At 42.2% G+C, this 144179-nt stretch overlaps 2 protein-coding genes and 1 non-coding gene across 6 annotated transcripts; all 3 read right to left on the reverse strand.

The window, feature by feature from the left end:
- Positions 1-1941: 1941 nt before the first annotated feature.
- Positions 1942-72778, reverse strand: kansl1b (KAT8 regulatory NSL complex subunit 1b). Of its 3 annotated transcripts, none has more exons than XM_076265895.1 (15): positions 71508-72778; positions 43173-44757; positions 16527-16668; positions 15469-15564; positions 14148-14239; positions 13699-13891; positions 10807-10972; positions 9071-9268; positions 8619-8804; positions 7444-7598; positions 7025-7146; positions 6844-6901; positions 6260-6372; positions 5691-5931; positions 1942-4376 (listed from the first exon to the last, which is right to left on the reverse strand). In XM_076265895.1, exons 2-15 carry the CDS (start codon positions 44645-44647, stop codon positions 4125-4127), a joined length of 3489 nt encoding a protein of 1162 aa, XP_076122010.1. In that variant the 5' UTR covers positions 44648-44757; positions 71508-72778; the 3' UTR covers positions 1942-4124. The 3 variants fall into 3 exon arrangements, with proteins under 3 accessions (XP_076122010.1, XP_076122009.1, XP_076122011.1); XM_076265894.1 differs by lacking the exon at positions 71508-72778 and adding an exon at positions 70264-70709; XM_076265896.1 differs by lacking the exon at positions 71508-72778 and adding an exon at positions 63353-63798.
- A 1164-nt stretch (positions 72779-73942) lies between these two features.
- On the reverse strand, positions 73943-96098 carry cdc27 (cell division cycle 27). Of its 2 annotated transcripts, none has more exons than XM_076265898.1 (19): positions 95962-96098; positions 94407-94482; positions 93147-93294; positions 92369-92494; positions 88842-88939; positions 88357-88529; positions 87026-87240; positions 84602-84713; positions 84155-84270; positions 83703-83802; positions 81118-81322; positions 80850-81022; positions 78774-78926; positions 78414-78622; positions 78019-78136; positions 77340-77468; positions 77136-77210; positions 76629-76794; positions 73943-75379 (listed from the first exon to the last, which is right to left on the reverse strand). In XM_076265898.1, exons 1-19 carry the CDS (start codon positions 95986-95988, stop codon positions 75300-75302), a joined length of 2499 nt encoding a protein of 832 aa, XP_076122013.1. In that variant the 5' UTR covers positions 95989-96098; the 3' UTR covers positions 73943-75299. The 2 variants fall into 2 exon arrangements, with proteins under 2 accessions (XP_076122013.1, XP_076122012.1); XM_076265897.1 differs by having other exon boundaries at positions 73943-75382.
- Positions 77550-77684, reverse strand: LOC143103390 (small nucleolar RNA SNORA76). Its single transcript, XR_012982807.1, has one exon. It is a non-coding gene; the product is annotated as a small nucleolar RNA SNORA76 (small nucleolar RNA).
- Positions 96099-144179: the final 48081 nt, after the last annotated feature.

Below are 144179 nucleotides of genomic sequence, written 5' to 3' on the forward strand. Positions count from 1 at the left end.
TAGCTGGCTCTCAAAACTAAAACATATTTGCAATCAGCATATACATTGCTTTACAGCGTATTTCAGAAAATACTTTAGGTCTGAAAGAGCACAGCTACAATATGGCTGTTTTAACGTAAGTAAAAGTGGATGCCAGTTTAATTTTGGAGTGAGGTAGGCCTAACTGGTGTTTCACGGTCAGTGAATTCACATGAATTATGAAGTTAATCGATGCTTTGACTATCCTGCAGAATATTCAGAGAGAACCCGAGTTGGACTTGTTTGGGTTGGTCCCTGTGCTTCGCAAAATTAACGAATTTAGAATGATTAACGCCATTAAATACCCCCCGCATTTTACGCTTTACCAAAAAGACATTAGCAGAAATTTGGGCACCCTAAGTGTTGGCACCTGTATGCGAGGCGTTTGTCTCAAAAGCAATGTATGGTATAAAAGTGCCTGCCCACCGTTGTTATGCCATCGACATTACTCCGCCGTGGATACACTTATGCATAAAATAACTTGAATGAAACAGTTGTTCCAAAACGGGATGACCGAGAGAGCGTTTTAGTAATAAGGTGAAAGTGATCTTTTTGCATTGAAAGTCATTTACGTCACATCAACTCTGTCGATATTCATACAGCTTCTCCCAGCATGGCGTAAATTAAATTTTAGAAAAATGGCCAACATCAGGTTGCGACCGCTTTAAACCCCTGTACACACCTGTCTAGACACATTTCTGAGCTTCATATCAAAAACTAAATACACATTTTAAGTTAAAAAAAAGAAAGAAACATTAAGCGAATCTAAGCTTGTTTTGCGCACTTTTCCTCCCTTACTAGTAGTCCGTGAATGTGAGATGTAACCGCTATTCAAGAAAAGAATGCATCAGTTGTTGGCAAATCTTCCTATTATTTATTTTGTAGTTAGGCTACTTCTTTTCCTTAAAAATTCCTTAACGCACCTAGTCTTTACACTGTTTTCTCATACACTGTTACACGTCTGAGATGGGTTATAATAACGTTCTAACCAGAAAAAAAGCGTCTGAAGTGGAATGTGAAATAACGCAAACACGCGAGGCTTCATGGAGCGCAACTTTATGTTGCCCGTCACTGTGTAAAGGCCTTTTGAAGAATTGCCATATATCCATACCATGTCAAGAGTGAGTGTTTAGTTGTGCTAACCTGGACCCAATTCAGTCACCCTTGCGTGCTGATCTGTGCGCAACGAAGCGCTTCAGCATTCCTTTCAGTATATGGCGAGCTCTCCATTACCCGCATGGACTTGGGGGGTGGGACTGGACCTAAACAATCTAAATAAGGGTTGATAATCTATATGATTGAGAATACAGTGGTGGAAGTATATTGTAGCCTAAGTGCAAGGCGTGGCATGCACCAAACGGTCGAGTTCTAGAGAACGGGAAAACTGGAGAAAGAAATCGCGTTTTACACACTAAAATAGTCGGAGCCCGCCAGATGTTTTAATACAATAAGTTATAAGTTGCTGTCCAGAGCCTTGTGATCGTGCTGATTGATGCGGTATGGAAAGCTGGTTCCTTAAGTCGCCGAGTGACTACTCCTGACGGTACATGTGCGAACTCCTACTGTGTGTAGAAGTGTTGTCATTTTTCCTTGCGGTCCTTATTTCTGCCTTTCCATTCATTGCAGTTATAGCCTACCTTCTAGCTTGACAGTCGTGATTGTCTATGTAATGTGAGTTTTATTATTATGAATTGGTTTACACTGATACTTGTTGCTGTAAACGTGAATTTGAAAATAAAAGTCGGTATTCAACAGCCAGTTTTTTTTGTCTTCATTTGTTAAACAAACGTGAACCAACTCCAGATGACATCTTCATAGTTAGCCTACTCTGAAGGCAGTTGGGGTAAGCTTGTAGTTTCACTATCGGCCACTATTTAGACCAGACCATGGTTTGTTAATGGAAGAGACACACCACACTGTTAATACAATATAATTCACTTTAATTTTGAGATACACAAATGTTGCCATCCCGTCTTTGCCAATTATTCATAAACATGTTTTAGCCTCTGCATAAAGAAAAAGTTAAATATTTGTGTCTTCTCCCTATACAATCAGGACAGCTACAGCCTGAACATCAAACACAGTAAAGAATCAAACGAGGTATTTACAAAATATACTCTTTTTTTGTACAAACTATTACATGCTAAAGGATATACCAGACGCACCCATCCCCATTCACCACGTTGGATATTCAAAGTATGAAAATAACCCACACAATACAATATTGGCTTTTCAACGCTAAGTCAAACCCTATTGTACATCAAACCTGCCAAGTGGGATTTAAGATTCCCAGCCAGCAGGGACAGAAAAGCGTAATTGATTATAATGACAAACTTGGGATAGGGGCACATAAACGGCATGGTAGTCGGAGGCTTTTACAAACACCATCCGGACTGACAATCAGACGTCCTTCAGGATTTTTGCTGTCTGCTGTTCCAGACAATCCACCGGGCTAAGGATCCACGAGCATCACCCGGATTCTCTCAATCCAGAGACAGATAAATGGGCATAACGGGACTGATCGGTGCAGATATGAGCGTTCTGCAAGAGGGGGGGGGGGGGGGAGAACTTAACAGGAAGTAACGGTCCACTATTGAATATGATACATTCGTTTGTATTAACGTGAACGAGCCACAGATAACTATCCAATGATATGAAACTAAAACTAAGGAGTTGAGCACGACGCTTTGGGGGAGTGATTGCAAGCGTTACATACGAACTTGGCACATACAATCAGGCGCGCTACAGCCCGTCATATTCGGCCAGAGGGACAGGCCGAGAGCAGGATTAGACAACGGCGAGGGGAAGGGTTTTGTCTCACCTGGGGCCAACAGAAGACTACAGACAATCCATTCAATGTCTTTCTAAACGTCTAAAGGGAATAGTGGGCATCTACATCAATGGTGACAAACACACACTTTATGTCACCAAGAGACATTCTATACCCAAAAGTGATTCCTTGAGACATGTTTTAATTGTCTAAGGTGGGGATTTTTAGATAGTGAGCAATGCAGAGTCATAAGACATACCAATAGAAGGGCTTGGTGTTTACTTGTACACATTTCAGCAGAGGAAATCTGCCCAATGCTGAATATTCTGTGTGTAATAACCGATCTAAGTACATTTTCTATGATTACTTTGTTTTGGACAACTAGCGTCTACTAGATGCCAAAAATCTAAACGTCATGGAACCAGTAATGTATGTTTGCAAGGACTTTTGGGTTCCTGGAAATAATTATCAATTGAGAGTGAGGGGAGGTGAGGTGAGAGGCCTGAATTAAGAGTTCCAAAGCGCAAAAGAGATGAGATCCATCATGAAGAGTTACAAGAAAATGGAAAAGAACCTTCATATACTGACACCGGACTGGCTTTGAAGATAAACTCAGTGGCATATCCTGTCACATACCGGTAACCGGTAGAGTGGGCAATATGAAAAAAAAGAGCTTCATGAAATTGAGTGAAAAGATGCGCAACACCAAGTGTTCTCTGAAAACACAAGTGCTTCTGGTGCCTTAATTTATTCATCATTTATTTATTCATTCATTTGTTTTCCCTTTAGCATACGTCCTGTCTACAGCCTAGAGTCAGGATGAGCAGAATGGAGTTAAATGACAGAGGGGAATGTGAGAGAGGGTCTAGACCCAAAGTGCTCTAGCGATAAGTGTGAGCAGGGGTTGGGTAAGGAGGGGTGGGAAGAGTGGGAGACGGGATGTTGCGCTTCATAAGTGTCTTCTTGTGTCACTTCACTTTACACTGGTTGAGGAAGGAACAGAAGACAAGAGCCATTCTCAGCCACAAAGAGTGCTTCAGCCAATCAGGACACATTCTGCAAGATCCGCCCCATCCGCCATGGTTAAAGCCATCTATCTAATCTGTCTTTTTTGTACTTTTTTTTTGTCTAAACATACTTCCAGTGACCACAAAAGGAAAAGTAAAAAGCAAAACAAAATATTTTTTAACAGATCTCTAACATTTTCGCATATAATCATTCACTAAAAACTGTGAATTTTTTTTGGACTGATGTTTGAATATCAAACAACAGGACTTTTCATTCGTCGTTGTGGTTGCTGAGCGTGAGCGTCTCTGGTAAGGGGGGTGAGGGTGGTTCAGCGATGGCTGGTTTTGGGTGTGCAGGTGGGGGTTCTGTGTCTGCTGCTGCTGCTCCCGCCACTCTCGTCGGGGAGTGGGGAGGGCGGTCCGGTGTCCGATTCCGAGCGGGTCTTGCTGCCCGAGATGCGTCGTATGGTGCGGTACTGCCGCTCCTCGGCAGGGCCCTCCTGAGACTCGTCGGTCTCTCGCGGCAGGTCCAACTGCAGCGGAAAGTTCCGGCGCTCCCATGGCTGCACGGGTGGCAAGATCTGCAGGGGGCAAAGATAGGGGGCACAGATGGCAGAAGTGTATGGAGTAAATCAGGGCAATGGGTAGTTGAAATAAAGCAAACCTTTCAAGAGTCCAAGAGTGTGTTTGTGAGAAAGTGAACCGTCTTGGATGTTGAGCGGTGTGTGCCAGAGTCCTGCACTGGTCCAATTTTTTAAATCCGCACCCACCCGTACCCGTCATGTTTAAAACCGCATCCGACCCGTTTTCCGACACCAGAGCTAGTTAAAATCCGTACCCGACCCGACCCGCATTAAATAAAACTGACACCCGACCCGTACCCGAGTTAAACAGACACGTTTAAGGAACTAATTACACAACCATTAACATTGCAGATCCAACTTCAGCTGAAGTTGACAGGCATATCCTACATGATGTATTGTGGTAGCCTGGCTACTTTTCAACACCCGAGTGATAACATTTTACCACTTTTCAAGCAGATGCGTCTACAAGGCTATCGCCACGCAAATGCCTAATTTAGAATTCAAACACGGCCTTGCACACACAACTTATTAACAGCAGTAGTAGGCTAGCCTACATTAAATGAAGGAATGATTCAGTCATAACCTACACCGGATTATGCATTAGCCTGTGAAACTTTATGGAAATAGGCATAAGACGTGTGACACTATCCCGTTTATTTGAGTGCAAGATTGAATGGGGAAAATGTGCCTATACCTTTTCCCACGCATAGGAGAAATCTCGCTCGCTTGCAGGGATGTCAATAGATCTCACAATCTAGGCAATATTGGGAATTAAACGAGCATGCTTTCTCCACCATGACAACATGTCAAAAGAGTCATCTTTAGGCGTTTTTTTATCAATGTGCAGCCACTTTTGTTCTGAAAGACTGCAGGCAGATCCCGCGCATGTGATTTTTAAAAGTGAAATAGCCTATAGGCGCCTGTTTTGGGAAGGCACGTACGAAACGTGCATTTCAAATGCTTTTATCAACTTGAATTGCAGGCATATTATTTAGGATGTGTTACTGTAGAAAATATTGTTACATATGCACGTGATGTTTATGAAAGGCCAATTCCGACCCGTGTCACCCCCGTGTCCGACCCGACCCGCACCCGCATCCGACACAGTAGAATATTTTTCACCCGTTTCATCAAAATGTGCGGGTCACCCGTCGGGTACCCGAACCCGTGCAGGACTCTGGTGTGTGCCTGTGTGTGTGTATGTATGTGGACATGTGGAAGTGAGTATATGCACATTTGTGTACGTGCATGTTAATCAGAGTGTGTTTGCTTGCATACATGACTATGTATCTTGAGTGTGTGTGTGCCTACCATCTCTTCGTCGGGCGTGGAACAGCGCGTGTCATCGCTGGAGAGCAGGCGGTGTGAGTGCGCGTGCAGGTGTGTGTGCGGCAGCAGCATGTCGGGGCTGGGCGGGCTGCTGGGGGAGGGGGCGCCGCTCGAGTCCTGCAGCAGATGGAAGTGCGCCGTGTCGGGGGACGAGGGCTGCGGGGTGGAAGGGTGGGTTCCCCCCAGCAGGGGAGTGGTGCGCCCGTCTGATGACCTGTACGAGCTGATAGACAAATGGACAGACAGAAAGGGAGGAAGGAAATGTTCAGAGTGTTTTCACCAAACCTGAAAACTTCACAACTGAGGTCTATAATGTGAAGTTGGAGCACCCCTGTCTGGGCTATGTTTTAATAAAGTGCCAATACGTGCAGGGCTGTACAGTGCGAAATCTATGTTACAATGTGCTAATCTTAGTTTCAGGGTTAAGACCATTAAAAGTGCACTATAATATGTGTACGAGGCAATATTGTCAAGGTGCCTATTTGTGTTGTTGTAGGTTAGGTTGCCCTCATTATAAGTGTGTATGTGTGACCGAGGTTGTGTTTACCCACCGGCTTCCCCTGCGCATGGCGATGGCGGTGGCAGTCCAACTCCAGCGGGAGCGCTCCTGGTCTTCACATGGCTGGTGCAGCTGACCGAACGCCGTGTCAGTGAGATCCTCCACCTGAGAGGAAACAGAGGATTGAGACAAACAGAGGGTTAGGACAACGACACAACGGGGCGAGGGCAGAGGATGGTAGAGAGTGTGACCAAAAGCAATAAAAAAATAAAAATAATAATTATAAAAGAAAGACACAAAACAAATCAGAGAAGGTGGAGGGTAGAAACTGGTGTGTGAAGGTAGGCCTGGGTCACCCTAAAGCATCACATGACCAATGAGTGGAACAGCAGAAGAGGGTTCAGCTCAGCCGTGACATTTTGTGTCATGTATGATACACGAGGAGTCACAGATGGCATGCACACGGACACTGCTGAGTGGAACACGAGTCCGGACTTGACTGATAATGACCCAGTACTGATCTGCCTGGGTGTTCATGGGCCTGTAGCAATGATCATGCTAATGACCCATTGAGTGACCGTTTTCTGAGTGCCACAGTATTCTGCTTGTCTTACGAGACACATGTTTTAGGCCTACCTCCACAGTGTCATCCTCAGCTGATATGGGCTTGGCACAGACATCCACCTCCCTCCAGCTGGAAACACACAAGAGTGTTAGAAAAATAAAATAATAAAAAGTGTTCGTGCCTGTTGGCGTGTTCAGCACTCATATCTATATGTGCCTCTGTTAAGTTCATGATTGTGTCTGCAGTGCTGACCTGGGTGTGAGGATTTCTTTGTACTGCAGCTTCTCCACTCTGGTGGTGGCCGCTACAGACATGGGAATGACGATGTTGTTGATGTCAAAGGAGCTCTCTCCTCTCCTCCTGCGAATGGGGGTCTAAACAAAGCAGACATTGGTTACCCTCACATACACACACACACACCTACAGCACACAGGCACTCTTGACATATTCTCTGTTGCACACAATGGCCTTTCCCCTACTCATTAGAACACACGTCAGAAACTCCAATCATACACATGCATAGAGACCACATTCCTGTACTTGAAGAACACAAAGGTACACTCACATATTTCAGCATAGTCACATACATTTATGCTTACACACACACACGCGCACGCACACGCACGCACGCACGCACGCGCGCACACACACGCGCGGACATAGGGTCATACCGGGGTGCTGGTGGCGCTCTGTCCAGTGAGAGAGAGGGGTGTGGAGGTCTCGGAGGAGGTGGAGATCTGCCTCAGGAGGGGGCTGTGGGTGGGGGTCTGCAACCCCGACAGAGATGGACACGGGCTCCCCACATCCGTATATAGCTTTGGGGTGTCTGGGGAAACAGATTGGTGATTACTGTACTGAATGGCTGAAAAACCTGTCAGAGACAAAGGCAGAGAAAAATGTATAAAAACACAGATGAGAACCAGAAAGAGAAAAGCAATGCAGAGGGAAAGAGAGAAACAGACTAGTAGAGGAGAAGCTAAAGCGTACTACATACTCGCCGCACCCGACCGGTAACGCGACAATGTGATGTCAAAGTTGCGTCATTTTCTCTGTCGCACGAGAAATTTCAGCCTCCCACAGGCAGGTTGTGCACAGGAGATTCTTTTTCAGATGTGCGCGACAAGCAGGATGAGCTTGAAGCAAAGATCAGGGAGCATGCGTGCCTCTATACAGACATCAACCACATTCAGGCATTTTATATAGCCTAGCCCACATCTTAAATAAACATGTTTGAATAGTCAGTTTGAGAATAGAGGGGAATTAACCTGGCTAGGTTACCAGCGAGAGTTCGTGATTTTTAAATAGTCTGCTGGATAAGTTAATGAAGCTACCAGAGAGAGGGAATTAAGATGAAAGACCTAGGACCCAGGGACATGCGAATAATACAGCAAAAGGTAACAAAGATATTTATTTTCAACCAAAGGATATCTAAGACCTGAAAAAAATCTCTTTCCACCTCAGGAAATTACACAAACTCATTTCTCAGCACCAGCCAGCTAGCTTACTTGCTAAAATTTCCCTCGGGATGAATAAAGTATCTATCTATCCATCTATCTATCTAGCTGCACACACCTTGGAAACTAGATGGTAATGATGGTAGTTGTGAATAGCAGCAACCGAAGTCTGAAGTATCATCACAGAGGGTAGTTTTTACTGCCATTGAGGCCAATAGAATTCAGGAGAATATTGCAACTAGTGTCGCGACCACCACCCGCGAGTATAAATGGTTACGGCGCTCCCGTGACGTCACATTGTCGCGCTTCCGGTCGGGAGTGGCGAGTATGTAGGACGCTTAAGGAGAGTGGGGAGAGGGGAGAAGCAAGGAGAGCAGAGGTGGTGTACTCACTCTCCATCCTGTCCAGAGAGTGCTCGCGGGGCCTCTTGCGACTGTACGTCTTGTCATAGGCACCGTGGGACACTGTGGGTCCCCTGTCTCCGCGGTGATGGCGTCCCTCAAGCTTGGAGGCACTCAGGAGGCTGTTGAACTGCTGGCGATGGAGCTTCTCACTGCGCATCTTATGATGGGACAGGCCTGAGGAATGGGGGCAGGTGGGCAGAGGAGACCAAACTGAGCTCAGCATGAAACACAAAGGCTGAGAGAAAAAGCTCTCTACTTAGTTCATGTGACTAAGAACCCGTGTGTTCTCATGTCAGTTCCTAATTGTGAAGGTGCACTGTTGGCTCATGGGACTTCAACCACTTATAGTATGTGAGCGTGCTCAACTTTAATAACAGGTGAGCCACTACTGCAGTGCTGGCTTGAGCCTTAATAAGGGGTGAGAGGGAGGCTGTACTTACGGACAGTGGATGAGAGCGAGTTGGACAGCTTGTGTTTGTCTTTGGAGCAGGATGACGAGGAGGCGGGATCAGAGGGCCGGGAGCCGAGGGAGAGCTTGTGTTTGAGTGACAGCTTCTTGATGGGCTTGATCTTCTCCAGCGGTCGGCTCTGCCAATGAGATTTCAGCAGACGCTGCATGTGCAGACTCATCATGACATCTGATGGGAGGAAGGGAGAGAGAGAGAGAAAGAGAGGATGTGTGTGGGGGTGTAAGGGAGGGAGGAGAGAAAGAAAGAGGGAGGAGAAAAAAGGAAAGAAGAGAGGGATAGAGAGTAAGGAGAAATGAGGGATAAAGTTTTATTAAGAGGTGAATGGCCAATTATTACTGTTTTCTAAACTAGTGACAGATTTTTGTTTAAAAAAAAAAAAAGGATTTTTACAATGGCACCTGGTTCACTAGCTCTTTTCCATTTACAGACACTGATAACCTTATACAACACCTCCGAGGCATCAGTTAACATGTACCAGCCATCAATAACCAGCACCATCTGTCTCTCCTCACTGCTGCTCTCTCATGTCACCAAAGAGCCCTCTCTGCCTTCATACTGGATTGGTTTACATGGCGCTGGGGTTGCGCTGCAGTTCCCTCTCACCGCCACCAGGTGGCACAAATACTGCTCAACAGACCCCCTGTGGTGTTCAGCTCTCTCTTCCTCCCTCCCTCCCTCCCTCCCTGCTTTCATTCTGGTGCTCTATGCTTCCTGCCATCCTGATGGTGAGCGTCTCTGTGGCCCATTGTTGAGTCCCGGCACTGACAGACCCACTGTGGGGTGTGGTGAGGAGGAAAACAGAACAGTCAGTGGGACTGTGGGAGGTTTTCTTTGTGCGTGTTTGAGAGAGAGAGAGAGAGAGAGAGAGAGAGAGAGAGAGAGAGAGAGAGAGGGCAACAAAACAGAGGGGGCAAATAAAAGAACATATAAAGACCACAGACAGTGTGTCATGTGTTGGTCTTCGAACGGCGTCCTTACAGAACAGGACACCGCCACCTTGGTAATTATATATCCGACTATATGTCTGAGTGTTGTGTCCGACAAACAACTGCACGTGGCTGATTGCAGACATCCAAGTGCGTGCTAATTACAATGTGAGGGTGTGGGCATCAGCAGGGGCGGCCAACAGGGGCCGCGTGTGTTCCTGTAAACACTGACCCTCCTGACCCCACGTCACATGATCCTGCTCTTGTTCTCCCATCCAAACAGGAACATCACAACTCCTGTGACTCATTAGGTTGTGCTGTGACATACATACACACTGAAGGGTGGGATGTTGCACTAAGAGCTCTCTGTATGAATCAGAATCTCATGGTTTTCACTTGTACGGGCCACAGAAGGCCCATCTGAGGGCCAGTGCCTGCTCACGCCATCTACACTAGTTAGGACTTGGATTGCTCATTCAGAGGGTCCATTCTTACATAACAGTCACACACTATAAAGGGCACATTCCTCTGAGGCACCACTGTGTGTTTGCAGCCTGCTAAGTGCCTACTATGAAGTGCACATGAAAAAGGTGATGTGCCTGATAGGTGCGTGGGTGATTTGGGCTTCAGAAGATTCATGTTTGGGCTTTAACAGGTGTCTATAAATGTCTCTTGGAGATGTGAAGTTTTCCACATACATGTGGGTCTATCCGATCAAAAAGGGTGAGTGAGAGACAGGGTGTCTGTCTGTGTGTGTGTGTGTGTGTGTGTGTGTCTCACCGTCTGTGAAGGACAGGATGGGGTGGACGCTGGGGTCGTACTGAGACAGACGCTCCAGTAAGGGCCGATCATAGTGTGGCTCGAGTGGCGGGGTGGAGCGGCCGACACACGTCATACACTGAGGGTTCGCCTCACAGCTGCAGCGACACACACTCACACGCTGGACCTGCACAGGACACGGACACGGACACACACACAGTTAAGACACATCAACACACACACACAGCTAAGGATATCATATGCACAGTTAAAGATATTACACACACACCGCTAAAGAGATCATTTACACACACACACACACAGTTAGACGCATCAACACACACGCACACACACACAGGACTGCAGAGAAAACCATGATGCACACCATCTAAACAAATGTCATATCACTTTTTTACATATCTTTTCACCAATGTGGCTTGCTCTAATGACCCCAATTACAAAAATACTCATGGGAAAAAAATCATAGGTGGGGACCACATATACAGATACAGACACACACACTGACACACAACCCTGTGGTAAAGTGACCCTACACAAAATCATGAGCAGAGACACACTCAAACACTCACACCCAGACTGAAGGAGGAAGAGACAAGACAATACAATCAGAACTCTTTCTAAACTCTTTCACCACATAACAAAGAGCACTGATGAGGAAGAGTGCAGCCGTCGTTAACGAACACAGCCTCAGAAGGAGAGAGGACACGTTCAAACACCACATCCCTTTAAAGCCTCATCAGATAAGGACCCTCATAGCCACTCTATTTGAATCTACAAAACCACAAAATAAAAATAATACATGGCCATGTTCATGTTAGATGCTCCTCAGTTGATTACATCTGGCACACATTACCACACATTAAAATTCCTGCATTGATTCTACGGTAGCACCCCACCCCCGCCTCTCTCTCTTTCTAGTCCTCATACAGACACCAAATTCTCTCCACCGCTATAGGGAGCAAACTCTCATCTTCACACATTAATTAACACACATTGTGTTCTTCCACACAACACCAAAACACTGTTCATTAACACACTAAAAACACACTCTTCCGGATGTGCACTTCTTGCTCACTCACAAATCACGGACATGCAAATCCACACACACAGAGACGCCCCTCCCCCCGACAGTGCCACAGACCAGTGACCTACATTCACTGACCCCCCCCCCCCCCCCCCCCCATCACTCTTCGTCTGCTCTCATGGCAGACACGCTCATTTCCCATGATGCTCTCTTCTCCCACTCAAAAAAAAACCGAAACGAAATCCTGACCAGACACCGAGCGCAGAGCGAGCCCATCAAAAACAAGAGGCTCAAAGAGGAGGGTTGGGGCGTACGCCGCCTCCAGACTTCTCTCTGTTGCCTCATTTATGAGCCCCAGATCTGGGGCTGCACGTGCTGGCAGCTCCGAGCGAGCGCTGGCAGGCCTACACGCGACCGACTGCTCCAAACGCTCGCCAGTGATGAGAGAGGCTGACGTGGATGAAGCTCCAAGCACGGAGCCAAATGGCCTTTGTGTGATCGTGTCCTTTTCTCTTAAAAGGACCATTTTTTCCCAACGTGTCGAGTCTGCTGCTGCTGTACGAAATTCCATTCAGCTTTGTTCTACACTGAGTATTATCTCCATGCACCTGTCAGGAATCAAGGCTGTAGGAGTGGGAGGTCAACGAGCGAATCAATGAATGAATAACACATTCGCCAAATGCCCACACTCATGATGGCCCTCTTCCTGTGTTCGTAAGTTGCCCATTTCATGATAGAATGGGCCTGTGAGAAGCTGGTCATGGCAAAAGTCCCAGTTCCCTCTGCTCTGCAAGATGCAGTCTGTAGGCTGTCCAACAAAGAACCCAAACAGTTCACTGCCTGAGGTGGAGGAGCAGAATATTTGCTATTTTACATCGTGGGAGTCAGAAAGACGGCCACACAGCATGGAATCCTGGGAAGTGTAGTATTTATTTGGTCATTCACCAAGAAGGTGGAGTGGTGATCATTTAGCAGTGTTCATCTTCCTCATGACATCAGATATGTATCACTAAAGAACTACAAGTCACTCACTTCATCTCAGCTCGCAGATTTAATGAATTCACTGCTAACTATGGATGAGCAGACTGCTTTTACCTGCTTAAGACCGCTTTACCCCGAGACAGAGGGGTATTTGGAAACACTGTTCACAGTGTGAGCTGGAAGAGCAGGCTTGCTGTAATAGGTCCCAGGGCTGTGAAAAGAGCTAAGGCCCAGCAGGACCGTGACACAGAGCCGCTTCAGGTTACTGCAGCTGATCCCAGAACAGCTGGGAGTGGACGTCAGGCACAGCGGGAGCGGAGTGAGAAGACACTTGAGCTGAGCTCCGATCAGCGGGCTGGGCACTTGGCCCAGTACTGGTCCCGCTCCGATCCACTCATGTTTGTTAATGAGCGCGCAGGGTGACTCAGTGATGAAACATGCACAATATTATGAGCCCTGAACCGAAGCCCAGAAACCCTCCTGGAGCCAAACCCAAAACCAGAGAGGCTGGGAGGACAACTATCCACGCAGGATGTACATTATCAGCTCATCTGAATTCAAATGCTTTTCAGGTTTGAATATGGTAATGAAATATTTTGGGTTTGCATTTTTGCAATGTCTGGTCTGACAAAACGAGCACGCGCACACACACACACACACACACTAGCTGTTATCTGCCACCACTAAACTTTCCTGTAAATATTTTTATATGTCCACACAACATACATTACCAATATCCATGCTGCCAGCTCAGCCCTCATTGTACCTCCACAAAAGTCTGTGGGTACACATACAAAGCAGCACAAACATAAAACCCACCTACCTACACACAGACACACACAGACACACACAGACACACACAGACACACACAGACACACACACACACCTTGCGGTTGAGGTTGGTGAGTGTGCTTGGTCTGACAAGTCGTCGTCTCTTGCAGCTGATGAGGGGTCGTGTGCGAGCAGCCACACATGTGTGGTCAGGGGGGGAGGGGGCCGCACACGACACGCTCCCCCACTGCGGCTGCTGCTGATATTGCTCCTCTGAGTCGCCCGTCTCTGAAGAAGCAGGCCTCAAACTAGAGAGAGAGAGAGAAACAGAGAGAATACTGAAATAGTTAGTAATAGTAATAAGAGAGAGAATACACTGACGGTCACTGGAAATGGGATCTGCCATTTCTCAAAATTATTGTTTCAAAAAGTATTGTTTCAAAATCACTGTTCTGATCAATATAAAGTCTGAACAATTCAAAGCTATGGGGTATAAACACAGAGAGCCAAGTGAGAAAGAATTAGTGAGAATAAGTGTCTGTGTGTGTGTAGACGAGTTCTTACTTGTTGATGACCCCATTGACCTGCTTCCCTGAAGGATACGCCTTCCTCAAGCCTGGGTCTGTGGAACTCTCCGGGACGTCAGAGCCAAAGTCCTGCGGGGAGAGCAAACGAGCCAATCACATGGGGGTTGTCGTGGAAACCCCTGATGGGCTTGCTGCACTGGGTGACACCACTGCATGGAGGGGGGGAATGGGCAGTCTGTTGCATTCCTCTGAAGTTGGGCCTGGCAGAGGATGTTCAACTGCACTTGGCACGACAGAACAAAGACCACCAGTGTTTTTGGAACTCCCCCTCCACACACACACACACACTCTCACCCTGCACCCCACCCTTTCTATGAACCAGTCGCCGAAACTCCAGGCAAAAACTCCCAGCAACACTCTCCACAACCCAGAGGGCAGTGGGGCGCTGGAGGAGCCAACATTTTTTTAAAATAGGCAAGTTGCCACGGTACAATCTTCGAGTTCTGGGTGAGGGTTAAGGGAGGAACTACTGGGAAAACTACCTTTGTGGACGCATCTATGTGACTGGACTAAGTTCTCCCACATACAAACTCAGTCCCCTTACTCACTCATATACATGTTAACTCCTTAACTCCTTTCACCCTCTTTCATCCATTAGACTCCCAGCCTGTGGTTCTCACTCTTTCACACACTGTTTTCACTTTAGCCCAGCTTTACATGGTTTAATACTCTCCCTTTCCCTCACACACATCTACACAGAAAATACTCAGCCTCTCTCTCTCTCACACACACACACACACACAACACCAGTGGTCCTTGTTGAAGGAAACATTACTTGTATTCCAATGAGAACAAAAGCGTCACCATGAAAACAGCTAATGGTGAGAAACAACAATCTCAGTCACTCAGCGGTATCTTTTCAAACTCGCACTGGAGAAAGTAATCGGGGCCAACAGTGACGTACAGGACCAATCAATTCAAATTCTGGCCATTCTAATTCTAGATGGTTCTTCTTGAACATGGTGGTGATAAGCAGGCTGATGTCACACAGAGGGCTAATAGCCTTCAGGAAACCAGTTAAAAGCTTCACCACCACCTTGACCATCACCATCATTATCACGGTAAAGTACCTCACAACTTGTAAAGCTACCTCACAACTTAGTGGATGAGGTGTTACCCTCTCACAACACAGTTGATTAGCCGGTGCATTTGGCCATACACATACCTGATGTGTTAATGTACATAATGTACATATATAACTACATAAGTCATTTGTAGCTAATGGGTTCATGTAAAATACCTCTTGTAATAATCAATAATGGAATGTTTTAGCAGTGCTTTTATAAAGTATACAATACCTGAGACACTTGGCAAGAGACTGGCTCCTCCTTCACCTCACACACTTCCTCCAATGAGGGCTCTCCAGGGGCGGTATCTCCCAACACAACAGGGCCCTGCGGGAGGAACAGGGAGAGGACTCGCTGTCAGTGAGGCAGAGAGAGAGGAGGAGCTGTGAGGACGCGCAGGAGGAAGGTGAGAAGAAGGAGAGGGGCAAGAGAGGGAGGCGAGAAGGAACAGATAGAGAGGAGGAAGAGAAGATAAAGAAGAGAGAACAGGAGGCAGAGAGGAGAGCAAAAAGGAGAGAGGAAAAATGGGGAGGAAAGGAGAAGAGGGCAAGAAGACTAAGGAGTGGGCAAGAAAGGTGTCGGAGGAAAACAACCAGGGGATATGACTGACAAGTAGTGGGAGGGAGGAGGGACAAGAGAGTTAAAAAATGAGGGAGTGCAGAGAGAATGTGTGAGAGAGATAATGAACATACAGCTGTGTGTGTGTGTGTGTGAGTGACCGTTGGAGGATGTCAGCTGACACTGAAGTCATGTGATGGCGTGTTGTATTTCACAGGCTTAAATTAAGAGCTGCACAGGGGACTGGCACAATCATATTCCCACTCCCATTTGCAGTGAAGGTGAGACATCTCACTTCCAAACGTGTGCACATGAATGTGTGCATGAGAGCGCAGATATAAAAGCGTGAACATTGTTGCCTGCTGGAGCTATGGCTTGCATGCATGTGTGTGTGAGGGGGATGTTGTTACCATGACAACGCTGCAGATGGGTCTGACCTTGCCGAAGTACATCTGACTGAATGTCACCAAGCTAGATGGGATCTGTCTGTAGATTTCTGTCTGGTGGATGTTGTTTGCGTGTGTGTGTGTGCAAAGAATAAGCCTGAAGATGTGCTCTGTGTTGTGATGTGCATTGGAAGTCTGTCTGCTGGCAGATCAGTGTGTGTATTTGTGTGTGTGTGTGTGTGTGTGTGTGTGTGTGTGTGTGTGTGTGTGTGTGTGTGTGTGTGTACTTTACTGGAGCGGATCTGTCTGTAGATGACTGTTGGTGGATGCTGTGTATGTGTGTACCTTGCTGGAGCGGATCTGTCTGTAGATGTCTGTCTGCTGGCGGATGCGGTACTCCAGGTCTGACACATGAGCCTGAAGCCAGTTCCAGTGGCTGATAATGGAGGCCCGGTCCACAGCATAACGCCCCTCTGCACGTCGCCATCTACCAGGAAACACAGACACACAACGCAGACATTAATAACAACACTCAGCATTCAGATCACACAACACTTTCAAACACCACACACACATTACAAAACTCCATGAACATAATAAATCAAGACCCACATAGTGCTCCAACACAACACAATCACACTGCAAATGCATACATACAAATAACATCTGCACACACCAGCATCACTGCCATAAAACGCACACTCAAAAACTATCATAGTCATATCCGATTAAGCGCTCCTGCACCTACACACAATCATTAGATTATCAAAAGACTTCTCACATCATATGAGAGGGTCTGAAGTTGTCATTTACAAGTGAGAGAAAGCACAAGCTAAGTGTACGAATACATTGACGTGCACAGCTCCGGTGCACAAAATTCATAGACTGTATGCCAGATGGCAGGTTGGCTTTCTCAATGGTTATTGCTTTATTAGATTTGGCAGGGTCAGGGCAAAACTCATTTGTGTGTGTGTTTTGAGGGTGTGTGAGCGTGAGAGAAAGAGAGCGAGAGTGGAAGAAGTATGTTTGAGAGAGCAAATTGTACATCGGACACACACACACACGCAGAAGTGCTCTAACGGACCAGCTACCAGGGGCAACAGAACACCAAAACCCCTGGACATGGGGGGTGGGGGGTGGGGTTGGGGTCAGTGACCGGGAGATGGAGAGGGGAGTGAATGTGAATGACGGTCTAAGAGTAGGGTGGGAGGAAGACAACAACTGGACCGCATGGACCGTGAACTCGGCTGAACCAAGCTGCAGCAGCATGACTCAAGATTTCCCTGCATTAGCAGGCAGAGGGGAGAGGAGGGCAGAGAAAGAAGGCAGAAAGGGGGACGACAGTAAAAAAGAAGAGAGAAACAGATTGAGCAAACAAGTGTGAGTGAGAGAGTGTGTGTGAAAGAGAGAGAGAGAGAGAGTGTGTGTGTGTCAGTGAGTAAGTTAGAGCGAGTGCTGTTACATAACCCACTCTCCATTATCCCTGCCCACAGAGATCACTACAGCTTCTCTACTTTACATTCCACACACACACACACACACACACACACAACGCAGTACCACAGCGGATTTCCACAGATTTCACTTACTCACACACACAGCTCAGAATGTCCAACACCCCAAAACCCACTATTCTAATACCCGGCAATGACAAAATTCAACAACTCAACATCTGCAGTACTAATATGCTTCAATACAGGACCCTTCCATAGATTAGAATCAACAAGAGACAAGGCATTACTACTATGCTGTGGCAGAACACTGAAAATCTTCAGATCTATTCCCCAAAACTGTTTGATTTACATTTCCTGAATCAAACTGTATTGGCAACTCTGACAAATGAATGCAACTCCACAAAGGACCCTACATTGATGGGGCAAGAGAGAGAGTGCACAAGATCCCCTGATTGAATACTGGAGGTGGAGGGAGAGAGAGAGAGACAGAGAGAGAGACCCTATTGATACACTACTCTTTTCTCACTTCTCAGTCTCAGAGGTCTATTATCATTTCCTACAATTCTCATGAATTCTCAAACACAGAGCCATCACCAGAACAGTATGGACTGTGTGCAACAGGGAGAAAATCATAATGAATCAGAAAGCCCTCAACTGTAACCCAAAAGAACAGAGAGTGTCAAGTGTGAGGATCTACTAATGCGTTGAGTGAGACTGAGACAAAGCATCCCAGAAGAAGATAATCCTTCAAACCCACAGACTGTTTGTGTGTGTGTGTGTGTGTGTGTGTGTGTTTCTTTGCAGCACATGTCTCATGCCAATTCCCATCTCCGTCCTTACATCTCCCATCCTCACCTCACACACACAGGAACCCACCAAACCCTAAGCCTCTCGTCTTGTACGTCAGCACTTCGGTCTTTCCCTACTGCCTAATCGCACGTGCGTACGCGAACACACACATATATGCATATAGTGTGGCAACCATTGTTACACTGACATACGATTTGTGCATAATAAGCCAACAGTAACAACAGCAAAGTGTGAACTATGTAGGTCTACTAGTTCCTGCTTCACTCAAACACAGAGCAATATCTCCCCACCATTCCTCTTTTCCAATTAAAATGTTTCCACAGGAGTCTGGTGTGGGGGAGGGGCTCAGGCAGAAACAGCTGCACTTCCACAGGAGACCAGTGGAGGCAGAGATGAAAAGCAAGAGAGAAAGATGTGAATGTGAATACAGATGTTAAGTGTGGTTAAGAGGGTGAACGTACGTCTTTCAGTATGCAAAAAATGTGTCGCAGATGTCGGAAATCTTGTTTGTATGTGGGAGTCAGAGGATGAGCGAGACAAAGTGTTTGTGTGTGCGAGTGAGTGAGTCTGTGAGTTTGACTGCAGCACTGGTGTGTGGGAAGTGACTACAGCAGTGCCAAAGAGAACAGCTCCATAAAGAAACAAGCAAGGGAGAGAGAGCGAGAGAGAGAGAGAGAGACAGAGAGTTGAGGAGGGCTGGTGAGGGTTAATGCCCACTGAACGGTATCAGGAATGAGACACATCATCCTTTCAGGAAGAACAAATGGGCTTTCTCTCACTGCTTATTTTGTCTCATGTAACCTGGCAGATGTATTCCCTCTCTCCATCAAGGAGAACATTTAAACCAGTCTCACACATTTTCCAATGTCCATGCATGTTATCTAAGTAGGATGGCTAACACTGTGGTTAGTGCTCAAGCAACACAGAGAAAATGTTTGAACATTTCCTCAAATATTTATTTCCTTGCAACTATAGGCAGAGAAGGGACCAACCAGAAAGTCTGACCCAGTGAGTCCATCACCACTTGTTCCTCTTCATGACCTTACAGCAAAATAGCATTGCAGTTTTAAAGGACCAACATCCATAAGCTGTTAGGCTTTATGGTCCTCCTCATTAGGAACAATTAAAGAAAAGTATCATAGGTGATAAAACACACACAGTGATAGCTGCCTCTTGGTGTGTCCATTCTGCTCTCCAGTCCTACACAACCATTTATGTATAATATAAGAACAAGGAAACATACAAACATCCGGGTGAAGAACATTTAGCAGCAGAGTTTATGGGGAGATGGCAGGAAATGGTCTGGCTCCTATGTCTGCCTCCCTCAGAGGATTACATGAATATTATCTTAACATTGGAGCCATCTCTGATCTATTTTAAAGAGACAGAGCATACTAGTAGACAAATACAAATGCACACAAATACAGAGAAACAGAGACAGACAGAGACACACACACACCACCACGCAAAAAGAGGAATATAAATAGACAGGAAATTAGTCTGTTGCAATTCATAACATGGGTGGAGAAGAGACATGTAATGAAAGATGTGTGGGCAGATGCTACGTAACAGTGCAAAAATGGAAGCCCATAAGAGGCCCCCAGACTGCAAACATCCACACTAGAGCACATTAGCACAGAACTAAGCCCTCCTCCAGTAGCTGTCAAACGGACACATAACGGCCCGGGAAGAGGAGCTAGGTGACATGGGGGGGGGGGGGCAGAGAAAGGGAGGAGAGGAAGGGAGACATGGAGAAAGAAAGAGGGAGGCATGAGAGTGAAGAGAAGGGAAAAAAAGAGATAGGCCTGGTGTGTGTGTGTGAGGGCGGGAGATAGAGCAATGAGTGTGCTCTCTGAATGGGCGGAGTCTGGAGAACAAAGGGGCTGATGTGCAGCCCTCGCCCTCTGCTGTACAACCACCCACCCCCCCCCCCCCCCCCCATCAGTCACATGACCAGATTCTCTGAACCAGCGAGCAAGAGAGAAGCCAAGCACTGGGGAAAAATGGAGGGAAGGGAGGATCTGAGTGAGTGGTTTTAAGAGAGGTGCCTTTGCATCAGGACACACACACACACACACACACACACACAGCCCAGAAGGGGCCTATGTTTTACTGTAAATGTATTCTCTTTCTGCACTACTAATGTGAGTCATGAATAAAGCAATAAAAATGCTGCCTGGCGTTTTTTCTTTCTTTTCTGTTGCCGCTTATGGAGTTCTGAGCTTCTGAGGGCCAACTACAAAATCACTTCATTCTAATGGAAATCACAGAGCGACCATATCGACAACACGCTGACTAATGCTCCCTTCTTTGCATACACAAACACATAGCGAATGTACAAGTATTCTTGCTAATCCCAAGGGTGAAAACAGAGGTAAAGACACATAAAATCAGTTTTAGATGGCCACCTAAAGCAGGGTCTTCACTTTAAGTTTAATGCAAAGTTGTCCTCCCTACTCATTGATGCAAGACACACACCACAGTTTTTTTTTTTTTTTTAATCCAATAGGCAAGAATTTGAACTTCAACTTGTTTCACATTACAAGTACTATCCGATCAAATGGCCAAGGTCAGACCTTTCTGCCCAGATGTGAACAGGGTCATTCATTCTCACATGAAACAGCACGTTTCGGTATACCTATAAAGCTTTGTGAGAAGTAGGCTAAGGAAGTCACAGCACTCAGTGAAGATTTCCAGCATTATGACTAAAATAGATCAGGTAGGCATAGTTTAAGGTAGCTCACCCCTCTCTTCACTATTTCCACAGAAACTCCATACAAAGTTTTTTTGTTTGGGGGACAGGCTGCCCCCACTTTGTTTGTTTCCAGTTTTTGGAGCCTGGGCTGCCTACAGAGACCGTTTTTTTTACAGTGTACTCACAGAATGGACAACTAGCAGATCATGAGGAGATGATTGCTAAATATGTGACAAAAAATGTATGGGCTTCAAATCACGTACGATCACTGACTGTACCTTTAAGTCTCATACCAGTTAACCTAGCTATGCTTGCTACCTTCAAGAGTTATGTAAAAGTTGGCTGTTGCTAGGGTGTGTTAATAGGCCTATAACTAATTAGCTGCTGAGTGACAATATCAGCTTACCAATAAAAGATGGCTTTGGGTTTAAAGTGATCAGAACCACCTGAAGATGATGTAACAGTCATTAAAGGGAAACTGCATTTTTAAACCTGGGCCCAATTTCCACAGCTTTTTTGTCCCAATTTTTACTCTTACGTAAACCTATGTGATCAAGCATCTGTGTTAAAACAAACCAATTGTTTTCACCACTGAGATGCTTATAATGTTACTGTAAGTGTCTGACAACATATAAACAATCCCTGCAGAGATACAGCTGTGTCTGATTTCCTCATTAATTGTAAATAAACTGCAGAAAGGGGCTTTTTCTAAAGCTAATTTCCGACGCCAAAACAGCATATTGACATCAAAACAACGGCTTTCATTAACAAGTGGAAAGGACTTAACACACACATACAGTGTGACATAGAAGCATGGCACGCCCCATTCCCCCTCACCTCCTGTCATATCTGTACTTGAGAGCACAGCCAGTTGTGCTTTAACTGAAAGTTTCTATTCACCAGACAAAAAAAACAAAAACAAAACAAAACAAAAAAAAAACACCCTCCAACCTCCTATACCACCGTATAGCCACACACACACAGTATGACATTCAAGTGGCCCCTGTTCTCCTCCCCCATGCAAGCAATGAGCTGTAATGGTGCAGGGAACGATAAGGAGAAGGGGTAAATAACTGCCACTATTGTGTGTGTGTGTGTGTGTGTGTGTGTGTGTGTGTGAGTGTGTGTGTGTGTGTGTGTGTGTGTGTGTGTTCTGGAAAAGTTATAGCCCTCGTACCTGTTTGAAGACACACAAACATGTGCACACACACACACAAACACACACGGATATCACAAGCATGCACAAAACCAGAGGAGGATAACATAAAACTCAGTGACAAAATAAGTACATTGTATGCAATACAACCACATGATAAACACACATCAGTAAAAAACAACTCATGATAAAAAGAATTATGTTTACCATCAAGCTTTTCACAAGATGACTGCTAGGCAAACACATCACTATTCAAACCCATACCTCAAGTAGACAAACACAGAGAGTCAAAAACAAAAGCATCACACAACCACTCTCAGGGAAGTTCAAATCAAACACACTGAGGTTAAAAGGTCAAACACCCATTGTTCATTGGCCCATAGCTGTTCCCAATATCTGACACCACTAACTATCATACAACGCACAAGATGAGTAACCATTTTGAATAATAACCACTTCCCTTACATCGACATACTAACAATGGAGATTTCCATGTAATGCCTCACTGTTGTCAGGAGACGTTGGAGATACAGTGTCTTAGTATTGAACGGTAACTGGATAAACACGAGGAGGAGGCAGAATTAACAGGGACTGTGAGGCCAAGTGATGAGTACTCCATTTTAATTTCTGCTCTGTTGCGTAATATAAAAGCATGTTTTATACATAAGATAGGCCCTTAGTGTGTAAACACCCAATAACACTCACGGTTTCCAATTTGAAACCTTGGACATGCAGAAAGGAGTCAAGCAGCCATCGTTCTGAATTCCGGAATTCTGAGGCAGTGAGGAATGCTCCGAGAGAACATCTAATCCTCAGGATTCTGGAATCTCACCCGTGAAACTTCCAGGAAAAAAAAAAAGTTGACCACAGGCTTTTTATCCCACGGAATCGGTCATTGCCGCTGTTGCTTGTATTTCAGGAGAAAATATGGGCCTTGGAAAGAACAGGTAGCATGGACTGACCTGCCCCAGACATAACATGCTACACGCACACCACACCTTTACTTTTCTCAGCTTTGTGTGTGTGTGTGTGTGTGCGCGCCTTTCCCTCTGTGGCCTCTTCAGCTGGAAAGAATCTTCTGTTTTCTTTTTTCCCCCACACCCTTTCTTTATTTAAAGAGAAAATGTTGTTAGCTACAATTAAACATGTGGGTGCCTCCTCCTCACCACACCAGGAGAGCCAGAACTTCATTAAAGCTTCACAAACACTGAATGAGACAAACACACAGTGACCAATGCTCTGCCGTCACAATGCCTCTCCAACACACATTCTTATGAAGAGTGGTTTAAAACCAACACAGGAAAATTCCCAGTAGCCTAACAAAGTAGCCCCACACTTGAATGTTGTGGCTTGGAAAAACTGAATGCCTTCTGGTTGGTATGTATGCACATAGTATGTATGTATGTATGTATGATTCCTAGTATGAATGTAGACCTATGCTGCATGACCTCTCATGCTGCTTTTTTACATGAATGGAATCACTGAATGCAACTAAGAAGAGGAGGGGCTTAGGCCTTGGTGCTTCAGTGAGGGAAACAGATGGAATTTCATTGCATAGAGATAAAGTGTGTGTGTGTGTGTGTGTGTGTGTGTGTGTGTGTGTGTGTGTGTGTGTGTGTGTGTGTGTGTGTGTAAATAAAAAAGCAACGCTTTGGAAATGCCAATGTAACAACTCATAACCAATGTCACAACCTACATCAAAACTGAAATGGAGAAAATTAGGAAAAGACAGGGAGTGAAAGAGCATGTGAGGTTATGCAATGAGTGTGTGTGTGTGTGTGTGTTGCAGAGTAAACCAGCTCCAGATGTGAGTAAGCGAGTGAGCGAAAACGGAGGACGAACGAGAGGACATGGAGAGCAGTGGAGGCTGGAGTAAACATTGTGTGTCCGATTGCAGACAGGCTGGGAATACAACGAGTGGCCGTGGCAGCAGAACCACATACCTCACCCCCTACAGCCAGCTGTGGATCAGCAGAGAGGGAAAGAGAATGGAGGGGGGGCACTTGAATTACTGAAGCCATCTCAACAACACAAAAAAAAACACACACACACACACAAAAGCGATGGGGGAAAAAAAAAAAAACAGTCTAGAACCAACAGTCAACAGGCTAACCGTCTCAGCCTTATTACACCTGTCGATCAAATGCATTCAGGACACGTCATTTCTCCCGTCCCCTTCAGTCCGGAGGTACTAGATATGAATCCCTTTGCCTCCTCTGCTGAAAATTAATCCACACTGTACATCTGATGGCTCAGATTCAAGAGATCAGTGCCAGATCAGCTCCACTGTCACCTAACTGGGTAGCTGAACTGAACATTTCATTGGAAACAGCATGGGCTATCAATCATGATTAAGGTACCCAAAGGAGAGGCAGCCTTGAATGGACAGTGACCCACACACATATCACATACAGTTGAAACCAGAAGTGTACATAGCCTGTACATACAAATGCTAAAGTTGACTAAAAAGAGGACTAAAAAAAAATCATCTTTTGGAAATTGATCTTAATGCCTTGATTAAACAAAGGAGAAAAATCAAACATTTAAGCACACCAATTTTCTTTGTAAAAGAATAATGTATCGTAAATAAATAAATGTTCTTCCTTAAAATACAGGGGCTCATAAGCATGCATGCATACATGCATGCATACATGCATACATACATACATACATACATACATACATCTCACGATTGGCATGTGGTACTTTACATAAGATCATCTCTCAATGCAAATCAAACCAGCTATTAGGCTAACTGAAATAAAACCATGCCAATCTCTAGGTATGGTGAAGGGAATGTGATGTGGGGCTATTTTAATTCCAAAGGCCAAGGGAACGTTATCAGGATGCATAGTATCCTGGATCCATAAAATCACAGACAGCTGTGACTTCAGTGTTGATGGAAGGCTGACATATGATAGGGTCATTAAGCATAAACTGTGAATACCACGAAAGTAGGTACACAAAAAACTCACATTAATCATTACATAATAAATATTTCGTAATGTATTGTATAAGAGCCTTTCATTAGGCAACTAGATAGTTAGGCCTATCCATTTTGTCCCACCTTGATCAGAACTTTTCAATATGCTAAATGATGAAAATGTTAACATGATGTAAATGTTCAAATTGAGCATCAGTCAATGTATACGTTATTCGTTTTTGAAATCCTCATATATCGAAATCGGAATCAAAATTCCATATCGGTACGGCTCTACTCTATGGTAACATAAGTTATGTCTCATCCAATTCAGGCCAAGAGGCAAGCTAAACGACTTGCTTAGATGATGGCGCAATGCTGTTTTTGGTCAAATGTTTTGTTCCCAGCTGCCTGGTCCATGGCCAAAATGAAGAGGCTTGACTCGGGGCAATGCACCGAGGAAGCAGTTAATGGAGTGAGTTATGAGAAGGAAGAGCATCGTCCTTCAGCAGTATTTCAAAGGGTGGCGATGATGCCGTGTGACCTTGACTGGTGTTCATGTGTGCATATGCCAGCACAGCAGGTGTGAGACAAGGCAAGGAGAAGTATCCATCTGATTATTATTAAAAAAAAGAAAAGAAAGAAAAAAGAATAGAAAATTCATTCAAAGCCTTTACAGAAACACCATCTCAAGACTCTTGTGGGCGCCGTTACTTAGCAACCCCAGTCAGATAGCACTTTATTAGAAAGGACATTTGCATAGGAGAGAGTACTTCCCTCTATGGTATTTTCAGAGTAGGAATCAATGAGGCAAATCTATGCCTGTTCAAAATCAATTGGAGGCCACAAGGCTACCTGAACGTTTCAGAGTATGCCACAATCACATCAGACGCTTGAGTGTCTCTAGCTAGCAGATTCAGGCTTGTGAAAGCAAAGGATCCATTTTCTAATGGCCATGCATTCACTCTTTTGCTCTCTCTCTCTCTCACACACACACACACACACACACACACAGAGCACTGCAGAGAACTGCTAATCTCCAGCCTCATTCAGAAAGCACTCTCTGCCATAAACACACTGCAGCCATCAGAGAGAGAGAGCGACAGAGAGGGGTGGGGGAGTCCGTGAGAAAAAGAGGAAGAGAGAGGGCACGAGGGAGAGAGAAAATTAGAGACAGAAATAGAGACGAGGGAGGGAGATGGAGGCACTAAGACATGAGAGCTGATTTGATGGGTAGATGGCCAGCTCTCGTGAGTGATCCAGAGATAGACTGCAACAGACTTGACTAGAGGAGGCACTGCTGTGAACATAGGAGGTCATGGGACGAGCACAGAGGTGTGGAGAAAGCAGGAGATATGGAAAAGAAAAGAGAGATATGACTCACAACTTGACTATAGAGGGAGAGAGAGAATGTGTGTATGTATGTATATCCTCAAACATGGGGATAGTCATCCTGCAGATGGGAGTGCTGATCAAAGGTGTGACATCGAAGTTCACCCTGTGTCTGCTCTCTCTCTCCCACTCTCTCGCTCTCACACAGACACATACCTTATAAACCACAAACACGCAGGTCTAAAATGAAAAGATACACCACACTACCACACATATTTAGATTCTTTCATCTTCAAACAGCCATATCTATGAATTCAAATGGATCATCTTTGTAGAGCCAAGCCAAATAGATGGAATTAAGAATTATCTTGTCACACACTATATGGACACATGCACACACATAGAGAGGGCCTGGAGAGACCATTTGGTTGAGAGGGACAGAGGTGCTGGAGGAGAAAGGCGTTTAAGTAATTTGACCAACTCTCAGCTTTTGACCTTTACCCCAGAGGAAAGGTCGCCTGGAAGAATCATTAACCAGCTACTCACCAGGAGCAATCAGTGAGCATACAAGACAATACAGACCCAGTCTACACACACACATACACCTGGGATAAATGTTGATTGCACTTGTGCCTCTATTAATTGTGTTCCTAGAGGCAGAAGTAGTATTTTCCACTGATAAAAAGCCAGGGCTGGTCATCAAAGGCGGCTAAAATCATTCTCACAGTGCAGGAGTGATACAGACAGCACCACAGTTGAGGTTTATGAGAAGAACCACCCCAGGCCCTACCCACCTCTCTCTTGCTCTCCCTCCCTCTTGCTCTCTCTCTTTTCACAGACCCACAGCTCTGACTGAGCCTCTGACTGAGTAACAGCACCAGGCTCCTAAAATCACAGATGGCAGAGGAGGGAGCCATTTTGTGTGCTCCCTCTCCCTTTATCTCTCCTCTCCCTCTCTCTGAAGCTGGGTATGAGGAGAGCAGCATGTAGCCAGCTGCTAGTCACACTGCTGTCTACTGTGGCGAGCTAGCCAGGAGAGAGTGAGTGCATGTGTGTGTTTACAATCCACGATCGGTGGTCTGGAGCGGCTTTTGGATAATACAGTGTAGCATGCGTGCGTGTGTCATCTTGGTCACGGAGTGGTCCATCACTCACACACCAAGTGACCAGTGCAGATTTCGCAGGCCTCATTCCATCCATCTCATGCCAGTACCAGACATTTACTTTCCACATTCTGTGTTCATCTTTCTCTTACCCTTTCTCTTGGTCCCCCCCTTTCCCATCTTTTCTCATGACTCTTCTGCTGAATCCCCTCCGATCACAGGCCAGATGTGCTCACTTTAGTGAAGGATATTACAGGAATATCCATGACCAGTAGAAGATCTTACTATTCATGTATTGTGCGCAAAGGGAAAAAAACTATTTATTTCAAGGGGAGAAAAATGACAGAGAAACACCATCAGTTTCCATTCCCTTGAGACAAGATTGGGAGAAAAGGAATTTCCCTTTAGTTTTGGCTTTTCCCACTGGATTGTTTTCCTCTATGTGTGTGTACGTACAGTTGTCCGTACGTGCACTTGTGTGTCGCCAGGAATTTCCCCCTTGGCTGCCCTTGTGTTTACTTGAGAGCATAGCCACCTCCATGCTTTAGCAAGGTTAAGTGTGTGTGTGTGTGTGTGTGTGTGTGTGTGTGTGTGTGTGTGTGTGTGTGTGTGTGTGTGTGTGTGTGTGTGTGTGTGTGTGTGTGTATCCCAATGCTAGCTAGCTACACGTCATTAGCACTGCTGTGCCTCATGTGCATCCCACCCATCTCAACCACTGACCAGCATCCACAACGAGAAAGTCACAGAAAACGGCATCAGTGGTAATGTGGCAAGATGAGCGGGCTACTCTTCCTATTCCAAACTATTTCCACTGGATCTACATGTAGGATGCCATTCAGAGCTCAAACGCAGACAGATGACAATTCTGAGATAGAGGGAGATAGTATGAACAGGGAGCAAAAGGGAGGCACTTTGTTCAGGTCATATTCAGAGAGCCTGTGGACACATAGGCATGCACGCATAAGATAAACTGTTCACTTTTAAGTCAGATGGGCAAAGCGGAGGAAAGAGCAGCACACACACACACACACACACACACACACACACATACATACACACACACACACACACACACACACACACACACACACACATAAGAGAATCACAGACCTTCACAAGGTGGACATCCATAACTCGTCAAGAACACCACATATTCTCGTTCTCGCTCACACATGCACACACGCACACACACACACACACACACACACACAGGCCATTGTGCCCTACTCGATCTTCTCAGAGGCACACAGTTCAGTGGCTCAGGAATCTGTTCTGTTGTGAGCAGACAATGTCAGAAAACAACAAGATTATCTCCCCTGAATTAGTGCTGCCTCCCTTACACACACACACACGGAAACTACAGATACTTACACACACTGACAGAGACAGACAGACAGACACACACACGAAGATGGCACATGGACAAAGCTGGTCAGGGGGTTCTCAGACATAAAGCTCTTTCAACAGGTTTAGGATTAAAATGGGTACACACACACACACACACCCATGTTGGTTAACTGTGGTATTTCCATGAACATGTGACAACTAAAACCCATTTGAATGAGTTGCAAAATATCTTAACAATACAACACCATCTCAGAAACACACACTCACACACACACACAGCAGATGTTCAACATAATCCAGTAAGAGGCGCATGGGTTAGATTCAGCCATGACTTCATGAAACGTGTACCACACTGCATCTTGCTTAGTCATTAACTGCTGAGTGCCGAGTATTTAGGACTGAGAATGAGACCCACAAGTCTGGAAATGCCTACCTTTCTTCCAGCCAGTGAAACACACACAGAGACAGACACACAAAACCTTATTTAAAGAAATAACATTTGCATCAATTCCTGTTTGAATCTATTCCCAGCTCACAGTTCTAGCTGTGATACCAGACAGACAGAGCTGCAAGGGGAAATTAACTACAGAGTAGATGAGGAACACGCCCCAAACCCAGAACCCACTGGATCTCCGAGGAGGGCTAGAGGGAGCAGCTCAACCTGGCCTTCATCTGTAGCAGCTACGCCAGAAATCTAACAAATGTGATCACCACCACACTGCTTCTCCTTGAGTTTCTCTGTGTGTGTCTGGCTCCCCCTCTCTCCCCTTCTGTCCTCTCTTGGTAATCTTCCCCTTTTGTCTGATATGGGGCCAACAGCCCTGAAATACCAGTCTACAGATAAAGCTAGAGTTCAGATTCACATTCGGAGAATGGGGAGGACTTTGGCCAAACAAAGAAAGCACAATGAGAAACGCTGCTCCACAAAGTAAGATGAACAAATTGCAGTACTAATGTATGGAGAAAGATAAAAACACAAGCACGTTCTCCTTCATATCATTTGAATTATCCTAAACTTGAAGTTCAGTACAAACCCAGCACACCCCTACATACACACACACAGGACTTGTACAGTAGTCACACAGACTCACACCAACATGATGTCTTGCACTCTCTTCCTCTTCCACACACACACACACACACACACACACACACAGACAGAGGAATCCTTTCATTGGGGTCCAAACACTGCAGGCGCTGCCAGGTACAGATGATGGGGTGGAGGGAGAGCGGGGAAGAGAGAAAGAAAGAGAGAGAGGAAGAGAGGGGGGAAAAGAAGGGAAAGTGAAAAGTGTAGTGTAATGCATTAGGGAGAGTTTAGGTTGCACTGAGGGTGGTCCTTTCTTATGGTAATGGGGGTGTTTATTTGGCACAGTTATTTCAAAAGCAGCAGTTGCTTCAACCTCATTTCCCCTAAAGGACAGAATGGTTCTGAGGACAACACCATCCCTCAAGGTCCCCATGGTAAAATCAGGCAACTCCTCCTAGTTTAATTTTCCCCCAATTTCTTTCTGAATCGGTTGACAGTTCGGATTTGCACAGATTTAGCAGTGAAAAAACATGGGTAAAGGGAAACCATAACAGAGCTTCTGGTAGAGAATGGCAGAAAGCTGGAAATATGGCCTTTGGGACGGTGCAGGAAAACTACTTCCTCCCTCGTCATAAACAGAGAGCTGCAGTTGTTTACGGCCGGCTGTGATGGGAGCTGCTGCCAGAACAACCTACGCTTCCTTGATGCCCCGAGTAAAGTTGATGTTAACTGTGCTACCACAATTCTTAATATAACCATTAACTAAATATACTAGGCTTCCTGTTAGCTTCAACTCAACCTCATGTTTTCAACACTACAAGCTGTGTTACGTTATGGTTACCAACACCCCCATCACCAGTTTAAATCAATGCCATATCAGAACCTCGTACAGCCACGTCCACTACTGACAACATAGCCAAAGATGGGCATTCAATTTTATCAGTCAAGAAAACATGACTTGGCTGCTTTACAACCCTGGGTAAGGCAGAAAAAGGAAAGGCACAGACTTCTTGGGAATCCCTTTGTTCTTTCGGTATGAGCTGTGGGGTGAAAGAAGTGTTCAACTGGGGCGCAACGCAACCATGTCAGCATGCCACAGTTGTTGTTTCCGTTGACAAGAAATTGTGAACAACCAGGAAAGCAGGAAACAGAGTTGGGGAGGCGAAGAGGAAGGAATGACATGGGTGAAGGGGAGGGGATTTAATCTGGCACATCTAAAAAAAATAAACACATAAATATCCATGCAACCTTGCATCCAAAGACACAGTGAAGGAAAGTACCAGTGTGGACACACAAATTCAGACACCTCTTGTCCACCCCACTCTTGGGATGACTGAAGGAAAAGGTACGGGACACACATAGACCCAGAAATCTAACAGAAATTCATTCTTCAAGCATCTACTTTCACTCAATTATAGGTTCCAAAATCGATATGAATCAAACGAGACAGAATCCAGCATTGTCTTAGACCTCTTGATAAAGATAGATATTTTTGTTCAACTGTTTTCATTCTCCACAACACATGAACAGAAAGATATTAAGAATCTAACAAGGTGTGATTACATTTTTGGGTAATTTTCATGGGGTTGCTAGGAACAGGATGTGGGAACAGCTCAATGTCATTGAATGTGCCAATGTTGTGCAATCGTGGATAAATACAAATAGTTAATTACACTGTTATAACCATGAATAATATCTATGTATGGTACAACATTGCCACTTTGTAAATGAAATGTCCATACAATGAGTTACTAACAGATTGAGTTTCATGCTTCTACTACCCCACATGTAATTTGTCCTGAGAATGTTTAGTACTGAAAAACCTCCCCTTAGTATGAAAAAACTGGTAGGGTGTCACTCCCGGCATGTTTTTTAATTCTAGTTACTAATCACACCATTTAGCCTAACGTGACTTGAGAGGGACAGGATTCAGGAACTAAAACAGGCCCATCTTCTGTCTGACTCACGTCACGTTAACCCATGCATTAAACCACATCGTCACTTGAACGCTTGAACATAACGGTAGTTCACGTTGACAATGTCTTAGCTTACTTCGTTTATGACAGAAATTAAGTTTTGTGCCAACACGTTGTAAAAACACAACCAACAACACTGCCTTTATTTGGTGCAAATCTCCTTTACTTTATAGTTCGCGATTCACATTAGGCCTACTAGGCCACCACCGCGAGTGCATACAAAATGTTTTGCAATTTACCTTCGTTACTACCAGCAGTCGTTGCTTTTTTTACTGTGTCGATTCGCGATTGAGTGCGCATCTAATGTAACAGCGGTGTCTTCGCGGAGACATCCTCTCCAGTTTAATTTTTGCTGTTGTTGCGAGCGAGCTTAGGCCTACAGACTACGATATGGGAAATACTTTATACGATCAGCTTCAGAAATGAATGGGGTTTCCTTGGCCTGTGCTACACCTTTCCACCAAGTTTGCGAAAATTGTAGTTTTTGCGATGTTGACAAACATGCGTAGCACATGGAAGCTCATGATAGCGCATGCCACTAACGTCTATAAAAACAATATATTTATGGAATAAAACTAGACAGGTAGGCCTACCTCGGATTAGCATTGCTGTTTATTCTTAAACTGCAATTTTCAGCCGCCAGTGGAGGGCATTTAGCCTACTATGCTCCCAGACAATATTTTGCGTCTCCCCTAATTCTGAAGCAGTGGCACCGCTAAATGAAGAGGAAACACTGAGAAGAAAGTTTATGCTTTAAATAGGCTACATCAATACAATATATAATATGTGAACTGAAACTGGACGGGCCATAATAACCTCTGACTAGTTTAGGCTGTTAAATTGCAATGTGAGCGGCAGCCAGCAGGGGAGGATACGTCGCATGATTATTTAAAAAGCAAATGTGTGTCTGCCCTGATTCTGATAGGCTACCGTGGCGGTATTAATTAAACCGAGGGGGGCCGCCATGCTGAAATAAACGTAGAGGAAACACTGCAATGAGTATGCTGTACAAGCTTTTTGAGAGCCAGTCCTACTGAAAACATGTTTGTCTTTCAACTTAAAAAAGTGTGGGCTGGCTATGAATAATACTAATGATAATAATCATACAAAAATAATACTTTTCAATAGCCTAGAAATCTAGACGCACCCTAGCGGCGGCAAATTAATTTGCTCAGCTTGTACGTCTAGTATCGAACCATAGGAATTTCTATTGGCTTAACACCGTGGATGACGGCCAATCACAGCGCTCTATTTCGTTAGAGAGTCTTAAGGCGGGCTTAACAGGATAACGACATCCTGCGACGGTGAACAACAAGGAAGGTGGCTATGGCAAACGAAGAGCGGTTGTTTAAATCGGCGTTAGCGTCAACTTTGGAGGAGTTGGACTTGTGCTTTTCTTTGAAAGTAGATCAACACAATGCACTTAAGTCATTCCTTTCGAAGAAGGATGTATTTGCCGTTTTGCCGACCGGATACGGATATGGTCGTAGCGCTGGCCTATTGCATGCCTAGGCAGTTTGAAAGACAATTCTCTGCCCGCCCCTTGGATTAAGCGAGGTGAATGATTCGATGCCAGACTATACATGTCAATGATATAGGATGGCCCGCCAGGCTAACTTTTCAAAATATTAATGCCTAAACATGGCTTCCCAGATAATGAGTTTTTCCCGCCTGAAACGGAAACAATTTTAATGGCTAAAAAAAGGAATATAAAATATGACCGGATTTAAAACAGAAATATTTCACAGGGCTTGGTTTTGGGACTTCACGATTCTAACATCTGAGATAGCGCAGCAACACCCTTATCTGATTCAACACAGAGTGAGCCAGGCATATTTCATCAATAGGTGTGTTCCCTAACTTCATCCCAACACTTGCTTCAATTACAAACCACTGGTCATTTTCTCTCATGACCTCCATCCAGTCAGTCTACATCCCTTTCTGCCATGTCCACCGTCAGAAGTAATTCTGTAAACAAAATTTAAAATCACTTCCCATTTGTCCAGTCTTCTGTCCAATCATAACCTACACACAGATAGCATCACTTCCCATGAGGTCAAAGAAGTGAAGCATAGATATTTTCTACAGCTGCACAGAACCTTCCATCCCCCTCTCCTTGACACAGCAGCAGATCATGTGAGTTTCTGTCACGGCTCATGGCTGACAAGCCTGCAAGGGGCGCTTACGTGTGGCTGCAGTTTCTCCATCTTTCATCTGCGCAAAACCGCAACAACAGGCTCCCTACTCTAACGTTGTCTTCGTACAGCCTTCTCATGCACAGTACGGTGCAAAATAAATAGACCATGCTCAGCAACACCTGCACACACACACACACTGTAGTTTAGAAGACAGATGCAGACTGCACAACATTTGGCAGTGTTAACCTCTAAGCCAACATGCCTGTCAATCATCTGAAACTTCAGTCTGGAACTAAGCTAAGCAAAGATACACATCACCCACACGGCCTCATAAAACGCAGCCTCATCTGCTTCTGACGAAGAGCAGTCAATAGCCCTCTATATCATCTAGGGAAGTTAAAGATTCTTCATGAAAAATATTTTTCTTCTGGCCAAGAGCCAGCTCAGTCCAATAACTCCAAGGGGCATCTCTCTCTCTCACACACCTGCTGATGTATTCCTTTTCAACAACTCCAGCTTAGCAACAACTAGCTTCAAGTCTGAGGGGGCCGTTTAGGCATGTGGTGTTGTATTTCGATAAGAAGAAAGGCAAACCTAGATACAGCTGGAGTCTTAACTGTGCGTGTAGATAAAAGCACACAGTCCAGGTGTTCAGCAGGAGGGTGAAAAGCTCCACTCCCCTACTCCCAGAGAGAGAGAGAGAAAAGAAGAATCAGAGTATGACAATCAGACGGGGAGAGGGAAAAAAACCCACATCCAGGTCAGCAGCCTCACTTCCAGTCAAGCCGTCAGGTTAAGATGACCCACTTGGGGTACATGCATGAACAATTGGATTAATGCGCAGGTATAACTACGACCACAACCAATGTGGTCTAGTTAAGGTCTTCTGTTTGGGTGTCTTTCTAATTTTGCACTCGTGTGAGAGATGCACTATAACCATTACAGAGTACCTGAAGGCAATATCTTGCCTATTGCTTGCTTCTGACCAGTCCTATGTGCTTTGAATCCACAATTAAGTCATGGTTATTGGTAAGTACAAGGAGAATAGCAAGTAAAATTAAAACTACACATCCAAAGTGTCCACAGCTGCCCATGTGCACTTCCACTAGCAGGTATAATCAAAGCCTTCCCTCTCACCCCTCTCTGCAGTCTGACGAAGCCCATTTTCATCAACACAGATCACACTGTATTGTGACAGCCACTTTAACAAGCGTGTTATACTGCATTACATGTACTCTGAATAATAGAGGACATCGACCCCCACAGAGACCTGTAGAACAAAGACAATGGCTGTACACATTTCCACATCATAACACTAAAAAAAGCATCTCAAACATCATAAAACAGCAGTAAAACAAAGAAACTAAAAGGAGATCCCCCTGCAGAGGGGAATTTTCCAAATGGGCCTCGTCTTTAATACCTTGAAGATATGCACTGCACAGCCATCCCTCATGTGCACGCGCATACACACGCGCACGCACACGCACACGCACACCATGCAGTGATGAGATTCAGAGGTGAGCCACTTCAAAAGCTCCTGCCATGAGCCCAGAACAAAGCCAGCCATGCAAACACCCAATACCATTGTTATTATCCATCAAACCAGGAAAGGGGAGGAGGTGGAACGGCTGGAGATGGAAGGAGTGAGACAAAGAAAAAAAAATAGTAGAGTGAGAGCAAAAGAAGTGATAAAAGAACAGGTAAAAGAGGGGTGAAGAGCAGCTTGACAGCTACCGGATCTAAGGCCTCAACTACAGGCTCTTGATGTTTCTACTAGCTGATGCTCCCATCACGCAGAGCCTTAGTTAAAGATACCGGAATACTGAAATCAGCTTTGGGGAGAAGGCCAGTGCTGGTTTCCCACTACTAACAAAAGCAGCTCTCCTTCCCTGCATGACTGCCTCATCAACACACCAGTAACCTTCAATCTTATCTTGGCCTCCCTCAGAAAAAAGCTTGTGTGTGTGTGTGAATGTCTATCTGAGACAGTTGGGTTTACATACTTTTGACCGTTTGTGTGGAAAGATGGAAGGTTACATGCGTGTTTGCGCAAACACACTACATGCCTTTAACGTTGGTTAAGAGAAGGCGGGGGCATGGTTTTTGGTATATGTTCATCTGGTTTTACACACCTTTGAGTGTTTCCCCGAGTGTATGGTTCCGTGTGTGTGTTTGTGTGCGGGTTTATCCGAAGGGCAAAAAAAACCCCTGAGCCCTAAAGGTTGCAGGAGCAAGCACCCATCCACGCCCGTCATAAAAGCTCATTCAAATGTGTGCCAATGGTGCCAAAAAAAGGCATTCCACTCCACTTCATTCCATTCCTCCCTAGCTTGGGGCTCGGGCCTGGAACCTAATCCCGAGTAATCGTAATCCTCAGGCTGATTAAAAAGACGAATGTAATTCCCCGGCTCGGCTACACTGATGTAGACTCATCTTTATTGAGGAGGGGGAGGAGGAGAAACTAATGAAGGAAGCAGGAAAGATGGACAGAAGGGGAAAAAAAGAAGTGAAAGAAGTTAAATGAGAAACATGCTGAAATCCGGATGAGCAACAGGAGCACAGGTATCATCCATTTAAATCCTGGGCACAAAATGACCTGTCAAAGGTGGATGGCCGCAGACACAAAGGTGACTGTGATAAGGGGGTGCAAATAGAACATGTATGGAGGAATACAATGACAGCCTGAGCAGAAATAATAACCCAGCCTAACTGGCTGGATGAGCTGGCAGGGAAAACAGGCTGAACTTGAACACAAGGAGGTCACCAAGACCCACAGAAGCAATTATCCAGACACACACGCACACACAAAGCATTACCCAAGCGGCATTGCACATTGTTCTTTTATTCCTTTCTATACCCCATAAACCACCAGGGTAATTACATAAAACACAAACTCAACAGGTGAGAAAGTAAGAGATAGGGTACATTACGAAACATAGACCCAAAGAGATAAACAGAAGGACAAGGAGCAAAAGACAATCAAGCAGGCATGACAAAGCAGGGAGATGAATCCAAGTCTACTTCCTCCACCACTAACTCAACAGGAAATGGGACAGAGAGAACTGGGACAGAAATTCAACATGGCTGCTGGGAAGGCAAGCAAATGGATGCTGGGGCTGCTAGTGGGTTTTGGGTTTCACTCTCAAATTGCTCATCTATTCATAAGAGGAGACTTTATTAGCAATGGCTAGGCTAATAATTGATCTGGATTTTATCCAGGGTTAGAGAGAGAGTCCAAAGAGAGGAAGAATACAGGGGTGGAAAAGGGAGGGAGTCAGAGCAAAAAACAGAAAGGAGGGAGAGAGAGCGGGAGAGAGAGAGCACCCTCACGCACACATTCAGATCCCTGGCAGCTTAGGCTAATTTAACATGCCCCCTTTTGTGGCTGCTTTCAGGAGCCGTCTGTGCTCTGGATCAGATGAGCATGAATGAGGCTTTACACGAGCTGACACTGTTGCCGGGAAACCGAATCTTTCAGGCTGAAAGGGTGCCTGTAACCACACACAGGAGCCATACGTACACACACACACACACACACACACACACACACACACTAATTAATGAATGCATGCTTCTCTGACACAGGCGCACACACATATGGCTGCCCCTGAGGCTCTTGCGGGTTCAGGTATCAAATGGTTAAATGGGTCACGGGACAGGAGGGCCAGAGACAGGTCATACGCTGAACCCAGGTTATCATGTTTACCCAGGGCCTGCCAAAACACCACTAATATATCTCAGCTTTTACAGTGCGAGTTAAGAGAGGGGACTGATCCCACATCAGCACAATTACAGCCAAGCTGACACCAGATATAGAAAACTAGCAACTGAGGGATGCTTCAGACAAGGTAGAGGCATGTTCTGTTCACAGTGACCTATGATCGATTAACGTGAATTTATACTTTTATGCTTGGGGTACCAATACAACAGAAACAAAAAAATATAACCCACCTTTGATGGTGCTGTTCATCCAACCCTATCCGGTGTGTGTGTGTGTGTGTGTGTGTGTGTCTGGCAACTACTTATTTTAGCCAACCCATGTCTATTTGAGATATCAAATACATTCAACAGCATATCAGCCCAGAAGTATTAAGGAACCACATGGCCTCGGCACTAAGCTAAGGATTCCTAGGTTATGGTCAAAAAGTTCAAGGCAGCAGAATCATGTTTACACTGTGGATTTTTCCAGGTCATTTCACATACACAAGAAATTAGGTGGTGTGCATTCACTGCCACGCTAGCCAGGGGTGATGAGTATTCATGGACACACACACACACAGCAGCAGGATTCAAGTCTAGTGCCTTAGCCTCCTGTATCAAGGGCTGGTGTCTATGGAAACTTGAGGATTTGGGTACAGACAAGCCACGATGAGGGGTAACATTAGGACTCTTAAGCGAGCAGCGTTAATGATTCCTAACATCACTATTCAATAACCTGCTCTACAGGTCCTCACAGAACTGCTTCCCAAAGCATAGCTATATAGGATAGACCAGAGCCGAATGTTCTGAGCTATCCCGTTATGTGATTGGTCCAGAGGTGGTCATATATATACGGATAGACCATTAACACCTGCTCAGCATCCATACTCTTCAGACTAAACCAAAACAATAATTTCCCCAGTTCCAAAACAACTTCAGGCACACTGGAGCAAATGACCGTAAACAACGTCAATGTTGGCCTGTGAAATACAATGTTAACAAAGTCACAAGGCTGGCTGGAATCAGTCAAAGCACCCGACCTATCAAAACTGGTCAAGCCAATCTGATGCAAGCACAATGTAACCTTAAATGGAAAATATGCTGAACACATAATGACAATGTTAAAAATGTGAAAATAATATAACATAGTCCTGTTTAAATAAATCCTGTTTTCTGTGATATTCTCAATCTTAGCATTGGTATGTTATAAGTCCTTAAGCTATGTACAAGTCATTGAAGACCAAACTAACTGTGTGGCCAAACTTTTGTCTGTGCTCTTAACTTTTTTAACCCTGGAACACAAGTACTCCTTGAAAATAAGAGACCATAGTCCTAGGTGTCTTCACCTTCAAGGGCACAGGGAATGACTTTGGGAATGCAAACATGGCCAGGTGTAGCATTACATCACAGTATCACGCGAGGCCACGACTGCTGGCAAAACCATGCCACACCCACCCACCCACCACACCAGACTCTGATCGCTCCTCACTCCAGCATCTGTGTGGGACAGTTTCTCTGGATCACAGTAGGGCTGGGCGATATGGCTAAAAAATAATATCGCAATATTTTCAGTCTATTTCAAGATATACAATATATATCTCGATATTTTGAAATTTTCTCAAAAGGACTTAATGAATTCTCACTTTCACCCTATGATGTTTTAAATCATGCCAGTATGATGCAGTAGGCTAGGATAAATCATACCAGTCCAATCCCTGCAAATTATATCCGCATTAACACATTGTTGGTTATTCACAGGTTTCTATTTTACATTTGCATGTAAAAGCAGGAGTGAAAGTAGTTTTGAATTCTTGCCAGTAGCCAACTAAGTTTCACATAGGGAAAAGTGTGCATACAAACATTTCAACACACCTAAATAGGGTATATCAATTGATTTATTTTAGCCTAGAATGCAGAGCATTCATCATGGCCTGTTATTTGGCTTTGTCATTCTCTCTTCTTCTTTCCCGGTCTTCTTTAAAAGGCTCCTCATCTTATCCAATCTTCAGGATAAACTGTAAACTCATTTCTCTTTTTGCATGGCTTCATGGCTTTAGCTAACTTTCCAAATAGTTCCAAATAGTCCAATTTAGCTGGTTTTAATCTGCCACTGATATGTCTCCATATGAATGATGATGGCTTACATCAGATAGAAGGTAAGGTCCGTGCTTCCTTAATTAGTCGTTCGGTTGTTGGTTGATAAATAAGACACGGTTGCGTTTTTGTTTTGAAACAGTCAGATGCACTCATAGACAGTAGTCTAATCTGCCTCAATGCGCAGATCTCATGAATTTAATTAAAAAAATCAATCTGTAGGGAAGCATGGGCGAACATTTAGCATGAGAAAAGCATGTGTGGAGAGTGAGATGTGAGCATTTGCGCTGTCGTTTCGAAACAGTCGGACATGCACAGACATAGACAGTAGGATAGTCCTTCAGCCTAATGCAGGGATATTTGAAAATCTCTTGTATTTCGTTTCGTGTAACCAAATCAGAACTGCCTCCATCTATTAACCTAGCTCATTGTTGAACAACGGTTGCCTATGGTAGGCCTACCCATAGATAGAAATGCTACCGCCGCTTTTGAACTGAAAGTTCACTTCTTCTCGTCTACACTAAGACGTTACCCCCTCATCTCAATAGATTGTTCAGGATTGGTGGGTGAGTGTGTAATGTGCGTTGTTCACGTTGTTACTGAGAGGGAGAGGGAGAGGTTAAGAGAGATAGGGACACGAAACGGCAAAGTAAGTGTTGGCGCTTAAAAAAATGATGACTGTGAAATACTCGATATTTGCGATATGACACTTTAATGTATCTTACGTACAGCAAACTGCGATATATCGAATATATTCGGTATATCGCCCAGCCCTAGATCACAGCCTAGTACAGCTGAGTGGCTCACATTGGAAAAAGGTGACATGAATTTCCCTTCAGCCTATCACTTGCTTTAGGAGCTTTCTTTAGAATGAGGAGAACTATCCTGCTCTCCCGTCTCCCTTATTCTCATTCTTTACCTCACACACACACACACACACTTACTTGTGTGTCATAATCTGCAAGTAAGCCTATTTGGTCTTACACAATGGTCATGTGACTTGACTTCTCACTGAAATGTAGGTTAGCCTGCCTGCATCTGTCTATGCTGGCTGCACTGCAAATAAACACTGCTGCTGTCAGGAACGCTGCCTCAACATTCCAGAAACCTTTCCACCATGTGGCACGCCACGAGGGTAAAAAAAAAAAAAAACACAGACACTACGATCATGAACATGATCTAGACAATCAAGGCATCTTAAGAACACAAGCAGAAGTCATCCTTGACTCACTTTGTAACCATTAGTGCAGATTATAAAATGAGCCTAAATACCCGTGACCACCACACCTCCACTTTCATATTCTGACCAGAGGGGTGACATAATTGACTGGCCACCATGTGGCCTTATAAATACCACTGCAAGCCACCTGTCACAAGCTCAAACACTCCCAGAGCAGGCTAAAGCTGAATCAGCAGGCTGATTGGTTCAGCACGCTAGTGCTGAATGCCTAATGGCTTTCTGGGTAAAAATTAGATCCTCTAGCTAGCCTAGCCCATGTCCAAAAACTCCCAACAGCAGCTCCCAATAAAGTCAAGGGGAGAGAGCAGAGTAAGACCAGCTTTGGCTTTAAGTAGTTAAATTTAAGCCTGGTTCTGTCCATTTAGTCCGTTTTTAACCACACCTTTACCACTCTCTTTGAAGCATGTCCTTTTTGTGTGAAACTACGCGTGCGTTGACATTTCTGGTAACTGTTTTCACTCTCAGAGTAGGTCCCGGGTGTCGGTGTAGTTTCGGCAAGATAAGGGACCCAAACCCTGAACTTTGTGAAAGAAAACCAGCCAAGAGCCAGCCACAGCCAGTCTCTCCGCTTTCAAGTACAAATATTATTTGACACAACCAGCAACTCCCGTCTACACTGAAACACATACAGAGCTCAGTCTTGCACAGTCTCAAACAGAAGCACACGCACAGCCACACACAGACACTTATGAAGGGGATTTCAGGGGTATATTTTGAGTAGAGCTCTCAGCTGTCTGCTACACTCAACTCGAACTTGAAAGTGAAAGTTGCTTAATATCAGACATGAAATCTAGTTTTCTTTCCGCTTTAGTGCAACAGATGACCTCTCTCTCTCTGAAATCAAATCTCCATCGGTGTTCTCTGGTCATCCCTTCATCTCAGGATGTTCTTCAGTTTCCTACAGGGACTTTCGGCTGCCAACACACAACTTTATCACCTTTTAGTCCTATCTTTCAGTTTCCCTAACAAACACCTGCAAAAGTCATAAACTTTTGTATGGTCATAATCTCAGTTTAGGAGGCTTATAACCACATAGGAATGCACAATATGCAAAATGTTGGATTTCTGCAAATATTTGATACATCAATATTTTAAAACTCATTTAATCTATATACAAATCTTTTTAAATTACCTTTAAGGGTTCATCCTGTACTTGAATTAAAGTATTACTCTTAGGGCGCATTCACACTAGACCCTTTGGTCCGGACCCGAGTTTGTTTGGACCGAGGCTTTTGCTAATGTGAACGCACTCTACTGAACCTGGGTGCGGACCCGGGATAGAAAACAGAGGTCTGAGGTACGGTTCGCTAGAACTCTGGAGCGGTTTGAATGCTATCTGTTCCAAATCCAGGAAATAAACTGCCATTTTTGCGACATCGCCAAGCGATATTGGTAAATAGAAGCTAGTGTTTATGACCTAAACGGACCCAGGTGCACAAATAATAATGTAATGTGAACAGTGACCAGCTGGGTCAGGGTTAGGGCGGAGTACTCACACTCGGGTTCGGTCCAGTTAAACGGACCAAGTGTAAAGGTAACCTTATCGTGATACCTTAGTTTTATAGTTAAATATTCACTCTCATTCATTCTACCCTAAATGTAAAAATGGACATTCACTCACGTTCATATGAAAAATAAAGAAATCATGGTGTAGAAGTAAAATACACATTTTGATATATGACATTCAAATAAAAACCTACATTCTATTTGCAGATAATCCAATTCTCAAGCAATTATCTGCTGATGCCGATATTGTACCAATGATATAGCATATCCCTTATTACACCACTATTAGCATGATGATTTTTCCAGACAAACCACCAATTAGAAAACTACAGCTTGCTTGCACTGACCATTAAAACAAAAAAACACAGACCTATCCTCTAACAGGGGACTCAAGAACCCTGTTGAAAGAGGCTTGCATCTTGTAACATTCCACTGTGGCAAACCTTTCATTCTTCGCACACACACACAGACACTTCTGCAAGTGTACTCACAGTGGCACGTGTCTCTGCTCCACGTCGACGCGTCCAAGCTCCTCTTCCTCCACGTCCGTCTCACCGCCACTGCTGCTCTCTGTGGCGTCCGAGTCGAAAGCCCCTTCAGCCGCGTGCAGGTTGGTGGCACCGCTCAGGGACAGCCTCTCCAGTTCCGCTGGCACCGAGCCACCCTTAAGGAAGCGGCCCAGGCCCTCTCGCTCCTGGGGGGTGAGTGCGGCGGCAGCTGCGGAGGATGTGGAGGCAGAGGTGGAGGCGATGGGAGTCTCCCTCTTGCGCAAGGCCTCCAGAGGCCCCAGCGTGCTCTGCAGGAGTCCTCCCAGCTGTTGCTGGATGTGCCGCTCCACCTGCTTGGCCTGCACCACCTGCAGACGCTTGCGCAGGCGCCGTAGACGGCCTTCGATCTGGCCTTGCCGGCTCTGGCTCTGCTGCGTCCGCTCGCGCAGCTCTGCTCCGAGGCTGCCCGGTGCTGGTGTGAGGTGATGTGGAGAGCTGCTGATGGGGGGTGGCGGTGAGCAGGATGGTGGGATGGAAGAGTCTGTTAACGCCAGCGATGGGGGGCGGTCCGTACTACTCCTGCTGCTGTTGTTGTTGCTGCTGTCTGTGGGGTCCTGCGACGGGGGAGAGACGCTAGGTGGAGGCGGTTGCTCAGGGTTACTGTTGTCCTGGGAGACGTCGCCTGGGTGCTGGGGGTCCACGGCGCCTCCTTCACCACTCCTGAAGGGGCCATTGCCATGGAGACCCCCTCGCGAGGCGCATTCCAGAGGTGGAGGGGGAGAGTCCGACCCTGACCCCGATCCTGCGGGCGTCCTGATGCCGTTGGACCCTCCATTAAGTGCAGCAGGGTTGTTGTTAATGTTGGTGGCCAGCAGTCCATCCCGCTCTGCATTGCCTGGGGCGGGCTTGGCCACCTTCTTGGCCATGCCGTTGACAGGGGGCGTGGGGGTGCCCACGCCACCAGTGCCACTCATGAGGCTGCGCAGGCGCTCCTCGGAGAGCTCCAGCTCCAGTGACTGCCGCTGGCGAGGCAGCAGGGCGGGCAGCAGGCCGTGCGTCTGCAGCAGTGCGACGCCCTGCAGCTTCAGGGACTCTTTGCTGGACGGCACCGGCGTCACATCCGAGCACAGGTACGAGGCCACCAACGGCTGCAGCCGGCCCAGCGCGTGCGGCGCCGAGGCTTCGGTCTGCACTGACGGCTCCTCGAGCTTGCAGGACGGGACCGCTATGCTGCTGCCGCCTCCGCTGCTGCTGTTGTTGTTGCCGTTACCAACGGGTGTGGTGGTATGGGGGTGGTGGTGGTCTGGGGAGGGGGGCTGGGAAGCGGCCGCTCGGCTGCGCTTGACAACGGCGCCGTTGCTGGGTGCGACACCGGACTGCACGGGATTGGGCGAGAGCGTGGAGGGAGGGGCCAGCTTGAAGCGGATGCGGTGGGCTTCGGGCGGAGCGTCAGTCAGAGCGGGCGCCATCGCAGCCATGCAGCGAAAGGAGGAGGGGGGGAAGGGGGGCGGCCGGGACGGGGCGTCTGGCACCGCTCAGGCCAGATCCACTGCACCCAGCTACCACTACCCACTCTCCACGGCACAGCCTGAGAGAGAGAGATGAAGAAAGACAAGAAAAAGATGGATCATCATTAGATCTATCATTCATCATTAGGCTATTTCTTCACATTCTGTTACAATTTTTAAATAATTTCTGAATGCTTCAAAAAATCCTATGTCCTTACTGTGGGCTAGCATAACACCATCATGTGGGTTAGCATAATGGCTAATTGTTTCTTATGATACCAGTTTTAACAATCATACATTCTGACTTGTTGTTGATTAAACATCATGTACATAATCTTCATTATACAAACGTTTAGTCCAGGCTACTTAGTAACAAATTTTTGCCTAGTCATCAACGTCTCCAGGAACACCAGACACATAATAATTTATTTAACAGTCTTAAGCAAACACCAGACATATAAGCAGTATGGTTGCTCCCCCTGAGATATAAAGCAATTAGTGAGGCCTTACCAGCACCTAGGCTCACTTGCCTGCTCTAACTCAAACAGCCTAAGAAACCCCCTAAATCTCCATGCCCAAGTCATGTCCAAGCCAGCTCAACTCCCATAAGCAGCAAGTGTGTGATGAAACTGTAGCCGTCTTAAAGAGCAACTTGCATCTTGTTTGAAAATGTATTTTTAAAAATGTATAAAACCTATAGATAGTAATTCAGAAGAAAGTGTACCCATTTTAAGTAGGCTCCTAAATATGCCTCTCCTGCCCACAGACGCGTCATATTACATAGAAGATAAATGTCTTCAATTGGCGATTGAGCTCTGTCATTGTGTGTGTAGATACTAGTCTGAGCAGAGAGTTGGAGTTCTGGTGAGAGTTGGAGTTTGTTGATTTTTTGGAAAGTCATAATGGTTAATCATTGTGTTTAGGGTTGCACCAATTCCAGGACATCATGTCCACCATTTTCAAGAAAAGCAAGCGTTTTTGTTGCTGGTCCGTTTTGTGCAGGTAGCCTAAATTGAAGGGACTTCACCGCCTCATCAGTCACAAAACGTTTACACGGACATTACTCCGCTAATTAAACTTTTCCGCCAGAAGGTTACAACAGAAGAAATATGGGCCAATTGCTGCGAAATATTGTGAATATCCCAATAGGACTTTAAATGAAGGAAACCTACATGGATGTTTGATCAACAGCAACGTCAAAAGTATGATTGCAGATTTATTAAACGACATCAAGATAATGTCAATAGACGCAGACACAGCATTAGCCACCGTTATCACCGAGTCACTCAGCAAAAATCTCATTCCTTCGCCTGTTCTCTCCCTGGCCCCTATCTCGCCTAGGTGGCTCATAAAGCGCTGTGGCCCGTCACATGCGTTTCTATTGTTTATAACAAGTCGGTGTGAGGATCCATTACACCATTCATTGAACTTGACCTGTTACCCTCTGTTACCTCACTTCCGGTTAGTGGTTTATAGATGCAGAAGTATTTTTATTTAATATGTTGTTTCTGGGGTAGTTCTCGTTTTTTTTTCCCTTTCTGAGAATCTAGTTCCTTCATCATTTATCTACACTATGCTTTATATGGGTTTCCAACCGGCAAGTTGCTCCTTAAAGTCAGGGTGGAATAGGGGTGCTATGTACTGTGCTGTACGTGCGTGTGTGTGTGTGTGTGTGGGCATGAGTTTGAGAGAAAGAGAGAGAGTGTCTGTGTGTGGCATGAGGAGCCAACAGCTGACTGCGCCACAGATATAGGTCAGAGCACCAACCATAGCCAAGGCCTATAGATGCCTAGACATGGCAGGTTGGGGCGGGGGGATGGGAGACTGGGGAATTTTCACAGATCTGGCACCCAAACAAAGGGGGGGTGAAGCACAAAGGGGGGGAGAGGGGGTGGTGGTTCAGTGGGGATTCTACGCACAAGGGGAAATTCCATCATTTAACCAACACTCCGTTAGGGGCCCAACACGGGGCTATGATCCAAAAAACAACACTAGGTCTCTTTCTCGCCGCTCTTCAGCATTTGTTTTGTGTCCAGTCAAGAAAAGGAAAAAAAGTGTCCTTATTATCCTGAACGCATCTGACCCCCCCAGGACCACAGTCCCACTGTCTGTCATTTCACTAAAGCAGGGCTATACGAGTCCTGTGGCCCCTCAGGAAGCCATGAGGCACCAGTGACTTTCACACAGGACTCTTGATGAGGTGGTACCGGCAGTGTTATATAACTACCCAACTGTTTCAACCCATAGGGCAGATGATCCACGAAATGCACGGCCAGGAATGCTCACCGTGACATGCTGACAGCCAGACCGCTATGCTACCAAGCGATTGGCAGAGAGCGAGAGAAAGGGAGAGAGTGACAGAGAGAGAAAGAGAGACAGAGAGAGAAAGAAAGAGAGACAGAGAGAAAGAGAAAGAGAGAAAGAGAGAAAGAGAGAAAGAAAGAGAGAAAGAGAGACAGAGAGAGAGAAAGAAAGAGAGACAGAGAAAGAGAAAGAGAGAGAGAGAGAGAAAGAGAGAGAGAGAGAGGAAGGAAGACGGGAGGGAGGAAAGGAGCAAGATAAGAGGTTAAAACAATCATTTTGTGTGAGGGAACCGAGATGAGAAATAAATCAGCATCCTATGCTCCTATGAATCTGTAATTCGAGTAGGGATCGACCGATATAGATTTTTTAGTGCCGATACCGATACCGATTTTTTTCCATCAGCCTAAGCCGATGACCGATACAGGCTGACGATTTTCTTGAGCCGATATTTGGAGACGATACTGCTTTTATTTTGCTCCCTCAATTTACATCATACAAATGACACATAATTACACAAATGATGATAACAAATGTTCTCAAAAGTCTAACTAAATGTTCTAACAAAAGTCTCAATTTAAAAAAGGAACATTAAACTTATGGATGGGTGCACTGAATATGGTTAACTGTGCAAAATGCTTTCATCAACATCTTACAACACAGCCTTGATGATGCATTGCTTGCTGACATATTATAAGCCATAATTCAGGTCATCACAAAATGTCCTTTGTCAACACATTTAAATAATTTAAGAAAACAATAAGCCTGAAAATTAGCTATTGAAATAAAGTGCTTGATTTGTAATTTAAGACTGCATGGTTTCAATTTTTCTATGTCTATATTTTTCTTAAAAAAGCTGCCAGATTTGTCAACCACAGAACATAAAATCAGCAGACGAAAATAACGTGGTGTAAAATGTTTCTGTTATAAACGGCATCAACGTCAAAAGGTATAAATACATCTCTCTCAGTTTTAAAATCTCTCCTTCAGGTAGCGCAGCACTCTCATATCGCTGTGATGCGTGTGTCCCACTGAGTGAGACAGACCAGACGCACACACAAACTTCTGTTTGGTAGCTGACGAACCACCATTGAACTGGATTGATAATGATAACGTTAGCAAACGGCTCTAAACAAGTAAGGCATACACTAGGGTGGTCCCCACCAATATGTTTGAATAAATAAAAAAAATAATTGGGCAAAGTTTTATCAATATTAATCAATATTTAGAGGTTGCTCAAGACCTTTGAAGTTTAACACATACTGTGCAGTGTGCATATTCAGGATTTTTTCACGCATTATGTGATACATTGTGCTAGCATGTATAATTGTTTAATAATATATGCTTATGGCAGCAATGGACTTATTTGACCATGCAGTCAATGATAATGTGTATTGATTATTGGTGACCACATTGAAATGGATATTCCATATTGTCTATTCAAATTTGCAATGCTGATTTGCTAATCTCATCTGCTGATTCCGGTATTTCCCAATAATATGCTGTTGTAAGCAATTCATAGCAACTCCTGTTTTAGTTTTGATATGTCTTTCAAAGCATCAATGTTAATGAAGCACAATAGACAATATACACTTGAGACAATGGCTGAAGCAACATGAAGCAAATTCGCTATATGGTTACTTGGATCAGAAGAGACTGAAATAACTGGAAAAAAGTTACCCTCCAAGAAGCAGGTTTTATGTTTGTTGTAATATTACCATAAAACATTGAAAAAAAACTGCATGAAAGTGCAACAGCGGTGATCAAAGAAGTCTTGGTATTCTAGGACAAGGCTAGGATTCCCGTTCGTCCCCAACATCACACAAATGTCCCCAACATCACACAAAACACTTCACGACAAATGGCAGAAGCTGAAGAAAAATGCCAAGAGAACTACGAGGCCTTGTAGAGGCCTTCGTAGACCAGTTGGGAGACCTGTTTGATATCGCACCTCAAGATGCACTCATTCATCTCAAGAATCCAGAAGATAGAGACTTTCTTCTGGCCCAAAGAGAAAAAGGACGTCCTGGGTGTACAACTGTACAATATGATGATACAATTTAAATCTCTCACTTTCGCCTTTGGCCCTGGACACTGACTGGATCTGCTCCTTTCAGATTCAATGATCAAGATACATCCTCAACCGCCCACTGCGGTCTTCTGATGAGTGTCTGTTGTGTCGACCAGTCATAAATGCTAGGTCAAATTTAAGACTATTTTCCTCAGTGGTTCCATGTTGGTGGAATGAGTTGCCCATTGCTCTCCGTTCCTGTGATTTTTTTGGCCATTTAAGAAGGTCTAAAGGCATATCTGTTCAACATGCACTTAGTTCTTTAAGCGCTTCTTATGCGTTATGGTTTGTAAAATATTGTTTTATTTCCATTAGGCTGTTGATTAATGACATTGTTGTTTACTATTGATATTCTCTTTAATGTAGTCTTACCATGTTATAGTTTTTATATTATTGATTGAATGGACATTATTGTTTATTATTGCTTTCCCCCCCTCATTTTCATTGTTTATTTCATTAGGCTATTGATTTAATTGACATTGTTTATTATTGCTATTCTCCTTATTATATAGTCTGACCAACAAATAATATTGCATTGTCTTAAATGGTACAATTTCTGGTAGCAATTCTGGAAATATTCAAAGGCCTTGAGCTACCTCTAGATATTGTAGGAACAATTCAAAACATTTCAGTGTTTTTATTGATATCCTAACACATTTAGGGGGTGAGAGTTGAACATTTCCCAAAAATTATTTTTTACCCCATATAAGGACCACCCTAGCATACACGTTATGTCTGGTACATGATAAACGTTAACACGAATTAATATTCAACTACACACGTCTCTCATTATTAAAGCTCTGATATCACTGCGATGGAAACTCCGCCCGCTCGAAGGGAGAGGGGGAGGGAGACGCACACACCACACGCGTCCAAAACTCAGCCAGGTGGTCGCTGAATAAAACTCCCACAAATATCTCGGAACGTCGGCATTACTTAATCATATGATTGACCAGTGTTCGTAACAGCTACCGCTACCCCATGCATACGGATAGCCTACAACTTAGCTATATGCAGCTCCCTAAATATAAGCAGTTTTATAGAAGAGGGGCATTCATATCAGGGAGGGAGACACGGAGACACACACACACACACACACACACACACACACACACACACACCACACGCGTCCAACACTCAGCCAGGTGGTCGCTGAATAAAACTCCCACAAATACCACGGAACAACGTTGGCATTACTTAGTCATATGATCAGTGTTTGTAACAGCTAGCTACCGCATGCATATGGATAGTCTAGCCTACAACTTAGCTATTTGCAGCTACCTAAATACAATGGCAAGCAATTTTATAAACGAGGCATTAAGCATTAAATAAAGTAGGCTACCTATATCAGTCGCATTTTCCATTTGGACCCACAAACTTGCTTTCACCTTCAAAGTGTATGGCAATATTTCAGCTAAGTCAAACAGTCAAAAGATGCTTTGAAAGTTTAAAGTTTACTGTTGTCTTGAAGAGCAGGCTTTCAGCTCTCTGCTCGTGGGGGAGGGGCAGTCTGCACATGAATTGCAGCGTCTCCAGCAACACAGAGCTGTCTGTGGACGCCTGTATGTAAATAATGCGGGGGGAAAAACTATCGGCGAACGCAGCTGCTTATCGGCCGATGCCGATACATGTAAAAAACGCAAATATCGGCCCGATATATCGGCCGGCCGATATATCGGTTGATCCCTAAATTCGAGATTTCTCAACACCTCTTATGACCTGACATTTTGACACAACAAAAATCAACAGTAAAAAACTGATAGGAGTTCAATGACTCCAGGGGATTCTCAAGATTTTTTTATGCAATAACTTTTGGCAAAGTCACTGTCTACATACAAGCATGAGGGAGTTCCTGGGAGAGAGCTCTCACACACACAGAAACACACACGCTCACACACACACACGCTCTGGAATACTTCAGGGGAAACATGACAACAACAAAAAATGCAACAGAGCGCCACTTACTCACAGCTATGAATGACAGTTGAAAGGCTTGTGCGTTCCTCCCAGGATCTGCTGCTAACAGGTAGCTTTTGGGGGATGAAACACCTTGCAAACTTCACTTACTTGTTCTGGCATCTCTGCTAACTCACAGGGAGATTATGCTTTTGTTCTCAAGATGATGCTACAGTTGAGGCTTCAGCAAAGGGAAAGGGGTAGGGGTGTGAGTGTGCACGTGTATGTGTGTGTGAACAGCGCTGCCTATCCCTGCAAGAAGAGATTTTATTGATGAAGTTGCAGAAGGGGAAGGGGGGATGGGTGATCGTGTGCTCTTCAGCAGTCAAAAAAAAAACTGGTTGTGCTTCAGAGAATGTGCAAACTGTCACTTTCTTTAAGGTTCTTACACATCACCTCATCTCTGAGTCACTTCCTCTTTCTTTCTCCCTCTCTCGCCTTCACTCAAAACATGACTCGTCATGAATTGCACTTGAAAAGAGTGTGAGTGTGGGGGGGGGGTGATTACGAAAACACCTTCCTGTTGCCTGAATGCCTGAGTTCTGAGTTGGAGACCACAATAGCATCAGCGAATCAGAGAATCAGAAATGGGGTGGTGCGGCAGCTTACCCAGGAAGATCAGGAATTTAAAATAGCTATGCAGTTCATGTACATTTCAAGGAGCTCAACAGTTCAAGAGAGTCACCATTCAAATTCACCCTCCTTAATCTTCAAAGCAAAACTAGGTTCACCAGAACGTTCTACCTCGCACACACACAAATGGGACAATTCCATCTCAGTCCTTATGGAACATTCAAATCACCCCCAATCACACTTGCTTTTGGAAATCCAATCACTTGAGAAAGGTCACACACACCGAGACCCTCATCTGTCTCAGAACAGAAGTCCATGTCTGAGTATGTGTGATAGGACCGAGAGACAGCAACAGTGTTTCGTGACTCGTGTGCGAGTTAATGGAAATTAGTGAGGAAAGGAGTGTATGAGGAGTAGAAGAGTGTTCAGTGTACTTAGATAAGAGAAGCAGTGGGTGAGAGAGGGAGGAGTCACCAGTAGCCATGTGGTGCCTCTGCACTGCAATTTGCTGACTGGGTCAGTGACAACATCTTGCCCCTCCCATCAATGACTATAGGTCCACACATATGAAACAGAGTGGCCTTGCTCCGAGAATAGATTTTTACCTACATTCTAACAAGTCTCGAGATTGACACAGTCCTAATCTTGAGGGTCACACAGAAAGAAAGAAAAAACAAGAGGGTGTGAAACAAGAGTATCTGCACATTTTCCAAGTGCACATTTAAAGACTTTTAAGACCTTTTCAAGACATCTAAATGAAAAAATTAAAACTATCCCACGGCAAAAAGATATATACGACTTTTTATGCAATAATTTTTTTTCTACTTATTTTAACCCGCACCCCATTTTGGATGTCTACAGAAGTTACCAAATATATTTTGGCGAAAGAAAAATAATTGTGTGTGAATTATCTTCACAGTTATAAATTTTGCCCAATTTTAGGGTCTGGGCTGCTTGCTTTTGAAGCTGGCTGTACATATTTGGTTGTGCTTACTGGCTGAGGCTGACTGTTCTTCACCTGTGTCTGTAGTATCCTAGGCTACTTGCCAAAGACATGTGTACTGGACTGGATTCCCTTCAATATTTTTTTCAAAGTTAGACTAAGCTATTTAAATATTTTAATAGGCCTACTTTATATAATTTACTATGTGCATCTATTGTCCTATATGCAGCACAGCGAATTAAATCGATTGTCAATCGATTAAAAAAATTAATCTAATTAATTACATACTCTGTGATTAATTAATCTAAATTAATCGCATATATAATTTTTGCTGCGAAAGTATTTTAAATATTTAAATTCAAATGAATCATTGAATAATCAGCATTAGTGACATTAAAGTTCAAAAACTCTTTTATTATTATTTTCACTGTTCAAATAATGGCCATAATAATCTATGATATGACCTAATATGCTGAGGAAATAAATTCAACAGTGCTTCGGGAAGAAGTTTTTTTTTTCACATACAAAGCATTTCAGGCCACAGATATAACCTAGGGGACACAATGAAAATAATTTAACACTCCCCTCAATGTCATAACTTATTTCTTTGCATTGATGTGTGACTATAGAGTTGATGAACTCCGGTGATATGCAAATTCCTTGCTGCAGACATTGCAGAGAACTTTACTTTCAACACTTTATTTTTATCAACACCATCAGGCCATTTTTTAAAAGTAAATGTTCCAATCAATGATCCAGGCAGCACGTTTTCTTCTCTCTCCTTCATTTTACAGTCTAATTTTTACTGACTAGAACGGCTCGGGGTCAAAGGTCATACGGAATCGATTAATCTGCACAAATTTGTTTTAATCAGTTATTTATTCTCAAATTAATTAATCTAAATCAATCAGTTATTTTGACAGCCCTAATCTAAACCAACCAAAGCTTGACTAAAACATTGTAAAACCATTGACTTGTTTTAGATTAATTAAGAGACAGGTCCTTCTCGCATGATCCTGCTGAAAACTGCTGGTTTCATCTCAAACATGCACGTATTATGAACGCACGTTTTTTTATGTAGCCAGTCGCCGACATTCAAAAAATATGCGGTTATATTTCACAACTTTTGCGAAGTAGGGCTACTGGGAAACACTGGGAAGCAAGCTGCTGGCAGATGTTATAGGTATTATAAAGCAAACAGATGAACTTAACATGTACAGTATTTCCTCCTGATAGTGAAAACGTTTGTTTTCTTTTTCTGTCAGTCCGTGGTTCCTTCATAAATTGCGCAGCAAATTATCAGACGAGTGACAGAAGCACTGCGCATAATTTGACTAGCAGTCTTCGCGTCCACAGTTTGAGAAACGATGCTGCGTCCAAGCAAAGATTCTAGTTGCCAAGCGCAACTCCAAAAAGGAGGACAAATGAGCGTCCGGCTTGAGGCTGTGCCGTACGCCGGACAGGGCTAAATTCGAACGTATGGCCAACCTATCGCTAACTGGCATCGGCTATACCACGAAAACGTCAGGCATATTTGTACATACTGTATTATTACCGTTTTCACACCTTTAACCACACCCGTGAAAACAATCTTCACTCTGCAACCACTAGCCTTATAGTCACTTATACAATTGCGTTTTAAATACACTAAACCGGATGGAGACATCACTCACTCTCTTGCACTTGCTGGCTTCCCATACGCAAATTTAATACCTCCCATTCGAAAATTCAAGACATCCCAGACAATTTAAGACTTTTTTAGGCCTTAAAAACCGAAAGTTGTATTTAAGACTTTTTAAGGATCCGCGGGAACCCTGGTAACAGAGTGAAGGGAAAAAGTATGAATTAAACCAAACAGACAGGTTAAACGGAATTCTCTGGGGAGACCTCTCTGATATGAGCGAGCATTTGTGAAGGCATGTGCTGTTTATCATTAACAGAGGGGGTAAGTAGAAGAAAATGCCGTGGCCCCCGCCCCCCCCAAATGTTTTCTCTGAGGCTGAACTGGGATATGGATGCAAGGAAGAAAGAAAAAAAAGGCAGAAATGTGAGAAAAATAAATAAAAATAATCCCACTTATTCTGACTGGCACTGGAGGAACTCGCCAAGAACAAGTGGTCCAGTGGGACAGGGGATTATGTAATGAGCAAGGAAAAAGCTACAGACGTTTACAGAAATGGGCTAAACATTTCAGCAACGCCCACAACTCTCTGCTCCAGTTGGGCCCATCTCTAACAGAACACTAGATTCTTCCACTCTCTTGTGATCTAAACCCAGAACCACTCAGAGCTGCCAAACAACGGCATCAGTCAAGCTGAAGAGAGGTGCAAGGAGACACCCGACTCAAACCAGTGCTCAGATAATTGCTCCCCAAGCATGTGTAAGCACGAGTTAACACGGTCATCCCCATTACCCATCATAGAAAGATCAACAGAGACCAAAAACTATATACTTATATATAAATATGTGTGTTAGGCCTAACACAAGAGAACACACACCTTTTCATACACACTGACCGACATGGCGCAACAGAAAAACAGGAAATGGGAATATGTGATAGTTTGGTTCAAGGTAAAGGAAACAATGTCCTCAGTATCTAACTGGTGGTCTAGGCTGGTCGGTGTGACCTACAATTTATATCACAAATTCTCCAACTTGATTGGTTATAGTCCAGGCAAAAAGCGTCGCTTGGCAAAAAACATAAATAAAATAAAATAAAATAAGGCACTGAATAGATCATAAATAGATCTAGTTTCAAGGAAAACTTGTATAACAACATATTTAATGTGTTTTAGGACTGTCACTTTAACTCGAGATGCATCGATATGGAATTTTAAGGCCGATAACGATAACTGATATTTAACAGTTTGTTGAGACGGATACAATAACATTAACCGATATTATTATTATTACTCTTGAAAAAATGGTGAAAAGTGAAGGGGACAGCATTTAATAATGAATCACTTAATTTGCAGTCATTTTACCTACCACAGAACTCAGAGTAGTCCTCAATGGTATGGCAGTCAACAAAATAGCAGCATGTGTGGCTCCTTTAAAGTGAACTTCACGTCAGTGAGTTGCGAGTGAGTGGCCAGCGAGGGTGTGCAGTGTTTCCCATACGTTGACTAATCTGTGGCGGGGCGCCACAAAATTAAAACCAGCCTCACACATTAATGTTCTATGTTGTACTATTTCAATGAAAGATAAGATAAAAATCCTTTCATTGAGCTGCGCTTTTTGCACGCATCCTTTTCTTTGCCCCGCCCTGCTCTCTCCTACAAGCCCGCTGCCCCTCCTCTGCATTTAACAAAACATACACGATTGTTGAAGGATTGTTGTTGCCACATAGGAGCATTGCATAGAAGACAGCGGGGTTAATTGCTATTAAATCCGCTTAGCATCGTGACAATGCTGCACAAATTTGTTCAAAACTGCTGCATTAAAGTTAACTCTGCTAAGGTCTTATCACAACATAGTAGGCTACATTGAGGAGACTAAACTAAGTTAAGTTATGCAATCAAGCAGTGTCTCAAAGCTACCGTTAGAATACTGTTTGGATGTCGAGTTTAGCTTGCTTACTTAAAGCTGCTTTGTCAATTTCGTTACTCATGCAGGGCTCATTTTATTGCTACCGCCACAAATTCAATCAAATTCTGTGGGAAACACTGGTGTGTGAACCGTTTTCATATCTATGGAGTAACCGCTCAATGCAGATAAATGGCTAGAAGCGGGGAAAAACCTAGCCACCAGATCAGAGTTTGTGATGGAAACTTATACATAGTTTCAACTGCTGTTTATTGAATAAAGCTGCAACTCCTCGGACTGTATCTTGTGTCTGTCTACTCTGTTGCCCACAAGCTGCTGCAACAGAAGTGAAGGGGGTTAGCCCGAAGGTCTTGATAACTTATAATGACCAAACTTATAATGACCAGTCTGGAACTGTCATTGGTTAACAGGAATGGTTAACATATTTCTCGGTAATATTACAAAACCCAAGCGAACAATGGCACATATAATACTAACATACAACTTTGAACTACTCATTTGAGTCGTCCCATCAAAGGGTTTGTTTATTTGTTTTCCCAACTAGCACGGTAAAGTGCAGACACACCAGCACAAAATGGTGAAATAACTTACATCAACATAGATAGGTGACATTATTTTGAAGAAAGCTCAAGTCCAAGTACCTCAGTGTACCCAGGTGGGCCTTACATAGTTGGGAAATTAGGGCTTTAAAAAAAAATATCGGGCCAAATTAGTGACCGAAATTCTGTTATCGGAACAATAATAATAATATGTTCATTTATCGGCCAAAAATATATCGTGCATCCCTAACTTTAACAAAAACTTATGTTCCATGTTCGAAGAAATGTACACAAGTTCAAATTTATATTCAAATATGTAGGTAAAATGTCTTAGATTTCATGGCTAAATAAAAAGCTCGAAACTGACCAAGCTGATCAACTCGTATTCCTGGCAACATTCAGTGGTCATGAAGATGTGCTTCTTCCATATTGATGTTGCAGGAACACTATTTCCTTGATTACACTATTACCTGATGCAGTATGTTGCAACAGATAGCCTGCTGAAAATATAGTTTACGCCAACCTCATACTGTTACGAGTACACTTCACCTAGACCCCAATAAACCTTGACCAATCCCCCCGCTGGCAAATGCAGGCAAGGCCTGACCTCTGCTATTGATCCACACTAGTGCAGTGCCCGTTCAAACATATTCCTGTAGAAAACCCGTAGCCCAATTACATGCCCGCAGGTATGCCTGCTTTAAAGGCACACTATGCAGGTTTTTCGCTTAATTTACCTTCATTAAACAGTTTCAGAGTCATTGGAATGGTTATATGACTTTTTTTCGGGTTGAATGGTGGCCGTCTCGCTTCCCCCTAGCGCCTGTGAGCGGGAAAAACACCCTTGCAACTGTGAGCCGGCGGGCCGACGGCCTCAGTGTCAGGAAGTATAACGAGTTTAACAATTTGCTTTACTGCATTCAAATACACACACGCCAGGCACCGGCTAGAAAAAGGTAGCAATGGAGTTTCTGAGACATTAGTCATGACAAAGCCAGCGAAAAAGAAGCAAAAACCTAGGAAACAGTAAGGAAATTGCCAATACTGCATAGTTTACTTTTAAAAATAGGATGATGGGGGGAAAAACATAATTCCAGCTAAGCATTCAGTAATGAATACTGAATATTATATTACAATATATTAGCCTATAATTAATGTGCAGTAAGCTGAATTTAGGCATGGCTGCATGTGACATTTTTACAGATCAAAATGACATTTATTGTTAAGCTTATTGAATAACTTCCTGACAGAGAAGACAAACCATTTTGTAGAAAGATGCATCACCATATGATATTTGCAACGATGTGACTCAAAAACAGTAATTTAACAATATGTAGCCTAAATTGCAATTAACAATAAGTAGCCTAAAACTAGTCAGAGGTTATTATGGCCCGTCCAGTTTTACTTCACATATTAAGCTATATATTGTATTGATGTAGCCTATTTAAAACATTAACTTTCTTCTCAGTGTTTCCTCTTCATTTAGCGGTGCCACTGCTTCAGAATTAGGGGAGACGCAAAATATTGTCCGGAAGCATAGTAGGCTAAATGCCTGGCTGCTGAAAATTGCAGTTTAACAATAAACAGCAATTCTAATCTGAGGTACCTGTCTAGTTTTATTCCATAAATATATTGTTTTTTATAGACGTTAGTGGCATGCGCTATCAAGAGCTTCGATGTGCTACGCATGTTTGTCAACATCGCAAAAACTACAATTTTCACACAACTTGGTGGAAAGGTGTAAGTAGCAGTAGCAGTAAAAATGCAACGACTGGTAGTAACGAAGGTAAATGCCAAAACTTAGTCAAAAACATTTTGTATGCACTCGCGGTGATGGCCTAATGTGAATTGCGGACTATAAAGTAAAGGAGATTTGCACCAAATAAAGGCAGTGTTGTGGCACAACTTAATTTCGGTCATAAACGAAGTAAGCTAAGCGTTTCTTTATTGTCAACGTGAACTACCGGTATGCGTTCAAGGGGCATGTGGTTTAATGCATGGGTTAACGTCACATGAAGATGGGCTTGTCTTTAGTTCCTGAATCCTGTCCCTCTCAAGTCACGTTAGGCTAAATGGTGTGATTAGCTAGAACTAATAAAAAAAAACATATCGGGAGTGACACCCGACCCCCAGTTTTTTCATACTAGCCTTGTAACAGCCGCCACTGTTAAAAAAAAAATCTAGCGGAAACACTGTGGGACCTTCTTGCACCTTGACCCGTGCTGTGTCCTGATTCAGTATATTTAACGATATCTTTTGCATTACTTATCCAAACAACGTCAAACTTGGCACTGCACTTACTCGTGCCCATAGCAAGACACCTGTCAAGTCTGAAATCAATCAAACTAATGGTTCGACAGATATGCGAGCCTACAGTGCTGTGTGAGAGGGGGAGTGGATACAGTAGAGCAGAGAAAGCCAATGTGTGCTTCTTTTACCGATATATTTAACGATATCTTTTACATTTCTTATCCAAACAAGACAAACTTGGCACTTGGTGTACCCGCCAGGTTTGAAATCAATCGGACCATGGGTTCAAGAGATATGTGAATACCAGACACACACACAGGCAAACAGAGAGACAGATGTTTCTGTCATTTATAGATAGAAGCCATGTATATCATAGTTAAAAGTTCACGTTATTAAAATTTCAGTTTCAGTGCTTTTACGCATATAGAGTAGGGATGTTGCGAGAACCGATACTTCGGTACTCTAAGTTGTTTGCCATTTTGTTTATCGTGACTTTGTAAAAGTTACACCTAGAAACAGACACTGTATTACCTTACCTGATAACTAAACCCCTTTATTGTGTTTGGAAGTCCCATCCAGCCAACTAGTTTCAGGTTGGCATATTACCATATCACCATAATTTTACCTATTTGGACCAAGTCTTTCCTCACAACTGAAGATCGAGAGTGGGAGAGTTTGCTTTTATCCTGAAAGCTTAGGACCTGTTACCAAAATGTCAAAGCAAAGCTATCGTACAATATGCCAGTGTTTGTAAAGAAAAAGGCGCACAAACCAGGCGCTCTGAACAGGGCTACAGACAAAGTTGAACACAGTGTTGTGGTGCTTTGACTAAAGTATGACATGTTTTATTAAGACCTCAAGACACCTCATATGCACAAGACATATGCGCTCTCTCTCACAAACACACACTCACACTTTGTTTACATTCTAATTATTTTCAGCCAAAATAATAATAGATCAGTGGTCTCCAACACGGTGCCCGCGGGCACCAGGTAGCCCGCGGGACGGCTATGAGGCGCCCCCAGCGCACTTTCTAAAAAATAGCCAACAGGTCACCTGCAGATCACGCTCTAAAAACACGCTCCATTGTGAAGTTTTCAATAGATATTTAAGTCTAGACCAGAACCATTTTAAGAATGTATGTAGCCATACATCTGTAACAATAAATTGATATTGGTGATACCTTATAAATTGTAGCTGCGTTAAAATTTAGCCTTTGGCTTCAAATCCGTTTCCCATTCAATCTTTAAACAACAACGGAAGCGGAGCGCACACGCTGCTCGCACGCATAGACAGTAAAGGGGGAAAAAACTTGCTTGTCTGGTGTAGCCAATGAAAGCATATCTTTGCAAAAGTTCTGTGGCCATTCCATGTTCGTCAAATACGGTTCTTGCATGATTGTTCAAGGACTGAAAAACAATTGCTTTAGCTCACAGGCCTTTTCTCCTCCGTAGGCAACTGCCGTATAATAGCGCTAAAAATGTTATAGCATGCATGACTGAGCAGGACTGTGCATTACCCTTTTTTGTCAGATCATGGATCATTTCAGGTGTGCAATAACTTTAAAAGGAGTTTTCATATGTTAGGGTGGTGTGGGCGATTACTATTGAAATGTTAAAACCGAATTGTCCACTGAAATCAGAACTTAAACATCCCCTGAATTCATAATGGTGGGTTGGTATAAATTGGGTACAAATTGTAACCCAAATTATTAATTGCACAAAAAGAAAGTTTTTTTGTAAAAAAAAAAAAAAAAAAATAGATTAGATTCCCCATGCAAACTTTGAAATGAACAAACTGAACAAAAATGTTGGTAGTGTTGCATAGGTTATTGATATTAAATTTGAAAATACAGTTGCTTAATATATAAAGACGTATAGGCCTGCACAAATAATGATCATTTAAAAGTAAAAATCACATAGGCCTATTATTTAGGAGGACTACCCTCGCAAAAAAGGGGTGAGGGTATGTTTGTTTTAAATGAGTAGCCCTCCATATGATTTCGGGTCTTCAGGTAGCCCTCATTCCCAAAAAGGTTGGAGACCCCTGTAATAGATGTTTATCTTTTAAAGACAGCTGTGCTCACGGAAGCAGAACAGACATAACGACTCCAACACACCAGCTTTAAACTTTAGTGATCAATATTCATCCAATTTCTGTACCATGTAGCCAACATAATACTGCCCAAGTCGCAACATGAATTTTCCCAAATAAAGGGCAAATCATTTGATGAAACTGGATTTTTACCAGGTACAGACCAGAAGGACAGGTGCAGCACCGTTCATAGATCAGACTGACTTTAAAAGTCTATGCCTACTTGTCAGACAAGTTTTTTTGCCATTTTATAATAATCGGCATCTGTCAATGACTGTGCATATTAAGCAGCCTAACAGGCAGGCACACCTGCGGGCAGCCCAGTGTTGTTGCCATGGAACATAAGTTACACTGCTCCTTGTCAATCAAACGGCCATTCACTTTGATTATGGCCATTTGGCTTGTAACAGTGTGTCAACAAACAAACAAACAAACAAAAACAAATCATGCTTCAGGACAATTTTGGGAAGGTGCTTAAAAATTGTTACTACCATCAAGCACCCGACTATAAACATTTGCCCAAATACCCTTAATTATTAAATGCTTATTCAAAATATATTTGATTGTAAAGTGCATGGAATAATGGAATTAAACATGAATAATGGAATAAAACAAAAAACAAAACAAAACAGTATCAAATATCTGTCATCGGCTGCCCTTATTTCTACAGATCGCCATCAGCATCAGCCATAGAAAAACCCATATCAGTCGACCTCAGGCAGAATGCCGTCCGTCATTGCACAACCAGAACGCCATGTGACTGTATTCAATGTCACTATTTAACACACTGTTTTAGTGTTGCATGATGCACCGATACTAGAAAGGTATCGTGATACCTTGATACTGAATATGTTATATCAGGCTACCCCATTCTATTAGCAACAATACTGATGTTCATGGTTTTTGCTGTGGTATGGTTTCAGTATTGGGACTGAGATACTTTGGCATGGTACCAGATTTTAGTTAATTTTGGCATCATGACAACACTAAATGAGTTTTGGTCTTAACCTTGCCAGCTAACTGGCATGCAAAAACATAGAAACAGCCTAGGCACTGATAAAGACTGCTGCTAATATGCAAGTTATTGTATTTTGTTATATAGTTTCCAATGTCACGCTGTGAAAACATTTTGACAAGGTATTCTAACCCAGAAAACAAAACCAGATAGACCATATCCTTGATGGCTAGCGGAAAATGACACCTTTTTATTTGTTCTTAAAATCCTGCCAAAACAAACAGGCAAATTGTTGCTTTAACCAAACTGTCCCATGACCAAGTCCAAATTTGCATTGCTAGCAGGTATACCTTCTCCTGGGCATGGACACCATGCTTATTGGTCCCATACATAGACCAAACACCTACATAGCAACACCCTCTCCTGCTCAAGCCTCTATTTATATATTTAGGGATGGAAGACCGGTTTAATTTCAAGTTGAAATTAGTGCCTTCCATGATGTTCATTGGTTTAAAAATGAGTCAAAATTATTTATTTGGTAGAAGATGATTTCCCCTAAAATATGTTCAGTGATCAAGAAAAACATGTGGCCATTCTGTATACAAGATGTAACAATGATTACCACCATAATGGAACTTGTGTGCAAGACAGAAACAAAACCTAGCAAATCGGGAGTGGCTGATGGCAGTTGGGGCCAATGTCCACTGACAGAAAAATAGCACACATTTTCCTTCAATATATGGGTTTGAGATGCAGATAAACCTGCAATGCCCTTCATAAGCCATAAAGTGTTAATAGTCAACATTTAAGCTTGTAGATTACTAAGAGAGAGAGAGAGAGAGAGAGAGAGAGAGAGAGAAAAAGAGAGAGAGAGAGAGAACTTTAACACAAGAAGGCTTGTTAAGAGCCAAGGGTTTGACCAGGGCACTGGCTCTTGTACAGGAAAAATCAATTAATGTTTCTTTCTTCCTCCTACTCCCTCTGTCTGTGTGTGTCAGAGAGAGAGAGAGAAAGTGAAAGAGAGAGAGAGAGAGAGAGAGAGAGAGAGAGAGAGAGAGAGAGAGAGAGAGAGAGAGAGAGAGAGAGGGGAAAAGGCTTAAATCAAAATTCTCAGCCTCTAAGCTTCAGCTCTTTATTAGCACAGATAGCCTAATAATGAACGGGGGGGAGAGAGAGAGAGAGAGAGAGAGAGACAGAGAGAGAAATCCTCTCTCTCTCTCTTCTGAGAGTTTCTGAGAAACTCAGAAATCCTCAGAGACAAGCAAAGGTCACACAGCAGTGCTCACGCCATCCACAGGAGCAACAATGAGACAGCATGTTTCAGAGGTAAGTCAAGCCAAGTCCAGTGTGACATCACATCCAAGTCCCACAAAAAAAAACATTAGCATAGAGAACTAGTGAGAAAAGGAAAAATTCCCAAGAGAAGACAAGGAAATAAGATTTTCACCTCGTCATGTGACCTTCCCAGCTAGCACAACCTTGAGTTTTTGAGGTCATTCAGTTAAATGAGCTGCTTAGCATCTTCCACAGACATCTCAGGCCAAATAATCATCATCCATGCATAATATACAGTCCTCCATGTTTACAGCGCAAAAGAACACACGGAAAGCAACAATTCCACTTCAAGGCAGCCAGCATCCACTAATAGTCCTGCTTGCTAGAGAAAAGGAGGTTTGCTCAAAACACTCCTGAAATGTGACTGTCTCTGCACAGGTGGGAGGATCCAGGGGAGACTTGTGTGTTGCTGTTATGCAAAAATGGATGGATGGGGCTTCCTCACACACACACACACAAAAACAAAGCCCACTAGGCTTCATGTAGGTGGGTAGGTAAGAGGAGATTTTGTTTCAGCCTATCAAAAACAAGGACAGAGAAAGACCCTCCCATTTGCGTTGACATCGCCTTATTTTGAGCACAATGCCAATCTGCAATTAGACTCGTTTTTCCACTCTGAGAAAAGGCTTTTCTGTGCATGGGTGTTGGAGTGTGTTCCTGACTGTTTGTACTGTAAACATTCAAAGTATAATACTACCGGAGGGGCTCTTTCAGTTGGCAGGGAAAAAAACATAATGGAATGATCACAGAATCTCACTACATCCACTTTGAGCTAGGAACGCCGTTCCCAAATATGAAACCTGGTACTAGAGCAGCTGAGAGTGAGTACTAGCCTACAGTACACACAATGGCATTTCCCTTCCGTGTGTGTTATTTGTACATATATTGTGTTTAAATGAATGCAAGTGCTTATGTATAGTCCAACATGTATGTGCAGTCACAATGCTAATGGGAGCATGCTCCATAGTGTAAGGAGGCTAGTTTTGTTGTGTCAGCCCCCAAGCTCAATCACAGTGTCTGAAATAATTACCAATCTATGTTGTGTCAATCTACAACAAAGTCTTATTTTATAGGTCTATAGTTTTCTCAGCTTCGCCTTTTTAACTAGTAATAGATACCTACCTTCTAATACAGTTTCTGGTAATCTAATCAGTCATTTGGCTGAAGCACATAATATATAAACAGTAATTTTCTAAATGATTATTTGATCATATATTTTGTTTTGTCTTGGCACTTGCATGCACATGCACAGTTAAAGCGATGGTTCGGAGTAATTTCACCCTAGGGTCCTTTGCACCATGACCCCGAGCCAAACACCCTCCCAGAACCTGTTTTCCCTTGGTCGAACACTGGTCGAGTAGCACTGTCAGGAACTAATGAGTTTCTGCAGTCATAATGGTACCAACTTTTATCTCGTAAATATCCCCACTAATAATGCCCTGAACGGTACGAAACTTCTACAGTAGTACAATGTTCTTGTTCTTTTACTCATAAAACGAGGCATTGAAAAGTTTGTAAATACACCAGGAGTTTATTTAAACAACACTTGCCTGATGGATGCTACTATACCGCTGCGTCGACGGTACTTCCGTGATTTGGGAAAAGCCCGTAAAAGTCCTGGCAGGAAGTGATTACATCAACGTTTTTTGGTATATCCAGTTTTTAATATTTTTTTTTTCCAAAGTGTTTACAACTTAGTGTTAACTAATAATTGTTGCAAACTGGTACTACGAACAAAATATTAGTGCATTCCTGGATCTACATCCTTATGCATGCTTCCTGCCAGGACTTTTACGGTTCTGAGAGGGTGTTTGGCTCGGGGTCATGGTGCAAAGGACCCTAGGGTGAAATTACTCCAAACCATCGTGTCCACAAGCATGTCCACACCCACACACAACATTTCCTTGCTGCACAGGCCATTCAAGTGACAAAAACGGTGTCATGCACACGGTACCTGGACATAAACATAGCCATGCCCTCTGAAGTATACTTCTCTCAGAGTTTAGATCAAAGTTCCCGCAAGAAGCGGATAAAACCATGTCTGATTTCATTTAGGCCATTGGGCCATGAGCTACGGTGAGCTTTGGACTAAAGGTTAGGCACAGTCTGTGAGTTGATCCCACAAACTAGCACTGTTTCACACCTGCCTCTGCACACTTTTTCAGTTCAGCCAGCCACCTCCCTGCCCAAGTAGTCTCATTCTTTTAAACAAGACCAAAATTAGAAAATTACGGCATTCTGCGGTCTGAACAAACACAAAGCAAAAGAAGAAAAAACTAATTCCTTCAAAATCACAAAGGGAATGATCTCTTCCAGCTGTGGGAGGCACTGCTAGCAGAGGCCATTTGTTTGCAGTAGTTCATCAGATGAATCAAACATAATCTGTTTCATTACAAAGGACTTGAGAGCTTCAGATAGGTCTGTCACAATAAGTATTTTTGCTGAATGATACATTGCCCCAAAAAATATCGCGATATTTGATATTAATGTCATTTAAGACCATTTCATACTAACCAAACAATAATGTAATCCACCTGCAACTGCTGGAAGGATGTGATGGTGATGTTTCAGATCATTTAAGAGAGTCATATTGCAATGCTTGGTTGCTCGAGTCTGATAATGCAGTCAACATGTAAACTAAATGTAACGTTTTATTGTTGATCAAATGAAATTGTTCTCCTATTTACAAACATAGGCCTACGTGTCTTCATAAAGATTAAGTAATCTTGTAAAGATAGGCCTAGGCCTACTGCATCAATCTGTAGTGTATTTTATTAGGCTACTACTAGGCTATTTGCTTTATTAATTTAGGCTATTTATTCATCATCTTCCATCGCTTGCAGTACTTGTGTAGCGTACGCAGCAAAGACCTGTCACCCATCGTCGTAGGGAAGGTGTTTGGTATCACTCCCGAGCTGTAATCATCAGCCAATAAAGGTGGTCACTTCAATCAAGCTTGTGCACGAGTAATGACGTCAACCATAGCAACAAAAACTCTTTCTTACTAAGACTTTTTCTTACTAAGAGTAGATCTGAAAGGCTTTGTGAATAACTTTTAAGAGAAAACTCCTAGCTAAAATCTTTTAGGGCGATTTAGGAGTACTCCTAGTGGTAAGATAAAATGCTTTGTGAATACAGGCCCAGTTTTTCACCACTGGCTCTAGTGCAAAGAGACACCTTTTAGTTAGTTGTTGCTATATTTTAACCTTTGTCTGTGTTAAGCCCCCAACGTCATCTTCCAGGCAGCGCTGCATGGAAGGCACTAGGGTTAGGCAAAGGGTTAGGGTTAAGGTTAGGGGCCAACCTTAGGAGTTAAGGTCGTAGCGCTGCCTTGAAGTCGATGGTGAAACACCATCGAACTATTTTAACACTTTAAACTCAAATCCTGCAACATATGTAGAATTGGGGGGTAAAAATACAAGGAGGGTGCGGTCTGTTGTCCCACCCTGGTCCACATCCTACGCTCGGTGTGTTGACTGGCTGAATGACAAAGAGTCTGCCAGAGTGTCCCCAGCACTCAGACTCACGCAGGTGACTCAGCCTGTTTCTCCTCAGGCTAATGTCACCACCAGTGGCCACAGGAAAAAAGGACACACTCCAACTTCATGGCCAAATGTGAACTTGACTGAGAACAGCCCCTACAGGTCCACCTGTTATTTTTGAGGTTGTCTGACACATTCACCACATTGTCTGCTCCACCCAGTTTCTCGATCACTCACCCTAGGGCTTGTCTAAAGGCAACACTATTGTGTCTGCTACTACACACAAAGGGAAGGCCAAGGACAAGACATCCAAAATGAGCAATAGTTGAGGGAAATCTCATGCGCTGCCACATAGGTATTGTGCATTGCTTTGGGAATTTTAACTACAATGAAGGGTAGGTTGGTAGGAATGGTAGGAAATTCCATGAAAACAGAGCAGGTGATGCAAGGGCTGAACTCAAATTGTGCATCTGTTGAGGCATTGATTTTGTTTAAGCCCAGCCGACTTTGTGTTACAGTCAAGACAAAAGAGGCGAGACCTTTCAACAGTTATATTTGCTGTTTTAGCCCCATGCCACAGTTCAGTGTGTTCTCATCTGTTCTTGGGGGAAATGCCTGAGAACAGAGACTAAGCAGCAGGATAAAACAAGAGCAACTGACCCTCACTGCTCCTCTCCTTCCCCACCTGATACTCAGCAGGCCTTTGATAGAGAACTACAGCAGTTAAACTACTGACTGTGCTCACAGATGAGATCTAGTTTGGCACCAAAGCAGCATAGAGGATTTCACAACAGGGATACATTCTGTATTTTCTATGTAAAAACAAACATATACAAACTGATTACACTATGATCACCTGAATTCGATCCATTAAAGGAGAGGTAAACTTCAAATAATATATGGACCATCACATATTACATCCACAAAAAGAGAGAGAAGGCATATGAAAACAGCTAAATCTAAGATTGAGAGAGGGAAAGGGGACAAAGACAATCAAAGAAGACAGAATTTCACGCCAACCCCCTCATCTTCACTAAGTTTCTTTTCCACGGGAACTGATCTTCATCTTCATGCTCAGACAAAGGGTGGGGTAAGCAACAGAAGCAGGGAAAGGGAGGAAATAAATGTACATAGGAAGCGATGTGATCTCCCTTACAAGACTGAGAACTGACAAGAGCCAACACAAATCTCGGTATGAGTGCAGCTCCTAGAAATTATAACAGTTGCATTCTGTTGTTACATAATGCAGCTTCCTGCGATGATCCAGAGCACCTCACCAGGCCATATGTTAGCATGGTAGCTAAGCCCCTCCACTAGCGCCTGCCTAGCTTGTATGACATTTGCAACATAAGCAAATGTTTGTCCTATGGTGCAACAGACTTTGCTTTAGAATGGCAGTTTTAAGGCACACACACATACACACACCAGTGCATTTTTGAACGCTACTTTGAACAAAAGAGATTCTAATTTTCCCCAGCTGTGGATGGTTACAAGAAGTGATCTGATAAAGGCTGACAAACATGCCTTCCTACTATATCAAGCTGCTTCAAAAATAAATAAATAAATAACTGATAACAAATAGCACCTGATTGAAATATGCAAAGGGTTAAACTTACTGAGCAATAACAGGAGTACCAATATATTGAATCATAACATACAGCCTAGCATACAAGTAACATTCTGCTGTGAGGATGTATGTACACCCCTTCTCCCCAAGACGGTAAAAGCTTGCCTTCTCCCCAAGACGGTAAAAGCTTGACACATGTCATGCTTGGGTACTGATCCCTTTGGAAATTCAGTCAAAGGATTTGTAACTGCATAGGCCACACCACCAAAGTAGCCTAGCCAGACCTCTCTTATGCCAGGCACTATCACTTTACTCTCCACTACCAACACATTATCTAGAGAGCTTAAAATGACCGTTTTAATGAAACGCTGAATTAATAAGACCGTGAATATTTTACACTGAGTTCCCAGGCCGTGTAACCAATGCCACTGGCTAAACTTTGGCGATAAAGTATCTGATGCAAGTACAGGCAACGTAACACGTTATATAATGGAAAAGTACCGGTACTGTAACACTAACCGCAGCTTGTGCAGGTTACTGTGCTAGCGAGTGGATTTATATACAACCATGGACCGGGTGTTGGAGAACGATAACATACAATTTGAAGTTCAACTCCCTAGTATTACTTCCTGTACATAACCTATTATAACGAACGTGCAAGGCGAATGAGTCGAGTAAAATAGAAATAAGCTTGGTGTTTAACACATCCATGACCAGTCTACAATGGTCAAACATGCTCTAGAGAAAACTAAGCTTGGATGGCATTACCGAAATCAAGATTATGCAATTCGACGAGTAATGCAAAACTGCCCTTCAACACACATCCCAAACGACCCAGCTTCCAATAATTTGCAACCAGAACACGTAAAGCCAGAAGACGGTCAGCACAACTGTTAAATAAATTAACAATGTCGATACAACAGAAACGTTATCGGGCGTCGTTTGAGAGCACAAGATCAGAAATATTAGTGAGCTCTGAGAAATAGGAGCAATAGACTATAATGCGGAAACCTTGGCGCTAGATCTGGGTGGTTAAGTTTTGCTGCTGATAAGGTCCTAAGAACATTACTACTTAAGAGGAAACGGGCATTTAGGAAAGCGTGAAACATTTCACGTGTCTTACCCATTTCGATATTAACAAATTTACTCGTAGAACAACTTAAATATATTACATAAACACGCACAGTCAGAGGGCTTTAGCCAGGCAGCGTTTTTACAACCAAAGCTCACAGGCGGAAAAACACACGCTACCGTCAATGAAAAAAAGAAAAATGTACCCTACAAAACGCCGCCCAAGTTTACACTGCGGCGCCTAGCACATACTAACCTAATATATCACAAGTTGATATTTCCCATGCTTAAAAGGATTTGCACAATGACTTCTGAAGAGGCAATGTCGGGTAAACTGTGTGTAATGGAGACGACGCTATTTATTAGATATCTAAGCCCTGTACCAGCCATTAGAGAATAGCGCTGTACAGTAGACTCTGCTTAAAAAAAGCCCAGACACATGTAATTTAACGTTACCATTTGTACTTAGAGCAGGAAACATTAATCATAGAACAGAACAGAAGATAATCGAAATAACTAACGTTCGCTATCGGTCCTATGCACCCCCTGTTTGGTTACAATAATAACCTAAATCGGATAAGTAGGGTGCCTTGCATGTAAAAAGGATCGTTGGATGAATTTGCTGTCTGGATGGTCTGACTGTGCACAGCACATATTTCATGTTTCAGCCTGCTTCAAATGATAGGAAATAACCAGCAAGCATGTTAACGATACAGAAAACTACAGGACACTGACCAAATGTTACTGAACAACAGATGACGCAAACAGCATAGAATATGTCACCAAATTGTAACTTGTTTTGAAGAGGGTTTGAATTGTGTCAGGGGCAGGGGATTTGGCTTACATTTTAAAGTTAATTTGTACTGCTGAGTTTTAAGCAACAAAGAAAAAGGAGGAACCTACCACGTGATGAGGAGCCGAATCCGGGGGAATTCAGTCTCAAATCCCCAATGTTAAGAAAAAAAAATAAACCAGTACACCAAAATGGGATAAATAGCTTGCAATTGGACAAATACTCCTGTAGATTAAATCCGTTTCTCGTGTGCTCCAGTTTCGGTAAACCCGTGTTGTTCTCGAAATCACGAAATGGGCGAAAGAACGGGTAGTTAGCGAAGGAGCCGACTCTGCTTGCCTGCTGAAAAAAATACACGTATAGAATATTGATCTTCCATCAACCGCAAATGCTTGAAAGTGCGTTGGATTTATCTTCTTTAGTTACAAAATGCATTTCACCCATAAATCTGACGATATTTCCCTAGCATATCCGTATTTTATTGTTGTTGTTTCAGGGAGAGCGACACTCTGAAAATGGCGGCGCGCTCGTCTCCCTCGGATTTCAAGTCTGTCTGACAAACAGAGGCCGTGAGCACAGCAGCGGCGGGAGACATTCCTCACAGCCGCCGCTAGAGCGAAACCTTTTACACAGAGCACATTTGCACACTAGAGGGAGCCACCAGTGCAAACGCCATTCAAGCCCCAAAAACTGCTTTGTAGCGTCGGCCATCACGGCTCTACACCCTCACTCTACACACAATCGAAAATTAACATCGAAAACTGCAGTGGCAAGTTCAGTAAATCAATACAGCGCGGGACCAAAATGAAGCCAGTCAGTGCCAACAGTACGTCCACATCCCATGGAATCAAGTCAGTAAAAGATCAACAGTAAGAGATCTACAATTTAGATAATATAGCCTACTTCAACTTGAACTAAAATTTTGATTAGAGCAAAAACAAGGTTTTTTGTTAATGTCGAAAAAATATGGCATATCTACATTAAGTTGAAAAACGCCTACCATTAACAGTTTCAATATGAGTTTAGTCCCACTAGGGGGTGATTATGCTTCTGTGACATGTCCTGTTTGCAAAGGTGGGTATGATGCATAATAATGGGACACGTGTGATCCCCACAAGTGATCCCGGCGGTCATTCTTTATCACCTTACTGAAACTTGATGAACAAGATGTACACTACACCTACAGACGAATGCAGTGGCCAATGCGCAGCGCCAGGGACACTATTTTTCTACCATTTGTTGAATCATCTGCGCCACCTGCTGCCTAAAAGTTAAACTATCCAAAAAGAGGACTTCAACTCATATTTCAAAAGGTCTTGCCAAAACATAATTTCTGGGTTTAAACATCTCGTACCTTATACAGTTTGGATTGTTGTCCACGGGTGGATCTGGCAAAATCCATAATTCCACAATTTCTTGAGCTGACAGCGGCTCCAAACAATTGTGTCCTAGATATGTATAAAACCTGGGAAGGGGGTAAGCAAACATTTCAAACGTCCTGGTCGTACTAGTCTTGCTGCATAACAGTTTGATGTCTGCAAGGTGTAAATGCACGAACTTTGTTTTCATGTAAACTAAATGTAGGATAAACTGTAATGTCTGGAGCATGCATGCTGTTCGTTTTTAATGTAATTAGGGAACTGTTCTAGCTACTCCACTTGATCTTATTTTACATGAATGAATCAATGGTCGGGAGCTCCAAGTAGGGCTACTAAATTCGATTCAATGTAGCTGCTAACAGGTTTTTATTAAGTTAAATGGTCTGATACTTGATTTTCATTGCTTGGATATTGCCATTCACGAGAGGTGACACAAGCTAGCTTAACGTTACTTCTATGATAATGCTTACTGTAGTAACCTTGGGGTTTTCGGAGCTATGACATGTAAAACATTCAAGACCGTGCATTAATTGACTCGGTCTGACCTATTTATAATATATTACATATCATTGTTTACTTGAAACTAAGTGTTACTTTTCACCCTGATGCACTGGCTCGTTGAACAGTTTCGGAAATAACTGTTAACGTTAGCTGGCTAACTCGCTAGCCCCCAAATAACTTCATAATGTAACGTTGCCTAACAGTAGTAAGCAGTTAACTGAAGACCAAATTAATTACTAAAGGATAACTGCTAAAACAGTAACAGCCATGTTTACACGTTCAGTTAAAAAAACAACACAGATATAATTTGTCTCCAACTAACTAACGTTAGTCTTAAACAAGTAGAAATCCTCCATCATTTCAAGACTGCTATGCCATATAGACGGTCGCTAGCTTCCCAAACGGCCTATTCCATTGGCTGACAATCTAGTCCTAGCTAACGTTATAAACTAGCTGGCTAACAGCAGCTCTCTGTACCTTTCTTAGCTGCCAAGCGAGCTAGTTAGCTACTACAACTTTTTAATAAACAAATGTTTTGACATGCATATTGCACCGCTGAATGAAATAAAATTGATTTACACTAGAATACATAGTTTACGTGATACTCTCATTGTTACAGTGTAATTTAGGAGACTGCCTTAATTTATTTGTTAATATTGGATAGCTAACGTTAGCGTTGACTGCTGTACGATTACACCGAACGAACAATTCTGGCCTGTTGACTGCAAACACTGTAAATATTTACTTTATCCTTACACACAGGCTTACCTAATGCAAGTTACATGAACATGACGTGTTCATTCTGTGATGAACGCACACACAGTCCATCGTAAAACCTGGTAAATTGGTAATTATTCTTAAAATAAACTATCTTTAACATGACTGTCTAGAATACATGTTCACTTACCTGCACGGATCAACCAGCCTTGAACCGGAATCGCCCGCCTGTCTGAAACTGCGATTTGACAGTCAAGCAAAAGGAGGATTTTGATTGGGTTATTTCTCTGCCCATCTTTTCAAAATGGGCGTTCGAATTTAAGTTTGCAGGAGTTGTTTTCAAATATTACAGACACTATTTGAAATGTATATGAATTACTCTTTTTGTGCTGACGAGTTTGATGTTTAGTGTACTTGGCAGAGATTATAGCCTATTTACTTTTCTTTTGCGGTCAATATCAATGGCAATTTATGAGGTTACATTATTACAATATCCCTTGCTTGGTATAAGAAAATAATTGTGCTATTTGCAGACAGTCTGTTAATAAACAAAGGTTCGGACGCTGCATCTTATCTGTTTGCTGCAAAGCAAGCTCACTGCTAAGCAGCTAATTTCAATACAGCCGTTGTGTCAATATCGACCAATGTATATTAGGCTACAAAAAACGTCTTCCTGGCCGCCATAGGACTTTAACAGCCAGAGGTTGTGCCCAAAGCCAAAATACAATTGCTCTCCTGGATCTTCATTTGTAGGCTCTCACAGTGCATGTTGCAAATAGGCATGTCAAGTGTGGCAACCGTTTGCTACATAGCCCTCTCTCTGAAATAGCCTGTTCCAACAGTCCCTTTGAGATTCATGTCATTATCTCACTGAGAAGTAAGGTTGAATAATGTCCATCGGTCGATTTCAGCCCATCGACTAAAATGATCCATGCATGTCGATGATAGACTAGTAATGACCAAGTTTTAAAACTAACGTCCTATTCTACATTTTTAGTACTGTTTACACTCATGTTTAAAGTCTCCTTCAGCGAGTCTGTTATTGTCCTTTATATACGAATCTATTTGCGTAACATTCTGTTAATAGGGTCAGCTATAGCCTATCATCCTAACCTAAAGGTGATCAAACTCTTACATTTCTATCTATCAAGTTTTGCTTGAAATGATAGACTTTAAATGCAAACCAGTTCAATAACTTTGATCAAAGTAATTTATTCTATATATATTTTTTTAAATCCGTAAAATATACAATAACAGGCATATCCCCTAAGACAGTACAATTTCAAAGTAAGACATCAATGCACTTGCAAAATAAAACATTGGGCGGGGGAAAAAAAAAAACTTGGTGTGCACAAGTCAGAAGCTTTCTCACATTGTGCTTTACAGCACCACATGGTTCAGTAAAAATGGACATTTCTGCTTTTCTCAGATCACTGGTTGCTTATGCCATGTACCAGGGTTTGTTTACAGAAATATTTGTTACTTTCTGCCACCTTGTTGAAGGAAAAATGAGTGTTCATGAGGAGTAAGGTGGGCGTGGGTTTCACTTTCAGTTAGTTGGTCAGGAACACAAAGGCCTGAAATGAGTTACAAACAATAACACAGTTGAACACAAATACTGTACTGCCTTTTTCTTTGACAGATTATCAAATATTCAAAAATATACAGATGACTGGATCATCCCCTATATGTTCAGGTATTTGTCAATCTGGAGAAATAATATTTAGAAACATGCTAGAAGTTTTTAGGAGTACTAATTAAAATGGACTTATCTGACAATTGTGGTGGGAAGTCTAGGTTTAAAATTCTCAATTTGAATGAGAGAACAGGTCAATAACAGGGTAGACAACATAAATCAAATTGAGCAAGATAGATGAATGGTTCCTCAATTAAAAAAAAAAAAATCTCATTTGATACACAACATGGTTAAATACTTCACTTTATTGTACTTCTTTTAGGTAACCAAGACTACTTGTTTGAACATTTGTGAATTCACAACCAGGTACAGTGAATCCTTGCCCTGACCTCTCAGTCTGCGTATGGCCCTGAGATGAAGCGGAACACATGTCCCAGCATCTCTCAGGAAGAGTTTAACGACCATGTGCTTGTTTATCCTCTCCCACCTACACACACACACATACACACACACACCCACACACATATTCAGCACAGTAGAGTAGGGAGAGGACTCAGGACTAAAGACTCTTACAGAGACCTTTATTCAGGGTTAACGTGAGTAAAACAATGTAAAAATTGAACGTTCAGACTTGGAGCTGGATTTTCTTTGACTGCTAAGGCATGATGGAGGGAGAGGAGACAACAGGGTGAAGAACGCAAACATAAAAAAACAAAGATGTGATTTTGTTTTTTTTTGTTTTTCTTAAAAAAAAAAGAGAGAAACGAGGAGGTACTGTATTAGCAGCAGTTTGTATTCCTTTTTTCATCATCATCATAATCATCCTCTTTTTTTCATCTTGTAATAGAGGAGCCTTTTTGGTGGGGGGCTCCAGATTGGCATGGGTACGAGTGAGTCCAGAGGTGTGCGAGGGTTACAGAACCTCATCGCTCTCGGCCGTGTGCAGCTGCGTATCGTCTGCGTCAGTCATGCTGCTCTCTTGCGACTCCTCAGCTGCTGGGGAAAAAAGGACACGGTAAACCCCACGGTGGTGGTCTCAGTGCATTAGCTCATCTCAACCTACAGACATACTAACAGTCCAATCTTACATCCCCACATCAGGGTCACTGGCTGTGAAGAGAGGAAAAACTTCAACTTGGATTTACTGAAAACAATTATATACAAGTATATAGGATAAGCCCAGATAGGCATCCTTTTCCAAACTAGTGTACAGTGATCTTTAAAAAGCTGACTTTAAATAGTAATATGATCATAATAATCTGGGCTTGTTAAAGCGTCCTACATACTCGCCACTCCCGACCGGTAGTGCGACAATGTGACGTCACGGGAGCACCGTAACCATTTATACTCGCGCGTGGTGGTCGCGACACTAGTTGCAATATTCTCCTGAATTGGCATTGGCCTCAATGGCAGTAAAAACTACCGTCTGTGATGATACTTCAGACTTCGGTTGCTGCTATACACAACTACCATCATTACCATCTAGTTTCCAAGGTGTGTGCAGATAGCTAGATAGATAGATAGATAGATAGATAGATAGATACTTTATTCATCCCGAGGGAAATTTTAGCAAGTAAGCTAGCTGGCTGGTGCTGAGAAATGAGTTTGTGTAATTTCCTGAGGTGGAAAGAGATTTTTTTCAGGTCTTAGATATCCTTTGGTTGAAAATAAATATCTTTGTTACCTTTTGCTGGATTATTGGCATGTCCCTGGGTCCTAGGTCTTTCATCTTAATTCCCTCTCTCTGGTAGCTTCATTAACTTATCCAGCAGACTATTTAAAAATCACGAACTCTCGCTGGTAACCTAGCCAGGTTAATTTCCCTCTCTTCTCTACTGACTATTCAAACATGTTTATTTAAGATGTGGGCTAGGCTATATGAAATCCTGAATGTGGTTGACGTCTGTATAGAGTCACGCATGCTCCCTGATCTTGGCTTCAAGCTCATCCTGCTTGTCGCGCGCATCTGAAAAAAAAAAATCTCCTGTGCAGGACCTGCCTGCGCGAGGCTGAAATTTCTCGTGCAACAGAGGAAATGACGCAATTTTGACGTCACATTGTCGTGCTACCGGTCGGGTGCGGCGAGTATGTAGTACGCTTAACTGATAGAGGGACCATAATTTATCAAAGTCTGCAAGGAGTTTGGAAATATCAAGAGAAGTTGATTCAGCAATGGTCTGATTTTAATATAACAGTTCAATGCTTGAACCTGTTTCCTAGGCATGGAAATGGCAGGTCTCACTTGAATAGTAGGGGTAGTCCTCAGGGATGACTGGCTCCTCGTCATCTGGGAGGTATCTTTTGTCTATGGCCTCTTTGATCTGGTTGTTGGCCCCTTTGGGGTCCAGGTCCATGGCCCAGGAGAAGTTCATGAGTGCCAGATGAGTCTGACCGAGCTTCTTATAGACCTGAGGAGGAGACAGACTCAGCATCAGTACTGAGTTTGCAAAACACCCCATACCAAAAGGTTTTTGGTAGATTTCTCCATGAAGGTGTAATGGCAAACAGTTAAAGGAGAACTCTGGCGATTTTTCATATAGACCTCCATTTCGCGAGGTCACCGAGTACTGTCGGTATGGGACAACGCTGAAAACAATTGGTTTTACCTAGCTCGAGTTGCTGCAGCCAGCAGCTAAGGCAGCCAGGCAGCTACAGCACTACACTCTTGGGGCATGAACATGGGGGCTCACCATGTTAAGCCATGGGAAACACAAACACACACATGCTTAAATAGGAAAGTCCAGCTTACCTTTCCTATTAAAAAGTAAACAAGAGACTCTTTGGGCACAATCTGTTTCAGCTCCTCCAGTTCCTGTAGGGCAGCCTGAAGACACATCATAGAAGACTCATTATTTCCGTGGTTTGTAAAAGCAGCTTGACCCATGCCCAACACATCTGCATTCATGTTGATCAACAGAAATTTAAGAGTGTTAAGAGCAGGACTGGTACAGACCTTGTACTTCTCATTCGCGAAGAGAATGGATGCCCTGTGAAATTTGCATAGTGGGTTTTTGGGGTCGATGCTGATTGCTCTGTTCAGGGTCTCCAAGGCATGATCAGATTTCTTAAGTGCGTGCTGAACCTGCAGTTAAGACAAAGGGCAGCTCAGAGGGTGGCATTCAGACTTCACTGGGAACGCACCACAGTCTTATGATGACAAGCAGAAAGTAGATTGTGTTTAAAAGAGCCACTTGGAGGAGATGTCATGAAGCCCCAGTTATAACAAGCTTCACTTGTTCTGACACTGTTGCTTCGCCCAAGGAGCCATGGCAACGCTACACAGGTTCAAAGACAGTGCCGGTTAGTACTGTGTATCTTCATTATAGAACATATCATATCAAGTTCTCAATTGACTGTTGCTGAAGTAGCTTCATGTTATATTCCTGTGTACTGAGGTTAATTATTATAGTCCATCTTGACTTTGCAAAAAATCTTGTTTTAGGGGTGGGTGACATCATGTGTGTATGCCATACAGCCATTGGAGAGAGTGAGGAAGAGAAAGTGAACGTCATGGAAGTGGCTTAAAAAAATTACGACAATTTGTTTTCGATATTAACAATGTACTACATCCCAAGTAGAACAAACGTCACCAAGGCCTATACAGGATATAGTGGAAGCAGAGAGAGACTCACCACTCCAATATGGCACAACAGCACTGAACTCTGAGGGTTGATGCTTAGGGCCTTCTTAAAGTGGATCTCTGCCAGGTTGAACTTCTCCTGCTTGTAGTAGATCATACCTAAGCCATACCTGTGGCAAGGAAAGATGGCAGAGGAGAGGGAGTTAAGAGGCACAGGAACAACTTATAACACAAATAAACACATATATTAACATCACTATTGAGACTACAGGTGCCCCAAATACAACAGAATACTGATGATCTGGCCCTTTAAAAACCCTGTAAAACACTTTTTTGAAAAGTGAATGCATTAAAGAAAAACTAAAACAAAACCAAAGGTACACAAAACACAGACATAGCTACATCTAGTCCATGTAGTTATAGGGTGCTGTGACACTGTGGTCCTACCAGGCATTGTAGTGGCGTGTGTTGAGGCGGATGGCGTTACGGAAGCACCCCAGGGCTTTCTCCAGCTCTTCCGTGAGCACGAGCTCGTGGCCCAGGAGTGTGTAAGCATATGCAAAGCTGGGGTCCACCTGGATCGCACGCGTGAAGAACTTAATGGCGATGTCATGTTCCCGCTGAAGACTGAAACAGTTACCCGCTACACACCAAGGCTGGAGATAGGGGTGGAGTGGGGCGTAAAATCAGATAAAAAGAGAAACGAGAAAAAGAGAGAGAAACACACAAAAGTGAGTACATCACAAGTCTTTTTAGACAAAAATAACCACATTTCATATTTCTATCAATAGCATAGGCTGGCCATACCTCAGGTGAGTTCTTGTCCATGTCAGTGAGGTCTTTGGACAGGGCAGAGAGTGCCACATCCTTCTGTAAGTGCCACAAAGTGGTGGAGTAGATCTCCATGCCCTCCACGCGGTAGCTCTCAATCCGCCGCACCTCTGAGAAAATCCGCTCCGCCTGGGTCAGTGACATGGAGATACAAATTTTAAAGTCTTCATAATTATCCAACCAATTACGGGTTGTCATGATAATAAATAAAACATTTCCTTGCCAGTGCAATTGTTTATTTATGACACCAAGACAACATCACTTTCTGCATATACACAACTGATTTCATAATCATGATATCCATTATACCATTACAAAGATCAAATGTTTCAGGACAACCACTCAATCATAACTAGTCTCAAATTAAATAATGACACCACTTCTCTCTATCACCCATTTTGTCTGTGCCTCTACGTGGCTGCATGCATTTGGCCAGTCTGAAGTGTGCAGATTAGGGGTGGAACGGTACATGCATCCGTACTGAACCATAACGGTACGGGTGTCACGGTTCGGTGCATGAATTTACACGGAGAATACACGGTATAAAAATAAATAAAACTTGTGCACGAATTAGTTAATGCAATGCAGAACTACTGTTAGATACGCAAGTTCTTTAGGGACACCTAATCTGTAGTCCCGCCGTAGCTCTGTGAAGCGCCTAGGTAGCCAAGGTCTGCCTATGTAGGTTACAGTTTTTTGTCAGGTCGACAGTCGAGTGAGTCAGTCAGAGATAACAGCATTAAGAATGGGTATGGCGAGTGGTGGCGACCCACAAGAGAGGTCTCTAACATTGCAAGTTTGGGAACAGTAGTAGAGTAGAGTAGAGTTACAGTAGTACAGACGAGAAAGTGGTGGATAAGACTGTGTCAGCGTTGTTTCATCAGTTGTTGGGTATGTGAGTGGAATTACATTGAACATGCTAACGCATATACGACGGCATCACCCAGATGTAGGTCTACCAATCACTGAAACGAAACAAAAAAAGTCTCCCTACAGTGCTTCACCAGCCTTTAGACATACAAATAGGGCCAAAAGGTATGGCTTAAAATTATTTTGTAATGACGGAAAGAGGTGTAAACCGTGTGGTGATTACCTTTACGTTAGGGTAACTTGTGTTGTGCTCTCACATGAAGAGCTGGCATTAAGTGTTAAGTGTCAACGCTAACCAGGCTAATAAACAAACCATGCGAAGGGTGAAGTCATGTGACTTCTAGTTGTAGGCTAGTCCGTTTATGAAATGAAAGGAGCAATTTTGTTTGTTTATTTAAAGAAAGCAAAATAGTGTGAAATGTTTACAGTTAGTAGAATATTACTGTATGTACACTGAAAAATATTGAGGCAAACTTTAGACCCTTTTATATACAACCAAACTCGGATGTTGGTCTCGCCTCGATTTTTAAAAATCATTATTCTATGTAATTTGCAATTGTCTTATTTTGTTTACAAGTTACAGATGGAGTCTGTAGATGATGTTGGCACGGGCGCCTTAATGCACAGGCTTACTTGGGCTTCAGCCCAGGGGCCTCGACCAATGGGGGCCTCTTAATAATAATAATAATAATAATAATAATAATAATAATAATAAGCAATAATGAAAATAAACGGCCGTGTCCGTATTTGCGGCGTCATTACTCTGGTGCTCTAGGTGCAGGTGGAGCGAGCCCCCCCTCTGTCTTCTCTCTCTTAAAGTGTAACAAAATGTAACAATATCCTAATAAATCCCAACTGGTGTAGAGGAGCTAGAGGAGAGGCTCAGAAACCTCCATAGCCCAGGGGCCTAGGGTTGTATTAAGACACCCCTGGATGTGGGGTACTTGTTTACTGTTTACATCTTACTTTGCACACTTCAGGCTGTTGCAGCTAGGTCAGGGGAGAGATTGTATCACTAGGTATTAGGCCCTACAGCCTGAGACATTCACAATAGTGCAGATGACTTCACAATTCATCTTCATGCCATCACTTGAGATAATATTGCCACAGAGCAAGGCAACTACTCAACCTAAGCTACCGGCATCCTTCAAAGTCAATCAGTATATCTGTCCCTGCCCTTACCTGCGTGTACTCCGCCAGCTCGAAGTGTGCGCGTCCAATCTGGCTCAGGACCCAGCCGGTGTTGTAGTGGTGAGTTGGTAGCTGGCTCAAAATGTTGATGGCCTCTTTGCAGTTGTAAGAGCAGAGAGCCACATAGCCCCGCCCAATGTCCCGCATCAGGCTCATCAGTCCATCTGAGGAGGAATAAAGGAGAGAGAAGAAGTGACTGACAGGAGGGATCCTAAGGCGGTCAGAAGACGTTCTTCATAGAGGAACCCAAGTGGCCTACCTGCAGCAGCCTTCTGCAGGGTGAAAGCCTGCAGCTGGGAGGAGCCCAGGCTGCCCTTCCCTTCAGAGATGGAGGAGTCAAGTTTGAGCAGCTCGATGCTTTCGTTCAGGTTGGAGGGCGTGATGCCCCCCTTTCCTGTCTTAGTCTTGGTCTTTCGGTTGGGGATCTTTGTGGGGAACTTCATTTTTAGCTTCTTGCTGTTCTCCTGTTAAAGGGAATGCCCAGTTAGTCAATCCACCTATGAAATATAGCACAAGCCAAGTCTATGCTCTCACTTTTAAGTCTAACAAATGTCTGCCTCCATTTCAAACCAATGATAAACCCTGTGCAATTACATTGCCCTGCTATCAAGGAAACTAACATTTCACCACCGAGAAACCTTTTTCACAGTCATCTGCCTGCTGACTATGGTTATGGTTATGGTTATGGTTATGGATTTAGCAGACGCCTTTGTCCAAAGCGACATATAAATACAAAAACAACATAATAATATTTAAAAATGAACAGGGAACAGATTAAAATCTAGGTCAAATATAGTAAGGAGAATAGTTGTAGTACACAATAATATCAATTCAATCAATAGCCTAATAAAAAAGCAATGTAAAAAAGGGGAAAGGCAATAATAAAACAAACTAGTGCTGACAAACTTTGAAACAGAAAGAGAAATTACTAAAACTGCACTGACATTTATTGGCTCCAACACTCAGGCCTATGCAGGGCTTATACAATTCAGGGCAATTGTGTGTGTGTGTGTGTGTAAGCGCTTTCAGACATACGTGTAAGACCGGAGGTTCTGCCGATGTTAAACGGTGGGGCCGTATATCTGAACGACATAACCGGTCATATGGAAGTCCGAATTCACCCGGTGTTTATACTACCCCCGACCTAGTATTTCCTCCGGACATTATGTAAATGTGCTGTGTCTGAACGAGGCATAGAACATGCGGTTAAAATTCACACCTAGTGAGAGGGCGTGTTGGTGACGTTTCTTTCGTGCGTCCATGTGGTTAAATCTGACTTAAATGCCAGTGTTATGATGGAGTGGCATAGTGCTGACATCACGGAGCTACTGTCCATTTTACAACATTTTGATAAAACACATGAAGGGAATGGCACGTTGTAGCCTACAACTGCATGGCAAGGCCAAACGAATTCAAAAGACTGAATCATCATAAGCAGAAGGCGCTGAAAAGGCAGTAGCCTACAGCGACGTCGTTGACGACAATAACAGGAGTATTTAATAAATTGTTAGCCAACACGGTTTTCTGTTCATTGATAGCCTTAGGCAGAATTAGGCTACAGAAAAGAATACAATATATTTTTTCTCTCCCGGCAGTAAAGACAGTAGATTCGTGTTTAAAATTAAATGAAAACTAAAGGTAGGCTATAGGCTTATTATGCATATGACCATCCAGAGGAGGCTGGTGATCTGTCAAGAATGATGAAGATCGTAAGATACAGATGGTTTTATTGTTGCTGTCATTATTACCACAAACACGAATTGACAACGAAACCATGGCGATCGTGGGTTATATCTTGCCTGTTTATTAGGCCATGCACAGCCCTATCAGAACTCCGTGTAGCATGCATACTGGCAGTTTTCATAAACCATCACCAACTAGTTCGCACTTTGGATATATCGTTGGATTGTGAAAAGCCCAATTTCGAATAACTACAGTACAACAGATGAGGTAGGATGCATATTTTGCAATTAGAATTTCGTGTTGGTGAGACCTGTTGCCTATCAGTAGACATGTCATCTCGAGTTCCACGACAGCTAGTGCCACCGAAATATGACACTGAAATCCTCTCACTATTGGAGTCGCTCAGATAGAAACAGCTGTAACGTGGTTAGGACACTTTTGCTGTGGAGTGGAGACGCCATAAGTTAGGTGTGGTTTTGACAATCAGAAAAGCAATATACTGAAATAGTTTAATGATGTAAAGTCAAGTGCTGGTCTGGTGTGTGTGCACGCAGTTTTTATTGATGAGTCGGAGTGGCAAGGGCATTATAAAACTTCTCGCTCTTAGGCCTACTCATACACCGCGTTGAAATGGCGTAGCTGTCTAAATTCAAATCATATCATGCTAGAGGAGAAATCGTGGGACATCCATTATTTTGTTATTCAGCACCCATGGTCAAAAATATGTTCCCGCGCGCCTGCATTACGTTGAAAACAGATAAATGTGTTTACTCGAAGCACACATACAAATTCTGTATGTGCGCACTTACGTGACTATCCTACTTCAAGTATTAGCATACGCACAATAGATTTCTCTTCTTTAGCCTATAATGCATAGGCTACACTTTAAACAAAAAGCAGCTGTGACAGGCAGCGGCCCATATATTCTGCGTCATATATCTCGCATCTTGTGAACTCTAAGCCCCCACCCCTCACTCGACAACCACACGGAGATTCTGTAATGTGCGTGTATGTCGTTCACACATACGTCCGTATAAGGTCAGTATTAGGTCCGCAGGTTAGCATCATATCTGAATCATCCGAAGGGTAGGACCTCCGTTTGACAAACCTCCGCATGTACTCCGGAGGTTATATCTGAAAGCGCTTTGTGTGTGTGTGTACCTTGGCAGTAGAACTGGCACTGGTGAAAAGTCTGGAGCTTCTCCTTGGCTGCACATTAGGAGGTGCAGCGATGGTTGGGCTCAGCACTTGAGGTGTGGTACTAAAAGACAAAGTACTTTGGTTAGGTTACCATCGAATAATCTTAACAGTATTACTAATGCTACAAGTACAACTACTTACTATATCACAATGCTCTAAGTTTGTCTATGTGGACCTACTGTGCATAACAGCCCAGTACACAGTAAGCTATTGTATAAACAATCCACTGTTTTAAAGGGCCCAAAACAGAGAATTATTGAATAATCTACATGGATAATTCTAAAGAACAATCTTAACAAAACAGCAATTTTGTCATAGACATCATCTTTGTTCATCAACAAAAACACAGTTTGTTTGTTGTTGCAGAAGGCTAGACCTATGAGAGGCGCCACCCCCACACCCCTGACACATACCTGGTTTGTGGGGCAGTGGTCTGGGTCTGGTTGAAGGGGATGGGGATGACCTCTCTGCTGTTCCCACTCTGTGCAAACACTGACTTTGTGCCAACTTGGCTGATTCGAGCGACAGACTGGAACAAAGAAAATAAAAAATAAAAAACAGTACAGTCAGAGCCCCATTGTTTCAAACATATATTTTATTACTGTATTGAATGTGAGGCCCTCCACACACACTAAATGTAAAACCCTACCCACTCAGCCGTTAAGAGAACAGAATCCTTTTCACAGCACCAAACAACATTTCCTTTAAGCCAATTTTTTTTTTAATTGATCTTAATCTTTACTAAAGCGGGACAGAGAGAAGAGAGTGCTGTACATAAGGCGTAACTGGGGTGGTGGTGATGTTGGTGATTGGTGTTTCCTTAGGGGCAAGGTAGAGGAGCATATCCTAGGGTACTGCACCTTCTTTGGTGGACCTGCAGCGGGAGGTGGCTCCATTCCTGAGCCGCTGTGACCATAGCTCTGCAGGTACGTGGGGTCTCCCGGGCTGGGCTCCAGGGGCAGGATACCAAAACTGAGGGGTATTTCACAAAGGCAGAATTAAAAAAATCCAAGTGACAAAGCGAGGCTTGACCAAGCGTGGTCTGGTCATCCTAGCACAACGTTTCACTAACGGCAATCCAGGATGAGTAGAAGCGACTAGGACAAGCCAGGTTTAAGTTTTCCAGGATACGTGCGTGTTCTCGTTTTTCCTCCAAACAACCCACGGTTGGAATTAAAAAGACGCAGCAAATAGAGTCATTCACACAATGTGAGCAACCGATTTTGATATAGAATAACAGCGAAATAAAGTTTTTTTGGAGAAACATGGCTATTTCTGTAATACAGGGAAAGAAGGCGTAGTGCACCAACTGAATACAAATTTATGTATGCACCCACATGTGTGAGTGCTTCCTAATATCGGCATGTGACGTCATTAGGAAAGCGTTTACCACTGCAAAGATGCACATAGTATGACTTTATGCCTTTATATGACTTTATGTGCCATCTCTTTTGTGAAACTAAGTCGAGGCTAAATTCAGCCAGGATAACCAAAAATCCTAGTCTCATTGCCAGAGTGTCTCACAGAGACAATTCAAATTGTGCTTTCACGAGAACTCTGGATTTCCAGGGTACAAAAATCCCAGTTTAATCCTTTATCTAGGTTTTATGAAATACCCCTCTGGGAATTCACATAAGCAAACACACACGTCATGGGCCATAATACCTGTAAGTACCTGCAGGTACCAGTGAGTGTTGTTACAGTCTGTCATTAACTTAATCCCATTATTCAATCATCCAGTCTATACTGAAATCATAACCATGAATCAGTATTCAATGAAACAAATGCAATCACCAGTGTATAATCATTTTATTCAAATGTGCCAGGTATATGTAGTAACCATTTTATAAAAACCTCAGCCTCTTATTGCTTAAATATTTGCACACCTATGAAGTAGTCCCCGATTTATTTATTTTTTAACCACATTACACATCAATTCAGCAAGTTTGTTGTGGAGTTTAAATAGTCTGTTGCATTAGGAGTTATAAGTACAGAGTAAATATGTCTGAATTAGCTTTTACTACAATTGCACTACATCTGGGCTGAGGATCACAGCAATTGTACAAAGCTAAGGTTCAACAGAATGATGCGATGCTAATTTGGCAATGAGCGGTATGAACTAATGACTGGGCTTTGGCCGTTATCAGTCAATCATTTAGAACTAGTTTGTCCAGCAAGTTCAGAAAATATTTCATGTGTGGCAGAGATTCTAAACAAGTTTGGAATAATTGACTTCAATAATATGTACATGCTGGTGTAGCATTACCATCTATAACCTGCACTCCACTCAAATTTGTACATTTCACCTGTTCTGCTAATCTTGTTTTAACTATGGGGTTTAGTTGATTTTTACTTGAATTTTGGAGATTTGCCCTCTATATCTTTAGCCTGGCCCCACCCGTCTGGTATCTCCGCTCATTTTCATTTCACGGAGATCTTCCTCTCAAAGTGTTGACGAAGCAGGGAGTCTGGTGTACCAGGCTATTGTCTGTTCAGAGAGCTCAAAGAATTCTACCAATACAGGGAGTGTAGAATGGAGGCCAGCTGTGGCAGCCATATTAGGAGGCAGGGATAAGGCTGCAAGCACACAGAGAACAGACCTCCTCCTCTCCACCACACAGAGCCAATGCTGCCTACTGCAGTCTGTAAACATAAAGCTCACAGACACAAGGGCAGCCTGCCACTTCCCTTCACATTAATAGTTTTCCTCTCAAAAATCTATGAGCGAAGATTGCACATGGGTCACGCAGGTAGAGTTATGAGTGAATATAGATTATTCAACGCCGATTATTACATTTTTAAAATCATAACCTTGACCTCATGATTTAAACATGATGCACAAGTTAAGGCTGCATAAAATATATTGTTAATGCGTGGATTAGTGCAAGTTAACTGTATATAAGTATAAGTATATATACTTATTTGATCCCGTGAGGGAAATTTGGTCTCTGCATTTATCGCAATCCGTGAATTAGTGAAACACACTCAGCACACAGTGAACACACACTAATCCCGGCGCAGTGAGCTGCCTGCTACAACAGCGGCGCTCGGGGAGCAGTGAGGGGTTAGGTGCCTTGCTCAAGAGCACTTCAGCCACTTCAGCTTCCTACTGGTCGGGGTTCGAACCGGCAACCCTCCGGTTACAAGTCCGAAGTGCTAACCAGTAGGCCACGGCTGCCCATATATGTGCCATGAGTCTTGGATTTGTGGAGTAATCATATGAAAGACTGAAGTGCATGCACATTTTCTAATCATACCTTGCTGTGTGTGTGTGTGTGTGTTACCTGGGTGTGAGGGGGCTGAGGGCAGCGGGGCCTCCCAGCAGACTGCGGCCGCTCTTGGGCTTGTTTTGCGGCTGCTTGCTGAGAACCGAGCCGCCCGTGCCCAGAGGCACTGAGTCGGGCGAGATCACCGAAGAGTCTATGTAGGACATGGACGAGTCTGTGCTCAGGGTAGAATACTTGGTGTTGGATGACTCCAGGTTGAGGCGGTTTAACTCCTGAGATTGAGACAAGTAAAAGGGAGAGGAGTTTTATTAAGGACCTTTAAGACATAAGTACAGCACCTGAAGGGTGCAACCAAAATAGAAATGTGGGTTTATGGCAGACATGTTAAATCCAGGATATTTACAACTATGTATATATTTATATACAAATATGGTCCTTTGCAAACAGTGGTAAATGGCATCTATACTGCAAACTGTTTCATCACTGTATGATGGTTGAGGAGAAACTCACACAATGTTGACTGCCAGTAACGCTTTGTTTCCAAACCGCCAGTGTAATGTGACTACCTGTTTTTCAGACATGTATTTCGCCAGTCTTAAAAATACTTGTGCTACATGACAATGTTATTATAACATCTCCAAACTCAGCACTGCTTCCAAATGAGTAATGGCTCACAACTACACATAATACAAAATGCCACAATTTCTAACTTATTCCATAAGTAAAATCAACAATAAAATTACATATTTCCATCACTAAATTCTCACACCTTCAGTTTAAATGCATACCCACCCATCTCTCCCTTGTGTTAGTCTCTGCATTTCAATCAAAGATTCTACTGTAGAGTAACATTCTATTGGTCCTTACATAAGAGGTTCCCCATCATCAAATCAAAAAATGGCTGCTGTTCATCACAAGTGGGTCACATGTCTGCACATTAGCGCAATTTTCTCAGAAATATACATTTTACTTTCTGCGTTGCGGTTACCACATCAGTAACATCATGACCATGTCATAAAATTATTGCTGTTCCACTTTTTGGGTGTCTGTCGTACAAAAGCCATCCCACATTACCTTCATCAATGTCTACTTTCACTCAGACAATTCTACAATATTAGGCCAACTGAATTTACTCTACAGTCCTCAGCAAGGTCAAGTCGGGCCATGTCAAAGCAGTGCACTCCACAGGCATGGTGGAGCAGTTGGAATGTCACTGCCTGACAATAAGTTGGCCCTGGCAAGTCTGTATCACTTTTGATAACAACGTCTGCTAAATACCAGTCAACTTTAACCTTACGTGAAGCTTGTTTTTCACTACCATGTAACCTTAAATCAATTTGCATGAATTCCAGCTTTTGTGGGGCGGGAAGAGGGGAATGAAGACATACTAAGGTGTCCTGTGGTGTCTCCATGAGGATGCTGTCCACTGGGCGGTGGGCTGGGTTGTGACTGGGTGTATGGGCAGGGCTGATTGGTGGCTGGTTGACGCCGCCTCCACTCCCACTGCTGAAGTTTTGCAGGGACATCAGTTTGAATATCTGCTCTGGGTCAGGTCGTTCTCCTGCAGAACACATACACTGAAATTAGACCAGCTAAATGATGAATTTGACCATTTGTTTGTCCGTGGCTGGGAGACGTTCACATTTTTAAAAGTTAATTTCCACCCATTGCCCACACACACAAGCATCTGTCATGTAGCTATAGGCTACTTTCACATCATATAACATCTAGCACAATGTTTTCTGTTTTATTCAATCCACCAATGCGTGACCTGTGGCTTACTAGATCAAAGTCAGTATTGCCACCATTGTTGCCATATGCAACAATGACTTCAATAACTATGGACTTTGAATAAGAAAAATCAGAAACTCACCAATTTGACAGAGGGACTCAAAGGGAGACCAAAGAAAAGGATTCAAACTCAGGCTCTTCTGATAGCACTCTGAACCTTTGGCAAGCCGGTCTGTTTTGCTATAGGGCAAACATTAAACATGGTCAGTCATAAATAAATAAATAAATAAATAAATAAATGTGTTTCTTACGACCCAAAGCGATCCCTGCATTGTTACATTCAGGGGTTAAAGTGGGCCAGAACGCAGTAAATAAATAGATTCAAAATACCAACGATATAGTGCGATGGTATTGTAAAATTAGTTAAAGAGTTATTTTTTTTTGCATGCACCGTCAAATTGCACCCTGCCTCTCCTTCAGGTTCACCCTGGTCCCGCCTTCATGCGTTTCCCACCCCCTTTGTCCATTCTCGACATTATGTTCTCGGGGTTCTCCTGTCTGATTTGAGTGCATTTGTGGCGGTTCACGCATGCAGATAAAGTCGCTATGTTTACAGTTGCTGTTCTAGCCTGAGCAAGTGGATGTTGGAGTGGAGTTAAAGTCGTAGGTGAAGTAATGTTCAAATTCCACAATTTAAACATGACAACAAATACAACTAAAATAACAAGACTGAATAAGACTATTTGCAGGGTGGTATATGGCTCTAGATGTTCATCTGCTGGTCAATGACAAACGTTATATAAAATATTGCCCATGAATACTTATTTCCTAATTAGAAAACACATTGATAATGTTAAGGTCACACAATCTGTCCACAAAGGAAACCAGTGCAAATCAAGTCACAGTACAGGTCGCAGCACGTACACTAGAACTGAACTGTAAAATCTGAAGTCTAGGTTCAACTAAACTGTTTGTGGAGTATTCGCCACACAGATATCACTCACAGCCTCGAGCATCACACGAACGAAGCGCCAAGTTGCTCTGATAAATGGTCCGCAAGAAAATTATCATTGAACTTGCATAGAATGTAATAATATTTTAATTTTGCACAGAGCTCAGCACACTCATTACTCTCAGTGAAATATCTCACTCTTCTCTCAACACATGGCAAACTGTATAGCACAATAAACAGCTGACCTTCCCGAATATGAGGCCATAAAGTATGTCTCTGTACAATAAGCAATTTCCGAGTAATCTACATGGTCTCTAACTTTGGGCCAGAATGTTACAAACTATTTATGTCAGTACATACATTTTTGTAAATTGCTTAGCCATAGAGTATTTCACCATCATGTTTCTTTTATTGCCAGATCCCAAACAATCCCACCTACACAGATATATATATATATATATATATATATATATATATATATTTCTACTGGCATGCTTCCTACTGTAGTAACAATAATGCAAAAAATGTGAAGGGGAAAGAAATCATGGCATGCAAATATAAAGGCTAACATAAGACATATGCACATATTATCACACCATACTTTCCCAGATATGGGTAGTTCAGATGGTCATGAAAAAGGAAGATACATTATGTACAGATGGAGTGCTAAAATGTACACTATTTTGGACCATTTCTGTGTAAACTGAACTGTGAAACTCCCAAAATATGCTTTGTGGTTGTATTGCAGTATCATCATAACTATTCTGAAGTGCAAAATAGGCTACAGCACAAATATTTCCATCCATAGATAAAAAATAAACAAGTCTAACCCCTGAATTTCTTTTCAAAGTGCACCAGATTGATACATTCAAATGTTAAAATATACAGCATTTTCTTACAGGGGAGCATGCCCACGGACTTGTGCCCCATTGCGCCCCATTGCAGTTCTAGTGACGCCCCTAGTACAATATGGGAGATATTTTGACTGGATGTGAGAATAGCCACAGGTGACCAAGATGCTAACAATTCTTGTATTGCTACACCACGACACTCAATATATTATCCCACCGTGAGCACTATATTATCCCACTGTAAGTCATTAACAATAGCCTACTCAGACAATAGTTTTCATATTAAAGGGATACTTCACCGATTTGCATTCAGCTTTGTATCATTAGAAACCCGGTGGTATTTTTGAATGATTGTGCTTCTCTCCCTCATTTCCCCCTGAGATTAGATATCTGTATTTCTTGCCTGGAAAAAATACTCTGATGATTCAAAAATGGTCATTTTGCAGCATCAGAGGATTTTTTGGCCAGAGGCTGGAGACTACATCGCTAGTTCTGCCTGTTTTTAAGTCGCCCAGAGAGGATGGGACCTCACTCCCAGAATGTACAAATAGTGTCCGCCATCTTTCTTTGAAGCTATGCCAACAGGCTGGGCTCTTGCTCTTCGGAGAAAGCTGAGAAGTAACGACGGTGGCGGAAGGTAGTTTTGAAACTGATATGGTAGAAGAAGATTTTGAAGATCTGGGACGCTAATCCGATGCTTGTGGCTACCTGTACAAGCCGCAATACAACAAGGAACAGAGGTGTTTGAGGATGATGGAGGAAGAGGAGGCGGCTGCAATAGCTGCTGCAGCAAAGGTCCAAGACCTAAAATGTGTGACTTTCATGCTTTAAGCAGCCTACTGTAGGGACCAGTCAACATGCTAGTTCAGACATAAGCTTTGCAAATAAACTCAGACGTATTTTGGTTACAATGACGGGGTTATCTGTTTGTAAAGTCTCTATTTGTCATCAATGTTTTGAAATCAGCACTTTGCCAGCAAGGAGTACTTTGTGGGCAGTTGTGAAAAAGTTCACTTGCTAACATAACATAAACTGGCTGGCAGACACCTCGCAAATAATCTCAGAAATCTAAGCAAGAAAAGGCCAAACAAATAAGATTAATATTTCAGCACGGCAGTGTATGGAGTTAGCCATTCTACCGACTACCATTTCGGGGGTGAGCGACGCCGGCTACCCCTCAAGTAGCTAGGCTTGCATTTGCAACGTTGATTTAAAATGGTTTAACCTGCAGTCTAGGCTACTTACAGATTGTACTGATTAGCCAACCACTAATGTGTTGTGAATAGCATTCACATTACATGCTACATTGCCCTGCATACAGGGATATTGAAGATGAGACGATTTTCAATGTTTACTAAAGACATCATCATGTCAATAATCATTGCTTTTGTCTCTGAATGCCACATGCTGCCAGTTTAGGAGCAATTATTAGTTATTCACATTAGCCTTAACTCTACTGATAACATTGTCTGCCTATTTACTTCACCTTTTACCCATGTTAATGGTTCAAACTTCACGTATTCTTCATCAAACAGACTAAAAATTAGGCCCCCTGTGACATTCGTAGACATCTCTCCTCGCTGGCTCACATCACTAATCCAGCTGACACGCTAGCTCACGCATAGGATTTCCAAGAGAAAAATTACACAAAAAAGCATAATGACACAACAAAGTTATGTAAGATGTAATGATTGAGTTCTTGAACCTCTTCCAAAAATCACTGATTCTTTGAACTGATGGTTGAAAGGCCAGGCCAAATACATATAAAACACATACCCCTCCATTTGAAATCCACCAAGTCTTGCCTATGTCACAGTATCAAACAGAGGACATGTGCAAAATGAAGAAGTATTTAGTGCTCTTTACCAGTAGATTTGACCAAGCAGAGCCAATGTGAAGCAAGCAGAGTCTCCGAACTCTGTGACGATGTCATCCTGACTTTTCTGTTTATTCAGGACTCCTCCAGTCAGAATCTGTTCTCCCTCTGCAAGTCTGAGGGAATGCACACACAAATACACACACCATGAATACATAAATTGAAACAAACACACATTACATACACACCAAATATGAACCAGCAGACGTACAAACACACACTGACAGGAATCAGACACTCATTAAGATATGCACGTTATCTAGGCACATACAGACATACTGAACAATCCTCATTTCTTGAAATGTTTATAGACATTTAGGTGTTCTTTGTCTACATATAATAAATACCAGCTTTGATCTTTAAGCTTTTCGAAAGTGAAGAAGCTCTCTCTAGCAATTAGTTACAATATATGATCCGAACACTTCACTCTGTGGTGTCAAGTGAACATTAAAAGCATAGCCTTATTTGAAGTTCACAGTGTGTGGCCAAAATATACATTGCCATCCACAAAATATCAAAGCAGCAAACATTTAACCATCAAAACCTACTGACAGGATGCTGGCATCAAGCCTGGGTCTGCCTGAGTGACCCAAGAAAATCATAGATGTGTCACCTTTTCACCTTTTTTACTCACCCTCCCCAAATAGAAAACCAACAATAGCAGACATAAAGAAGCATGTATTGCTACCAACTGACATTTTTTGTCCAATAGCCCAAATACTATCAGCATCCCAACAATATATTAGAATAAATGGATGAGGCACATACTTGCTGAGCTCTACACAGCACTTGGCCAAGAGGTATTTGCATTGCGGTGTGGTGCAGCTGTGACCCTTCAGAAGGTGGTAGGCCTTGTAGGCCTTTCCGGATCGGTAGTAGCATGTGGCTAACAGGAAGAGAGCCTCCTCTGAATGCACTGTTGAGGAAAAGAGAGGAGGAAGAAGAGGAAAGGACAGAGAGGGTAGTGAGTAAACCATCATAAGTACCAGATAGGGTACCTGGTGGGATTGTTTTTCTCCAATGTATTTTATCTTAATTACAGTTCTTCACTGAGAGTCTACTACAACCAAAGTCCTTTTAGGCAAGTCCCTCCACTCGGCGGCCATATTGCAACGCTTTTTGGGCACTTATCGGGCATGTACTTCGGCAGACATGCGCGTGCGCAAGGCTTCAAGACACCAACCTTGCTCCAGCGGTGAGATCACAACACATGATTGGCACGTCTTCACAACACACCACATGATTTGCTCAATGTATTCACAACACACCACATGATTGGCTCAATGTATTCACATGTCGACGTTTTGCCGCGGAAGGGGTGGGATATGTGTAGACAACTGCCATATTGGGGTAAACTAACCCCATGCATTTCTATAGAGGATTTTTTGAGTGCTGTGTCTCCTCATTAGAAAGTCTCTGCTACAACCCCACTGATGATAATGGTTCTTTGTGGAGGTCTTTAGGTTTCTAGGCAAAGCTCTAGAAAGAAATGCATCCAAATGATTTTCAAACAACAAGCCGGGCCTTATGAAAGCGCTGACAGTGTAGCCATTCTGTTCCATTCATCTCAATACCACTCAGGTGTCAAATTAATCACAGCCTTTGATGACTGTATCAGCCTCACAACCCATAATCATATTCAGTCTGAACATTTCTCTCTGATTCTTTATCTCAGTGATTTTTACTATATAAATGCTCCATGTGATAAAAAGTGTGTGGTTTCTGATAAAAGCAACAGTAAATATGATTTGCACATGTGTATCTGTGTGTCTCTACTGCACAAAGCAAGTTGCCATCATGACACAAGCTTCTTAATCTAATTTAGAAGATGCACACGTGCCTCCTAACTTCATACAGGAAAAATTGAGCTTGTAAACATACTGAATGGGATGACAAACGCCCAGGTCGTTTGCAGACTTGTACCAATGAGTCAGACTTGAAACAAAACACTATTCTTCAAAATAAAATCAGCAGAGGTATTATAGGGCTAGACAAGACTGTGACTGATACACGTTTAGCCTCCTTTACCTTCAGCATAGAGTCTTTCAGCCAGGAAAACTGCATCACGATAGGCATAGTGGTTTAAAGCGTGCCAAACAGCAGCCTAGAAGAGAAAATCGAAGAAATTTTAGAAATAAAATGTGATAGACATGAGTTAACATTAAACTCCAAGGTGCAGGCATCTTTACAGAGATGTGTCATGGAACCAGAGACTGCTATGGTTATGACATGTCAAACAAACCACATACCCAGACGACACAGAGGCATCAGCACTCTCTTTACTGTAAATGCAGAGGGAGCTACGGGCTCGTTAATTAGCTAGCAATCACACTGAGATAGAGCGAAAGGGAAAAGAGAGGGCTCTGAAAAGTCAAATGCAAAGACTAACGATGTCCTTGAGGGCCTCTGCACTAAACGGGATGATTTTAGGGCTCACGCTAACGCATACTATAGTATATACTCATCCCTCATCGTCTAAGCAGCAGGTCAGGAGCAGACGGGTATCACAAGTAACATGTATAGCAATCAAACTGAGCGTCTGACCCATCAGTTTACGATGCCATAACATTAACGTTACCCTACATACATAACCGACGGGGGGGGGGGGGTGGTCAGCTGGCGTTAGGTTCCCCAGTTTTAGTTACTGGTAAGTAACGTTAAGACATAACAAAGAGCAAAGGCATGCCAAATGTTTAGTGTTACTTTACATATTAATTAGCCAGCTAACCGGCATGGCAAGAGGTCCGATTATGTTATATCAAGACGGACTCATCATCTAATTCATAACTACGAATCATTAACCTTACTTAAGGATGTGTCGTACCTTGGAGGTGTCTGACAGCTTGGCAAGACACATTTTAAAGACTTGATGTGATTTAGAGACCATTCAGTGTTAGCAAGCTACGTTAGTTATCAGGTTAAGGCCATGAATGCCTATATTAACAGTTAGGTAGCTAGATAACTAGCTTGCAAAACTAGCAGATAAGAGGTAACCCTCCTTTTAGCCAGCGGTACGAGCTTGCACGGTAACGTTAGTGTTAGGTGAACTGTTAACAATAAACTGCTAGCTGATAGTCAATGCGTTTATCCAACAAAGTAACCTTGCCAGTTTAGCAAATGTGCCTATAGTGACTGTCAACTTGCTAGCCTTGTATGACAAATGGTATGCCTGATATGCAAGCTAGTTAGCATTGCAGTAAAGATCTCAGGTAGCAACGGGTTAACGTCAACGTTAGATGCTAGCAATTAGTAGCTTGCTAGCATGTTAGCTAACGTTATCAAGCTGCCTTTTAGAAGATAACGCAGACATTTGTCAAGTCATAGCATACTATCCATAACACACCAGTACAAACTTCTTGCAAAATTTAACCATTATATATCCAGTGCTCTTCTCTATATTATTAACACAATTGTTAAATAGCTAGCTAGCTGTACAAGCTAGGCCGGGCCATTTGTTTTGAGGCCGCAGTGTAGAAGTAGTGGGGTTTCCCGTTAGCGAAGTGTAAGCTCTGCTTCATATTAGTGTAAGCATTCATGCATTTGACAACAAACCTTGAACAAACATTTTATTTTGTCGACCTACCTGGACAGGTTCCTGCAACACCGTCATTCCGTTGCCAAGCACCTTTGCTCTTCTCCTTTTTCGTTTCCCTCTTTCTCCTATACCTTTCTTAGTTCAGTATCCAGGCCAGAAGTAGATACGAAGATTTGAACATACCAACCGTTATCGGCGACAACGAAAACTTCCGGACATTTCCGATTCAAATATATTTGGACGAAGAAAACCGATTACTGCCGAGGATAACCGAAACACATCTACCATAACATTGCAGGCAAAAAGTCGCTTGCTCTGTACAGAAAATACAAGTTTTACATTTCTATATGTTCTACAAATATTTTAAATTTAAGATTCCAAGAGAAAGGGCAATTTAAAAATAATTTCATATAACCAAGGATAACTAAAACAGAGAGGGTTAAAGCTAGTAATCAAGGATCTTTGACTAAAAAGCTAAACAAAAGTGTCAATTGTAAGTTTGTCAGTTTAAATTAGAAATGGCTCTTTCAAATGATATATGTATATATGTATGTATATATTATATATGTTCATGTTTTCCATAGACGGCCATAGGCCTAGTCTGTATGATGTTGTTGCACATTGCTTTTGAAAACATGCTTGGACAATGGTACTTTACCTCGAAGAATGTAATGTTGTGATCAGGGATAATGCACGTAATGCAGCAAAGGCTATGGAGGAGTGTGGTGTCACTAGCTTGGGTTGCATGACACACACTTTGCAGCTTATTGTGAATGGGTGTCTTTAGCCAAAGAAGCGCCGGTGTTGTGTTGCCATTGGAGGAAAAGCTAGTTGGCCACTTTAAACATGTTCGTGTCGCCACCTGCCGTTTAAGGAAGTACAAACCTAATTAGGAATGAAAATAAATTAGGGCTGTCAAAATAACTGATTATTTTCTATTAATTAATTTGAGAAAAATAGCGCAGATTAATCGATTCTGTATGACCTTTGACCCCGAGCCGTTCTAGTCAGTAACCATTAAACTACGGCCCGCCACCTCATTTTGGGTGGCCCCCCAAAACATGTCCGTGGTATATAGCATCTGGCCCGCACGGGAGTACGACATCGTCAAACTATGACCTCCGTAATTTTCCCCATTCATTCTCTATGGCGAGTCTTAACCATACACTGTATATATAGTTCTATATCTGTTTATGCACATGTGTGCATGTGTAATGGGTTAACATGGCCCCTGGAGGCAAACATACGCAAAAAATGGTTATCCTAGGCCCTATGGTTCTCAAGATATTCACAGAAACTCTGTTGGTGCACAGTCACTAAATTTACATATAAATTAATTTATTGTATGGCCCCCCGTGAACGAAAGTCCATGAAACTTGGCATGCATTCAGAGGGTGTCATAATGATCCTACGCTTTCAATTTCGTGCAGTTTTGACCATGTCAGGTCACAGATACCTGCGATTACAACACCTCATTTTTACTTTTTCATTTTTAACTAGGTGGCGCTAAACATGAAATGAGTGGTTATGGAATGGGTTGACATGGCCCCTTAAGATCAACATACAAAAAAAAGGTGGTCCTCCTTAATCCTACGGTTCTTGAGATATTCACAGAAATAGGTCCAGTCCAGTGGGGGGACTACAGATGAAAATGAAAAACAATGGTTCCATGCTATCCTTGTGGGGCTACATGCCCACCAAGTTTCGTGTACCCCGGTCTTTCAGTGTACCGTGAATCATTGACGTCATTCAGTGTACAGTGAATCCTTGACGGAAAATTGCTCATGCGAAAAAAATCTGACTAAACCTATATGACCGCCGCTTCGCTGCGCGGCGGTCATAACTTACCAAACAATGTATTAACACGATACACAATTATATTATATATATAATTTTATTCTATAATATACCTGGCTAAAAAGTTCAAGATGTTATTTATTACCATATAGAAAAAAAAAGATTGACAACTTCAGTACATATGACTTTATCCATAGAATGTCATACATGGAGAGGGTTATTTTTCACATTGGATAATGGCTAATTATCAACTTATTTAACAGACTAAAGTGCCTCAAAACAGTAAATCTGCTGTTGTTTACCCTTGGTCGATTGATAAAATCACAGTCACAATGAATGCAAGGAACGCAATGAAATGTGATGGTATGCTGAAAGACATACAGGAGAAAATATCAACAAAAATAGACATCAGTTGTGTTCTCTACTATGCAATGAAAAATACCACAAATGAATTCAGTGTCTGAGTTGGAGAGATCTTATTAGTGCTTAGGGTAACTGACATGAGTTCCGAAGGTAACTGGAGTGAGTACTGCCATATGGCTGGTACCATAACTTCCCACCTACTGGTGTGCATGTATTGTACATTCATCAATACACATAGTACACATAGTAATTACATTGTTAAACCAAGAGGCACAAACATAGCCTGCCCCCATAGCATAGCTTTGTAGCTGCATGTCTGTACTAGCCACTAGATGGACAACTCAAGCTATGCAGCACTGTTTTTATTTTTCCCCCAAGTATTGTTCGGTGACCTTAAACAACAGGGCTGTTAAAAATGGTTCCTCTCTAACATCCTCTACTGTGTATAACTGAAAATAAAACCAGGGTGCCGAAGGCTACCCGGACCTAAGATCCTTCCATAGTTTAAACTAAAAGGATTTAGAAGTCCTGAACTGACTCAAACAATGAAAATGTGTCAGATCCACTTACCAGACTGCAGTCCTGTTCACTGAAACACTGGAAGATAAACAATAATTAGATTCACATTCCGCATTTTTATTATTTGTAGAAATAGTAATAGTAATTATGATAGTAATGATGGTGATGTGTGGTACCATAAAAACAAATGGACAAAACTCACAAATCGCATTCATAGTATACACATGGACTAAGGTTGTCAGCTGGGCTGGGAGTAAAACTGTCATATGTTACAGACATTGGTGTAGGAAGGATTGGGCTGGGTTGAGCCAACACATCTGGAAAATTAAGCATAAAGCAAGAAAAGGATCCAATCTAATTACCACAATGGAAATCAAATCAATGGAAATTGAAAAACCTTGTCAGTGTGAAAACTGAGAATACTAAGCAAAAGTGGTGTATTAGACACAATATTGCATACATTGTATTGGAATTGAAGATTTTTGGGAAAGTTCTACCTTCAAAGCTTATCAGCAGAAATGCATCCCCTCCTCGAATAAAATCCCCTGCCATGATGCGTTCTTTGCTTATGAAATTGCCATCACCTATTAAAGGTCCTGCATAGTACCAGCCCTCTGAATCTTCATACTGTTTTCCCACTATCAAAGGATTATCCCATTTGTAAAATGTTTGTCCATTAACTATAAAACAAAATATGTCGGAGGTAAAAATAAAGATAGAATCTAAAAGAAAATTTGTTAACAAAAATCATTTGGGCCTGACAATAAAATAAAAGCTATAAGATAAATCAGTTTTCCTTCTGCATTATTAGAGTGTGGTGAGACCATGGCTTGAACGTTGTGGACATCATTCCATAGGATGCTGCACAGGCACAGCACCAAGAGAACACCATACCCAATGTGAGGGACATAAATAATAAAATGTCTGAAATATCAGTAAATGTTCATGTAAAATCTTTAGGGGTCTGTTAAAAAGCTAAAAACAAAGAGGAACTTAACTTCTCTGAATATTATATTAATATACCTGAATACTTCTTAGGGCCCTTGGCATTCTACAGATCTAGCATAATTATTATTAGTTGCATTGCAATTTTATATCAAAGATGGGGAAGATTCTGACATGATTCATATTGGTTTCACTTTTTACATTAAGAACAGCTATTTTAATTTACGTGTGCAAATGTTTTCCATCTTGTTAGTGTGCTTGAAATTGTCAGGTCATGACTCACTTGTAAAGGTTTCTGTTGTATCCAGAGTCACACTGATTTGTTTGGACATGCGTTTCAGGATGCTGGGTGTCTGCTCTAACAGCTCAATAGTGATTTGTCTTGATGGACATGGCCACTGCAGGCTATTGTCATAGACTCCAGAAACAAGCCAGAAAAAGACTCCTAATGCCTCTGGCTCATACAAGACAAGGACCTGGTAGGAATATCCCTCAGTAGAGTACAGCCTGGGACTGAAGCTGAATACACCAGACTGTTGAAGTTGTTCAGCAAAATTCCTGATGTGCCATACAGAGTGTGGACATGTAGTTTCTGAGAGGTTGATATCATCCAATGAGAAGCCACCACTGGACATTCCTTCTCCTTTTACTGATTCAAACTCAATCAAAAAGGCTTTAGTTGTGTACAGCTGTATGTGTTGGAGTTGCCAGTAGTCTGCTGTGGAACCTGTAAAAGACAGACTTACATAAGCATAACAACTGGACTACTCAGGACTCCTACTAGACTATTAAGAGTGTGTCCATGAGAGGACCAGGCTGGGGGTGATACATGCTACACCACCAATTTTGATGAAACTCGGCCAGTTTGAAGGGTCCACCTAAAAACTCAAAAAGCCAAAATAGTACAAAATTTAAATTAAGTATAAGTATATATACTCTTTTGATCCCGTGAGGAAAACGTGGTCTCTGCATTTATCCCAATCCGTAAATTAGTGAAACACACTCAGCACACAGTGAACACACAGTGAGGTGAAGCACACACTAATCCCAGCGCAGTGAGCTGCCTGCAACAACAGCGGCGCTCGGGGAGCAGTGAGGGGTTAGGTGCTTTGCTCAAGGGCACTTCAGCCGTGCCCACTGGTCGGGGGCTCGAACCGGCAACCCTCCGGTTACTGGTCCAGAGTGCTAACCAGTGGGCCACGGCTGCCCCTAATTAGCAAACAACAAAAGTTATGACCCCCCCCTCCTTGTTTTAGGCCAAAAAACCTAAAACAAAGGCCCAAATTGCATAAAATGTTGACATAGCTCCTGCGGTCAGATTGCAAATACTGACAAAACTGTAATTAGAATGTTGTAGAATACACATTCTAAAGAATATCTGACCCCATCTAACTTAAAGGTGCGATTTGTAGGATTGTTACCAAACGTTCTGCAGGCCAAAATCAAAACACTGGTGAACGTTCTCAAGACTACCAGACGCGAGCCTCTTCTGGGTTGCCAGATGTAATGAAGACTTAGCTAACGTTAGTTGACCTGCAGCTGCTTTAACGTTTCTCCAACCATTACCCAGCTACACATTACGGAAACAGTGAAAACAAAAAATACCGCTCTAACCAACGTAACATATTTAGCTGAAGTTAGCGATGCAGATGAAATTTAGCCTAGGCTACCTGTTGTGGAGAAATATGGCCAGCTCTGCGTCAGACTTGATATTCTTCGTTTGACGAAGACGTCACCATCTCAGGAAGCTCCTCCGATGTCCACTTAATTTGTTTCTTGTTTAAAATTTGGAAATTTGCCTGCCTCTCGTAGGCGTTCATGACTACAACTGACAGCTGTTGACAGTTGGCCTTTGCTAATTTGGCAACCCAAATAGGAGGACGCGCTAGCCCATTATTAATACGCTATTCTAGAATGAATCGCTCAAAACAAACGAAAATTCCAAGACATTCCGCCCCGTAACTCATTTTTTTTCATGGGTTTTACGGGGTTTTACGGGTTAGAGTAATGTTGTCAAATAAGCCATTACTTCAATTCATCGTGTTTCCTTACTCTCTGACAACATATGGTGATCATTTTTGGAATGGTTACAGTTTATTTTCCATTATTTCCTACATACTGGACCTTGTTCAACCTTTATTTCATGCTCGGAAATACAGTTGAGGGCAGTCCTCTTTTCCAATGTAGCCGAGATACATAATAATCAAAATATAAGGCCAGTGTAGGCCACTAACAAATCATTGTAGGTAAATTCATAAAATATCAATAAAACACACAATAAAATAATTAGTAAATAGAAAATTAAAATACAATAAAAATATAACAATTTGTCCAATAAATGGCAATGAGGTAAAAGCGTAATTAAGAGGTCAAGTAAAACAATTACAGACTGGGCTGGGGAGATTTGAAATTAAAGCTTTAAACTGGCCATAAGAGATGAGCCAGCTCAGACCAAGGGACTGTTGGGCTGAGTTCCAGGTTCTAGGGGCATCAAAGCTAAAGGCTGTCTTACCAAGTTCAGAGTGAACATTGGGAATTCTGAGCTGGAGATGGTTAGAAGAGCGGGTATGGTGGACATGTGACTGCCAGAGTAGCAGTGAAGAGATGTATGGTGGGAGTTCACTCTTGATGGCTTTGTATATGAACAGTAGCCAGTGTCTGGAACGTCTTTCTGATAAAGAAGGCCAACCAATTGTATTATACAGGGTACAGTGATGAGTGTTATAGCTAGAGCCAGTTACAAATCTGATAGCCGAATGATAGACAGTATCAAGTGCTTTGAGAGAAGTAAGGGAAGCATTCTTATAAATAACATCTCCATAATCCAGCAATGGCAAAAAGACAGCTTCAACAATCCTTTTCCTGCATGGCATGGGGAGACTTGTTTTGTGTCTGTAAAGGAGACCAATCTTTTGCCTTAGCTGTTTCGCTAGGTAATCCGTATGAAATGAGTAGTTCAGTTTGTCATCAAGCCAGATGCCCAAGTACTTGTATACTGAAACTTGCTCAATTTTGTTGTCGTTTAGGGTGGTGAGATGCAGTTTACTAAAATCAATGTCCCTTGCCCTCGTAAACAGCATACATTTAGTTTTATTTGCATTTAAAACTAATTTAAGATTAATTAGTGCTTTTTGCAATGCATTAAAAGATTGCTGCAGATTGTCCATTGCTTGTGAGACAGATTTACTTACACAATACAAGACAGTGTCATCAGCATAAAAGTGGACCTGACAGTTATCTAGAGAGGACGCTATGCCATTTATGTATAGTGTGAATAGGATTGGTCCTAACACTGATCCTTGCGGGACACCTTTAGTTAGAGGAAGGAAGTTGGATTTGGCCTGCCCTAGCTTTACACATTGAGACCGCCCATTAAGATAGCTTTGAAACCACTTAAGAGCATTATAATCAAAGCCAATCTCTTTTAGCTTCTGTAATAATAGGGTATGATCAACTGTATCAAATGCTTTGGATAGGTCTACGAACAGTGCAGCACAATGGTGCTTGTTGTCAAGTGCAGATGCTATGTGATTGGTAACTAGGGTCACTGCAGAAATTGTGCTATGTTTTGCTCTAAAACCAGACTGGTGAGGGTTTAATAGAGAAAAGTATGAAAGAAATTATTTTAATTGGTTGTTAGCTAAGGACTCCAAGGTCTTTGCTAAGCAGGATAATTTGGAGATTGGACGGTAGTTGTCTAGCACATCTTTATCCCCATTTTTGTGAAGTGGTGTCACACAAGCCATTTTCCAGATTTGGGGGAATATGGCAGAAGAGACTGAGAGATTAAAAATATGAGTTAATTGCTCAGTAATAAGTGGAGCAGATAACCTTAGTAGAAAGGGGTCAAGATTGTCTTCTCCAGTGGAGCTCTTGGGATCCAAGCCATTCAGAGCCCCTAGGACTTCACTAATCGTAAAGTGGGTTAAAGAGAACTGAACACCAGGGGTTGAGGTACCTGCCTGGGCCTCATTGAGGGGATGGGAGGTACCTGCCTGGGCCTCATTGAGGGGATGGGAGCAGGGGTGGTCCTTAAGTGGACCTTACTGGACCTTAATCGTGTAATTTTAGAATCTTGCATTGTTGAGGAACATTCTTTTATTTTCAAAGAGTGAATTTCTTTGGCTTATTTCAGACTGGTTTGTTGCAAAATTGGTGTCTATTTTTACATGTTGGCCCTCTGAATCAATGGAAATGGTTGTTGACTCTTTAAATAGAGTGTGTTTTTGCATGTAAGTATTCCACAATTGGACTTGCTGTGTTCCGCGCATAGCGCGCATCCATCTCATTATATGAGATTAACGCTGAAACATAGTTGCCAAAATGTAAATTTGCGCAGCAACAATGTACATATGTTTACAACAGTTTGTGGATATTACCCTGACTTAGATATTCTTCTGTTAAATTGGAAATTAAAGTAATGTTTCAAAGTTAAGTTTGCACGACAGCAATAATGTGCACTCATGTTACATGGATATTATTTTTTGACTAAGGTATTCTGCTTTTATCATATAGTAAATTTCTATATGTAAAATCATAACAGGCTGCTCTGTTCTTTTGTGTTGTCATTAAGCCCGTGTTTGGATAAGCCTAGTGCGTATGGCCGGTGCACACATTTTATTTTATTTTTTGAGTCACATCCAGGGATAGTGGGGGTCGCCAATCTCTGACATGGTTATTTTGAGGGTCGCGGGTTGAAAAGTTTGGGAACCCCTGCACTAAAGTATCAGTCCATCATTTTCTTTATCAACTGCAAAAGGTGACTCTATTGTTGTGACATCTGGCAAAAAGGTGCATGCTATACTAATAAATATAGTTTATAATTAATAATAAACAATGCATGCCTATGCATGGGTCATGGTTTTACCAAAGTCATAGAACAGTCAAAACTATACATATTCTAAAAGCATATGCACAGTACATGAAATATAGCATCAATCAACTTATGTCCCATCTTCCTCCATACCATGCATAACACATACAGTACTCCTCTATTCTGTATAGGCGAATCAAGTAAACAGCTGATACATTTTTAATTTGTTTCAAGGGAAACAAATTAAACACCCTAAACTATATATTTCTGAAAGCATATACCCTCTAGAGGAGATATAACACCATTTAAGACATTTCCCATCTTCCTCCATGCCATGCACAATACATTGCCCTCTATTCTGTAAAGACGAATCTAGTGTAAAGTGTATACATTTGGGCCTATACTGTCCGGGGAAAACGAATTAAACACCCTAAACTATATATTTTCTAAAAGCATATACCCTCTAGATGAGATATAATACCAGTTAAGACATGTATTATCTTCCTCCATGCCTTGGACAATTTGTTTGTCAAATGTTGCAATTAGTTTTGGGTCAGACCTTACTTTGCCTATACATTACCTATACATAATTACATTATGCCCTGTTTGCCCATGTTAACAAACAATTTCAAAAAATATATAATACATTTTTTGTTTGTCTTGATGTAACTAATCAACTCAGTAATTTTCATGGTGATATGTTAAGGTTAATTTTTCTCCCCTATTTGCGTGAGAAAAATACTGTATAGGCGCATGAATAGGGTATATTTAGGTCTTTTTCTAAACTTTCCCCTATTGGGATTCTTCGGGGCTTTTTTTCCCTTACTCAGTACATATTGAGGATACAAAACCAGTTAAGTTTTCTTCTGTTGCAATTAAGGGTGTCACGATTTCGAAATCGGTCGAAATTACATCTCAATCTCGAACTTCGAACTTAAAAGTAGAATCGACGATGCAGCCACACCCCCAATGCAGTGTTGCCAATTTAGCGACTCTGCCGTCTCTGGCGACTGAAATGTGTAGGCCTATCTAGCGACTGACAACAAATCTGGCGACTTTTTCGTGTGTCTGACGACTTTTGTTTTCTCTTCGCGTTATCCTTCGGTTTTCCCAGGCTCACTGCTGCAGCAGCTCAAAGCGTGAGAAAAATCTTCTTGCAAAGATAGCAAACTCTGTTTCGTTGTTGAAACGTCAGAAAATCTCCCCTCATGCCTGTTTCGTTAGTGAATTACATCGCGAATTTGCCCAAAGCGTTGCCCCATGATTATAAAAGGAATGACTGGCCTATATAGTATCAGCCCATTTTATTACAAGGAAGTAGCCTAGATGTTCTATAGATCTAAGCTCAGATAACGCTGAAGGTGCAGCAACTTCGGGTGAAATTACAACAGAGTCAACGAGACGAGAGCAATGACATGATGACAGGGAAACAGGGACACGGTACTGGAGCATCGTTTAACAATTGAACGAAGTAGGCTACAACTTCATTCACAAGCAAAGCAGATAGTTAATCGAACATACATGTTAGAAAAACCTATCGCATTCGTTTAGGCTATGTAGGCCTAGCTTCAATGTTGTCAATGCAAGTTGATGCAGGACTGTCGGCTGAGTAAAAAAAAAAAAAATTCTATCGGTCTGTCCGAGTGACATTTAAGCCTATATTATGTAGCCTAAATATATCCAAAATATAGCCATTGCCGTAAGGGTACATTGCGTGTAGGCTACTCTATGGTCACGTTAAAATCAGACTTCAAGCAGTGCAAAGCAGATGCAGCAGTGAATAGGTTGGAAATGACTGCTTTTCAGCCACCTGATGCGCTACTGTAGTCTAGATGATAGGCTACAGAAAGTAAAGTGTAGCCTATCAATAAATATACAAGTGTATATTAAATAAAATATATTTAAACTAGGCTCTTAAAGGTGCCTATATGAGTAGGAGAAAAGCAAACAGGAGTAAAAGGGAATTAAAGGGGCATCACCGTTTTTTTTTTTGGGGGGGGGGGGGGTACGATGTGCCGACGTAATTGATATGCAAATTAGCGTGTGACGTCATCTAGCGACATTTAGCGACTTTTGGTGCTGGCTTTAGCTACTTTTCATTTGAAATAGTTGGCAACACTGCCCCAATGTCAGGTCCAGCATGTATGCCAAGAAGCACAAACACACGCATGTGCTGAACTGCAGCGTCAACACTCCTCTAATTTTAGGCTGCAGTTAAAATATACACATCAACCTACCGAAATCAAAGCCCCTCTTACTACTTTGAAATCACCGTTGTGGAAGGATTCATTCATTCACGTCAATTAAAACCAACGTTAACTTAGCCTAGGCTACTCGACTTAGCAAGTGAAAAGGTGATCTAGTTACAGTCCAAAGTTACTTTAAGGCTTAAAATGCACATTGGTAAGAACATATTCCATGAACACTAACCTTGGGTCTCTTCGGAGTGTGCTGAAACAATCAAATTATCATTCTGTGTTGTTTCATTTCACTATGTTCACGTCTCTGTTTTATCCTAATGTTAGTTCTGTTTACATTACAACCTCGTGGTTGGAACGGTTTCAAAATAAAAAGCGGTTTCAAAATAAAAGCCTCCCGAAACAGAAAAGGAAAAGGCCAAAAAAAGTAAATAACATATAAGGAATGCATTAATAGTAATATTAAAAAAAAGATTGAAAATCGAATCGAATCATGACTTTAAAATCAAAAATTACATTGAATCGAGGATTTGGAGAATCGTGACACCCCTAGTTGCAATTTGTTCAATGTTGACCCCTATTTTGGCTTAAAATGACTGGACTATATGGAGAAACTCACAAATCCTTATCTGTTTGGTAACTATGGTAACTAGTTTAGAAAGTCATTATAGAACAGCCACTCCAAAGTCAGTGTTTTCCTAACTTCAGATAGGAAAGGTGTATAACAGAAATGTCTTAAGGCGAGACACAGCAGGTGAAAACATTGTTTTTTCATGCACTGGTCAATTTCGAGATTGACTACCAGTGCTTTTTCAAAGTTCTCCATGTCTCGTTTTAAATGTCAAGACCCTCGGAAGTCTACCAATGAAGTATGGAGCTACTTTGAGCCTCGTAAATGGTGTAAAACAGTGATTTATTTGCATGGCTAGGCCGATGCCCGAGGCACCGCAACGAAACACTGTTGGTAGCATTGGCTAACTAGCGCCAGATTTCTGAGTGCAGGGGACAAGCCGAGGTGAGCTATGAGACATACGTTCACACTCGGTATCATGTTTCAACACACTTTAGGTCAATATCACACTAGAATTCTCCTTTAAGTCACCAAAATTCTAAATAAACGTTCTTAACTTTAGGATGGCCCATAACATATGATGCCAGTCATCTCGATAGAGCTCTGATATCTCAATGTATCGCAATGGATGTACTGCTCAATCGGAAGTTCGGAGACAATATGGGCAAAGCTAGCGCTCCTCATGTTTGCGCGCGGAATAAGGTGAATAAACAACTCGCCATAGACTTCTGACCAGGTTTCTCTTGGTCAGTGGCGTAATGCGTTTTTAGGTGTTGTACAATAGCGATTTTTAGACAATGCGCCAGGCCACTCCCTGGGTTGTTAATTGCTACAACCCTGGGCGCATTGTTTAAAAAATAAACATGCAAAATAAGAAAATAAACTTTGCGCCGGGTGGAAAACGAGTTTTGCGCCATGCGCCAGGGTGCAAGATAGGACCCTAAGATTAATCACCAAATTATTTCTTTACACCCCTTTTTATTCAACTTTACCAGGGGCGTCATTAAAAGTGGTGTGCATTATGTCAAAGAAACTTTTACTACCAGTTCATCTACCTGTGATCTGTCCAATAAGTCTAGTAGCTCCAACGTCATCCACACTCTGAAACTCTCTGATCCAGATGTTGAGTTGATCTTTGTCATTGCCCTTACTATAGTAGAAGAACTCTAGGCACTGGAAATCTCTTTGGGGAGTCATTATTTTGGTTTTTAATAATCCTCTGTCTCCAGTCATTCCACTGACTGTGCTAAAATGCATAAAATGTCCTTTACCTGCAGATGAAAATGCCCTCTAACATACAGTAATATGAATTTTTCAATTATCATTCAATCATCAGTGCAATCAATAATTTAGCCATCTATTTTGTCAAGCTTTTTTTTTTTTACCTCCTTGGTCTTGAGGGATGCTGTGGTCTTCAGTTGGACCTCCCACAATGCTAGATACTGCTTTCCACCTGCTCTCTGCAGTGGAGCAAGCCCTCATGTCACACATGTCTTCCTCAAAGTTGCACCCATCCAAGAATGTTACAGTGGAGGCTGTACAAAGCAATATGGAAGTTTTTTTTAAATGACCACATACTGTTATTCACGTATACCTCAGACTTCCATACACTCTATAGCAGTGGTTCTCAAATGGGGGTACGCGTACCCCTGGGGGTACGTGAAGGCACTCTAGGGGGTACGTGAGATTTTAAAATATACATATATTTAAAAAAGTAGAATCCATGCAAAAATACTTTAAAAACAATTATTTAATAAATATTTCAGGAAAATATAAGTTCATAAAATGTATTTTATATTTCAGTAGGCTATTCAATTTCATTATCCTAAAAACCCAGAGGGCCCCAGTAGTGGCGCGACTGGCTGGGGCACCCGCACCGTACGCCGGCGACCCGGGTTCGATTCCCGCCCCGTGGTCCTTTCCGGATCCCACCCCGACTCTCTCTCCCACTCACTTCCTGTTTAAAAAAATAAAATAAAAAAAAAACAGAGTACCCCCCCATCCCAGGATGGTTCGACCCAACCTGTCACATGCCACCCGCCATCACCTGTCAATCTCAAACAATGGAGTCGTGGTTGAAGCGTTGTGGTAATTCTTGTGCGCTGGTTAGGGGGTACTTGGCTGAAAAAAATATTTCACAGGGGGTACATCTCTGAAAAAGGTTGAGAACCACTGCTCTATAGAATAGCAATGCACAGTAAAGTTCAAAAAACTGTTATTTTTTGCTTTCATCCAAAGTAATGTTTCAACATACTTTAGGTCAAAATCACACCGGAATTATCCTTTAATCTGTGTAGTACACAGTTGATTTGACATTCATGAACAGTTGTCAACACATGAAGCGGTTTTAATTATTAATAGCCTATACAGGCTACAGAATTATATATATACCACTCACGTTATTCAATACATGGCATTAAACCAGAAGTAAGTTGTAAGAAACTAGGGACATGCATCTCCTATGGGACAAAAGGACACACCCACCTTGGGACACAAACCTTATATTTGTTGGGTTACAATAAAAGACCATACTTACATGTACTGCAACCGTAGAGTAAGTTCAACTCCAACAAATCAGTTGGGCTGAAATCTTGGCGCTGACCAATAATGTTTTGAAATTCTTGTTTCTTTGTGTATATGGTATTCCCCCATCCATTGCTGAAGGCATCTTTGTCATAATGCATTAATGATTTGTAATCATAGGCAGTGCCCTGTGTTGTTGCCTCTGCATACTCCTTTATTTCAAAATTATTTTCTTTCCCTGCAGTATCATGAAAATAAAGATGAGGAAATTAATGTTATTCCAGCTCAGTAAAACATAGACACTCTTAAAATGAAAGCTCATGGGTAATACCTGAATAAATGTCCACAATTTGTGGTTGATAATATTTGAGCTCAGCAGGCAAATTTAATCTCACAAAATCAAATGATACACCTCACTAACATTTTAATTGGCTGAAATATAGGCGCCAAAGTTAAAGTGGTGGGGTGGATAACTCTCAATGATGAAACAATGTGTTCAGCGTTGTTTACCTGGCGCTGGCTATGACCAGTGTGCCAACTATTTCCAACAGGAAGTAGTAGTGATGCAGGGTTTTTTATGACCCGTACCCACCTGACTCAATGGAGATCCATTCCAACCCGCTAAATATGTGTTAATCCGAACCCAACCCCACACACAAATCCCTCATTTTAAAGATAAATTAAATTGTGTTAGATTGCGTTCATATCATGGAATAGCCATGATGATGGTTCCTTATTTTACAAGAACAGAAGCTTATGTAACAAATACAAATAAGAGCCCTTTTAATTCATGAGACAATCCCATGCCATGTAGGCAGTCAATGCAAATCAAACCAGCTAATAGACTAACTGAAATAAACCATGATATCTCTAGTTATGGTGAAGGGTATGTGATGATGTGGAGATATTTTAATTCCCAAAAATCTATATATTAATGGTTTTGGAGTTGAGTGCACCCACTTTTCTTCAATTGACAAAGAAATTAGTGATATAAGAAACTAATAAAATATATTTTTAACCGATGAAATCACAATCAAATGAATAATTTAGCCATGCTGTGCAGGCTGAGTAAAACCTCAGAGGGTCATTATATCATCCATTAATATTGCTACTGAAATCACATCAATTTATTATGTACCTTCTTCAATGTTATTCCATAAAATACTAATATGGTTGTCCCTGTCAGGTCTGGATTGCTCATGCCAGAAGCCCAGAGTGTGAAGCATTTCATGTTCTACGATAGCAATACTATCACAGCCATCGCCAATCGATAAAGGTTGTCCTGCCATGTAATAATTTCCAACATAGCCATAACATCTAAATATGGAAATAGACCAATGAGATCAGTATATCATCTTTATGTAAATATGCTGATATCTTTTTATATATTCAGAAGGACATCATTACCCATTGTCTTTTACAAATTTTACATAATGCATTTCTGTTTCTCTGATTTTGAAGTCGATACAAGTCTTCAGACGGAACTGCTCCAGAGCCTTTGTTATCACCCCTCTGGCATTTAAATCTGTAAACGTGAGGTAGAAACTTGTGGTGGGGACATTATAATCCACAAACACATACAGTATAGCAAAGGGGTGGGCAAACTTTTTGGCTCAAGGGCCACATTGGTTTTTGAATATTGGTCGATGCCGGTTTTATAGCATTTATATATCATTTAAATGATTACAATGACAAAATATTTTTGTTTAAAATATTGCTTTAAAAATACTGCTAATTTGAACCTGCGTGAAGCTGGCCCCCCATGTTATTCAAAAATGATTAAAAACACTGCTATTAGTTTGTGCTATGTTTGTGCCGGTTTGTGCCGTTAAGGGTTTTAAGTAATTAAACTTTACATTTTCTGGCCAGTGAAGTCACTCAGCCCCCCATACTTGTTCAAATTTCCCCAAAATAGTGTCAATCGTTTGTGCTACGTTTGTGCTCATTTGTGCCGTTAAAAGTAACATTTGTGCTACTATGTTTTTTAAGATATTACGTTATTTGTTACACGTGTGACGTCATCCAGCCCCTCATCAATGTCCAAATCTTTCCAAAATGGTCTCAATCGTTTGTGCTAGGTTTGTGCTGATTTGTGCAGTCAAAAGAAACATTTGTGCTACTATGTTTTCTAAGTTATTACGGTTTATTTATTACTCGTGTGACGTCACCAGCCCCCCATCAATGTCCAAAACTCACCAAAATGGTCTCAATCGTTTGTGCTATGTTTGTGCTGATTTGTGCCGTTAAAAATAACATTTGTGCAGCCATGTTTTTTAAGTTAACACGCTGTGTTACATGTGTGACGTCATTCAGCCCATCATCAGTGTCCAAATCTCCTCAAAATAGTCGCGATCATTTGTGCTATGTGCGTGCTGATTTGTGCCATTTAAATAAACGTTTGTACTGTAGGGTAGGCTAGCCTACTATGTAAATTGTCCAGGGCCTTGTCCAGCAGTTGTTGCTTATCACCCAGCTCCTCCATCAATGTCCAAACCTAGGCCTATACCCAATCGTTTGTGCTCACACACACTGGCCAAATCGTCCCAAACTGTAGCCTACCAAATGTTTCTCCTGATCTGAGCAGAAAACATAAGTGCAAGGAAGCTGTTTCTTAGGTTTATAGCTAAAGAGAAGCCTATTAATTTAGTCAACTTTATAAAGTGCTAAAAAGGCTACAAATGTACCTTTAGTTTTAGTATACTGTCGTATGACTTTAATGTTTAAACATTATTTTGACAAACATACCAATTTAGCCTACCTTCTTGCCCATCTAAAATAACTCCTAGCTTTGCTGCCTCCTTACTTTCTGTTTTTGCTGTTTGCAAAGTTTCATATATCCACGGTGGCCTTGGAGACTTGGGTCAGCAAGTAGCCTAAGTGCTGCTTGTGTGCACAATCCACTGTTGCATAAAATTATTGAAGAAATACATTTGTTTATTTTAGAGAATATGGGCTATAGTGCAGTGATGAGTAATGCAGTGATGAGTTATGGAGCCAACTTGGAGTGAATATACACACACAGGGGGAATTATCTCTCGTAAGTCTCTCGTAGCCTACTCCGTAGCTGCCTAATAGTAGGCCTACGCACACTGCTGTGCACACCTGCAGACGCTACTGGCCGGAGAATGGAGTGGTGTTTCTCCACAGCTGCCGACTAATGGCCAGCAGGTTTATTCTAGTGGTTGCAGTAATTCTGACGTTATGCACAAGCAACTGGTGTAGGCTACTATAGAACCCTTGGCAGCACAAACAGCCACGTAAATAGTAGCACATCTTTTCTTTTCTCGGTTAAGATCAGCACGATATAGTTTTGTAAACAACACAAATGTTTCCTTTTGTTTCTTTTTTTAACAGCACAATCAGCACAAACGATTAGGACTACGATTGGACATTGATTGGTGGTGGTGGGGGGGGGGGGGTGCTGCTAGGTGATGTCTAGTATAAGCTACAACTGCTTGGCAACTTCTACATAGTACACAAACGTTTCTTTAAATGGCACAAATCAGCACGCACGTAGCCAAAGCGATCGCAACTATTTTGAGGAGATTTGGACACTGATAAGGGGCTGGATGACGTCACACCTATAACAAAGCGTGATAACTTAAAAAACATAGCTACACAAATGTTATTTTTAACAGCACAAACATAGCACAAACGATTGAGACCATTTTGGTGAGTTTTGGACATTGATGGGGGGGCTGGTGACGTCAAGCGAGTTATAAATAAACATAATAACTTAGGTCTTCTATGACCTTTTCAGAGATTCTCTAAAGACCTACCAAAATTCTGTTAAGGCAGCAAAGGTTGAGTATTATGCTCAGCTTATCAACAATAATGCTCATAGGCCTAAAGTTTTATTTAATACCATTAACTCTATTATAAATCCTGCCTCTGCGTCATCTACTCTTGCCCCTTCAACAGAAATCTGTGAGAAGTTCCTCAACTTCTTCATCAATAAAATTGACAAAATAAAATCTCAAATCTCAGAACTTTCACCTAGCTGCCTCCAACAGTTTCAGGCTATATCTTCCTCCAAGCTTTCTGAGGTGGTCTCCCATATGAAATCTACATCCTGCCACTTAGATGTTTTACCTGCACGCCTTTTTAAAGAAGTTTTTACCATCATCTGCCCTCTTGTATTGGCCATAATTAATCACTCACTAACCTATGGAGTGGTCCCCTCAGGTTTTAAACGTGCAATTGTGCAACCTTTACTTAAGAAACCTAACCTTGAGCCCAGTGACCTGAAGAATTATAGGCCTATTTCTAAATTACCTTTTCTGTCAAAGATACTAGAAAAGGTTGTCCTCTCTCAGGTTTCTTCTTATCTGAGTGAGTTCAATATATGTGATAAATTCCAATCAGGTTTTAGATCTCTGCACAGCACTGAATCGGCCTTGCTTAAAGTCCAAAACGACATTCTCTTAGCAGTTGATTCTGGATCTTGTGCCCTCTTAGTGCTTCTTGATCTGAGTGCAGCATTTGACACCATTGACCATAACATCCTATTAAAACGCTTGGAGGATGAAGTTGGTCTCCAGGGTTCTGTTTTGCAATGGTTCTCTTCTTATCTTAGTGATAGATCATTTTCAGTTAGTTTAGGCAATTTCTCCTCTTCCTCTGCCCTTATAAAATGTGGTGTTCCTCAGGGTTCCATTTTGGGCCCTCTTCTATTCTCTCTTTATATGCTACCCCTTGGCTCAATTTTTAAAAAGTATAACATTCAGTATCACTGCTATGCAGATGACACTCAGTTTTACCTGCCTGTTAACACTAATGGCATTTGTTCTTTGGAGAATATTTTTAACTGTCTCAGTGACATCAAATGCTGGATGGCAAGAAATTTTCTTCAACTGAACGAAAGTAAAACTGATATAATTATTTTTGGCCCTCCAAGCGATGTTTCTATCTTGAAAAATGCACTAGGACCTCTCTCTGCAAACTGCCACAGTGAAGTAAAGAATCTTGGGGTTTTCTTTGACTCCTCTTTAAATTTTCATAAGCAAGTAAATAGTGTGGTCAAAGGCAGCTTTTTCCAGTTAAGAACCATTGCAAAACTGAAGCCCTTTTTGTCCTTCTCCGATCTTGAAACTCTTATACATGCTTTCATAACTTCTAGACTAGATTATTGTAATTCCTTATATGCAGGCCTGACCCACTCCACTCTCAACAGACTTCAGCTAGTTCAAAATGCAGCAGCTAGATTATTAAGTGGCTCTAAGAAACGTGAGCATATAACTCCTGTGTTGGCTAAGCTGCACTGGTTACCTGTGGAGCACAGAGTTAAGTTTAAAATTTTACTTTTTGTCTTCAAAGCCCTCAGTGGTCTGGCACCTAGTTACATAGGTGACCTACTAATTCCTTACAGCACTCCAAGATCACTTAGGTCTTCATCTCAGAATCTTCTCTATATCCCCAAAACACGCCTTAAAACTAAGGGTGATAGAGCCTTCTCTGTTGTTGCCCCCCAACTCTGGAATAGTCTACCTGTACATATTAAGTCCTCTCCAACAGGGCCGGAGTGGGGCCACTTTTCAGCCCGGGAGTTTCAGGCCCAAGACCGGCCCACGTTTTCCATAGTGGTGGAAATTGGATAAATGAAGCAACATTTCAGCTCTTACTATCCTGTAGTTTTTATTAGTACCATGGTTCAACAAATGTGTAAAGGTTATATTAATTCACTTCAACTGAGAAGTTAACTAAAATATTCCACTATTCCACAAGTTAACAAAAACAGAAAGAAAGAAAGACAGAAAGAAAGAAAGCCTTTGAAATGTAGCCTATCCCACGCTTCCACAAAGAGGCATATTGAACTAATGTTTAGGCTACATGTTTTTTGCATGGGTAGGCTATATTGTTGTTTGGTGATTTAGCCTAGTCCTTTACTACACCCTCTTCTAAGCAAACAAGGCATATAGGTTCATCATGTAGCATACATATTTTGCTCTTTCTTACATTAAATAACTTTAATTTATCCTCTCTACTTGTCCCTGTAGTCATGGCCTCCTCATCACTAATTTCGGGCTCATCATTTTCAGTGGTCGACTGGTTGATCTGCTGCTCAGAGGCTACAATTTTTACCGCATAGGCCTACACAGATCAAACTTCAGTTTTGTTATTAATATTTGCATACTGCAAAGTCTATGAATCGAATACAAAAGGCTAATATTTTAGGAAATGTAATATGTTGCTTGCAAATAGCTTGACAACGTTACAAACGTCCAATATTAGCCCAATAACTGCTAATAGCCTAATCATTGCCTATAGGCTATCTCTCTTTACCAGTTGCCTGTCTGTAGGCCTAATCTAGAAGCATGGCACATTTAGCAGCATCTACCTGGCCGTTTCAGTCCCTCCTGGCCTATTTCTACCATCCATCCTTCCTGACGCTTATGGCTACTGTAGGGCCGGCCCGGCTATCCGTATCTGAGAAAACTTTTTTGGAAAAGACGGGCTATATGGACACAACCAACTGTTTTTGGGAGGGGAGAACTCCCTCACACGGTAGGCTACAACCCATGCAGAGGCAACGGTGCCATGTACAGAATGAGGAACGTGTAGCCTACTTTAAGAGAAGTTAGACTAACGTGACAAATGTCAATATTTTTTTCCTCGGCGGGCCAAAAGTGAAGCGGCCCACCGGGAATCCTCCCGATTCTCCCGATTACCCACCCCGGGCCTGCTCTCCAACCATTGACTGCTTTAAGTCTAACTTAAAGACTTTCATTTTCTCCCAAGCTTTTAATCTACCTTAATACCCCCCCCCCCCCCCCCCCCACACACACACACACACACTCTTTATTCTTTATTTTATTTTTGACCAACTTGTTTATTATTATTTCAATTATTTATTTATTATCCCCCCATGTTATGTGATTATTGTTGTTGTACCATTGTCATTGTTTTATGTTTGTTTGTAAGCACTTTGGTTCAACTCAGTTGTTTTTAAATGTGCTATAGAAATAAAGTTGACTTGACTTGACTTGACTTAGAAAACATAGTAGCCTAGCACAAATGTTTCTTTTGACTGCACAAATCAGCACAAACCTAGCACAAACGATTGAGACCATTTTGGAAAGATTTGGACATTGATGGGGGGCTGGATGACGTCACACGTGTAACAAATAACGTGGAATATCTTAAAAAACATAGTAGCACAAATGTTACTTTTAACGGCACAAATGAGCACAAACGTAGCACAAACGATTGACACTATTTTGGGGAAATTTGAACAAGTATGGGGGGCTGAGTGACGTCACTGGCCAGAAAATGTAAAGTTTAATTACTTAAAACCCTTAACAGCACAAACGATAATTTGTACGGCACAAACGTAGCACAAACGAATAGCAGTGTTTTTAATCATTTTTGAATAACATGGGGGGCCAGCTTCACGCAGGTCTAATACGATGCTGTTTAACAAATGTATAAATGGTGCACTGTCACTTTAAGAACAATTCACATTTAGTTCTCAATTATCTTTTGCCAGCTCCACTCAAATATAGCCTGCTGTGCCTATGGCTGTGCCCTCTCACAGTTTATAAATGGTCAGTAGTGGGAACTACTGTTGCCTTCATGATTTCCTTTTAAAGGTTTCTTACGAGGAGGAGATATCAATTATCAACAATGACAAGCCAGCTGGAACCTGCCGCTTACTCTCCCTCTTGCGCGCGCCAATTAAATCCCAATTAAACGGAGTAGCATAACGTTCAAGCTAGATCTGCTGCAAAGGAGACAAAGAGTATCATCTCTATGTAACATGATGTTTTGAGATTGAAATTGTAAACATTCTCTAAGAAGAGTGAAAAGCAGTTTGCCGTAAAGTTAACCAACGCAATCTCTATAGCAGAAAAAAAATAGCGAGCAGCCTAATAACCTAATTAATGCTAGTCGGACCGGATTCAAGTGCTTGGCGGACCGGATCCGGCCCACGGGCCGTAGTTTCCCCACCCCTGGTATAGCACATCCAGTTGACAGACATGTTCTGATGATGCGTACCAAGGGAGGAATCAAACTCAAGGGGTACTGGAATAGTCCATCGGTAACCCGGATCAATAACGCCGCTCTTATCATATTTCTACAGGCAAAATATGAAAATACAAATGTTAATTTTCAGACTATTGAAGAGCTGTGTATGTATATGAAGAGATTACTTACACTACAATCCATTCTCAAACTTACAGGTGGCAACTTTATATCACCTTCAAAGAGATCCAAACCTGTTAGAGGAACATATGGTTAGCTCAAGGATATTCCAATGAGAACATTAATGTATGGTGTTGTAATTGTACTCTTACCCTTGTTAATGTCAATCAAACCCGTATTGTTCTTCATAACGCTATAAATGCCTGACAGCAAAAACAAATTTACAGTTTCAGAATATGCAAGACCATGGTGTAGAAGACAGACCAGAGAGTGGCTAGGCCCAGGGTTTGAAACAAACTTTGGTAACACTTTACTTGACAGTATCGACATAAGAGTGACATGACACTGTTATGAACACATGACACTGTCATGGCACATGAAATGTAACCCTAATCCTAACCCCAACCCTAACCATAGCTCTACACCTAACCCTAACTTGTTATGACAAAAAACGAATGTCACTTAATAACAGAAGTGTTATCTCATAAACGTTTATGACTTGTGTATGACACGTTCATGACAGTGCCTGGTGCTCAACAGAGTCAAACTCTGAGTGTCCCAGGAGCAGATCTCCCTCTGGCTCTGCTACCATTTTACTTCTAATAATATATGTGTAGAGCTTTAATCAGGACTTGGCTCACTCTACACTCTCTCCTTTTCCACTGCCTTTTTTTTAAGGGTCCCTCTGCCTCACCTCTCCAAACTCTCTTCATGATGAACTGTTTTTCCTTCCTTCCTTGCTTTTTTAAAATGACATTTGATAGCCTTAAACCTAAATGTGGCATGTAGGGCAGCTTCTTAACTCACCTTCTCACTTTCTCTTTTGGCTTCACATTACCTTTCCAAAAGTTAGTTTGTTTCATTTGTTTCATAGCCTAATTTATATTTTTAGGATTTAACATTCTATCCCTTAAAGATTAAGGACAAAGGCATTTTTTCTGACTACTTTCTGATGTAGCCAAAGTAGTGATAAAAAGAGATCTCCAATGTTACTTCTGTAAAAACCTTTGCAGGAACTGCAAATTGCATTCGGATATATTCAAATGAATGCATATAGATAGGCTAATGTCTCATTTGCATTTTCAAAACAATACAAAGCTGTAATACAAAAATATTTCTCCTAATGTCTGTAAACAAGCAGGTAAGTTTGGTGAAATCTAATAGTTATACATGTTGCCCTATTCACTGGCTATGTACTGTATCAGGTTTTGAGAGATGAAACAGCATTTTGGAAAGGTTATCATGTATTATTTTACTTCCACTGTAAAAAACTAAAAGCCAGGGCTATCCCATTTATCAAACTATATTACGTTACAATTACAATACAGTCTAGTTTTGATTGAAACACAACCTTATTGTGATAAGTCATTCTAATCGAGCAATCCATTTTTCTAATTGAATCACGTAAGGTGAGCATTTGGGGCGAATGCGCTATATACCGGTAAATAAAAGTGACTTGACTTGACTATACTGTGAAAAAAGGAAAAGAGGGTTTATCACATATAGCCTGGGAATACCCAGAAGAACCTTTAGCAAATTTGTGATTTGCTCTGCCGGTCTACATTTAAAACCTTTATTTACAAGATTGCTGTTAGGCAGGATTTTGGAAAATGTGCTTATTTAAATTCCCGAAGGCAAATCATGTTAATTTTTGGCATACAACATTTTTAGGGGTTTTGAAGGGTGCTGAATTCAAATCTTCTGTATGCCAGGCTCAAAAATGTCCCATAATGCCCCAAAATGGAGAAATCCAATATGGCCGCTGCCGCCAGGTCAAAATCGAATTAATCACTTATCTTTTGGACTGCACAAGGTAAAAACCTGAATGTAATGTGCTTTTATAGGTTTTCACATATAGGGAATTCAATGCCATGTTCAGATTTAAGATCAAGACTAAAGAAAATGCTTGAAATTAATGTACATGGTTAATATTGTTGTCTCGGATAATGAATAATTCATGAAAAAAGAGGACCATGAAACAGGTTGATGGCTTTCTGAAGAATTTACTTGAAACATGTTTAGAAGCAAGGTTGATTACCATATTTTAACTATCTATTTATATTATTTATCTGTATTTTAACTATTTATTTAGTATTTCAAGAAAATGCTTGAAACTCTTAAGTTAAAGGCCTATGTTTAAAACTGTACTAGATTTGCCTACTAATGAAATCTTGTACCTCAGCCTATTGTTTTGATGTCCAGTGTGCTTTGCCCATCCCACCCCTACCCTTACCCCTACACACACAAATACCCATATGTAACCCTGAATGAGGCCACACCCTCTATCTACACACTGAGGAGGCGCTTGTGAATTGTCGCTCCCCTCACATGATGCTCAGCAGTAACAGGTAAACTATAACATAATATCATAACAATTTGTTTAGGACCATATAATATATCTGTAATAGCATGTAAAGATTGTTATGTGAGGATTATGTATAGGCTAACTGAATAATTAATATATTATAAGAAACTAAAAAAACGTTAGCTAGTTAGCCTTTGTGAATAGGAAGAAGCTAACTAGAGCCTCCACTCTCCGGGATGTGGGCCCCCTCTTGACAAGATGTCGGCCGCAGTATTAAAGACCCCCGGCACATGAACTGCTCTGAGAGAGCTGAACAGGGGGTGAGCCCAGAGCCACAGGTCTGTCGGCAGGCTGCAAAGACCTGGAGACCCCAAGCCCCCCTGTCTGTTGTAGGCCGCAGTCACCGTGCTGTCGGTCCTCACCATCACATGTTGGCCTCTTAGCCACGGTAGAAAGTGCTGGAGGGCGAGGAGAGCGGCCCTCAGCTCCAGGACATTGATGTGCTAGGATAGCCAAGGGTCCGTCCAGAGACCATTGATGCCCTGACCATCGAGAACGGTGCCCCAGCCTACTGGGGATGCGTCTGTAAATACGACCCAGCGATGAATCACCAGTCCCATGGCACTCCCCCCTCTCGGTGTTGGCGGGATCTCTCCACCAGTGTAGGGCCTGTGAAGCCTGCGGGACAGTCACCTTGGCCTGGGAGGGCCCTTTGGGGCACAGGCCTAGGCTCAACAGGCACCTCTGGACTGGGAGCATGTGAGGGAGGGCAAGGGGTACTACCTGCACCATTGCCACCATAAGGCCCAAGAGGCGAAGGCAGAGTTTCCACTCCACCTGGGCGTGCAATGTGAAGCGACATGCGGCGAAATACTGCTGTCTCGCCGGTGATAGTCACGGATGCCCTCCTGGAGTCCAGGACCATGCCCAGGAAGGTGGTGACCTGGGAAGGCTGGAGCCTGCTTTTCTTGGGATTGGGGCGCAAGCCCAAGTCTTGAGTGTGCTTCATAGCAAGGCCACGTGTAGGCGGCATTGCACAGATGAGCCAGTCGTCTAGATAGTTTAATATCCTGAGCCCCCGCTGCCTCATGGGTGCAAGAACTGCATCCATGCACCTGGTGAAGGTTCGGGGGGCCAGAGAGATTCCAAATTGGAGGACTTGGAACTCGAAGACCGACCCTCGAACGCAAACCTCAGGAACCACCAATGCCCCGGCCAGATGGGTATCTGAAAATAAGCATCCTGCAGGTCGATGGTAGCAAACCAGTCCCCTGCATTGATGGCCTGCCGCACCCTCGGAACTGTGATGAACCTGCACCTTAGGGACCAGAGGTGCACGTTGAGACCCCTGAAAATAGGACGAAGGTCCCCTGTGCGCTTGGGTACAAGAAAAAAACGGGAGAAGAACCCCGCTTGGGGGTTTGAACTCCTGACTTCCCTTATCACCCTCTTGTCCAGAAGGGTGGACAGCTATGCACGTAAGGTCTGAGTGTGCATGGTACTGCTCACCAAGGTAACCCACACGGGGTTTGGTCCTGAACTGCAGGCGGTACCCATGGCTCATGGTGGAGAGCACCCATGGATCCGCTCATAAGGCCAGCCAAGCCTTCCTGCATAGAGCTGAGAGGCGAGGCTGGCTGGCCCGGAGATTGTCAGGAACGACGAGGGCGCCACAGCCACTAGCACGCTGCCCCCCCCCCCCCAGCTTGTGGGCGGTAACCCCGCCCCTGGGATGCCTGAAGCCGCTGCCTGAGATCAGTCGGCCCCCAAGACGGATGCCCCAAGGTAGGTGTTGGCTGAGGCGTGAATGCCCTAGGACTCCTAGCGCCCCTGGCATGCCTGTCAAGAGACCCTGACACCTCTTCTGCACAGTGGCGGCTGTCAAGCGCCTGCTGCAACAGTGTGGTTACCTGTGGGCCGAACATGAACCCAGGCTGCACCGGCACTCTCAAAAGACGCTCTGTCTGCCTGCTGGAGCTGAGATTGAGATGGCGTCTAGCTACCCAGAACTGAGCCAAGGAGCGGCCCGATGCCACTACCTGCTCCTTAGACACTGCAGCGAGGCACACAGAGGCTGACTGGAGCTCTCTCAAAAGAGTGGGATCACCAACACTGCTTTGCAAGAGACCAGATAGGTGTCGAACATACAGAGACAGAATGGCCGCTGTGTTAGCCAGGCGGACTTGCATCGCTATAGGCCTATGCAGCTTACCCAGCAGAGCCTCTATAGTCCTGCCATTGGCACTGAGGCAGGAGGGACCCGCAAAGAGGGAGTTGGGAGATGAGAAGAGGGGCGCCGCCACTGCGCTCAGTGGCGCTCAGTCATGTCTGTGTGGAACCTAGACGCAGAGGCAAGGGGCTTCTCTGGAAGGGGAATATCAAAAGCTCTGGATGCCCTGCCAACGACCTCCTCAAACAGACGGGCCTCGCCTCCCACCGGGCTGGCTACACAGGGCTGTGCACAAGGTAGCTCCTCTCCCTCAGACGAGAGAACAGTCTCAACGTCCACAATGGCCTCCTCATCTTCCTCCTCCAGCTCACACGGACTGGTAGGAGGAGCAGGTTGGGGAACTGCAGGCCTTGTGCTAAGACAAAACAGTGAGGCTGCTGAGGACTCCCCAAGCCCCCTGTCTACTCTTGCCATCTTTCTTGACGGCCCCTCGGAAACAGGAGAACCCGCACGTTTACCAGAGAAAAAACGACAACGGGCTTCCCTTGTGTGCATAGGCATAATTAAACAATTAATGCACGTCTGGGGGGCGTCCCTTGCCAAGAAAGCATGTTGGTGGCCCAAACACAACACACACTTATCATGGCCATCCAAATGTGGATGATCAGTTAGTGCCACAGCTACTATCTCTCACCAATTCCAAAAGCTTGTAAGGAGATCACCTCCTGTTGGAGTCATGCAGCTGCAGCAGCAACTGTCAGAACACTGCTGGGAGGAGAGAGGAGGAGGATGAGGATGATTAGGATAGCATAGGATAGCCTAAGTGTGTAGCCTACCTCTTCATACCAAGAAGTTCAAAGAATTTAATAGAATAGAATTGATTACTAAATAAATAGGAAAATATGCATTATTAAATAAATAGTTAAAATACAGATAAATAGATAAATACAGGTGAATAATATAAATAGATAGTTAAAATATGGTAATCAACTTTGTTTCTAATCAAAACAAACAATCAAGTAAATTCTTCAGAAAGCCATCAACCTGTTTTATGGTCCTCTTTTTTCATGAATTATTCATTATCCGAGACAACAATTTTAACCATGTACATTAATTTCAAGCATTTTCTCTAGTCTTGATCTTAAATCTGAGCATGGCATTGAATTCCCTATATGTGAAAACCTATAAAAGCACATTACATTCAGGTTTTTACCTTGTGCAGTCCAAAAGCTACGTGATTAATTAGATTTTGACCTGGCAGCGGCGGCCATATTGGATTTCTCCATTTTGAGGCATTATGGGACATTTTTGAGCCTGGCATACAGAAGATTTGAATTCAGCACCCTTCAAAACCCCTAAAAATGTTGTATGCCAAAAATTAACATGATTTGCCTTCATGGTTAATTTCTTTTAAAAATTGACCTAGACTATGTACTTCTCAAACTATTTGGTAAGAGTTTAATGCACCAATTTCAGTTTAATTTCACTGTGACGTCCCTTACTTTTGAGAAGGTCTGTGTGCTAACCAGGCTATTTGTCACATTTACTAAACCACAAAACATGAAATTAAACCATGTTTTTCTTTTAAAGACAGTGTTATTATGTTTAACTGACATATTTTGCCAATGAATTTATCCAACAGTATCATGTAAGATCACTGTGAAGCACTAAGGTACTGAACCATTAAGTCAAATGAATGACCTTGGTGTCGTGTTCATTTGACTTAGTTATTTGACATATAACCCCCCTTCGATTTTAGCCAATCAAATGACAGTGTTTCTTTTACTGTCGTCCTGGCCAAAAGGACGACATGATCGCTAAAATATTGGTAGGGGACCATTTGTAATCTCAAAATATTGATGGTGACTAGTTACCAGTGTCCCCTTATAAACCTATGTCTATGTCATGATCAATTGTAGAAAGCTAAGTGTAGATTAGGCTATTTTGTTCAATGGGAAGCCTAGCAATTTAACATTATAGGGCTTGTGAAACTCACCTCCTACAAGCACTGGCTGTGAAAAAAATAAGATAACATTACACATCAGAATGTTACAGTAACGTTAGTATTTCAAGGATAGACTAGGCTAGCTGTTAACTGTTACAGTGTCTTACCAGTGTCAAAGTCCGCTCTATACTTGCCATCAAGCTGAACACAACTGCCAAGAAATATAAGCCTATGGCACGCATTTTCCCTAGAAACATTCAGATGGTTTTGTTCATACACTTTATTCAATTAATCATTAAAGAGTGATAAATGTGAAAGAGTAATCTTGTGTGATGATAACAGCCGTAGGCCTACACTCTGTTCAACAATTAATAATGACTATGGCCTACTAATGAGATTCCAATCTTCCCTGCTGCTGCCAATGCAGAAAAGCCTTGCAAGCTACAACATCAAGGCCTACCAAAGATCTACTTCATCTAGGGTTGCCACATTTTGATTTGTGAAAATCCGGGACATTGGACCCAAAAAGTATCATCCATGCATGTAACACGGTGTTGGTGCATTTTGGCGTCATAAACGTTCTTGAAGAAAAGTGAAACACAGTTTGCAGTAAAGCTACTCCTATGGCAAGCCCTTTTAACATTTAAAAGCTAAATTTGATAGCCTGGCGGGCCATCCTATATCATTGAAATGTATAGTCTGGAATCGAACCATTCACCTCGCTTAATCCAAGGGGCAGGCAGAGAATTGTCTTTCAAACTGCCTAGGCATGCAATAGGCCAGCGCTACGACCATATCCGTATCCGGTCGGCAAAACGGCAAATACATCCTTCTTCGAAAGGAATGACTTAAGTGCATTGTGTTGCTCAACTTTCAAAGAAAAGCACAAGTCCAACTCCTCCAAAGTTGACGCCAACGCCGATTCAAACAACCACTCTTCGTTCGCCATAGCCACCTTCCTTGTTGTTCACCGTCGCAGGACTGTCGTTATCCTGTTAAGCCCGCCTTAAGACTCTCTAACAAAATAGAGTGCTGTGATTGGATGAAGTCCACGGCGTCAGCCAATAGAAATCCCTATGGTTTGATACTAGACGTACAGGCTGAGCAAATTAATTTGCCGCCGCTAGGGTGCGTCTAGATTTCTAGGCTATAAATTGGACTATCCGAAATTAACATTGTAGATATCAGCAACGTCTTTCTGATAGTCGTAATTACATTTCGGATAAGTGTAATTGTCATTCAAGATATCTGTAACATAATTTTCACTAGTCGAAACGACATTTGACTACAGCAAAACTATTTTACAGATATCTGCAATGACATAATTGAAAACGACATTCAACTCGTCACACATCTTAAATGACAATTGCAATTGTTTTAACTAGGCAGAATGAAAGTTAAAGATATCTTAAATGTCATTATGACTAGTGCAAATTATTGTGCATGACGTTGCTCTATTTTAGATATCCATAGCAGCGGCACTGAGAGTGTACATCATTTGGGGTTGAGGAAGTTGGCAACCCTATCTGTAATTACATTTTGACTAGGTAGAAGGAAAGTTACAGATATCTCCAATTTCAAATCAAAATTGATTTCAAGATATCTATAACTTGATAATAGATATCACCAATTAAATTATGACTATCCCTAACTCCAGTTTGAGATATCTACAATGCCATTTTGACTAGTCATAATTCCAGTTACAGCTACAACGTCAGCTACAACATGTAGATATCTTGAATTGAGGCGATTAAAGATATCCTGGAGTTATGACTATCGTCAGAATCAAATTATATCTCAAACTGGAATTACAGATAATAACAGATCTGTAATTCACATAGTGGATATCTGCAAACTGAACTGTAGGTATCTGTAATGATAGACCCCATACAAATGAACCCCACAAAAGTGACGTCAATTGTCCTAGGAAGAATGTCTTTATCGATATCTGAAATGACAATTATGGATAGGATTTACAGATATCTGACATGTTGTTTTTGACTAGGCAGTGAGTGTTTCCCATACATTGACTAATCTGTGGCGGGGCGCCACAAAATCAAAACCTGCCGCCTCACATTAATATTCTATGTTTAATTTAATTTAATTTAAATTAAATATAAGATCAAATCCTTGCATTGAGCTGCTTTTAGGCACGCAGCCTTTCCTTTCCCCGCCCCATTCTCTCTCGTAGCCCGCTGCCCCTCCTCTGTATGTGCATTTAACAAAATATTCACGATTGTTGAAGGATTGTTGTTGCCACATAGAAGCATTGCATAGAAGATGTCTGGCTAAATTGCTATTAAATCCGTTAGCATTGTGACCATGCTGCATTGAAGTTAACTCTGCTAAGGTCTTATCACAACATAGTAGGCTACATTGAGGAGACTAAACTAAGTTAAGTTATGCAGTAAAGCAGTATCTGAAAGGTAATGTTAGAATACTGTTTGGATGTCGAATTTAGCATGCTTAGCCTACTTACAGCTGCTTGTCAATTTCGTTGAAGGGCTCATTTTATTGACTCTGACACTGAATGTTTTCAAAATCCCGATGTAAATGGAAAAGTGTTTTCCAAAATTCAAAAGTGCTTGGCCCAAGGAGAAGTACGAACCTTTAATTTAAATATGTAAAAAACGTTATGAATTGCATCCACACATCAGCAGCCTTTTAACTGTGTTACAATTACAAGGGTTCCCTCACGAACGTCTTAAAGTGACAGTCACTTAATTAGACCTCTACACTACCAAGACGATCTTAATACCCCCCCCCCCCTTGTCAGCTACCGCCACAAATTCTGTGGGAAACACCATATCGGCAACACATATCCAGTCTAGCTGTTAAATGTTAAAATGGCTTGCCATTGGCTACATTAAAAATGTTGGTACCTTCTCTGTCCCTCCTTGGGGCCCTGGTGATGTGCGTGGTGTGGAGGCGCTGTGGTACTGTATAGCCTACAATGTCACCTATTTCCACCCACGTGTGTCGCTTAATATTCATTTCTATACAAACCAAGACGGCAGATTCCTAAAGAAACGCAAGCAGTGACCCACACCATAAGTGTATCTAAATTAGCTATGTACACTGTAAACCCGGATTTCATATAAAATCAGATAGTTGATTGAATTGTACTTTATGTTTTCAGTTTTAAAGCATCACTAACAAACACAAGTACATTCGACTAATTTGAGTTACAATGCACTTACATTGTATAGTATTCCAATAAAACAAACAGTTTATGCATATTGTACTTGGATTGGTAAGTGGATTGGACATTTTCACCTCTGGTACGCATGTTGACTCAGACATTGTTGCTTTGAATTGCCTTAATACTTACAGGTGCCATATGGCATGTAATTTACATAGGGCCTATTTATTATATTTGGGGGATTCTTGCATGTTTTGAAAAATCATCAGCTCAAATTAAACAGTCTGCTCAAAACTGTTTTCAATAGAAACAAAGCTGCAGCAAAACATTCATGATCATAATAAGAAAACAATGTGCATTAGATCCATTAAATCATGATTTGTGGCTGCAATACAAATGTTTTATTGTTGGTATCATCCATGCGCTTTGCACTTTAATTACCATTGTAGCATTTGCATTTGAAATCTGTTAGTGACAATGAGTTCAATAGACTAGTGGGAAAATCTCAGGGAGAATTTCTTGGAAGCACTTGACGATATCTCTCCAAACATGATTGGCCTCTTCAAGAGGAAGACAGACGGCCGACGGTTGAATGAGCTTTTACAGCAAACGAAGGTGGGTTTATATCAGTCTACTTCACCCTGTTTCTTGATCTCTCCTTTGTTCTTTCTCTTCCTCCATTTACTCTTCTTTCCTCTTGTCCTTTCCGTACTTTAATTCCCATTCTTCACGTCTTTGTGTCGTCCCTGTTTTCATGTTTTCTCCCGTCTTCTGTGGCTTTGTTTGCTAATTAAATGTGTGCTTGTATTTGTCACTATAACGGACTGTTTCTTTCATCTCTGTGTGTCATTAATATCATCTTTTTTGATCCCTGTGATTGTCATTCAGGGGAAGTTCTGATGATAAATAACCTGTGTTGTACTCTTTATGCCGACCATCTTCCAGACAACTGAGCCAACTGACATTTCACTAGTTCACATTCCGTAATTTGCAAACAGATATAATAGCATAATAGAAAAGCATGTTTGGCGAAGTCTCTGGCCAGGGTCCTGAAGTGATTTGCGGGATCGTGCAGGAGTCGTGCAGGATTCCGCCATACACCCCCTTATCCTTGAACTATGGAAGACGGGAGGCGTAAGGGGAGGTGGTGGGTTGCAAGCGGAGTGACGCCGATGCTGCAACTTCGGCAGATAGAGGCAGACTGCGAATAAGTAACCTGTCTGATTGAAGGAGGCGTGGCAAATTCCGTCATGCTCCTCCCGAACTTCCGTTTGTTACAAACGCCATTAGGTGCCTGATTCTTCGTCGACTGCCAGTCGTCTTGGGTGATGATCCTGCTGCCTACTTTAAGACCTGCTCCATAAGTAATTAAGCTTCATGTATACATTGCTAATGAACTGTTATTTCAGTACAGCATTAAGTGAATGTTTTTTCTTACCATGAAATTGTCATGAATGTCCTCATATTTCATATGCATTTCTGTCTTCTATTTTTTCCGTTACTTGTGTATGTGACAGTCAACTTGCTTCTGGCTAGTGAGATGCCACCATTTAGAAAGTTTTTTTTAATATATATTTGCTGTGGCAGTACAATGAAAGGAAACATTGACACTAGGAAGTGTATGACAGTCACATTGTGAACGTGCATTGTGTATGATTGTCCTCTCCTTTTTTTTGTCTGTTCCATGTTCTCTTAGGACGCAACTGACCAAGAGGTATTTAGCCAAACGTCAGTGGCACTCCTTTGCATCGATTCAGAGCATCCTCAGTTGAACCCATCCAGAGTGAGAATCATTTTGGAAGGAACTGTGGTTATGGATGAGCTGGACAATCTACCTCAAGCCTTCTATCTCCTTTTCGGTCTGATTATCGGTAGGGAGAACTTTGCAGCCAAAATTCAAAGGTTGAACTACACAGCCTCGTCTTTCAAACAAATGATGTGCCCCCCACCCCCCACACTCTTACATCACTTTCCACCCCCCCGTACACTTTCATCTAACATCTTAGTGTACCTAATTTAAACAGTCCCCCCCCCCCCCCCCCCAAAAAAAAAAAAAAACATTCTTGGTTACTGTACAGTGGAATGTATACATGATGGATTCTTCTGACAAACAAATAAAGTGTTTCACAGTGTAGTGAGTGATGTTGTGAATGCTAAGATGTGAAATGAAACACATCAGTGTATTTGTTATAAATGTACATTTTGAATAATCTGACATTCTTGACGTGAAATAAAAGAGAAATTTGAAATACAATGTGTTTTGCTATATTTAAAGGTTCAATCAAATAAGTATTAATTCTAAAAAACGAAAATATAATAATTACATAGTAATTGGAAAAGCAATTCACATAAGAAAGAGATCTTAAGTTCAATGTAATACATATTAATTCTAAAAACTTAATATAATATGTATATAGTAATTGGGAAAGCAAGTCATATAAGAAATAGGTCCTAAGTTCAATCTACTATGAATTTTAAGGCAACCAATTTCCAAAATTTTTTTGAGTAAACTCAACTTATCAGGGCTTACAGTGTATCAACATTGTCATTTTACTGGAAGAACTATAAACAGTAGTGTTGCGTGGTCCACCTGCAACCTGGTTGACCCGCGGGTCGGGCGGGGGCGGGTAAGCTTGATCAGAAAATATCGCGGGTGCGGGCGGGGTGGGTAAAAATTGACAAAGCACTTCTTCTCACAAAGTTCTCACTTAGTTATTAATAATGTAGGCTACAGAACAATATTTTGCAATCTCTCTTAACTGCATAACACAGGTTAAGATATGATTAAGTATATAGTATAAGTATACTCTTTTGATCCCGTGAGGGAAATTTGGTCTCTGCATTTATCCCAATCCGTGAATTAGTGAAACACACTCAGCACACAGTGAACACACAGGTGAAGCACACACTAATCACGGCGCAGTGAGCTGTCTGCAACAACAGCGGCGCTCGGGGAGCAGTGAGGGGTTAGGTGCCTTGCTCAAGGGCACTTCAGCCATGGCCTACCGGTTGGGGTTCGAACCGGCAACCCTCCGGTTACAAGACCTTCCATCTTCCCCTCTCCCTCTCACACAGGCGCGTGATAGAGGGTGCGCTGCAACCTACATTCCCGCAACAAGCTTTCAGCTCAGCTGGTCAGGTGCTGGAGGCACGTCGAAATAGATTAAATCCTGGAACGGTGGATTCCATTCTCTTTTTACACAGTGCAGCCAAACAGCTAACCTAAATCAAACAGGATCGTCTATACAGATGCATTTTTGTTAGGTTCGTGGATGCATGTTATAGGCCTAATGATAATTTCAACTTTCTTTCATTAGACAGATGCAGTTTTGTTAAGTTCGTGGATGCATGCTAATTATGCATGATGCATAACTTTCAACTTTCTTTCATTAGACAGATTTCTGGTTCAGTTCATAAAAATGTAAAGTTTAGGCAACAAACACCAGACATGCCAATGGTAGGCTAATACGCTGTAGGCTACTTCTGCTGCCAATCAACAAAAAGCATGCCTTTTATGTCTGTGTATCGTAACGTCAGATATTACCAACCGTCCCGTATTTCCAACCTCTTACGTGTATGTGTCACTTATTATTCATTTCTATACAAACCAAGACAGCGGATTCCTAAAGAAACGCAAGCATCCATACCATAAGTGTATGCAAATGAGCTACAATGACATTTCACTCGAAGAGCTCTAAACAGTGTTGTAAGGCTGCATGTTCAAATCCGCTATGAGCTCCAGTGGAATTTTGATTTGCGACGAGAATTCTCGGGCTAACCGTTGATGTGCCGTGAGAAAGGTTGGGAGTAGGCACCCACCAGGGGGTCGTTTCTAGAAAAGTTAGCAACGATGTTGCTCAACCACCATGGTACGACGCAACTTGCGACCACGGCATTGTTACACCTGTTTCCAGAAAGCATCGTACCTGTATCGCAATTCGCTACCTCCGACGTTCGAACACGTAGTTCCAACAACGCTGTTGATGATGCAGCGATACATATCATTGGTGGAAATAGTGGCAACGTGTAATACCCCACCCCCTAGAAATTTTCTGTCATGGCCTATGTCAACATTTTTCTAATTTAATCCGAGTGATTAATGCTGGCATTGCCATTGCCATCAGCAAAAACCTAAACCAAGCATATAAAACAGTTAACTTAAGCCGACCAATATGAGTCATTATTTGTGTTAAATATCTATGTTAGAAAAAATATATAGCCTGGACGAATTTCTAGGTATCGCTAATTTTATCCACTGGCTCGTGGCTTCGGTGCGTCGGTGCACTGCGCGCTCGGCCGGAGTTCGCATCCTGTCTCTTCTTTTCACCTCTGAGTAAGAGTAGGCCTAGGCTAGACACAACAATAGGTTACTATACATCGAGAGTCTAATAGGTACAAGACATCAGTCAAAAACAATTGAATCCATGTGTCACACTAGTTTACCTGCAGGTAGCGAGAAGCAAGAGGACAATTTCACATCATAAGACACCAACTGGAACTACCAAGGGACGACACAACACAAGTGTGACTGCCCAGGGGCAGTAGTTCAAATCACCAAACTTTGCGTCCTTGTTTGCGATTGAGAGTTCGAACTACCCTTTCCAGAAACACCAAATCCAAGAACGATGGAGCGACGCAAGTTAGCCAACAACGCTTTTATTAGAGGTCTTGGGTAAGATTTGTATGCACTTCATTTAGCGGAGAATATCTCAACTGTTATAGACTAATATGACCTTATTGAACAACGTGGGATGTGTGCCAAAATCTCTACCCAGGACAAAAGTCGTGAAAATGACCACAATAGGAGACACTATTATCACATAACAGGTGAATGGGACTTTTTTCCCCCTTTATAAGTATCCTCATACATTTCTACCAGTTTAATCTTCATATTAAGATAAATACTTTTTGTATTACACTTTGCCTAAAAAAAATAATAAAATATGCAAATGAGACAATATATAATAATAATAATAATATATAACATCATCAAATTTGTTAAATCATCTTTTTTTTGTTTAAGTTTGTTTGCTCTGAAAACTTCCCCATTTCATTTCTGTATCACTTTCTCTCTCTCTCTCTCTCTCTCACACACACATACACACAATCTCTATCTCTCTCACACACACACACATACACACACTCACTCTCTCTCTCTCTCTATCTCTATCTGTTAAACACTAGGCCTATTACTCTCTTCATCGCTGTATCTATCATAATATATCTATCACGCTAACTATCCCACTAACACACTATCAATCACAGATCACTATCTATCATACAATCATGCTATCTATCACACTATCAATCTATCACACTACCTATCTATCATACTATCTATCTACTGTATCTTTATCCATCATCTGTCTGTCTTCTAGCCTCCCCATCTAGTTAGCCTAACTTCTATGTCTCACTCTTTTATTCAAAAAAGCTTTCATTCTGCCATTGTTAGTCTGTCTGTCTGTCTGTCTTTTAATTTCTTTATCTTTTATTATCTCTTCCTTTCCATCCAACCATGCACTTTTGTCTATCTTCTCCTGCCCCATCTCTTAAAATCATCTGCTAAATCCCATACACTTTACGTCCTGAATTTCTTCTGTTTATCCCCTCGATCACTCACACGCTTTTACCTCCTTTTCTCCCTTAAGCTGTCTACACTTATTTGTTTCTTTCTATGTGTGTTTGTTTTTATCACCTTCTATATTTCAAATGCCCTCACAAAGCTTATCTTTTTATACCTTTACCAATATATGGACATGTTCAACATCATTAGCAACTTAAAAATCTTTTACTTTGTGTAAAACTTTTATTTTTATTTGTTTTTTTTTTTGCTTTGAAAGCACTATATTACCCTCATGAAATGAAAATATAACAGTTTATTGATCTCTCTACTTATTTTTGAAACGTTACATTTAATTTACATGTTAACAATGAGTAGTTTTGGTTGTTGTTGGTGGCGTTATTGCGTCCCTTATGAATGCAAAATTGTTCCCTCGCGATTGGAAGCTCCTGTTGCCGCATACGCATTTCAAAACATTGCGACGTGAAATGCCGCAAAAAGCTGTTTGTGAATAGGTCTTAGTGAGTTAGGAGTCCTTTTGACTTCTTTTAAGCTGTCCCAGACTTAGGTGCTACTTTTAGGTCTAAAATGCTTTGTGAATTACTTTTAGTGAAAAAAATTAGGAGTCCTAAAGTTAGGAGTGACACGCCCATTATTTTTAGGAGTTGCTCCTAAATTCGCCACTTAGGAGCTACTTTTAGCCTTAAAATTCTTTGTGAATACGGCCCCTGAGCTGTGCTGTGTGAAAATTAAGATTCTAACTTAAGTTCTGTCTAAAACTGATCATCTGAAGGGCTGACTCTTTTATTCTTCAGTATATATCACCATCAATTATCATTAACTGAGGCCTCTAGCTGTTGCTACTGATAAATAGATATGTTTTAGGATAATATGATTGGCATCCTCAAGTTCTGTAAGAAAGCAAATTCAGTAGACATCTGGGGCCGTATTCACAAAGAATTTTAGGGCTAAAAGTAGCTCCTAAGTAGCGAATTTAGGAGCAACTCCTAAAAATAATGGGCGTGTCACTCCTAACTTTAGGACTCCTAATTTTTTTAACTAAAAGTAATTCACGAAGCATTTTAGACCTAAAAGTAGCAGAAAAAGTAGCAGTAAGTCTGAGACAGCTTAAAAGAAGTCGAGAGGACTCCTAACTCCCTAAGACCTATTCACAAACAGCTTTTTCACGTTTAGATGTTTTGAAATGTGTATGCGGCTACAGGAGCTTCCAATCGTGAGGGAACAATTTCGCATTGTAGGCAATAAGGGATGCAATAACGCCACCAACAATCAAAACTACTCATTGTCAACATGTAAATTAAATGTAACGTCTCTTTGTGAATCAAATTAAAATGTTCTCCTCTTTGCAAACGTAGCCTAGGCAGGTTAGGGTATTTGTTTTGCCTTACTCTTTATTCATTTAGGCTAGGCCTTTTTATTCAGTTATTCATCATCTTCCGTCCTTCACACTACTTGTATAGCGCACGCATTCTTAGACCTGTCACCTGTCACTCATCATCGTAAGGGAGGTGTTTTGGAATCATTCCCGCGTTACAATCAGCCAATCAAGGTGGCCACTTCAGTCAAGCTTGTGCATGAGTAATGACATCATCCATAGCAACGAAGACTCACTCTTAGTTTAGTCATTTTTCCTTACTAAGAGTAGGTCTGAAAGGCTTTGTGAATAACTTTTAAGAGAAAACTCCTAGCTAAAATCTTTTAGTGTGATTTAGGAGTACTCCTAGTGGTAAGATAAAAGGCTTTGTGAATACGGCCCCTGGTTGCTCCCTTATCATTATTGGTTAATTTTAAAATTGGTTTCAACAACTTCGATTTTTTAACTTCAAGCTTGCTTTGGTTGTTAAGTGTTCATTAGTGTTTTCTGAGTATCATTCTGCTGTTTCTGCAGTACTGTATTAAAACAAAGAATGTTGATCAATATTGAATTGACAATTTATTTGTACTGACTCATATACTCTAAGCTAACATCTAACCAAGTAAGTGGTTTTCAAGAATACTGTAAGTCTATGTAATCTGAATAATCATACTAAGTAATGTTAGCCTGGCGGGCCATTGAAATGTATAGTCTGGAATCGAACCATTCACCTCGCTTAATCCAAGGGGCGGGCAGATAATTGTCTTTCAAACTGCCTAGGCATGCAATAGGCCAGCGATACGACCAAATCCGTATCCGGTCGGCAAAACGGCAAATACATCCTTCTTTGAAAGAAATGACTTAAGTGCATTGTGTTGCTCAACTTTCAAAGACAAGCACAAGTCCAACTCCTCCAAAGTTGACACCAACGGCGATTCAAACAACCGCTCTTCGTTCGCCATAGCCACCTTCCTTGTTGTTCACCGTCGCAGGACTGTCGTCATCCTGTTAAGCCCGCCTTAAGACTCTAACAAAATAGAGCGCTGTGATTGGATGACGTCCACGGCGTCAGCCAATAGAAATCCCTATGGTTTGATACTAGACGTACAGGCTGAGCAAATTAATTTGCCGCCGCTAGGGTGCGTCTAGATTTCTAGGCTAAAGTAATGTTATACACAGCAGTTTTTTTCATTTACATGCATTGGTAATTCCCTGGAATTACATTTTGTAGTTACAGTGCATGAAAATGCACTGTACTGTTCTTCCTAGGCTTCTTATTAGAGTGCATGAAACTGTAATCTACTGTTATCCGATTTCTTCTTATTACAGTGCATGAAAATGCACTGTACTGTTCTTCCTAGGCTTCTTATTAAAGTGCATAAAAAATGCAGTCTATTGTTATCCGATTTATTACAGTGCATGAAAATGCACTGTACTGTTCTTCCTAGGCTTATTCTTATTACAGTGCATGAAAATGCACTGTACTGTTATTCCAAGGCTTTTTCTTCTTCTGATTATTCTTCTTTTTATTTATTTTTAATTTTTTTTTTTTTATCATTTAATGCAGCTTCAACCGTTTAACGTAGAAACTTCATTCAAACTGCGTTGCGTAGGTCTTACTTAGGACATGTGGGCTTTGTATTTTTCATCTATTAATTAAAAACTACTCAAAATTTCCCCATAGACTTAACATTGGGCTGATGACATCACAATAGAGCCGTTAAGCAATTAGAATTCCTATGCCAGGTGGTCAGGCCACCTGAATCAACTGCCAGTCTCAGGCTTTAAGTATACAAACTGGCTCTATTAAGACTACACATCATGTTCAACTGCTTCCTCTGCCAAAAACTGTTTCAAAATAAAAGTCCTCACTACAATATTTCACTGTTAAACAATTTAACCCTTTAAACTACTGAACTTTTTAACTGTTCAGCCATTGTAACTGTTACTTGTCATCAACTATGACTCCTACCCACTGTAGCTAGTTAGCATGGTTAGCATAGTTAACATGTTAGCATAGTTAACATACAAGTTGCCTCCTATGCTAGTTAACTAGCTATGTTACAATAGCCAACTTAAACCAACCTAAACCAACCTGAAGTAATGTCCTGGCTATTGTTTCTGTTCATATTAAATTAAACCACAATATAGCTATGCATTTCCAGTTATCTCGTTACATTGCGAGATCGTGAGATACACCACTGATTTCTGTGCTGCAGAACGCAGGCATCTAGCAGCTATAACGTTAGCTGATGATCCTCAAAACTAGCGATTTGTCTGCTCGAGGCTCGAGCTCCCTGACCATTTATCCTTGCAAGATGTTGTTTTTATAATGCTTTCAGTCTCAGAAGGGAAGAAACTGTGGCGCAACCTTAGAGACACGTACATACAGAATAAGAAAGAGAACCAAGGAACAAGTGGACAGGCAAGCAAAAAAAAAAGAAGTGGAAATGTATGGATGCCATGTCATTCATTGAGTCGTCACTTGAACATAGAAGGTATCTCATGTTATGTTCTTTAACTCATTGAATGCCAAGCTGTTTTCGGGAGCTTTGTCCTAGAGTGCCAGCAATCTACAATGGCTGGATTAAAAGGTGAGACTTTAAGCTCTCGTTGGGTGCAAACCGTGTATTTCTACACGCCTCTGTTCCTGAGAAATCCCAAGCTAAACAGTGGCTAGTTTTCATCAAAATCGCTGTTTTTTTCTAGAAATGGAGATATAATGTCTTTCATGAAATATTAAGTGTTGCTTGTTACTTACTTGTGTAAACTTTCCGGGAAGTGATCAGCGAGTGATAGACCCACAAAAATGGCCTGGTTTTGACCTGACGTGCATGCGTCACTGATTTGACCCAAAGCGGCAACCGAGTTATGATAAAATGTCCAGATAAAATGTCCAGAAAAAAATGTCCAAAAAAATGTGCGTTTTCATGAGTTTTCGATCGTCATATATTTCATTTCCATTTATCACTTCCCAATTTATCAGTTCCCAAAATCACATATAAGGTGTGTTAGAGTGTCTAGTTTCGTAATTTAAAAAAAAAAGCTAAAAATGTAATATTACGTTTTTGGCACTCAACGCATGGGAAGGAAAGGCACTCAATGAGTTAACAACCAACCACTTGTTTGTAATGTTTACTCTAATTTATGATATGTCAAGGCCCCTTTGTTATTTTTTCTCAGTCGCTATGGATGATTTCTCGAATCATCATTAACATTTGCACAACATTTAGGTTTAATAAGTTTGCAGTATTGCACCAGTAGAGGGCGCTCGCATTACAGAAATCAAGCCTGTTCCAGTAGCCTTCAATCCTGCCCTCTTTATTTTGTGCAAAACCAAACACTTCTGAGTATGTAATTTCGCTACAGTTAACTTAAGAACAGATTATTCCTACACCAGGGTTATTAGTGAAATACAATTTAATTTTAAATCATAATTTTCTAAGGGCATGTTTTGGGATTAATTGCTCATGTCTTTTTGACACAGGGTTTCAAGTAACATTCAGGTTGAAGAGAGAGGAGTCAGACATTGTGGACGTAGACGTTGTACAGACAGAGGGTGATGACTGTCAACCAACCCCTAAACGAAAGCGTAGCCAGGGTGCCACTGGTAGCAGCTTTATGGAGAGGTACTTGGAGAGGAAAGAGGCAAGAGAGAAAGAGAGGGAGAAAGTATGTGAAGAGGAGAGAGATTTTTTTGTTTTTGGCTAGCTTGGCTCCAGCTCTGAGGATGCTACCTGCAGAGAAACAGTCACTGGTTAAGATGAGGTTCCAACAAATTCTGCACGAGGCAGAGTTTTGCCAGATGACCAGTGTGCAACCACGGATTTTCAACGCTGGGCAGACACACATTTATGGGGAACATCACACATTTTCACAACCAGCCAACACATACATGAATTTGTGATTAAATAAATGAATGAGTTGAGAGTAAAATACTGTCATGTGAAATAATTTTCTGAACTTATTTATATTGTTACTGTTAATTGTGACTGGGGTTAGAGCATGGCAACATGACAGGGAGACCAATTGCAGATTGCATACAATAAGCACATTTATTACACAAAGAAATAAATTATTACAAATATAACAAATCAAATAAGTATACGGTGCATGATCACAGCAAGCCACGGCACACTTTGTAATATTGGCTACGTGTTTCCCCTGCAGGAGAGGAGAAATAGCGGCATAGTGTGTCAAACTGCCTTTTTCTCTTTCTCAAGAGGATGTCGATAACAATTAGCTCTTCGTCGCTGCTAGACGTCTCGATCATTAAATTCAATTCACGGGCTCACGGCGCGAAACAATGTGAAATAGAATGCGAAATATTAAAATAATCGCATCGGACTCGGTGTGTACACTTTGAGTGCGAAAATTTCGCACACGAATTTTTCGCACCGTAATTTCGTGTCGTTTCTGGTGTGTACGGGCCTTTAGCTAAGTAACGGTTAGCATAGTTAGTATAACTGCTAAAAATTATTAGCTAAGTTAGCTAAGTCACATGGTTAGCATAGTTAACTCATTGAGTGCCAAAAACGTAATATTAAGTTTTTCCTTCCCATGCGTTGAGTGGCAAAAACGTAATATTACATTTTTAGCTTTCTTTTTAAAAATTACGAATCTAGACACTCTAACACACCTTATATGTGATTTTGGAAACTCTGTGATGAATGGAAATGAAATATATGACGATCGAAAACTCATGAAAACGCAAGATCTGGACATTTTATCTGGATGTTTGATCTTAACTCTGCTTTTGATGGTTGCCGCTTTGTTTCGAATCAGTCACTGATCAGTGACATGCGCGCCAGGTCAAAATCAGGTCATTTATTTTCGTGGGTTTATCACTAGGTGGCAGGTCTCGTTAGATCTCTTCCCAGAAACTTAAGTGCTGCAGGCAACACTTATCAGGTGCTGAAGGGAGAAATGAAAAAGTCGAAGAAAAAGACATTGCAGCAGGTACGTTTTCAACGCTGGATGAGTCCACCTTTCTAAGACAAGATGACTCGACCACGACAGGTCAAAAACATTACAAGGAGTGACTGAACACAATGCTGAGGAGGGAGTTCCATCTCCACCACGAGCCGGGCCTAGCGGAGTGGGTGGTAGGCCGAGTCGTGCTTGCAAGAGTCGTGCTTGCACGCCCTTGCCAGAGTGCCGAATATGTCGGTGATAGTGACACAGACGTTACCGACCAAGAGGAGGAGGAATTATGGAGCCCGACTCGATCATCAGCAGCAGGTAAGATTTTTCACCGATTAGCCATAAATTAGCCTAGTCGGCTACGACAGGAATTGGATATGTCCCGTTTCCACATGAATTATGCCCCCTCCGCTGATGATTGTGCCGAACTTTTGTTTCTTTGTGATTCAAGAATCAGACAGCGAGTCCGACTTCGGAGAAGTGCCAGGAGAGTACACATTTAGAGCAGTCACCCCTTCGAACTTGGGTGAGAACAACCATTTACTATGCCATATCCATTCCCAATTCCATACATAAATGTATATGCACAATATTCATGTGTAGGCTATGTGTTTATTATGGGTAGCCTATGTGTAAATCTGGTGTGTAAAAATGGACTTGAATGTGAGGTGTGTGTGTGGATGGGGTTGTGTTGCAAATGCAAAGGACAATAATACATTGAATGTGATGTTATCTATCTATTCTAGAACTGGATGTGACAGGAGAAATGGAAGAGCCAGAGATGGAAATGACAGAACCAGAGGTGCCTTCGAAACTGAGGGGTGAGTTGACCGCCCCAGGCACAGACAGACAGACAGACACTGAGTTGTATTTGTATGGTAATTGCATATTTTTTTAAATATAATTTAAAGGTCGACAAATGAAAAGGGGTAGAAGTGCTGGTGCCAGGCGGGGACACGCAGCAAGCCGGTCAAAAGCAGGTGGCATCCAGGAGGAGTGGAAAAGAGAGGACTGGAGGCCGCGAGACATACCCTTCACAGCCACCCCAGGACCACGAGGTGCAGCCAGACTGACGTCTGACCAGCCTATTGATTTTGTTGACTTGATTATAACCGATGAACTACTGCAGACAATTGCTGCGCAAACCAACCTCTATGCTGAGCAAACCATCATGGCGGAGACCAGGGCTAACTTTCAGGGAAGGAGAGTGCATTCTTGGAGAAAGGTGACTGTGCAGGAGCTCAGACAGTTTTTTGGTCTTTTCTTTCTTACTGGCATTGTCAAAAAGCCTTCATTAGCCAGTTATTGGTCTACTGAGGAAGTGGTCATCACGCCCCACTTCAACAAAAATCGCAAAATCGATTTCAACTAATATCGATTTCAACTAATTTGGAGTTTTTTGCACTTCAGTGACAACCAGGCGAACAATGGTACTGACAGGCTGTATAAGGTCCGGCCTGTGTTAGACTATGTCTTATCAAAGTTTGATGAGCTCAACCAGCCTAAATCCAACATATGCATTGACGAGGGCATGATGGCTTGGCGTGGACGCCTCACTTTCAAGGTTTACAAACCGCAGAAACCGATCAAATATGGAATCAAATCATACATAATATGTGACTCAGAAACTGGTTACTGTTTTGGGATGAAACCATATTGTGGGGAAGCAGGGAACCTGGGGGACACTGTGGTCACCCTCCTCGGCAGGCTGGCTGGGCAGGGATACAAGTTGTACATGGACAATTTTTATAACTCCGTTGCGCTTGCTGAGAGACTCTTACAGATGGACACCCACATTTGTGGCACACTGATAAAGAACGGGGGAACCACAGACAATCACCAACATTTCAAACTCTGATCTTGGGCCAGGGAAAGTTATTGCACTACATAACAACACAGTTATGGTCTTAGCATGGAGGGATACAAAAATTGTAAAAATGATTACCAGCCTCCACCAGGATGAAATGCAAACTGCAGAGGTGTGGCAGAGGGGCCACAATGAGAGGGTACCTGTACAGAAGCCGGCCCGGCATGTATAGTAGCATATAACCACTCAATGAATGGAGTTGACAGGCTTGATCAGAACATTACTTACTACCCACGTGTTCGAAAGTCTGCAAAATGGACAAAGAAATTTGTTTTGTATTTGTTCCAGATATGCCTTTTCAATTCATTCATTCTGTACAAAGCCAGGAACCCCCAAGGAGAACACAGGAAGTTCCTCCCATTCATCTTCAGTGTGGTGAGGTCATTGACTACCAGGGCCGATGAGGAGGCAGGGGGTGAGGATGGGGGGGGTGAGGAGGAGGTGGACATTTTAACGACACTCGTAAGAAAAAACATCCTGCTCGCGTGTGCAGGGTGTGTAAGAAGCAGGGGTACAGAAGTGAAACGACCTACTACTGTACATCATGCGTTGTCCCATTACACCTCAAAGAGTGTTACACTCTGTACCACACACAGAGGGACTTTGCTACTCACACGTAGATTCATAATTATTTGGGATGGATTCCAGGATGTCTTGAAGGCCTTCATATTTACTGTATATTTATTGTAATTCATTTATTTATATTTATATGTACAGTATTAAAATATGTATATATGTATATATGTGTTTGTTTATATGTAAATATACTGCCCTCTTATGTGGTATGATTTTGTATGGCATACTGTCTTGTAATTGCATTATCCACACTCAATTCTCACTGGTATCTGCTAGACAACAAGTACCAAAACATGATTAGTTCATAGATTTCACATGTAAAATTGATTTTATACAACCCCACCCCCATCTTGCCTGTTCATAAATCTGAGAAATTCTTGAATTGTGTGCATGTGTGCGTGCACACGTTTATGTGTGTGTGTGTGTGTGCGTGCTTGTGTGTTTGTCTGCGTATGTGTGTTTGTGCATGTGCATGCATGCGTACATATGTCTACTGTGTGAGTATGTGTCATACGTATGATTACTGTGAATGTATGTGTGTATCTGTTTATGCACATGTGTGCACATGGAATGGGTTAACATGACCTCTGGAGGCAAACATACGGAAAAAATTGGTCATCCTAGGCCCTACGGTTCTCAAGATATTCACAGAAAACTGTGTCTGCCCTACCCTCCTTTCGGGGGGTACAGTCCAGCGGGGGGGGCTACAGATCAAAACGAAAAACGATGGTTCCATGCTATCCATGTGGGGTTACATGCCCACTAAGTTTCGTGTACCCCGGTCTTTCAGTGTCCCAGGAATCCTTGTTGGTGTACGGTCACTAAATGTACACATAAATAATTTTATTGTAAGGCCCCCCATGAACGAAAGTTCACAAAACTTGGCATGCATTTGGAAGGTGTCATAATGATCCTACACTTTCAATTTCGACCATCTCAGCCAGAGATATTGTGATGAAAACACCTAATTTTTTGCTTTTTAATTTTTAACTAGGTGGCACTATACATGAAATAAGTGGTAATGGGATGGGTTGACATGCCCCCTTAAGACCAACATACAAAAAAAAAGGTCATAATAATATGATAATGCATTTTAAAAACAAACTTGTTTTTATTTTTAAATAATATTGTCACAGTGGAACAGAGGAACATCAAAATATATTAAAGTTCTGATAAATAAAACGTTAGATGTATTTTTAAATTTTAGGCTGCCAGATCCTTGGTTCACAGAGGCTTTGCAGACGTTGCACGTGACTGACACGGCCTTTTGTGAAATGCTCCCATACTTGACTTCATCCTCCACTTGCCATCTGTCAAAATATAGAGTAAACAAGCCAGGTGAGATATACAAAAAACAACATAACATAAAACATAACATAAACATAAACATTAAGGGTGTCACGATTTCGATTTTATTTTGAAATCGATCGAAATTACATCTCAATCTCGAACTGCGAACTTAAAAGTAGAATCGACGATGCAGCCACACCCCCAATGTCACGTCCAGCATGTATGCCAAGACGCACAAACACACGCACGTGCTGAACTGCAGCGTCAACACTCCTCTAATTTTAGACTGCAGCCAGTGAAAATATACACATCAACCAACCGAAATCAAAGCCCCTCTTGCTACTTTGAAATCACCGGTGTGGAAGTATTCATTCATTCACATCAATTAAAACTAACTTAGCTTACTCAACTTGCAAGTGAAAAGGTTATCTAGTTACAGTCCAAAGTTACTTTAAGGCTTAAAATGCACATTGATAAGTACATATTCCATGAACACTAACCTTGGGTCTCTTTGGAGTGTGCTGAAACAATCAAATTATCATTCTGTATTGTTTCATTTGTTCACGTCTCTGTTTTAGCCTAATGTTAGTTCTGTTTACATTACAACCTCGCGGTTGGAACAGTTTCAAAATAAAAAGCGGTTTCAAAATAAAAGCCACCTGAAACAGAAAAGGAAAAGGCCAAAAAGAGTAAATAACATATAAGGAATGCATTAATAGTAATATTAAAAAAAGCATCGAGAATCGAATCGAATCGTGACTTTAAAATCGAAAATGACATCGAATCGAGGATTTGAAGAATCGTGACACCCCTAATCATCATCATTTGTATTATTATTAAACAAGATAAAGGTCACTCCTAAATGTTTGAGTGTGCGTGTGTAATAATTAGTCCCTATTGCCTTATAAGCTACCTTATAATTACAATGTCAGCTTGCTTATCCCTTTACCTGCACTTTTAAAATTATTTCCATCAAGCTACATCAAACCATTTTCAGTAATCAGTTGCTGCCTGCCTTCTAAAACCTACTATTTAGTGATCTAAATCCATTATGTAACTCGTTAATGCTGCGGCTGAACGACAGTCTGAAATGCACACTTGGCATCATAGGGAGGGAAAGTAATCTCATCGCCATCTAGTGGTTGCGTTCCTAGAGTTTAGCGGAGTGGATGGGATTTTTTTTTTTAGAAAAAATATATCTCGGTGCACATTGGGATCTTAATTTAATGCCTTCCATATGTT

Source organism: Alosa pseudoharengus, unplaced genomic scaffold, assembly GCF_046254945.1.
Source record: "Alosa pseudoharengus isolate Yale_2024_CS ecotype anadromous, Long Island Sound unplaced genomic scaffold, YU_APseudo_1.1 YU_APseudo_1.1_scf_4, whole genome shotgun sequence".
In the NCBI taxonomy this organism is placed as follows: Eukaryota; Metazoa; Chordata; class Actinopteri; order Clupeiformes; family Clupeidae; genus Alosa; species Alosa pseudoharengus.

Excerpts from the sequence above, each read along its gene's own strand:
- kansl1b (XM_076265895.1), bottom strand. The coding sequence starts at position 44,647 with ATGGCTGCGATGGCGCCCGCTCTGACTGACGCTCCGCCCGAAGCCCAC. Across the intron at positions 14,240-15,468 it reads TCTCTTGCCAAGTGTCTCAG|GACTTTGGCTCTGACGTCCC; the intron begins GTATTGTATACT and ends CTCTCCCCGCAG. Across the intron at positions 6,902-7,024 it reads AAAGAAATCCTCACACCCAG|CTGGAGGGAGGTGGATGTCT; the intron begins GTCAGCACTGCA and ends GTGTGTTTCCAG.
- cdc27 (XM_076265897.1), bottom strand. The coding sequence starts at position 95,988 with ATGACGGTGTTGCAGGAACCTGTCCAG. Across the intron at positions 84,714-87,025 it reads CTCAGCCCCCTCACACCCAG|TTTTGGTATCCTGCCCCTGG; the intron begins GTAACACACACA and ends AATACCCCTCAG. Across the intron at positions 77,211-77,339 it reads TCGCGAATGAGAAGTACAAG|GCTGCCCTACAGGAACTGGA; the intron begins GTCTGTACCAGT and ends ATGTGTCTTCAG.